The sequence below is a fragment of the Tamandua tetradactyla genome, chromosome 18 (genome assembly GCF_023851605.1).
Source record: "Tamandua tetradactyla isolate mTamTet1 chromosome 18, mTamTet1.pri, whole genome shotgun sequence".
In the NCBI taxonomy this organism is placed as follows: Eukaryota; Metazoa; Chordata; class Mammalia; order Pilosa; family Myrmecophagidae; genus Tamandua; species Tamandua tetradactyla.
In genome coordinates this window covers 11,022,232-11,166,410 of record NC_135344.1, presented here as the reverse complement: position 1 = coordinate 11,166,410, position 144,179 = coordinate 11,022,232, and the positions used below count along the sequence as shown (strand labels likewise).

The 144,179-nt window shown below is 36.0% G+C and overlaps 1 protein-coding gene across 7 annotated transcripts; it reads left to right on the top strand.

Annotated features, from left to right (window-relative positions):
- The first annotated feature begins 42,068 nt into the window (after positions 1 to 42,068).
- Positions 42,069 to 140,955, top strand: LOC143662519 (uncharacterized). 7 transcript variants are annotated; one of them, XM_077136111.1, is made up of 7 exons: positions 42,069 to 42,149; positions 43,594 to 43,640; positions 45,646 to 45,804; positions 110,317 to 110,400; positions 136,820 to 136,925; positions 137,768 to 137,866; positions 140,696 to 140,955. In XM_077136111.1, the coding sequence occupies exons 4-7, from the start codon at positions 110,387 to 110,389 to the stop codon at positions 140,843 to 140,845; spliced, it is 369 nt and encodes a 122-aa protein (XP_076992226.1). In that variant the 5' UTR covers positions 42,069 to 42,149; positions 43,594 to 43,640; positions 45,646 to 45,804; positions 110,317 to 110,386; the 3' UTR covers positions 140,846 to 140,955. The 7 variants fall into 7 exon arrangements, 2 of the variants coding, with proteins under 2 accessions (XP_076992226.1, XP_076992227.1); XM_077136112.1 differs by lacking the exon at positions 43,594 to 43,640 and having other exon boundaries at positions 42,086 to 42,149; XR_013165381.1 differs by lacking the exons at positions 42,069 to 42,149; positions 43,594 to 43,640; positions 45,646 to 45,804; positions 110,317 to 110,400 and adding exons at positions 136,408 to 136,533; positions 136,611 to 136,700.
- Positions 140,956 to 144,179: the final 3,224 nt, after the last annotated feature.

Sequence of the window (144,179 nt, the reverse complement as noted above, 5' to 3'; positions counted from 1 at the left end):
TTCTCTTGAATAATAAGCTGAATAATTAAAAATAGATGCAAGTATTTTTTTCAGAGGAGCTTCATTATTTTACTTGCCTTTTAATTAAACTGACTAAATTGACCAGTTCTGTGAATGATGAAAAGGACTGTTTCCCTTATTTCCAAACAAAAGTCCAGCTAGTAATAACTAAAATCAGGCATCGTCACATCTTCTGTTCAGTATTTGTCCTTGAGTATTATGCAATTAACATTATAATATTTAAATTTGAGCTTGAATTTTGGATTTTAGGTCATTTATGAACAGCTTAAACATGCCAACATAGTTTCCCCTTGTAGGTAACCTCGAGTGCTAGTATAATTTCTGAAATTAAGAAAGGTAGATACCATGAGTTCCATTATTTTCTAATGAGAGAGTTTCAAAGATTTGAAAAACATGATGTCCATGAAAGAAAAGCCAATGATCAATTCAACTGAAAAATATTTGATTTGTTTCTTTAATTATTTTGATAAAAATCATTTGCTTCTTTTAAGTCTGTTATGTGTGCTGGCTGTGAGGGATAATAGCAAAAACCGTTTTTTTTTTTTTTTTACTTTGAACATTTCGTTGTCATTATTGTTGGTTTTACATGTTGCATTTGAATAGTCTGAAAATAATTAGCTCTTTCAGAAGAGATTCCTTCTTCTATGAGAGAATTCAGGCTTTAAGGACAGAAGCAGCTCAAGTCTCTCACTTATTGTTGCTTTGGTTCGTCTCAAAGTCAGAAATCTGTATCCTCTTCTGGGTAACTAACCCCCAAAGAATAGTTGTTGTGCCCATGGTAACAGCAGGACAGAACAACTCGCCATGGTTTTTAAAAACATTTTATTTTAAAATATCAGATATATGCAGAAAAGAGATAGATTTCAAAGTATATTTTAACAAGTAGTTATAGAAGAAATTTCAAAGTACGGTATGCATTACAGTCCCACAATTTCAGGTATTTCTTTCTAGCTTTTCCAATACACTGGAGACTAAAAAGATGTATCAGTATAATGATTCAGTAGTCATACTAATTTTTTAAATCCTACCTCCTTTGTTAAAACTCTTCCCTCACATTTGATCCTTCTATCAATCTTTAGAGATATTTGGGCAATGACCATTCTCACTTCTTCATTTTGAAAGGTGGTGCTGACATCATGGGGTTAGGGATACAACTGACTAATGTTCGTGGAGAGACCAGTATCTCTGGGTTTCAGGGCTTATCTGGCATAGGAACACTCTGAAAGTAAACTGAATGAAACTAATATAGAACTCTGGGTATTTTCTTTAGGGTTTTCAGGAATACTATTGATTGGGTATACTATTGTATACCATGACAATTAGCAATATCTGACTGAAGCTTGGATAAAAGTAACCTCCAGGATCGCCTCTTAATTGTATTTGAAATCTCTTAGCCACTGAATCTTTATTACATGATATTTCTTTTCCCCCTTTTGGTCAAGAAGGCATTGTCAATCCCATAGTTCCATGGCCAGGCTCATCGCTGGGAGTCAGGTCTGATATTGCCAGGGATATCTGTACATGCCCCACATGGGGGGTGGTGGGTTGTAGAGAGTAATGAATTTATTTGCAGAGTTGGGCTTAGAGAGAAAGAGAGGCCACTGTGAACAACAAAAAAGATTCTCTAGAAGTGACTCATAGGCATAATTCTAGGGAGAGCTTAGTTTCCTCATTACAGAAATGAATTTCATAAGAGCTAAACTCAAGATCAAGTTCATGGCCTATTAACTTAGGAGACTCTAATGCTTCAGAGAGCATCAAAAATTTCCTACCCAGGTAGGTAAGTTTAATAGTTCCATTTTTTTTTTCTCTAGTCCTGAAGAGACTTTGCAAAGAGCTTTTTTTTTTTTTTTTAATTTATCTGCCCAATGTACTCTGGAATGTATCAGGGTATTAGCTATACAGAATTATAAGATCTCATTCCCTACTCTAGTCTCCATGCATTTAGATTGTTTAAATGGACAGACTGGACTGGTTAATTAGATAGTGTGCTGCAGAAAATTTAAATTTTAGACAAAATAAGCATCTTTCTCTTTGGTCTCACACAGAAAGTGAAATTTTAGAATACAGACACTATCATACTTTACCCTTTATTCTGATTTATTTTAGTCTCAACCAGATCAGCTTCATTCATATCTCTATTTGAAATTATTCTGAGCATATTCCTAGTAACAAGATTGCCTAATCATATGGCAACCAATATCTAGCTTCGTGTGGACTCAGAAAATTGCTCACCGCATGGGCTGCACCATTCTACTAGCCTAAAACATTGACTACGCACACCTCTTCCTACGTTTTCTCTAGCGCTTGAATCTTTCTTTTTGTTCATTTATTTCTTTTAAATCTGCAGATTTTTTTGTAATATATTCACATAGCACATATTCTATCTAAAATATACGTCTCACAGTATCTTCACTTAGTTGTATAATCAAATCACTCTCAATTTTAGACAATTTTCATTGCTCCAAAGAGAAAAATAACAGACACAGTCACACCAAAGAGAGAACTGAAGATTCCCCTTAACTCTTATTCCCCTCCCAATTATTCACCCCTAGTATTTTTGTGGTACTAGTGAGATATTTCTGTTGAATATATTCCATATGTTGCAATAGATAATTTCCCCAAATACACCTCAATTATTAACTCTTCATACAAATGTTCTACTTTTGAAATAGTTCATTCAAGAACTCATTTATATTAGTAGTGCTAATCAATGAGATACATGTTTCTTTAAGCAACCCCTTTCAATCATATGCACCTTCTATACAGCACTGTTAATTGTAATCCCATTAATGGACTACCATCACCTCTATTCATTCCCATATATTTAAATTCAACTTAAGTACCAAGTCTGTACATATTAGGTAACCACTCCACTTTTTCTAGCTTTAGTCTCTCTCTTGGTCCGCTATATTCTATATTTAAAGACTCTGAGTTTGCATTTTCTAGGGGTTTCATATTTGCAAAATCTTACCATATCTGTCTTTTTAAATCTAGCTTATTTCACTCAGCATTATGCACTCAAGGTTCATCCATGTCGTCATATGCTTTGGACCCTTATTTCTTCTTAGTGCTGCATAATATTCCAGCATATGTATATATCACATTATCCACTTGTCTGTTGATGGACACTTGGATTCTTTCCATATTTTGACAATTGTAAATAATGTTGCTATGAATATCAGTGCGCACACATCTGTTCGTGTCACTGCTTTAAGCTTTTCTTGGTATATACTGAGCAGTAGTATTGCGTGATCATGGGGCAATTCTATATTTAGTTTTCTGAGGATCTGCCGAATTGTCTTTTACAGCATTTGCACCATCTTACATTCCAACCAGCAGTGAATAAGTGTTCCAATTTCTTCACATCCTCTCCAACATTTGTAATTTCTTGCTTGCTTAATGGCAGCCATTCTTGTAGGTGTGAGATGTTATCTCATCATAGTTTTTATTTGCATTTCCCTTATAGGTAATGAAGATAAACATCTTTTCGTGTGCTTTTTAGCCATCTGTATTTCCTCTTCAGAAAAACGTCTCTTTATATCCTTTGCTTATTTTATAATTGGGCTGTTCTTTTGTTGTTGAGTTGTATGATTTAATTATATACTACATATCAAACCCTTTTCAAATATAAGATATCCAAATATTTACTTCCATTGAATTCGCTGCCTCTTTACCTTTTGACAAAGTTCTTTGAGGTAAACAAGCATTTGATTTTGAGGAGCTCCATTTATCTATTTTTTCTTTTGTTGCTTGTGCTTTGGGTGTAAGGTCTAAGAAGATATCTAGTACAAGTAGGTCTTGAAGATGTTTCCTATTCTTTTGGAGTTTTATGGTACCAGCTCTTATATTTAGGTTTTTGATCCATTTTGAGTTAATTTTTTAACTTTTTTTAAAATTGTATAGTGTAACTTATATACAAAGCAAAGAAATAAAGAAAACAATAGTTTTCAAAGCACTCTCCAACTAGTAGTTACAGACAGATGTCAGAGTTTGACTTGGGCAGCCATACCATCATCTCAGATTTTTCCTCCTAGCTGCTCCATAACATTGGAGACTAGAAGGATAAATATTTTTTATCATCACAATTGACTTTTTTTTTTGGTGTGTGTGAAAAATAACATGTGTACAAAAAAAGCAACAAATTTCAAAGCACAGGGCAACAACTAGTTGTAGAACAGATTTCAGAGTTCGGTAAGGGTTAGAATTCTACAATTTTAGGCTTTCACTTCTAGCTGCACCAGGATACTGGAGACTAAAAGAAATATCAATATAATGATTTAGCAATCATACTTGTTTGTTAAATCCTACCTTCTCTGTATAACTCCACATCACCTTTGAGCTTTCTCTCACTCTTTATGGGTATTTGGGCTGTGCCTATTCTAACTTTTTTCATGTTGGAAGGGGCTGTCAATAATATGGAGTAGGGAGATGGAATAAGCTGATATTCTGTAGAGGCTGGCCCCTCTAGATTTCAGGACTTATCTTCTCCAGGGACCCTTCTGGAGGTTGTAGGTTTCTGGAAAGTTACCCTAGTGCATGGAACCATTGCAGAATCTTGTATATTGCCCTAGGTGTTCTTTAGGATTGGCTGGAATGGTTTTGTTTGGGGTTTAGCAAGCAAGTTATGATAGGTAGTAATGACTAACTGAAGCTTGCAAAAGAGAGACCTCCAGAGTAGCCTCTCAAATCTATTTGAACTCTCTCAGCCACTAATGCCTTAATCATTATACTTCTTTTCGCCCTTTTGGTCAGGATGGCATTGTTGATCCCATGGTGCCAGTGCCAAATCCATCCCTGGGAGTCATCTCTCACATCACCAGGAAGACTTTTACTCTTGGATGTCATGTTCCACATAGGGGGAAGGGTGATGATTTCACTTGCAGAACTAGGCTTAGAGAGAATGAGGCCACATCTGAGCAGCAAAGGAGGTCCTCTCGATGTGACTCTTAGGCATACCTATAGGTAGGCTAAGCTTCTCTGCTACATACATAGGCTTTGCAAGAGCAAGCCTCAAGATCAAGGGCTTGGCCTATTGGTTTGGGTGTCCCTAATATTTGACACAGTATTGGGTTTCCCTGGTGGTAGAGTTTAATAGTTCCATATTTTTTCTCCCATCCCTCAAGGGACCATGCCAATGCTTTTTTATTATCTGCTTAATATATTCTAAGATGTATCCAGATATCATTATAAGCTATACTGAATTAAAGGCCCCTATTCTTATTCTGGGTTCCTTGTGTTTTTATTGTTTACATTTTGAGTTAATTTTTGCAGAAGGAGTGATGTAGGGGTCCTCTTTCATTTCTTTGGGTATGAATATCCAGTTCTCCCAGCCCCATTTATTGAAATGACTATTCTGTCCCAGTTCAGTGGATTTGGACACCTCATGAAAGATTATTTGGCCATAAATCTGGGGGTCTATTTCTGAACTCTTAATTCAATTCCATTGATCAATATGTCTATCTTTGTGCCAATACCATGATGTTTTGACAACTGTGGCTTTAAAGTCAGTAAGTGTAAGTCTTCCTGCTTCTTTTTTGAGGATGCTTTTGGCTGTTCAAGGACACTTTCCCTTCCAAATAAATATTTTTAGTTGCTTTTTTCCAAGTCTTCCAAGTAAGTTGTTGGAATTTTGAGTGGTATTGCTTTGAATCTGTAAATCAATTTGGGTAAAATTGACATCTTAATGCCATGTAACCTTCCAATCCATGAACACAGAATGTCTTTCCCTTATTTAGCTCTTCTTTGATTTCTTTTCACAATGCTTTGTAGTTTTCTGTATACTGGTCCTTTACATCCCTAGTTATACTTATTCCTAGATACTTCATTCTTTCAGTTGCTATTGTGAATGGAATTTTTTCTGAATTGCCTCTTCAGTTAGATCATTACTTGAATATAGAAACATTACTAATTTTTGTGCATTAATCTTATATCCTGCCACTTTGTTGAATTTTTTTTATTAGCTCAAGTAGCTTTGTCATGGATTTCTCATGATTTTCCATATATAGGATCATTTCATCTGCTAATAGTGAAGGTTTTGCTACTTTCTTTCCATTTTGCATGACTTATTTCTTTTTCTTGACTGATTGCTCTAACTAGAATTTATAGAACAATATGGATTAATACTGGTGACAATGGGCATCCTTGTCTAGTTCCCAATCTTACAGGAAAGGATTTGAGTCTCTCACCATTGAGTATGATGCTGCTTGTGGGTTTTTATACATACCCTTTATGAAATTGAGAAGTTTCTTCCAATTTCTATCTTTTGAAGTGCTTTTATCTGAAAAGGACACTGAATTTTGTGGACTGATTTTCAGCATCAATTGAGTGATCATGTGAATTTTCCCTTTCAATTTGTTAATGTGTTGTATTACATTGATTAATTTTCTTCTGTTGAAACACCCTTGCATGCTTGGAATAAACTCCACTTGGTCATGGTGTATAACTTTTTTAATGTGCTGTTGGATTCTATTTGTAAGTGTTTTGTTGAGAACTTTTACATCTATATTCATTAGGAACATTGGCCTGTAGTTTTCCTTTCTTTATCCAGTTTTGCTATTAGAATGTTAGGATCATAAAATGAGTTAAGTAGCAATTCTTTTTCCCTCAATTTTCTGGAAGACTTTGAGCAGGAATGTGGTTAGTTCCTTTTGGAGTGCTTGGCAAAATTCCCCTGTGAAGCCATATGACCCTAGGATTTTCTTTCCAGGAAGGTTTCTGATTGAATCTCCTTACTTGTGATTGGTTTGTTGAAGTGTTCTATTTCTTCTCAAGACAGTAAGGTTGTTTGTCTGTTTCCAGGGAATTGTCTGTTTCATCCAAGTTGCCTAGTATGTTGATGTACAATTGTTCATAGTGTACTCTTATGATTTTTAAATTTATTTAGGATTCATCTCATTTCTGATTTTATTTATTTGCATTCTCTCTCTTTGTCTGTGTCAGTCTAGGTAAGTGTCCATCGATTTAATCGATTTTCTCAAAGAACCAACTTTTGATTTTATTGATTCTCAATATTGCTTTTTTTTCTTTAATTCATTATATCTGCCTTAATCTTCATTATTATTCTTGTTAGATGAGCAGTTAAGTCATTGATTTTTGCTCTTTCTTCTTTTTTAATATAGGCATTGAGGGCAATTAATTCTCCTCTAAGCCCTAGCTTTGCTGTATCCCAAAAGTTCTGATATGTTGCATTCTCATTTTCATTCATTCCAGATATTTATCAATTTCTCTTGCAATTTCTTCTTTGACTCATTGATTGTTAAAGAGTGTGTTATTTAGCCTCCTATATTTGTGAAATTTCTGGTTCTTTGGTGGTTATTGATTTTCAGCTTCATTCCACTGTGGTCAGAGAAAGTGCTTTGAATAATTTCGGTCTTTTAAAATTTATTCAGCATATGATCTATCCTAGAGAACATTCCATGAGCACTGGAGAAGAATGTAATTCTTGTTTTTTGAGGTGTGGTAATGTATATGTGTCATGTATATGTATATGTGTCATGTATATGTATATGTGTCTCTAAGCCTAATTCATTTATCACATTTGTTTAGGTGCTCTATTTCCTTATTGATGCTCTGTGTGGTTGTTCTATCTATAGAGGGGAGTGGAATATTGATGTCTCCATCTATTATTGATGAAATATCCATTGCTCCCTTCAATTTTGCCAATGTTTGCCTCATGTACTTTGAAGCTCCTTGATTGAGTGCATAAACATTTATGATTGTTATTTCCTCTTGGTGAATTGTCTTTTATTAGTATATAATGTCCTTCCTTGTCTCATATGACATATTTGTATTTTAAGTCTATTTTGTTTGATATTAGTATAGCTACTTCTGCTTTCTTTTGGTTACAGCTTGCATGGAAAATCTTTCTTCATTCTTTCACATTCAATCTATTTGTATCCTTGAATCTAGGGTGATTCTCTTGTAAGCATCATATAGGTGGATCATTTTTAATCCATTCTGCCAATCTGTATCTTTTAATTTGTAAGTTTAGTCCATTAACATTCAAAGTTATAACTGTGAATACAGTCCTTGAATCTTCCATCTTATCTTTTGGCTTTTATTTGTCAGATCTTTTTTCCCGCTCTTTCTTTTATTTATTCTTGAAATTACCTTTACTAATACTCTTCAATTCTGTGCTCTCCTCCAGACCTCTTTCTCCTGTCTTTTTTTAGTCAACAGAACTCCCTTTAGTACTTCTTGTAGGGTTAGTCTTGTTAACAAATTCTCATGGTGTTTGCCTGTGAAAATTTTAATCTCCTCTCACTTTTGAAGGACAGCTTTGTTGGATAAAGAATGCTTGGCTAGCAATTTTTTTTTGAATCTTTTGAAATCTTAAATATAGCATACCACTGCCTTCTCACTGTCATGATGTCCATTGAATAGTCTGAACATAGTCTTATATAGCTTCCCTTGTATGTGGTCAATAACTTTTCTCTTGTTGCTTTCAGGTCTTCTGTGTCTTTTCAGCATTTGACAATCTGATTAGTATGTGTCTTGGAGTGGGGCTGTTTGGGTTTATTCCATTTGGAGTTCTTTTGCCTTTTTTTATTTGAATAATTATGTCTTTTATAAAGGTAAGGAAGTTTTCCCCAATTATCTCTTCAAATAGTCTTCCTGGCCCTTTGTTCTTCTCTTCTCCTTCTGGAACATCAGTGATTCTTATATTTGTGTGTTTCACATAGTCCATCATTTCCCTTAGATCTAATTCAAATTTTTCTATCTTTTTCACCATTTGTTCTTTTAAACATTCAAATTCAGTTCCCCTATCCTCTAGTTCACTTGTTCTTTCTTCTTCCTCTTCAAATCTGCTGTTGTGTGTCTGTAGTATTTTTTAATTTATCTGCATTATCTTTCACTTGAGTAAAATCTGCTGGTTTTCTCTTTACTCTTTCAAATTCTTCTTTGTGCTCTTCTTGATATCCTTTATGTCTTTGACCAGCCCCCTAAAAGTTAGTTAGGAGATTTGTTTGAATATCTTTGATTAGTTCCAAATGTGTATCTCTTCTGGTATTTTAATTAGGTCATTTGACTGGCCATATCTTCTTGAGCTTTGTGACGTTTTGCTGATTTCTTGGTATTTGATATCTTGATAAGGTTATTGTGAAAGTTGATTTCCCTCGCTCATCTACAATTTTGTAGTTGCTTGGATGTCTTTGAAGGTCTCTTTTGCATTTGATTTGTCAATAATTCTCTGACAAACCAAGGCTGGGATTTCATACAAGCGGTACAACTCTAACTGAAGATCTGTTAAAAGCTACGGAGAAAAGCAATTTGTGGAATTGCACTTTCCCTGTGTTCCCAGGTATGGTGCTCTTGTGCCACCTGTGCCACTCAGGCCTGCTTCTCCCCATCCAAGTCAGCTGGCTGGACAGGAACCTAACCAGGTGCAAATCCAGCCAAGGTTGCAGGTCTCCATGTGTGCTAAAAGTCAATACCCTGAGGCTGGGATGTGGCAGTGTGTCTGTAGTATTTTTTAATTTATCTCCATTATCTTTCATTTGAGTAAAATCTGCTGGTTTTCTCTTTACTCTTTCAAATTCTTCAGTGGAGAAAATATATAGGGGCACCATGGGTCTGATTGTCCCCAAGCTCTCAGGTGGAATGACCTTGGGCTGTGAGGCTGAGTCAAGTTTCCCTGCCCACAGTCAGCCCAGAAGTACCTGACGGTATAGGTCATGTCACTCCCTCATCCCCACCTCTGCCTGTGCAAGACATGAGTGTTCTGGACCTCTGTGGAGAAAGCATACAGGTAACAGGACCCAGTGTCCTTTTTTTCTAGCCAGTTATCAGATCAGCTCGGTTCTTTGCACCTCCCCCCACTCCTCCCAAGGGGAGGACTCCCCAGTCTCAGCCCAAACCAGGCACCCTCAGCAGCCTGCCTCAGGGGTTGGAGGAGGCACTGTGATCAGACAGCAAGGTCTCTGTGCAAATATTAACCAAGACTCCTAGTTTCTCCCCTTACTTTGTTTGCTTTAATGTATTTTGGAGTTTTCCTTCACAGTCCACACATACAGGGTATATATTTCATTGGGCATATATAATTTACAGAGCTTTGCTATTTCTATGAAATACAGTTATTATAGGAAAAGAAGGATTATCCCATAAATGCTCTCAGGTTAATCCTGCTATGGACTACCATTCCAGGACCATGCCAGGTGTAAGACATGCTTGATAAATGAAAGGTAGAAGAGAATTTCTGAAGAAGAGAGATGCTTATGCAGCCAAGGAAATTCAAGGAGCAGATTGCGGCAGGTTTTGTTTGATGTTTATTTTGATTTGTTTTGTTAACGATAGCATATTTAAATGCATATGAGACATTGAGAGTTACATGAATAGCTGCAGACTTCTTAAATGAGAAGAGTGGGTGTAATTATTTAATGAATCAATTCAAATATTTAACTCAGTGACTTGATAGACTATAATTAATGCATGTTAACATTTGTCATTAGGTATATAGTTAGAGTGAACTGCATTTTATATTTAGAAATATCTTAATTAACATTTGTAAGTAGGTTCTTCATTCATTTGGCTGTTTTATCACCAGCGTATGAGGCTAAGTAGAATAATATACCATTTTGATTTGTCCTTTATACCATAAGTGTAGCAATTTAAGCATATATTGTTATGCATAGTTGTTATTTAATGATATGTATTAAGTGGCACCAATGCAGAGTAAAAAATTCTGTAGGATTTAAAATATATAGATAGGTTTGAACATATCAAAGTAAAACTTCAATTTAAGTAGTGCTCTTTGCCCTGATATTATGCCTCTGAAATTTCTTCCACTAACTGGTTGGTTTCTTTAAGACAGAATGCTTTCTATATGGGAAGAAATTTATTCCATTGCATTAGTTCTATTCTTACCTATTGTCCCAAAGCTTAGAAATTGTGCCCTGAGTATGTTGCATTTGTGAATTTTTGTGTGTCTGTATGACTCCTGCCATTTTCCTAGGAAAACAGGTGAATATTTCTTCTGACACCAACTCAAATGGAGTTGGAAGCAAGTGAAATACAAGCAATGTAATCACAGAACTAAGAATGAAGTTTTATCTATTACCAATAAAACAAACTTGGGAAAAGAAGAACAAAGACTATAACAGTTGAGAGCAGGAAACCATCTCGCTATCTATCTCAACATGCTATAATAAAGAAATAAATATTTATTATTACTTAAATATTTTCTGGGATAGCATGTTGAGATTTAAATTTGCCCCACATTTATCCAGGCACTTTCTTTTCTGATCTCTATATTAAATGTTTAATATGGATTCTTCCTACCCACTGATTTGTGTATTATGATTAATATTATAGTTTGAATAAATTTTAATATTTGTGATAATTACCATTTAGTCTTGATTTATTTATGCTACATTCTACCCAGAATAAATTGCTTTAGATGTTTCTGAAGTTTCATTTATTTAGCATGCCATGCATAGCTTCTTGCTGCAATATTTCCTTTGCATATATCTCTATTTTCTCCATAAAACCATTTTCCGCTTTCCAAGAAGAAGCTAATATTATAGGCTACATGGACCCTGCTTGTATCCTCAGTTAGACTGATTGTGGTCGGAAAGAGCAATGCTGCTCTTCCTGTAGCTGGAAGTCAAAACAAGTGGCGAGCTTGCCAGAAATAACCCCCCAAGTCTTGAACAGAATCCATTTCTCCAATGCAGTAAATATTATCATGTGTTTCAGCCACACTGAATACCAAAGTGTGTTATATTCCAGGGACTAAAACCTGTGAGTCCTCCTGGCAGGCTGTTGAGAACAGTAAGTATTTGGAGCTCTTTAATGTGTATTTAACACAGCTGGATCTTAAGCCAAATTCCTGCTTGGCGTCCTGAAAAATTTCGGCTCTGCAAGGAATGGTCGGAATTTTCAAACTCACATTTCTGATTTTACAGTTGGAAAATGGAGTCTCACAAAGTAGCATGATTTGCTCAACATCACTAGGGAAAGCACGGAGCCTAGAAATGAGATCCCATGGCTCCGGGACCAAGTTCAGTGTAGGTCATTTTCTATTTCACAGAGAAAGCCATGCGTTATTACAACAATTATCTTGGCCCTATAAGGAATAAGGCCAAAAGCAATTAATTTTTTTGGCTCGGGGTGGGGAAAGCAGGTAGAAATGGCTAGTAATTTTCGTTGTTTTTTCTTTTTTTTTCTCAGGACAGAAAGCAGTTCTTTCTAGACCTTTTGCAGTTAGGCAGGGCAGTGAGGGTCATTCAGTTACTGGCCAATTGATTATAAGATTGAGCAGTAGAAGCTCTTGTACTTCCCTCTTGTTCTCTGTCCTCTCGTCACGGTGACTGTGGAGCCCTCTGCTGCCGTGGGGGAAATGTAAGATTCACCCCACCTGAGCCTGTGTCTGGGGGAGCCACTAACCCAGGGGGACATGTGTGAATGAGAAATGAATTTTTATGGGTTATACCACTGAGGTTTAAGGACTTGTCGCTTGTTACAGAACTACAGTCCAACTTACCCTGACAAATGCATTTTAAAGCATACTTATTTAAAATTATGTGATAATATAGATTTAGAAGAATAACTAATATGTTTTATTATAACTTTCTTAGGAATGGGTTCAATTTTAATGCATTAAAAGTTCTGGGCATTGGATTTGCCCACTTTTATAATAAAAAGGAAATAACATATTTACAGATCAAATATTTATTTCAAATATTCTGATACTTTATGGAAAAGTGAATATAAAATGATAACAATGTTGATTTTATAAACTCAGAATACCTTAACTTGAATTCTCATTACCAGACTTCTTTGGTCTGCATTAGATTATGTATCTCCCCCTCTTCTGAGAACCACTGTGTCCAAGCCTCTCATTTCCCTTTCCAGGTTTCAGCATAACATAACTCTGACTATTCCCTTTGGAAACTTTAATTTTGGGATGGACTGGCTGCTGGCCTTACAGATATTTTCTCTAATAAAATAATGAACACTTCCTCTATAAGAAAAAACCCACTTGGTTTAGAATCAATGGTAAATCTGCAATTATTATTATTTTCACTTTTTAAAGAAAACTCAGCAAGGATAAAATATGTATAGTTTATATTGTATAAGTTCACAAGCGGACACCCTTTTTCTTATATTTCAGTTTTAAGTTCTGAAGACTTTAATAATTTTTGAAGATCTGTTTTCGTGCAAATTGTGAATTCTTCCGTAGAGGAAGTTGAAACAGCTGGTTCATAAAATGTCTCAAATCTGAATCCACTTTATGTATTTGGAAATCATTTTCCTCACACATTTCTTTTTTTAAAAAAATAGAGACCCAAAGAGCACTTCTCTAGTTTCACAATCCCACTTGTCATTGATATATACTATTCCTGGATTTCTTTTGTGTACATTGTGAAGTTGCCCATGTGTGGGTCATGAAATTCTTGGTCACTTCATAAATTTTAAATTTGATGGTGAGACCTATGATAATTTCCTGCAAATGATGGTAAGCCTAGAGGTGGTCAGCTTCCTGTTTTCCTGCTCAGCGTGTGGCTTTTATCCTGCTCATCTCCCAGGGGCCACTCGGGTGCTCCCTCCCAGTAGTGCAACTTGTTCCCAGCAGAAAGGACAAAAGCAGCAATGCAGCCGGAGAGAGTGTACTCACTTTTAAAGAGCTCCCCCAGACACCTGCCGAGGACTAGGTGTGCATCTTTTTTACATCAGACATCAGAGCATTATAACATCACATAATATATTAGATGGTGTAATACAGCATATTATAATATAGCATATGTGTTATACATATATTTCATACTATATAGTACTTTATACTGTGTACTTTGATATTATAAAGTACAGTATTATCTTTATATATATATCTTTATTTATCATCTATCATCTATTTTTAAACAGGGCATAATGGCACCCTGAAAAATATCTGTTTATAAGAAAACGGGGGAGAATGAATATTGGTGAGCAGCCAGCAGTCTTTACCAGTTGAGCCTGTACTGTCTGAAGATTATCAATACAATTTATGCACCAAGAAAGTAGGCCCTGCACCTTTCTCACTGTATCTCCAAGCACCTAGGAAAATACTTGACTTATAGTAGGTATTGATTAAATAGTTTTGAAGAAAGAAACGAGGAAGGAATGAACACTTGTTTTAAAGTAAGACCCCTTCAGTTTCTAAGACAGCGTTCACTTTTCCTTTGTTCTTCTCCTTCTTCAAGAAAATCATGTGCTAAGATGTGGCAATGATCGATAACGATGAGTTTCTGCTTTCACTCCAGGTGGGTTTGGGAGGTTTGTATCATATGTCAAAGAAGCCTAAATGTGTGGATTTTGGATAAAGATTCTTGGATTAAAATCTGAACTGACTCCCTTCGCTATCAGTAGTCTGTATCCTTTCAATTATAAAAAAGCATTTAGTATTAATGGAAAGTAACTCCATTTACCTGATAGAATCATTAAATATTAGTACAGGAAATAAACTTGAGAGTTCACTCAGGATGGTTTTGCAGATAAGAAAATTGACTCAACTTTAGCACAATCATATGTTTGGGTTTACCTGGAATAGTTAGTGTCTATTCCTATTGTATAACTTAATTATTAGTGTCTAAATGATCCTGGTTGGCATGGCACTATGTTCGCCCTACTCAAAGAAGGCCTGTCAGCATTTGTAGACTTGAGGTGTGAAGGCTTGCAAAGGTTCTTGGAACCTTCTGACTCTTGTCTAGTGTTCTTCCTTTGATAGCGTACTGACTCTACAAATAAGCTGTTCTCGAGATGGTCATGCATGAAAGTTACATTGGGCGCTGGTTTAAAATTTCAATATCTTGAGGCACACTTCCATGAGAAACCAATTCTGTGTCTGTAGGGGGCCCATAAAATGGCATGTTTACTGAGAAGCCTGAATGATTCTGGTGCAGATGGTACTCAGACCGCAAGCTGAAAAAAATATGAAAATAAATGAAATGAGGTTCAAATTTTACAGCTTATACAAGAATGTGAAAATTCTTAGTGAGTAGGAACTTAGAAAATCACTGCATAAAGCTGAAGACAAGTATTTTCCTGATTAAAAAAAATCAAAAGCACAATGTTTAAAAATGAATTACCTTGTTAATGCTGACTATGATAACACGTGCTAATAGGGTTCACTTAAGCAGACATTTTATAAGCTCTATAATGTATACATAGATATTTTATATAATTGCACCAGTACTGGAGTTTTCATTGCAGAATACTAACTGTGACTGATGGCCAAGGGTATACTCTGTGTTTCAAGAGCTCAAGATTTTCTGATTTCTTCAGTGTAGCATTTATTTTAGTTGGATGTTCAAAAATGTATTGCACCAAGCACAATCAGCTTTTAAATGTTTGGATTAAATTACAATTTATTCTGAAGTTTAATTTTGATGCGAAATAAAAAAAGTAGGAAAATGCTAAAAAATAAAAGAAGTTTCCTGACATAAAATTAATGTAAAATGCTGCCAGAAATCATGCTAGGCCCTTTAAATATATTTTCCTCAATTTTTTAACCTACTCTCTGGAAGATATTAACTCTGTTTTATAGAATGAAAATTGAGACACAGGGAAATAGAACAATAAATATGGGCCCTGTTAAAAGTAAAAATTGAAAACCGAGACTGCTTATTATAAAATGTGATTCTTAGTACCTTTTAAGTCCTGTCTCTCTATCTAGTTGTCTGCCCGTCCATCCATTATCTATGTTTTTTTCTAGCTACTTATCTGAATCTGTACTTTCCTACCACTCACCTATCTAGCATCATCCTTTAATTAAAAATAAGGTCATTAGAAGATGCCCTGAACTTTTACTATGCTAAAATTCTGTTCTACAAAGAGTCATAGATTTTTTAGAGTTGGAATGTTACATTGAAGAACCATCAAACTCTCTCCTGATATATGTTTAGAAGCTCAGGCCCAGGGAAATTAAGCAACTTCTTTATACTGGCATAGTAAGTTACTGGCAGAGCTTGAGTATAATTAAGTCTTTTGACACATATGCATTTTTCCCCTGAAGCTCTAAGCTAAAGACTACCAGTTAAATATTGAATGAGCTCAAGTTTACTACTTCTAGATAACTAGAAGAAGAAAAATCTATTCACAGAATCTATTTATTTTATCACTCATCAGGTGGAGTGATTGTGATTATGCAAGTTGCCAAACTTACAAATACCAGAATGAATATGGTGCTTTTTAGAATTGATGCTATGAAGTAGTACATCAATATGCATTTCCAAATGAAATTGGCCTAGTGATAAGGTTCACCTCCAGCAGATTGTGTAAAGACTATGATTCCTAGCTTTGGATAAACCAACCCAACTGCTACCTGGTATTTCTGAAGCACCGTACCAATACATTAATCCTTCGCAGTGTGGAGCCAGCTTTTATGTTTTCGAACATCAGTACCAAATAGCACTGAGTAGACAGAATATCTGTAAAGGATCAATGAGCGCCAGTCAACATGAAGGATGCTTTATATATGATACTGTTTTAGTTTCCTAGCTGTGAAAACAGATGCCACACTATGGGTTGGTTTAAACAATAGTAATTTATTGGGTCAATGTTTTAGGAGTAGTCTAAAACCCAGCATTAAAAAGATTATGCTACATCCCCAAAGACTGTGGTGTTCTCAGGCTGGCTGCTGGCCATTCTTGGTCATTGGCTTTTCTGTCACATGGCAATCCCCAAGGCAGGGTCTTCTCTCTTCTCTTCTGGGATCCTTTGACTTCAGGATTCTGGTTGCTCCTCAGGCCCTTCTCTGCATAGCCAATGTCCTTTGTTCACAAGGACTGGAGCCACATTGGGTTAAGGGCCACCCACATGCTATTTGAGAGCACCCTAAATAAAAACATCTTCCAAGGGCCTGCTTGCAAATGGGCTCACACCCACAGGACCAGGATTTGGGACCTAAACATCCCTTTTGTTGGGACATGATTCAACCCCAACAGATATTAAAGCTAATCCTTGCAGCTTTCTTCTACTTGGCTTTGGAAAAGTCACATAATCTTTTTGTGCCACCACTTCTGCAGGTATAAAACAGGGAGAATATTAGCACCTGCCTCTTCAGTCTGTCAGGGTTAAAGGAGTTAAATCATGTAAAGTGCATCAGACATTGCACAAGACGTGGCCCTGGAGATATGTACAAAATATGATCAATTATTTTCAACAGAAATTTTGTAGACACAAGTTTTGGAGACTTTTCTCTCTGTGTTGAAGGGAGAAATTGAGTAATGTTGATGAGAAGGCTTTCCTTTTATCATTATTGTTTCTGATTTTAATATTTTTATTGTAAAAACTTAACATACGAACATATAAACATGTTTAACATGTAAATATTCTGTACATGGTATACAATCAGTGGCTCACAATATCATCACATAGTTGTGTATTCATCAGCATGATTATTCTTTTGAACATTTGCATCACTCCAACAAGAGAAACAAAAAAGGAAAAACTCATACATCCCATACCCCTTACCCCCCCCCATTGACCACTAGTATTTCAACCTACTCAATTTATTTTAACCTTTGTTCTCCTATTTTCTTTCTTTCTTTCCTTCTTTTCTCCTTTCCTTCTTTCTTTCCTCCCCTCTTTCTTTCCTTCCTTTCTTTCTTCCTTTCCTTCCTTCTACTTTCCTTCCTTCCTTCCTTTACTTACCTACTTACGTATTTACATACTTTATGTACTTTACTTTACTTACTTACAGGCACTGGGAATTGAACTTAGGTCTCTGGCATGGCAGGCAAGAACGTCGCCAGTGAGCCATGGTGGCCTGCCCCCCATTATTAATTTTTTATTCATAGTTTTTACTCATCTGTCTATACTCTACATAAAAGGAGCATCAGACACAACATTTTCACAATCACACAAGCATATTGTAAAAGCTATATCATTATACAATGATCTTCAGGAAACAAGGCTACTAGAACACTGCTGTACAGTTTCAAGGACTCTCTTTTTATTCTTGAGGCAATGTCTAATCTTTTTCTAATTTAAATGAATGTTAATAGTCACACACCCATTTGACAGAGCACATAGTGACGAGACAAGAGCTAAGTGATATAAGGAAGGATAGCCCTTTTAATTTTGTGAAAGAGAAATCCACAATATTGCCTGAAAATCACCCTCTTCACAAGAGCAATCTCTTCTAATTTCAGCCTCCATGTTTTTAATTTCAACAGTAGAAGAGTATCATCAATCTTTAATGCATTTTTTCACTTGCTGCACATGTTTATCCAGAAAATGTTTGTTAAATTCCTACCAAGTGTCGAGAAATGGGCTGAGCCCAGAGATATGATACCCCGTTCAGCTGAGTTAACACACTGGTCATCGTTTGGCATTGGCCTTTGGCATTTTAATTTGGATATGAAGTATGATCCAGTTATTTAATAATTAAAATGATTAGGCTGTGTACTACTGTTTTATGGCAATAGCTGACATATGCAATGTAATCAAAAGCCATATTCATATAATTTGACCAATTTGTTTCCTGTCTCAACTCATTTATAATGTCATAAAAACATATTCACTCTCCATTTCACTTCTGCTTTTTTTCATTGCATTTTAGTCTTCTTATTCTTTACTAAAGGCCTCCATTTGAGATAAATATTTCCTGCTATTTTTTGGTAGGGTTAGTGGGACAAAGAGGGATTACAAATCAACAGTTTGATTTCTCCATATGAAAAGAAAATCTAACCAATTCACTAAAAGCTATTCAGACTTGCAAATTCTACACCTATTTTTGTTCTTTTATGCCTCGTTTTTGTTTTAATTTTATAAATGTATACTTTGATCTCATCTTATATATTTTTTAGCAAGTTTTCTTTTATAATTCAACAAGAATTTATCCATTTAGGGGTTTCTTTGGTCTTGGCTGCCAAATACGTATCTATGTTAGCATCAGGCTGGGTCTGCAGCATTCTGGGATAGCACAATAAAAATGCAGACCTCCAGTCACACTCCAAATCTTCATAGTGATTGTGTTTGCATTGGCGCCATGATAGGGTGTGTGTGTGTGTATTAGATTTAAGGAAACAACTGCAAACTGAAAGCAACGCTCACCCTGATTCAGCCCTGTCCACACGTTGTGTTACTCCCCAGAGGCCATAACTCCTTGTCACTTCTGTTTTGTTCTGTACTTTTTTCTACCACTTCTAAGGATAAATTCCATAACTATTACTAATATGCATCTGCTTAACTTCAGAGTTAATATGTCAGTGCCATCTGTTAAATTACTAAATTGTGAAACCTAAGAATTGAACCCAGTCTGAGCCTTACTTACCTTGGTGCTCAAATAAGGTTTTTTGTATTTATTTGGCAATTAAACTTGGAACTTTACATTTCCTACACACGCATATATTTATGCTTTTCTTTGTTTCAACAATTTTGAACAATATTGCTTGACTCACCCTACCTGACCTCTGTAGGCTGAGGATATCAGCAGCATGCATATCTGTTTTTCTATCTCTCATTGAGAGCCTTTAGAATATCATTCTAAATATGACTACTTAAGCATGATTCACCACTAAGATCAGTAGAAGTCTAGAATACTTTCTTTTTACATTTTACCCATCTCTAATCTTGGGTGATGTGCTGGTTTGAAAGGATGTATGTTCCCTAGAAAAGCCATGTTTTAATCAAAATCCCATTTCGTAAAGGCAGAATAATCCCTATTCAATACTGTATGTTTGAAACTGGAATCAAATCATCTCCCTAGAGATGTGATCTAATCAAGAGTGATTGTTAAACTGGATTAGGTGATGACATGTCTCCACCCATTTGGGTGGGTCTTGGTAAGTTTCTGGAGTCCTCTAAAAGAGGAAATATTTTGGAGAATGAAGGAGATTTGGAGAGAGCAGAGAATGCACCATGAAGCAGAGAGTCCATGAGCCAGCGACCTTCAGAGATGAAGAAGGAAAACACCTCCTGAGGAGCTTCATGAAACCAGAAGCCAGGAGAGAAAGCTAGTAGATGATGCCGTGTTCGCCATGTGCACTTCCAGCTCAAAGAAAAGCCCTGACTGTGTTCCCCATGTGCCTTCTCACTTGAGAGAGAGACCTTGAACTTCATCGGCCTCCTTGAACCAAGGTATCTTTCCCTGGATGCCTGTGATCAGACATTTCTATGGACTTGTTTAATTGGGCCATTTTCTTAGCCTTAGAACTGTAAACCAGCAACTCATTAAATTTCCCTTTTTGAAAGTCATTCTGTTTCTGGTATATTGCATTCTGGCAGCTAGCAAACTAGAATAGGTGATTTTTATGAGATTTTTTCTACATAATTTAATAAATAAATGATCCTTTCTTTTACTTTATCAGATTACATATTACTTCTACATGTATCTTTGTTAATATTATTATGGAGATGCTCTTTTAAAAAATATTTCTAATGAATGCAACACAATTCTTGAATTCATTCTTGTCAGAGGCTGCTGGTTGACTTTGGAAATACTGACTGACTGCCCTCCAAGACTTCTGCACAGCATTCATTTTTTTTGTTTCCTACTCCTGAATTCTTACCATTTTGTTCATTTGTCTCTATACCATAACACCAGCATAAGACTTTTAACTAAAGCACAATTTATTCTTATTTTACCAGTTATTTCACTAATATCTGTGTAATTTTCTTTTTCATTTTGCCCACAAATTTTAGCATTCATCAGTGGGTCTTCAGCAATGATTGTTGTGATGTTATAATGTAGATTTTCTATTTTGAGTTTCCAATATATTTATACTTGGAACCTTTTAAGAAGTAGTTTCCATTTTTTTCTATTTAATAGTTTACTTACATAAGTATGAACTCATGGAATTTTAAATCCTTTGGGTTATAATCCAACATTACCATTATTCTTTTTGATACAACTGATTTTCAAAGAGTATGCAAAGGCAACTCAAAGTAGAAAGGATAGTCTTTTCAAGAAATTTTTCTGGAGATATTATTAGTCATCTATATGCAAATACCTTTCACCTTATACAGAAATTAATTTACACTGGATCATAGACCAAAATGCAGAACATAGTAACACTATACCTAATAGGCAACAGCTGGAAATGACACAATGTCCATCAACAAATAAATTGATAAGCACACAGTGGAATACCACTCAACCACAAAGTGGATTTATGTGAATGTAATCATGCTGAGTGAAAGAAATTAAAAAAAGAATATCTGTTTATTCTATTTATAAGAAGTTCTAGAAAATGTAAACTAATCCATAATCACCTAAGCAAAACTGGGGACCTGTTGGGGAAGGAATGACAAGGGGTAGGAAGTAAACTTTTTGGGTGATATACATCTTCATTATCTTGAGTGTGCTGATGGTTTTAGCCTTGTAATCAAAGATCAAAACTTATATTGCTCACATTAAATATGCAGCGATTTTTTTGTGTGTTAACTTTATATCAATAAAGTAGTTAAGTCATTAAGACATGAATTTGGAATTCTTCTACTTCTACTTTGGCTTTGAAAGTTATCTGGAAATAGTGTGTCTCTAAAATGATCAAAGGAAATGTTTAGGAAGTGATGTTTAAGCTATTAGAAAAATGTTGTGTTTACAGCAATACACTGATTAATAATCCATTATCTGAGTTAGTCCTTAGCTACTGGTATGATTATGGTTTTAATTTGGAATCTGATATGTCAAGGCATTTGGAATCCCTGCTTGTATTAGTTAAGTATGCTTTAATGTAGTATAGTTAAATATACTTTCATACTATAAATGGTATGTGGATTTATGGTAAATAACCTAAACTATGTAAATTTTAATTTCTGATCTTGTGATCAATAATGGATTGCATCTTGGTGAGGCTTTAAAAAGAGAAGCTGAGCTTTTATTAAGGGGACTTGACCATCCATATGTGCTCAGTACTCAAGCAAATTGATGTAGTCCTTTTCCCTGATTTACATTCTTAGCATTTTTATTGCTCTTACAGAGTTAATCTTAGAAAAAGTAGGCTACACACTGCCATTAGTATGACTGCTACACTTGAGATGCAACCCACATTTTTCCCTTTTACTCCCCTTGTTCTTTTGACTAAGACCGACAGGAAATATAAATCCTACCCTTGGCAGCTCTTAGCCTGTTAATCCTCTTTTGTCTTTAAAAGGTACATTTATTCCTTTTGTTCTGATATATTTGTTCTGTGTAACTCCATGCTAATTTTTCTAGTTCCACATTAAGATGTCTCATACTCATGAAAATGAACTTAAGTCTCCACTTATTCAAACATTAAGAACGAGTTGGCATCATAAAGATACTTTGCCTCTTTCTGGATTAGTTTTCTTGCATTATTGAAATTTTGCTTTCTTATGTTTCTAAAGCCCTTGGTTATATTGTTAACTCTTCCCTTTCAATACTACCACCTTTTAATGCCTCTTTATTGTTTAGTTTGATATGTAAAGCATAAAGACATGGCAGATGAGGTAAATTTGACTGATTTGATTTGGGAAAAAGAAATTGCATCATTTATCTATTTGTATTCAAAATATGGTTTCAGTTAAATTTTTCCTGCAAATTTTAAAAATTGACACAAAAGTCTTGACTGCCTAGCTTCTTAAAATATTTCCCATGACTCTACTGTTATATCATAAAGTTGTTCTTTGAGGTCAACAATCCTGTTTTTATTATCAATATAGGTCTCTCTTGATTATCAAGAGATAATCTGATATCTCACAATCACAGAGACTTGTGGCAGTGAATTATAAGGACTGACCAGTTGCACTGATTTTCATTTACAAGTTTGGCATAGTTTCAACACATTTCTGAAGATCCTACTGTTTAAAACCTAAGAGTGACTCAGTAGATATCGATGTCAGAGATGTGTCATGAAGCAAACAGCTGTGCTCACATCTCCCAGAATACAGTTGGTGCTTAGAGAAGTTGTGTCAAATTGAATCCCTCATCAAAATCCTATTACGACTTTCAGAAATTTTACAGATAATAACCACGATGGATCAGTAATGAAAGACCAAGAATAAAGAAAGAGCACCAAAGATGGAAAGATGCAGATCTGATTGCCGGATCATTGCAAACTCTCCTCATGTGGAGGCAGGCTGACCCATGGGGAGAGTTGATTACCGTGGTGGGTTCTGCTTCCTTTGGCCAACATCAACTCACCAGGATTGGTCAGAGATTTCCAGGCGAGTAGGGAGATGAGGGTTCCATTTCTGGGGGGGAAGTTAGGTGGTGCACTATGGTTGTTATGCTAGTGTAACCCTACTCACCCCAGGGCAGACATGGAGACTTTGGCATGTGCCTTCATTGAATAGGTGATTGGAGGATTTATAACCCTGTCCAGGTGTAATTCTTGAATTGTTCATTAGCATAAGGGCAGTGGGAAAAATAAAATCTTAGTATCTTATATATAACTCCAATAGATTGTTTAATAGACAGTTATCCCAAAACATATGTAGGAGAAAAAACAACCAAAAGTCATGAACCTTTCTTAAAACATTGTAACCAAAGATTAGCCTTTATTAAAATATTGTGATATGAAAACTGTTTAAATTGACTTTTTTGTGACGACCAATCAGATTAAAAAGATTATAAGATAGAACTGGGGAAGGTCAGTCACAGTTTAGTCTAAGAATTGTTGACTTTTCAAATTCCTGGAAAATGGGGGATGTGGCATTTGTATTATTCATAGGATAGCATACAGGTAGAACATTAAGCCTTTGTCTCCAGGTAAGTGGCTGTTTGTTGGTCTTTTTGGAATTAGCAGAGAAATTGAGATGAACCATTGGAGCCAAGATCTCATAAGGGAAAAGTCAGTGAAACACTTTCTTTCACTTCTTCCTTTGGCTGGCATTAGCCTAGGGGCTGTCAGCTTTACATCAAAAATCAAATTCTAGATCCTCACCTTTAAGTTTTCCACTAGTACTGTCCATGATCTTTGGAAATTGTTGAGCCCTGAGCACATTCAGCAGCAGCTTCTCCTGTGATTTTCAGTTTTATAGTGGCTACGATAATCTACCCAGGTATTGGCTATATAGAAACCAAGGAACCCAAGAAGTGGAGTCATGAAGAGACCTGGAATGCTGCCCTTGGTATCCAGCCAGTCTACCCAATTTAATCACAAAAATGATTTCCATTTTTGAGCTGAATTCCTTGATTGCCATGGCCCAGAGAGTGGCAGAAGGGCTGGGTTGCTAAGTTTGATTTCTTTTCTGCCACTACCTTGTCCTATGAGGGAGGTATTATCAAAATATAAAGATCAGCTTTTAAAAATGAAAGCATTAGAATTAAATGGGAGGTTTTTAGTGATTTCATTTCTAGCTAGGAAACTAAATTGGATGGAGAATGAGATAGGAGTTTGTATTTGGAAGTACATAGGAGTCCCAGACCAGGAAATGGGTAGAAGTTGCCCATATATTGCTTTATCACAATTCTTTGAAATGACTTCCCTTTCATGATGTGTCTGCTTCTAAAGAATCCTGACAGGTTCTCAGTTTTGTTTTTTTATTTTTTAATCTCCCATTAACATCAGGTACAGGGAATGGGTAGATACTGACTTTTAACTGAGAGACACGACTTGGAAGGTTGGTCCTCGGAGTTTTACTGGAGTGTTAGTGCTGATGGTACCCAATTTAGGAGAGAGAGAACCTAATCATTTCTCTTTCAGTGAGCTCTAAGAGCCTTCCTATGCTGGTGTAAACTGAACATGTGGGCTTAAGGAATCAGGCATTTCTGTGATTTGTTCTTGGGAAAAACTGCAACTGTTAAGTACTGTAATTCTTTGGATAATTTTGCAAACTTTAATTTTGAGGTAACAGTTGTGCTTTCAATTTTCATCAGTAACTGAAGAGGTTAAGGACAAATGAGCTTCTGGATTATGGGCACTGTTGGACAACTTTCTTTAACTATAGTCCCTAAATAAAGGGTTCCTCTAACTGGATAGGTAATTTAGTTTGTCCTAAGTTGAAAATGTATCCTCCAAAACAAAAAATTTAAAAACTGCTGGCCACCCAGAAAACAGACAAAAAATAGAAAATATTTATAACCATTTAAATGTGATCCCTGTGTAAAATTCATCTACAAATGTTCAAAGATACATTGAAGTCTTTCTTCCCACTTCCCCAGTTTAGTCATGAATGACAAATTTATAGTTTTGTTTTTTGAATTTTGGAATCTGAATTTGGGAAAAGAAAAATCAAGAATTGAAAGGGCAGTATATATCATGAATATAAGATATAATATTTTAAATAGAAGAATTAATTATTGGTAAACAGATCTAGAAAATAGATTATTCAGAAATTGGCCTTTTCAAATAAGGATGCTTTTTAGCAATCTGCAGACAATAAGTTGATTATTTCAAAAGGAAGAAATTAATTCTTTTTGCATATTCAGTAATATTTTGAAATAAAAGACATAAGTTTTTCTTCTTGTGAATATAGTGAATCCATTTACATTGAGCCAATATTTTGGCTCCACATTTTGATATTTTGGTGTCTTTTCTTTTATATTTATTTTATCATTCATAATATTTTTAATCTTAATGTAACATATGTATGTGTTTAGGCATCCACAAATACATAACCATAACCATAAGTACATCACAAAGTTAAATTTTTAGTTTTAGCCTTGAAATATAAACTTTATCAGCATGTTAAATATACCAGTGCATATTTTATATCCAATTTCCCATCTTAAACTACAAAGTATATTACTTAAATTATATATAACATGTGATTATATCACAAATGTTATACCTTTATATACATGTATATATGCATACATCTGTGCATAAAGTACATGTGTATGAAATCATCCACAGGAATTTTCAAATTCTAAAATTGTAAGAATAAAGGTGATTTTAAACTGTTAGTGATCAAAATTTACATGATTTTCCTCTTTTGATATTGCCCAGGAATCTAAAGATTTTTAAAATAAATGAACTCAGTATTAACCTAAAGCTATAAATTTAGTTATCTGGAAATAAAATGTAAGTTGACATGTTAAACCTTATTTTTTGTAGCACTGTAGGAATTATTGTTAAATCTTAAAAAATAAAAAAAAACTTGTAAAAATTGAACTTAATTGATACAATTTTATAGTTTTTGTATATAGAGGATTAATTTTTCCCAAAGAGAGGGTTTGCTCTTTACTCTTGGCTCCTGGGAGATAACCTCTAAGGTCTTGGGTTGTACTTTCTAATAAAAGTGTATTTGTTTACCTCCAGGTTTGGGGGTCCATAGAATAGTCTATGGCAATGATATAATTTAGGGTTGGGGCTTTGGGTCATGCCATATAAAACCATGCTTGTAGGTGTAATGGGTCTTTGGAATCCATGAATCTTTCTCATGAATTATTGAAACTGAGATCTCTGAACTTGCAATTGGTATCAGAAGTGAGAGTGGTTTTGGTGACTTCCAAACTTTGCAATATTTAGATTGTAAAATATCTGTGAAGCTAATGGTAACTTAGTCAACTCTTAAAATCAAGGAAGGGCATTAGAGAGCTTAAAGAATGAAAAGTTTAACCCTGAGATTGTATCAATTAGATTTTTGTGTCGGCATTTAAAAAAAATCTCTCTCTCGTTTATAAACACTCCATATCGACCCAACCTATACTCCTCCTCTCCTCACTCCTCCCATCATTTGGTAACTTCTCATCAACTTTCTGTCTCCAAGAATTTGCCTTTTCTTGACATCTCTTGTAAGTGCCATCATAAAATATTTATCCTTTGTGTCTTGCGTATTTAACTGATATAAAGTTTTCAAGGTTCTTGCATGTTATAGCACGTCTTCACACTTTATTCCTTCTTATAGCCAAACAATATTCCATTGTGTGCATATGCCACATTTTGTTTATCCACTTATTTGTTGATGAACATTTAGGATGTTTCTACTTTTTGGCTATTGTTAATAATGCTGCTATAAAAGTTGATGTTCAAATATCTGTTTGGGACCCTGCTTTTACTTTCTTTAGGTATACATCGAAAAGGGAGGCAATTCTATATTTAACATTTTGAGGAACCTCCATATTGCTTGCAAAAGTGGCTGTACCATTTTATATTCCCACCATCAATGCACTAGAGTTCCAATTTCTCAGCATCTTCTTCATGTTCGTTAATTTTTCTTCTTCTTCTTCTTCTTCTTCTTCTTTTTTTTTTTTCATGGGCAGGCACCAGGAATTGAACCCGGGTCTCTGGCATGGCAGGCAAGAACTCTGCCTGCTGAGCCACCATGGCCTGCCCACGTTAATTTTTCTTTTAAATAGCACTTCTTGCGGTTGAAATAATTCCTCATTGTGATTTTAATTTGCATTTCCCTCATGGCTGGTGATGCGGAGCATCTTTTCATGTGCTTATTGGACATTTGTGTATCTTCTTTGGAAAAATATCTATTCAGTTCTAGCATTAATTTTATGTAAGAATATAAGATCTCTCTATAGAATATATATTATTATATATATAGTATTATATATATAATATTCTCTAAGCCTTTATAGTTTACTTATTCTAAATTGTCCAAAGATTCATATATTTTTAATGATTATTACATGAACCTGCACACATTTATAATAAAATTTATTAACCTGTGAATTCATAAACTAAATTTTAGAGATGTTTAGAATCATGCTTACAAGTTCTTCCTTTAGTATTTCCTCCAGAGCTGCTCATGTCATATAAGTAGCAACAAGATTATAACTCATTTGCATTTCTCAGTTGTAATTTATTGTAATTGTTGTTTTGTTTTTATATAACCCATTTTTAAAGCAGAATAAATGCAGTTTAATAAATTTCCTCATTCTTTTTGGAAACTCCAGTTGTTTATTTGAGCTAGATATTCTTAGAACAAATACACAACAGACCACAAACTTTGATCAATAAGTCTTCAAAATTCCCCAAGAGAACAGAAACGAGCAGGAGAGGTGGAAAAACAAAAAGTAGCAGGAGAAAGGAGCAGGAAGTGGCTTCAGACAAATATTCAATTATCATTGTGAAAACCAAATTATATTCCCTCTGCCAGGAGGAGAGAAAGATTAAATGCAGGGAACCCTTTTTCACACATTCATACTTACACACACACATTCATACACTCTCCTACATGCACAGAAACCTGAGATTTATTTTAGCTGATTGAAACAGTGCTCTCTATCTCTCTTATGTAATCTCTCTCTTTTAGACAGGAAGCACAATCTCCACAGGAGGGTTTCTTTCTTTTTAATGTCTCCAAAGAAACTATTGTCATTACGTGAAAAACCTCTTAAACTGATCATTGTATTTTCTCAATTGTCCTTAATGAGATTTATCTAAGCATCCAGTATTTAGTGCTGTTAACAGCAATACAAATAGGTAAGAACCTCCAACTTGATTGTCCATTGCATTCTAGTGGTGAGAAACAAAACCATACAAGTAAGAGACCCCAGTGATTCATTTTTATCTCACCCATAAAAGCCCGGGCAATGATGATAATGAAGGCTTGGGTAACACTCTTAGCAGACATGCCTATTTCCCAACAGCAGCAGGGCTTACCTGGTTGTCTAGCCATGTGGGTGCCAAGACAGGAAAAAGCAGAGTTGCCTCTATGCTGCATGCTCACTGAAGCTTCCCAGTCTGGGAAACAGGAGTCTGCTCCTGAACAATTCACTCTGGAAAGTCACAACAACCAAATGCCGTAAGTTCAATCCTTTATTAAAAACTTTGCAATGGGGGAATCCCTCAAGATGGCTATTTTTTGGGGTGCAAGTATCTTATAGGATTTATAGCATAGATGAGGAAATGCCAGTCAACTTCATCTTTGTTCTGAGTACAGATCTTTTTTTGCATTCTTGGAAAGTGTGGGAAACTGGATTTGCCAGTTGTGGGATAGGATGCAGGCTCAGCAAATGGGGGCAACATTTAGTAGCCATTGTTGGTCAATTTGAATTTGGCAAGAGGGGTGAGAGAAGTAGTTGGGGAGAAAGTTTTGCAGGGGTTAATTAAATGCTTTATTCTTTAGTCTCTCACAGAAACATATCCCAAACCAAACTGATTTTTCCTTTCAAAATCTTCTCCTCAGATTTCCCCACCTGTTAATGGGAATCCAGTATTTCAATTGCACCTGCCAATTGTCTTAAAGTAATCCTTGATTCTGCTTTTTCACTCACCTCTTACAAACAATTCGTGAGCCAGTGTTGTCAGCTCTGCTTCCACAGTTCATCTGTGCTCTGACCTGAGCAGTCCTCACCATGTCTGCCTTTACCCAGTAGTCCAAGATGCTATTTTCCTCATTTAAACTATTTCGGAAGCATCCTAATTTGCCAACCTCGGAATCTAATTTCCACAAAGCATCCACAGAAGCCCTGTTAAAATGTGCATCAGATCTGAATGCATTTCTGCATTCAAAATCCCCTAATGATTTTCTGCCTTATGAAGAATAAAGTTCAAAACATTTGCCTTCAAAATAATACAAGATCTGGTTCCTGGCTACTTCTCTAACTGAACAATTCCTAACTTTACTTATTGCTAATCGTGATCCAGTCTACATATTGTTCTTTGAACAGCCTTAGCACATTCCTGCTTTTATTGCTTGTTTTCTGAATTGGTAATTTAATTACAATGTGAGACAATGGTAGATGTTATTAGCAATTAGTTCTAAGTACAATAATTGGAATGGACAGCATAATATACCCTAGACACTACACACACAATCATATTAAAACATACAAACTAAGTCAGAGAATATTGTTAAACATTGTTTTACATTGGAGAAAATTGATGTTTAGAGGTTTAAGCAATATATACAAGATCCTCCTGCTAATAATTGGGTGCTGAGGATTCCACAGTATCTGTTCATTTCCTAAACTGTGTTGTAGTGACTGTATCATGTATTTCAGCTGTCTCTGCCACCCATAGAAACTTAGGGCTGTTTCAGAAAAGTGCAGAGCTAATCATTTTTGACTTACTGTTCAATAAATATTTTTGAGAGTACCTGCTCTATCAGATTTTCTAAACATTAAGTCAGTGTTCTCAAGAAGCTTCCTTGAAACTAGAGTTACCTTTAAACATGTTTATATAACTATAGAATTATGCTAAGCAAATTGGCACACTATTATATTTTCTTCCTTATATTCATTAGCACAGAGATGCTAGCCTACTTGAGCTCAAGTTCCCTTCCTATTTTTTCTTGTGGAAAATTGTCTGATCTTTTACAATTGCCAGCACAATTTTTCTAGGTTTCTCTAAAATCAACTAACATGGATGCTGTACAGGCAGTGGTCATAACAAGGAAATATATTTTCACAGAATCTCCTTCAACTGCCCCCAAGTGACTTTCTTGACCTTTCTCCCCTTGGGTCTCCATTTAGAAAATATAGATCATCTCATTGGCATCCAAATGATTATTTGCTTTCTTTCAAAATCCCTGTTTCCTGGGTTTACCGTAGTGAAGATAGCATTTTTTTTTTCAAATCGTGAAGTATTCTTATAATATGTCTGCTACTTCAACATGTTAATATACCATATTTTTTTCTGTTTTTAATGAAATTTTATTGATATATACTCTATATTTACATACCATATTATCATCCAGAGTGTACAATCAGCAGTTCATGGTATCATCATATGGCTCTGCATTTTGTCATCACAATCAATTTTTTAACATTTCACTACTCTAAAAAAAATAGGAATATAAATAAAAGTGAAAAAGAACACCCCCAAAAAAAAACGAAAGGAAGAAAGAAAGAGAAAAAGAATACCCAAAATATCCTAAACCCCTCTCCTGCCTATTATTTATTTTTAGTCTTTATTTTCTTACTCATCGGTCCATACACTGGAGAAAGGGAGTGTCAGTCACAAGGTTTTCACAATCACACGGTCACACCTTAAAAGCTATATAGTTATACAATCATCTTCAATAATCAAGGCTACTGGATTACAGTTCAACAGTTTCAGGTACTTCTCTCTAGCTACTCTAATACACCAAAAACTGAAAAAGATATATGAATAATGCATAAGAATAACCTCAAGAATGACCTCTTGACTCTATTTGAAATCTCTCTGAAACTTGATTGTTTCCTTTCTCTTCCCTCTTTTGGTCAAGAAGGCTTTCTCAATCTCATGATGCCAGGGCCAGGCTCATCCCCTGGAGTCAGGCCCCATGTTACCAGGGAAATTTACACTCCTGGGAGTCAGGTCCCACATAGCGGGGAGGGCAGCAAGTTCACCTGTAGAGTTGGCTTAAAGAGAGGCCACACCTGAGCAATAAAATAGGTTCTCTGGGGGTTACTTTCAGGTGTAGGCTTAGCTTCTCCTTGCAGGTATAAGTTTCCTAAGTGCAATCCTCAAAATCCAGGGCTTAGCCCATCAACTTGGCAGTCCCCAGTCTTCAGAGACTCTCAGGTCTTCCCCAGGTGGAGAAGTTAAGCATTTTCACCTTTTCCCCCAGTCACTCCAGGGGACTTTGCAAATACTCATTTATCTTCTTCTGTGATTACTCTCCGATATATCCTGGCATCTCAATAACCTGTACAAACCAAAAAGATCTCACTCCCTGTGCAAGGTTCCATGTAATTATGGCATTTGACTAAGTTGACCACACAAGTTAAAATATTGTGTGATATTGTGTCACCAAAAAATATAAATTTTGTACCAAATAAACATATCTTCCTGTGACAGTTTGAAAGGATTTATGTATTCTAGAAAAGTCATGTTTTAATCCTGATCCAATCTTGTGGGAGCAGCCATTTCTCTTAATCCCTAATCAGCACTGTATGTTGGGCACTTGATTATCTATCTCCATGGAGATGTGACTTGCCCAGTTGTGGGTATTGACCTTTGAGGGAGATATGACTTCAACCATTCTAGGTGGGTAGTTTACTGGAATCCTTTAAGATAGGAAGCATTTTGGAGAGAGCTTCAGAATGAGGAGGGCCACAAGGAGAGTCCACCAGCCAGCAACTTTGGAGATGAAGGAGAATGCCCCTGGGGGAAGCTTCAGGAAACAAGAAGCCTGGAGAGAAATCTAGCAGACATCGCCAGGGTGCCCTCCCAGTTGAGAGAGAAAGCCTGAACTTCATCAGCCTTTCTTGAATGAAGATAGCCTTCTTGTTGGTGCCTTAATTTGGACATTTTTATAGACTTGCTTTAATGGGGACATTTTCATGGCCTTAGAACCGTAACTTGCAGGTTAATAAATTCCCCCTTATAAAAGCCGTTCCATTTCTGGTATATCGCACTCCAGCAGCGAGCAAACTAGAACACTTCCTTTTTCTCACAGAAAAGCTGAAGTTTTAAAATACAGTCAGTATCATCCTTTACCTAAAGGAAGCTTTTGCTATTTCCAGAAGAGAGTCACCCTCCCTTTCAGACGTTCTAGAAGACACAGCCAAGCTGAAGAAAAAAAATCACTCAGAGATAACTAGACTAATGAACTGATTTGCTTATTCACTGGAATGTGTTGCAGCCGTTCCCCCCACCCACCCCCAGCACCTGGATGTCAACTCGTCAAAACATCTTCATGAATGGGCTGTTCTCAGTTCCTCCGCACTCCTCTAGCACAGGTGCCCAGCTCAGCTTCCACATCCCAAAGGAGAAGTCTGAGGTAATTTAGGCCAGCATGGAGAACAAACCAATATTTGATAGATGGAATCCTGTTCCCCAACAAAAGACATGTCCTTAATTCCTTTGCATTCCCTTTTGAAGATGCAGGCAGCCCTGCCCTGGGTGTAACCACAGTTCGCAAGGCATTCTGGTTTGGATGATAAGAGCCCCTCTCAGGACCCTTACCACTTATGTCCTTTGTGCCACAGAGTCTGAAGCTGCCAATTCCCAACATCCATGGAAAACCCCACTCCTATTCTCCGGGTTAAAATAAGGAGAGAGCCTGGGATGCTTGTGTTCTTGCTACTCACCCACATGGATGCTAGGTTAGGCAAGCTCAGAGCCCGTCCATCACCTCCAACCTCCCCACAAATAGTTTTTCAATACTTGTCTTCATCTTTTTGCATGTATAACATTTTTCCAAAATCTATTTCTACCCCACAGCTGCTAGAATTAACTCTTATTTACCATCTATCTATCATCTTCATCATCGCTGTGGCACATCGTATATGAAATATATTTTAATGAGTTTCGGTAATAATCACATTCAGTTCAAATGTGCACATTCTGCAACACTAATTTCCCTTGCATAGCGTAAGAATATATTGTATATGAATATGTTGAATTAAAACTAACTGGATTTCAAATCTCTCCCTATGGCTGACATCAAGAATTTCTTTTCTGTATCTCTAGCTCTGTTTCTCAGTTTTTATAACAAATTTTCAAAACTGATTTTCTTGATGTTTCTGACATACAATTTTCTGTAAAATTTTGAAAACCCAATACTTTTATTTTCTGTATGAATATTAAATTCTCAAGTAATCTCCATCTACCTCAACAACCCACTACTTGAGTAACTTTGAACTGATGTTGAGATGATGACATCTCTCACAACCTAGGAGTTATATAATTTTATATGATAAATATAAAAAAATTTCATAGAAAACATATTGAATCAGAAGCCCCTTCCCTTAAATTGCCTTTCATTTTTCTATAACTCTTTGTTGACCCAAATCCCATCCTGGATCAATTCCCCACCATTTCATTTATTAGCGGTGTAATCTGTCTCATTTTCACAATTATAAAGAGTTGTCAAAAAAGGCAATTTTTACCATGTGGCTTTAAGTTGTTTTTTTTTTTCTAAGTAATGTCAAAAATGGTATTTCCACATCCAGGCAATGTGGTTACTGATAAATCTTAGCTTCATATGTGAAACAAAACTAGACACTGATTTATGCAAGAACAAAAACAAAATGAAGCATAAGAGCTATATGAAATGAAAAATTACCATAAGTTCTCATTTACATTTAAAAATGAGTCCAATTATATGACATGATGAAATATAAAAATAGATAAAACTAAGGCCTCGTAAGTAAATAGAATTATTGTAGTACACATTTTTTCCTCATCAAAAAGGAAATTGGCCGAGTGAAACTTTTACCTGAAAATCCAGAAGCAACGTGGCTATGTGAACAGAATGAAAGTAGGAGAGAGAGAAAATAAGGTCTTATAAAAAATTATGTTCAAAATCTAGAGTAAAGTGGCAACATATGTACTTTTAAATATTTTTTTAATTATCACATGCATTTTTCTAATTTCTGTTTTTAAAGTTTCCCAAATATCTAGATAAATAGTTCAAATATACTTATTTTAGTACATTATAAATAACTTCTTGAACAATTCATGCTTAAAATATTCTTGCTATAGCCACCTGTAATGGATCTTCATTATTCCCAATATAAACAGATCAAGATGGGGTACCATTAAGAAAGTGATACACAACCAAAGAAAACCAAAGGACAGGATAATATCAATAAAGAACAAACTTAAATCCAAGATTCTGATATATTTGTAAATGTAGTTATTCTGAAAGTACTGGACAGAAGCGACGTTGCAAATGTTACCACCTTTTTATAAGAACCAAGATAAAGTGAAAGGATTGAGAAAAGTAAGGAAAGTATGTCCAACACAAATTCCAAAGCAAATTATAATGCAAACATGGTTAAATAAAATAAAATGGCTTCTGGCATTGAGTGCTGCTGGGAGCGACTGCATTGTGGGAAATGACAGGGACTTCGCAAAAGACAAACAATTGATCACAGAAGCAGGACTTTCTGAGACGAGATAGACAGTTATTAACAAGCCAGGTTTAGTCCAGGGGAGAGAGCCAGGTAAGTTTATCATCCTAACCAAGTACCTCTGTTCCCCATTGTGTAGCCATCCTCTGTAATAAGAAACTTAAATGTCAACCCATCATTGTAACTGCCCACTTGGAAATCCCCTAAGTGCTGTCCTAAAAGGCTGGAACCAGATATCTTTGGTGACTCTCACTGATTTCCAGGTTTGAGACTGCCCTGCTCAGGCAGTTTCTCCTTCAGTAACGCCTTTTAGGGCATTGATGTGTATGTAGTAAATTGTTTCTTTTAGCAATATGAAATGCAAATGATCTATGACTCTATTACATTTTGTAAATGGAGTGATGACCTGTTTCTTCCTCACTGTGTTAACTCAGTTTGTGTTAAATATCATCACTCCTTCAATAGCATCCGTTTTTCCCCATGCATTTTAAGTCATGGCCGAAATAGCCCTAATTATGGAATTTCTACCTGGTGTCTTTGTGGGAGGAAGACAGTCAGTCAGTTTTCTGTTGCTTCATAACAGATTATGAGAAATTTAACAGCTTAAAACAACGCGAATTTATTTCTCTCAATTCCCATGGGTCAGGAGCCGGGCATATTTAGGAAAGGGTCTTCTGCTTAGCGTCTCAGAAAACTGAAAACAAAGTGTTGCCCTCTACTAAGGAAAAATCTGCTGCCAAGCTCCCTCAGGGTCTTGGTAGAATTCATTTCCTGGCAGGTGGATGACCGAGGCTCCTGTGTCCTTGCTAGCTGATGTTGAAGCATGCTCTCACCTGTTAGTGCCCTTTCCCTCTTGCCCCACGGACCTCTCCAAGGTCCTCTCACAGCACGGCAGCCTTCCTCAGTGCAGAAGCAGGACAGCGCCCAGGCTCCAAATCTCTTCCTTCACATATCTTATGTGGGCTCCCTTGATTAGGTCAGTCTCACCTATAATAATCCTTAGAATAGCGCATACAGAGAAAGGAAAGACACTGTACAGTATGTGCTGGTAGCTGCTGTGGGACCAAACCATCAGTCTTTTACGAAAGACTTGTTCTCCCACCAAAGCTCCTGAGTAGTGAGGCAATGCTGATGGTGATGAAGACAACATTATTTTATTTTCCAAAAGCATGCAGTTAATATTTACTTTAGGAAAGAAACTTTAAATTATAGCAAGCAATAATACATTTGTGTTGTTTGAAGCTGTATATGTCTAACTTTATTTTTTTCTTCAGGATTCTGGGTGACAGAATAAAGTGTGCACCAGGCTTTGAGAATCTTGTGAATCCTGAGATGCACAACGAAATTCTCAACCCCAGGTGCACACACTTTATACAATGTCCTTCCCTTAAATGTAGACAAGCCTGTCATGTGACTAGGATGGATTCCACTTTTCCAGTTAGTTTATATAATATGATTAAGGTCAAGGATACAAACTAATAATGGCCAAGTTATTGAAGTTCCTTTAAGTCGTTGCCATTTTTACTCCAAAATGCCATTTTTTGGGGGATACTTATGTTTGTAATTCAATATATTACTTGAAATAAGGCCAACCAAGAGAAGTTATGTTTCTGTTTTACTTCTTCATGCATTTACTTATTTAAGTAAATATTTTAGTTCAGTATATGTTGGTGTAAAGACCAGATACAGAGAGGAGTGAGTATGCTAATTTGAATCTGGAGGTCATATAGCTATTAATAATGTTTTCATTCAATGTTTTTTCTAACATAAATGCTTTTAACTGTATAAATATATAAATATCTGTACTGCTATAATGTAAGTTATTCATATTTCTTATAAAATGATTTTCCTTGTGCCTCAAGTATTAAATATGTTTTTAAGACACAATTATATACATTTTTTTTAGATGCAAATGTAGTCTTTCTTAGTCCACATCTCGTTAGTTTGCTTTTCTACCTTCAAAACATAATGCCATGGGAATAAAACAGATCATCCTTCTGAAATTCCCTTATTTTATTTGGTAATGAAAGTACATTTATTTCCTTTGACCTACAGATATTTACAAGCATCTCTATTTGATCTTAATTCAAACAGAAAACTTTGCATCTTTCATTGGTCATGACAAAGGCTATACCATCATCTAATTTTTATGGATTTCATAGGGTGTAACTGGCAAAAGCAGATATATCAAGAATCGCTATGGCCATCTTCTTCAATTTTTATTTCAGTCAGAGAATAAAAAAATTCTCTCCTACGTGGGCAATGGGTGCAGGAAAATCCCTTCTAATTCTCTGAAATAGAAATATTTTGAAATTTTAGTAGATGATTTTTCTGTGGCATTATCACTAACTTTTCTTTAAATTGAAGGTAATTCCACTGGGGTGAGGTGGGGGGTTGAACTAAGGAAAACAGAACCAGTAGATTTCTAGAGAGTTCAAGAGGGATAGAAAAGAATAGGTCAGTCTTTTCCAAATATTTTGTTTGAAATTCAAATAATATATATGTGTTTGGGTGTTTCTTTTCTGATTACAAAACCAACATATTCTCATTATAAAACATAGTATTATATGTAAGCCAAAGATGAGAAAAATGAAAGATAAAAAGGAAGAGAGAAGAAGGGAAGAAAAGTAATGGAAAAGAGAGAAAATGAGAGAAGACAAAAAGTCAAAGTAGAAAGAAACATGCAAAGATAAGAGAAAGTGAGGAAGTAAGGAGCTTGGGGGTTAAGAAAGAGAAAAATCAAGGAAGAAAGAGGAAGAAGGAAGAAGCAAGAGAGAAAGAAGGAAAAGAGGAGGAAAGAAAGAAAAGGAAGACAGGAAGGATGGAAAAAAGAGAAGGGCTCTCTGTGTGTTGTACATTTAATAGTACAGTGCTCAGATACTTCAGTCTATTTTCATCTAACTTTTGTTACTCAGGGATACCGAACACAGTGAATTTGATGTACAACTATCTCAATAATGTTAACCTCAGTCATCACCCCTTTTGCCTTTCTTTTTCGTTTTTTCTTTTTCTAGGATTTGTCTTAGTGTGGAAAGGTGGTGACTGTCGGTGGGAAGGGAACAGAAGAGGAGATATGCTTTGGAAATGGCTGAAGTTTTATTAGCAATACCACAAGGCAGCACACAGGGGGCATAAAAGGAGAAATGACCCAGTTACATGCCTGCCACAGACCCCTGGTGGTTGAATAGGAGAGAGATAGTAAGGGTTATAATCACATGTTGGTGTTTTATTTTTCTTAATTATAGAGTCACTGTTTAGAGGTGAAGCCAATGTAAGCTATTCTTTAAAGGCAGGTTGGCTGTAAATTTCATTGTAGCTGTCAGACAGACATGACATTTTGCACAATCTTAAAACTTGTGGACGTACTTTATAATAATTTTAACTTGCACTTCTGGCTATAGAAATTTTTAGACTTAAAATAAATACTCAGTATGCATTCCCAGTTCCTTCTGCTGACAGCTTCAACTCATCATATCTTTAAAAATATAATAACTTAGATTTGTAGAGCTTTAACTGTTTTCAAATCGATTTCAGAAATAAAATTTCATTTATTTCTCAAACAAACCTTCAGATGTCAAAATTAATATTCCATTTGAGAGGGACTGAAGTGTAAAAACATGAACTAACTGCCCTTCCCAGGTCACCTGAATAGCAATTGGCAGAAACCAGATGACAACTCAACTCTCGCAGTGCCTGCATTAGTGAAACGAAGGCCGTTTCTGTTTTGTTTTGATTTTCATTTTGTAAGACAAGCATCTGAAGGGGAAATGTATCACAGTCTAACCTCTCCTTTCCTCTTTTAAATGCACTGGGTCCTCCTAGGACTATCTGTCCCATTACAATTCTGCCTATACCTGGCTTGAGTGAAAAATGTGTCTCTATCCTTCCTCCCAGAGGAGGACAACATAGCATAGCAACTTCCTTTGCAAAAGGATCCGGCCATGGAAAGTACCTGACAACTGTCTCATTCATAGATGCTATTTGCCAAGGTGTCCACCAAGTGAGTTTAGAAAATCCCCACACATTGAGATCAGTACCCATGTTGTTTGACACTTCCTCATTGTTCCTTCGCTCGTGCATTTAATTTACTCATTAATTCATCCAAATCTGTGTTGAGTCATGACTTCCTGTTAGATGAAAACCACCCAGCTAATATACAACGATGTGCCACCCCAGATTTCGGCTTGATTTGCCACCACGTGACAAGAATTTTTTCCAAGATAAATCTAAGGCTGAAGAAAGATGTTTTAAAACTGAAAGATGAAGGAAAAACTTCATTATGTAATCCTTAACAATCCTTGGATGGTGGGAAACTCAGCTTGCATGAAATGGTTGGATTTTCATTCCAATTTATAAGACATTTCTGCATCATCCCTGTGGTCAAAGCTTTCAGGTGATGAATGAATCTGACTTTTACATGCCTGGGTAGTTAGGCTGTTTTTGTTAAATGATTCATTAACTCTGTAAATCCAGAAAGAGTAGCTAGTTAGAGGAGGTACAGTATTTCATGCATGCTTGTTAAGCTCTTTCTTCACATAATGAGCAGAGTTTCAAAACTTTTGACTACACTGCCACTAGCAATAAAATACTTTCCTGAGATATGCATGGTTCAGCTTTCTGTTTCTAGAACATATTTTCTATAGATGGAGAAAGCTGGTGAGGCCCAACCTGTCACTTATGCTCCATTGTCTCAAATGAACATTTTTGAGTATCAAAATTATTTCCTTATCCTGTTTTGACAGCAGCTCTTTTTTAAAGATTTATATAGTTGTTTGTAAGTCATTGTGGCAAGATGTTTGCAAGAAATCTTATTAAGGAGTGATTTCTACTTTTTGAAAAAAGAATGTATCCTTACTCTTTATATATATGCATTTCTGTGTGTTTCTGCTTTAGCATTAATTCAAATTACTTGAATATATAAGGTAAGCTATAGCATATAAGGTACCTTTTGCAAATTGTTTTTGTATCACTGTTAAACACTTGTTTAGAAAAATTTGAGGGTCAAATGTAGAACTAACTACATTTTGAGGGTTAAACAAACTACAAAACAATTGAATTTGACTGGATCTTGATAACTTGGAATTTCTTTTATGGCGCTGTCACTAATTTAATATATGATTTCAGCAAATTTAAGTAACAGTTATGAGTCTGAGTTTTCTTATTGGCAAAAGAGTCAAAATAGTTCTCTAACCAACTGTAAGATATTTCCAAAGGTAGTTTACTTCTTTTAATTACTGTACAGCTATCATTTATTACATTTCAATAAATAATGAAATTACATCTTAAAATATGTTTTTCATATTTGTTATCAGGGTCCACTTCATTCTCAAAATAGACATGCATTATGTTCTACCATGTTGATACTGATAACAATATTTCAGAGAATGGGTACTGTCTTTCTACTTGGAAAGAATAGGTGTTGGTTGCACCTTTTGGAGTTCTGTCTTCATACAAAATGAGAACTGCAGCTATGTGCAGTAGTGTTAGGTACAACCTTAAGTATATTTTTGTATATAATTATTTTTTTTCAAGATTCTCCTGAATTTAGGAATTCTGTACTGATGCACAAATTTGTGGCTAATGTTAGCAAATGTGCTGACTTTTTGTCATGATACAAGATTGAGTTTTCTTAATTTTAAAGCAATTACCTTGATATAGGTACTTAATTGCTCCTATTTGTATGAACTTTTGAAATACTTGAAATCAGTCAATTTTAGGTATATTCTCCTATGTAAACAACCTTGAAGTATTCTGCTTCATTTTATATTAACAGCTTTCTGAAGCTTATTCATTTGCCAAATATTTCACAGAAGATTTAGGTATTTCTTTTAATTCCATCCAGGATGTTGTATTTCTAATCGAGCTTTTATTCCTCTCAGTGTTTTCCCTTTCTTTCTTCATCTTCTGTAATAATTTATGTCCTGCCTTTAAATAGTTTAGGAAAGAGTTTGGAATTCACTCTACCATTTTGTTAATGGTACGATAAACATGTCAATATAATTTTTATTTATCATTTTAAGGCCATTTTCAATGCATATTGCCAGCAGGCAGCTGGTCTAATGTCCACAGCATTAGATTGGGGTCAAGACACCTGAGTCCCACTGCATGTAAAATTACATACCTGTTTATAGGACCAAGTTGCTACAATTCTCTGGGCATCATTTAACTCCTTTGTAAAAAGAGGAATTTTGAAATAATGGATTACATACTATCAAACCACTTGGTGTGACTATTGTTTCCTACATTGGGCTCTATAGAAAAAAGAGTGATTTGAAAAAGAAAACCACAAGTGTCACTTTCCAGATGCCCATGGAACTAACTTACTGTCACATATCACACATCTTGAGGCAATTCTCTTAATGTTGCAAGCTCTCAAACCTGAATGATAGCCTGACCAAGAGAACATGTGGAAATATTTTACATAAAAATTCAGATATGCAATATGTTTGCTCATGAAAGCTAAGGGAAGTGAATATTAGCAAAGCCAATTTCTACTCTTTGTAATTTGAAAATCAATTACCATGAAAAACATGGAAATTTTAATTAAACTAGTGTGCAGATAAATCATATCTACCCACAAATAGTTTCAAAACAGGCACTTCTGGCGAGAGAAAAATATCTGATGATTTTAATTTCTCTCAGAAATTTTCTTTTATTATGTTTGCATGCTCATTTTTTTCTTTGTGCCTGGTTCTATCTTAGCAATGAAATTAGGATAAGATTCCTTATATTTGCTTATTTAGACAGTGAAAATGAGTCAGAAGTATATTTCTATTAGGGGCACATTAAGACAAATAGTGGAAAAGGGTATTTCAGGTTTCAAATTTATAGGATAAGGATGCTATTACAGTATATAATTTTTTTCTCTAGTAATATATTAGCTTTTCCAGTTCAAGAATGCCTGTGTTCTCATTAAAAAGGAAGGCAATAAAACTGATTGATATGTAATATATTAGGTGTTACTGTTATCTTTTTGAAAGTGTCTATTATCCTTTAATTTTTAAATTTTCACAAACACACATTCCCCCTTCCCCCCTACTCTAAGCCCCCTTTCCTCCTTTAATCTATAATCTGCTTTCTATCTCTGTGAATTTGTCATTTCTGCCCATCTCTTATAAATGATCTCATGCAATCTTTGCCGTTCAGTGTCTTGCTTATTTCATTGAGTATGTTTTCAGGTTTCTTCACTGTTGCAGTACATCTCAGAATTTCACTTGCTCTTATGTACCACATTTTGTTTAGCCATTCATTTGTTGGTAGACACTTGGGTTGTTTCCAGCTTTAGGCTATTGTGAATAATGCCGCTGTAAATCTGGTGTACGAGTATCTGCTTGAGACCCAGTTTTCAGTCTCTTTGGGTACATCCCTAGAAGTGGTATTGCTGGTTCAAATGGCAAGTCTATATTTAACTTTCTGAAGAACCACCACATTGCTTTCCACGTAGGCTGCATCACAATGTATTGGAGTTCCATTCTCATCAACAGTATACTAGAATTCCAGTTTCTCAGCAGCCTCTCCACACTATTTTTTTTTTTTAAGAATAGCCATCTTTGTGAGTATGAAGTAGGATCTCATTGTGGTTTTAATTTGCATTTCTCTAATGGCTAATGATGAGCATATTCTCCTGTGTTTATTATCCATGATTATATCTTTTTTGGAAAAATGCCTATTTATTTCCTTTGTCTGCTCTTAAACTGAGTTCTTTTTTTGCTGTTGCATTTTAGAAGTTTTATATATTTAACTATTTTCTCCCATTCTGTAGGCTATCTTTTTCACTCTCTTGATAATTTTATTTTGAAGAAGTGAAATATATCTATTATTTCTTTTGTTGCCTGTGCATTTGATATGATGCCTAAGAATTCACTGACTAATCCCAGGTCATGAAGTTTTGCCCTGATGATCTCTCCTAAGAGGTTTATAGATTTAGGGCCTATATTCAGGTCCTTGATCTATTTTGAATTCATTTTTGTATATGGTATCAGGTAGGGGTCTATCTTCATTCTTCTGCATGTGGATATCCAGTTTTCTCAGCAACAGTTGTTGAAGATGGTTCTTTCCCCACTGCATGACCCTAGTGTACATGTGTGCACTCCATGAACCCTTCTCACAAACCAATTGGTCATAGATGTGTGGGTCTATTCTGGATTTCCAAATCTGTTCCACTGATCTTTCTGCCTATCTTTGTGCTTTTTCTACATTGTATTCATTGTTTTGTGTCGTACAATTTGAAATTGGGAAATGTGAGTCCTCCAACCCTGCTTTCCTTAGTAAGGATGTTTTGGCTATTGGGACTCCTTAAGTTCCATGTAAATTTGAGCATCAGTTTTTTAATTTCTTAAAAAACAGGCTGGTGGTATTTTATTAGGAATTGAGTTGAATGTTAACTCTCCCAATATATGAACATGGATCAGAGTTGTTTTGTTATTGATTTAGGTCTTCTTTAATTTCTTTCAGTAGTGTTTTTTAGCTTTTAGTATACAAATCTTTTATAGCTTTAGTTAAATTTATTCTTAGTTTATTCTTTCATATGTTATTACAAATGGACTTTTTCTTAATTTCATCTTTGGATTGTTCTTTGCTAGTCTATATGAATACAAATCCTTTTTGCGTATTGATATTGTACTCTGTCACTTTGCCATATTCATTCATTAGTTTCAATAGTTTTCTTGTGGATTCCTTTGAGTTTTTTCTATATAGGGACAAGTCTGAAAAGTATATTATGTAATCTTTTAAAACTACACAGTGTTTATATTTTTAAAAATCTTACCGGAACTAATTGAACAAGTTTAAAAGACCGTAACGTGATAAGTTTATAATGGTACCTATAGACGACTTTGGGTATGTTACGTATTTGGGGTTGCGGGGATAAAGTGGGTGTGTTAAACAAGATGGAAATTTAAGATGTGAATATTATAAGACCTTGAGACCATATTTTTGAGACTGGGGTGGAAGAAGCTGAGATAATCAGTCACAGGACCTGATGGCTCTCTCTGCAGTTTGAAGATATCCTGAGTTGAGTGACCCTGTATTTGGAGAGAATCATGTAAGAAACCTTTCTATATACATGGAGTCCTCCTAATTGCTTTATGTATTAAAGCTAATAAAAATATTACAATTAACAAGAAATTTCACTCACCCAGGGAGTCCATTCATATCTATTTGAAGGAGAAGGCCCATCCTTACCAATTAATTTAGATATCTAAAAACTTCGTTTAATTCCTTTGGGAAAATATCAACTTTTAACAACTGGGAAAAAAAGTAGTCATCTCATGTTGATTAAGGAATTTTAAAATGTTAGAATGGAAAAAGAAGGACAGTTGATTAGGAAAATTCAGATAAAAATCAAAAGGAAATATCAGCACACACCTATAAGACTGGCTAAAATTAAAAAAGAAAAATTGTGACTGCATCCGATGCTGATGAGGATGTGGGGAAATGGAATCGCTCATACATTGCTGGTGGGAATGCAAATGTGCAATCACTATGAAAAACATATGCATTCTTGGGCAATTATCCCAGAAAAATGAAAAGTTCTGCTTATGCAAAACTCTGCACACAAATGCCCATGCACAGTTATTTGTAACAGCCCAAAGCAGAGAACCATCAAATATCCTTCAATGGATGAAGGTTTTAACAAAATCTCATACAGCCATGCTATTGGGCAATAAAAAGGAATGAACTGTTGATACCTTGGCTGAGTAAAAAGAGCCAATCCTCAAAGCTTACATAGCACAGTTCCATTTATACAACATTCTTAAGATGACAAAAATATAGATTAGTAGTTTCCAAGGGTTAGGGATAGGGCTGGGGGTAGGGAGAGAGGGAGGTGTATATGCCCTAAAGGACAATATGGGGGATTTTTATGATGATAGGATTATGTATCTCAACTGTACCCATGTCAGCATCCTGATTGTGATATTGCTATGGTTTTACAAAATGTTACCATTGAGAGCAATGATAAAGTGTAACAAGGATCTTTCTGTATTATTTCCTACAAATCCATATAAATCTACAATTATCTCAAAATAAAAATCTACTTTTTTTAAAGAGATAAGTTAAACAAGAGCATCCATGGATGTATTTCTAGAAAAATATCCTGATTTAAAAATAATGCCAACTAATTCATTGTTTTATAAACCATCTGTAGACCAGAGCCATGTAGGTTAAATTCAACATGTAGAAAACTGATTCTGGCATTTTCTTACCTCCCCGACCCCAATGTGGGGCAGTCCACTTTTTTAAAAAGTTCCCTGTGTGGTATCTGCATATGTAAAAGTAGAAGGCCTGAGGATCTTGCGGATTGGCAGTCCTTCCAGCCATTATGCACTCATGTTCTAGACCCTCCCACATCATGTATAGTGCCTACACACTGCGTGTGAATCACACGCTGCCCCGTGTGCTCTGGGGTGCTAACATATCTCCTGGAAGCATGGAAACTTTTAGAACCCCATCTCAGTTTTGCCTCTGTGGCCCTTTTCTCCCATTTGTCCCCTCCATCTCTATATTTCAAAACCCATTGAACTTGAGTAAAGGCAACTTGAGTAAAGTTTTTCACCATGAATTTCAGTGGCTCACTCTGCACTGAGCTCTCAGCACAGGGCTCAGCAGGCCCCAAAGGTCACTTTGTATATTTGGTTTTTAGGGGATAGGAAGGAAGTTCTAATTGCTTCTGAGAGGCAGGAATATGATCTCTGAGCATGAGTTTTATCTTGAGGATTTTTTAAAAACCTCTTTAAGGAAGAAAATATAGTTAGTGAAACTGTGCCCTGCCACACAATTGGCCTATCTGGACCTAGGCCTCCATCAGGGTTTAATTCTTTAGACATAAATTTCAGTATAAATTCCTTGACCCCTCAGGGCAAAATGATAGAGTAAATCCAGCAAAGACAAGGTTGTGTCCCTCTCATTTGCATTCCTGGATATGTGACATGCACTGGATAGTGACATGCACTCATTAAATATGTGAGTGAATGTAAATCAATATGTGTATTATGAGGCATCGTCTCAGCCCTCTCTTCTTTTTAAAGGAAGTTTTAATCCTATTCCAGAAGCAGAGTCATCAGCTCAGTCTTTCCTGGGTGTTTGGACTGGTCTTTCCTAATATTGTCAAGAGCTGAGAGAGCTGTGCTGGACTTCCAGGAGTAGCCAAAGAAGACAATCAAGCCAAACTGAAAATCACCATCAAAACTTTCATCACATCCACCAAGGTGATGGGCATCGGGCTACTGGGTGAAAAGCACCAACTCCCATGGTCCCATTTTCCTGGCTGGAGCAGCATCACCAGGCTGGGGCCAGAGGGATCAGTGCAGATGGGTGGGTGGGCTCACAGCTGTGGGAACCCAGAACAAAAGGCTCCTATGGTTTTGTGGACCAGGGGCTGGGAGGAAGAAGGAGCTAGGAGTGAAAAAGTCCTGAGTCAGAGTGGAAAGAAAGTGTCTTCAAGGTCTCCCCCTCCTCCCTCTGAGAAGTGGATGTCAGCAGAGGTGCCTGAGGGGATCTAGGGATAGGGATATGGACAAGGGCAAGAGTAGGCCTGAGTGGGGTCCTTCATCCTTGACTCGCTCCTCACAGAGACTCGGTGTACTAGTCGTGCTCCAAGTCCATGTGGGTGAGATGGCCTTCCCGGGGAGGTCTTCCTGGGTGAAGCCTTTATAATTTGCTATGTCTCGTTGGGCCTGAACAAAACCAGACAGGGGTTTGGCCAGGAACTGGACTCCTCAGGTGGACTAGAGTTCTCTAGAATAGCACTGATATCAACATCCACCCATCCCTGTGATCCGTGCTTCATTGTGCCAGAGAGTAGAGAGCTTTACATTTTAGAGAGCATTCTATATGATAGCAAATGACAAATATTTATTGATTTCAAGTGAATTTTAAAAGATGGAACAGGCACGATGTATTCAGGAAATGAAGCCCCAAAGATTGGATAATTGAATTGCTCATGACAATAATAAAATCTATGTAAAGCAATGGCCTAAGATGAGCCTGCAGAAACACTCACCTACTGTTTCAAGGCAGAGTCTATGTGTGCTGAATCAGCTCATTTCTTCTAAAAAACAAACAAAGCAAAAAGAACAAATGAGCACATGGCAGTCACATTAGGTTCGGTGGAATCCATAAGCAGAGGGAGAGAAGGAAATGGCATCTGGGCTCCCTTTGTTACATTCATTCCCCTTGCTTCTCTTAAAAAGAGGAAAATGATCTGCTCCTAGCTATTAAATTTCAGGTCCATTATTACATGCCATTTACAATGGAAAAAACCCTGAGCCTTAAAGGTTACATCTATGAGTGCCCAGATCTCGCTTTCCTCTTTTAACAGAAGATATAAAAGGATCTGTTCCCACTCTTCTTGCAGCCTGACTCTCTCTCCGCTTCTTTTCAGAACTTGTTTCATTAGAGCAGGGATGACTATGTCTTTGTTCTCTCTTCTTCCATATGGCACCCAAGCCAAGGACTAGGTCCTAGGCAAGTTCTCCTTTAGGCATTAAAAGCAGATGTGCTGTCTCTTTACTACTTTGCTATTTATCTTTATGCTGCTGAAATGTGTATTTATATCTGCATGCTGCTTTGGTTTGAGTTCAGAAAGCAATTAGTGGGAATGCAGGCTCCTGTAAATATCCCCTTCACACAAATGTGTGATCTGAGAATAGTCTACTCTGCCTCTTACTATGTAACACTGCTTGCAATTTCAGGATCTGGCAGAGGGTGTGATAATGATATTTATGGGGGCTCTTGATAGTTTTGGTGGAGAATTCAAAGACCAAGTACAAAGTATTACTTCACTGTGGAATAATCAGGAATGAATATCTTGACATCATGGATTAGACCCAAGGAGCATTAGTTGAAGATTATTACTAATTTCTTTGGGTTGCTGGGTCTAGCCAAGTGATGGTGGATTCTTGGGTGCCAGAAGGAGATGCCATTAGCAGTGACCACTTTTGTGGAACTGTAGTAGGATCCAGATGTCCACTGGACTCTGGGTCTAAACCTGGTTCATAAAAGTATCTCATATCTTGTCTATGATAACATGAGTTTAGAGGCATGTGCATGATGTTCTTAAATCTATATGGTTTTGAATAACTGTTCCTCGGGTCAGATTTCAGACAAGTTCAATAGAAAAATAAATGCAGTTCTTAAAGTAAGAGAGCACCTGAGCTCTTGAGATCTTTCAGGCTCTTCTTGGAGCTAAACTATTTTCATCAGTATCATGAAATATTACTTGACTCTTTCACTCTCAATATGTTGTGTGACTGTTTTCCAGAACCTGCCTGACATATGATATTACAATAAATAGGATACAGACACAGATGTGAGAATCTAGTTGGCATTAAAGAGGCTGACAAATATGTAAAGCAATGACACGGTCTTCAATACTTATTTTTGGAAAACTATTCCTTTTTTTATAAACATTGTATTTATGTTAACCTATGTGGGGTCATTATTATTTTAAATCAATTTGTGCATTAATATTTTTAAAAAATCTGATTTTATCTCCAGTAGTAATAAACATAGCCCACATAGCCCATATAAGCAAAAGTTCTGCAGGGTCTGCAATAATTTTAGGAGTATAAAGGATTCCTGACATCAAAAAATTTGAGAGCTGCTGGAACTCAGGATGAGGTCTGACCACAGTTCCCATTATAAAACCATTTGCTGGTTTTGTTGGTTTATTTTTGGTATTGTCTACGTTACTACTTCAATATGTTGACCCAATTTGAAAGTCTAGTGGCAGAAAGGACAATAGCAAATATTAAAAGCAAATTTATGGATTTTTTTTTAATTAACAAAGCCCCTTTTGACTGTGATGGCAATGAGAGTGAAGTGATCACTGAAATTAGGCAGTTGATTTTTCACCGTAGACAGGTAGACGCTTTGTTTTAGAAGCTCTCCTTCTGTAAGTTTCAGAAGACATGGGACTGAAAAAAGTATTAAAACCCATAAAACTTTCAAGGTCAACTTATATGTTGTTTTTCAAGGACCCAAAATATGACTCCAGGGAGAAGAACCATCTTTTGTCTAGATAAGCATTAAACCTAATCAAATACTGGCTGAGGCAGAGACTAAGAATGAGCTTCAATGAGATTTACAAGAATCACAGACAGTTGTGTTATTTGTAAAATAAACACAATTAAAATGGCTATTTCAGGAGCTCACTTTTCTGAGAGTAAAGAAATAGCAACCAATTTTGCTGGAGAAATATTGCATGTTTGGGCATGGGTAAATATTAGTAAATATTGTGATTAGTCAGTACCTTACTAATTTGAATGATATGGCCAATTGCAACTTTTCCTATCTCTACATATCTAAAGTATTACTCTTCTGGAAATAATATTTGTATGTTACCAGATGCACAGCACATGAAACGTAGCTTAAAACTGTGCTTGGTAGGAGGTGCGAGGGTAGTTCAGTGGTGGAATTCTCACTTGCCATGTAGAAGACCCAAGTTTTATTCATGGACCATGCACTGCCCAAACAAACAACAACAACAAAAAATTCAACAACTGGTGCTGCAATAACGGGATACTCACACGGAAAAAGAATGAAATGTGGCCCCTACCCTACAGCATACAAAAAAAAAAAGTGTGCCTGGTAGCATTCTTGACACATTATTTACGTTTTGTTTTTGAACATATATTCTCCTAATTAACTTGGCAAAGTCTCTTTTCTTCTTTCAGTTATATAGCAGAAGCATTTCACTACTTGAAGTCTTATCCTTCTTCGTTTTCCTCAGAACTAAATTAATTATATTCTTAGTAACAATTTAAAATGTAATTGTTATAAACAAGAAACTCGCCTCTGTTGAGGGACTCCCATATTCGCCTATATTCTTTTGGAGGTGTATTTATTTAGCTCACTGTACATGTCATGTAGAGTGTTGACTATTAGAAGGAACGGTCACTGTGATTTCTGGGAGGCAGGCAGGGGAATTGATACCAAATAGGCATATATATATATTTTATAGATCAATTGTTTAAAGTAAATGACAAATTTTACTTAAATACTGTTTTTGCTCTGTTGAAACTTGTGCAATGATAATTTTGAATCAAATTGCATGAGTTGACTATTAATTGGGCAACGTATTTCCTGGACAAGTATATTGATGTTTATTTGCAAAAACTACTTTCATGTCAAAGGAAACACAACAGTAGTTTTGATACCTTGCAGCAATACATTTGATAATTTAGAAAGTATATAAGTCATGTTAGCTGGAAAACTTTTATTTTGACATTAAAAATAACAAAATATTAGATTGTCTAATCCAGTTTATATGAATCAGAGATCTTTTATTTCACTTTCCTAAAGTATACAAGTAATCATGAGGGGCATGTGTGAAGCAGAGAGAGGCCAAAGATGGCTCTCCAGCCATATCCCATGTTAAAATTTTGGCCTGCATTTAACCTATATGATTTCTATGTGATTTCATGTCAGAAATCACCAAGTAGCATATAGAGTTACATAACTTACATGGAGGGAAATATTATATTATGAAGCATCTCCATGCTCCATCTTTCATGGCTTACCTGATATGTTTTTAGAGATCCATTCCCCACACATCCATGAATTCTGGGTCCCTTTACCAAAAGCAGCCAAGGCTGACCAGGTACATTTACATGGTGCTAAAGGTGTTCTGCAGATGAGCACTCTCCTGCCAGCAGATAGCACCAACTTGTGGCCAAGTAGTCAGTCAATAATACGATTACAAAGAGTTTGGGCTAGTCACCTTTCTTCTTTCTTCTCCAGAGTTGTTACCTTGATAAAATGAGAGTGTCCTGTAAGCTGTGCTGTTACCTTCTTGTCACTATTCATTCTTAAGTGGCTTAGATTTTGGCTAAATGAAATTTAATCATGGATAATAGAATTAATATTAATTCTAGAAATATTGTCTTAGACATTTCTAAGATTTTCAGACATGGTGCAAGCATGCCCTGAGTAATATGTGTTTGCCTTAGAACTTTCTCTTGTATGATTGGGGTCCAGACGTTGGAATTTTAGACTTGGGAGGGGGAGAAAATGAAAACGTAGAGACTTTAGGCAATTTCTCAAGGTTTTATATTTGCTTAGTAGAAACACTTGTTTCACATAAAAGTAACATGTTGTCAGTATTTTGTTCAGTAATTTTATAATTCAGCAAATTTTATTTTCAAATTATTTTGATCTAAATTTGCATTATTTACTTGCTTTCATTGAACTGTAGCGTTATTAGATGTTTTATGTTTTTGTGGAGAGTTATGTAATTCATAAGAAAAGTAAATTCATTGGCACAGAAATTAGAGAAATCTAGACCAAAGGTAAAATCATTGTGTAGGTAAAAGTAGTTCCGTAAAATAACTTTTTCATAAATCTACTTAAATGTAGCTTTGTGTAGCCCTAAAATCTAATTGGAAACTACCTCTGATATGTTTAATGTGATGTATCATTAAATACTGAATGCTATTTCATAGAAGAATATTATTCTTTAGATGAAAAGATTGTATGGAGATATATACATTTTAATTTACCTTTAGTGACATAACTGATGGCAAAATTTGTCAGTAAATTCCTCAGGAATATTTGCATTCTGCCTCTTATAACTAGGAGAATGGGCTCTGTCTTTTAGAGAATGAATCACAGCAAACTTCTGTAAGAGGCAATAACTACTTTAAGATTCATAATTTGAAATAATTATAAGTTGATTAAGATGTTGACAAAATGATATGAACATGCCGTTTGGTTTAGCAAACCAAAGGAAAAAGTGATAAAACTCTGTATATACAATTTAAATTTTATGTTGATATCTGTTTTGTTATTCCTCTCAAAAGTGGTTGCCAACTTTACCAGAGCGAGAGAAAAATAATATGTTTGAAGAGCTTTTGAAAGGATTTTGAGCAAAACATTTTGTGAAGACATAAGGAGCAATTTTCAATATAGATAACTATTGTTGATATAGTATGACACTTACAGATGCTGATCATTTATTACTGTTTACCGAGGAATGTAAATTTTGAGAGTGAAAATAGAGATTGGACATTTTATTCACTCAACATAAAGCTACTTTGCATTGATATAATTTGTTGTTTCAAGTGTAACCACATCTAGATTAAAAAGCACTCAAGCATTTTCCCATTCTCAAAAGTATTCTTTCTTAATTCTAGCAATAATTTAAATTGTTTATGGGGGTTAGACTAGCGAGATAAAAGATGAAAGATCATTGAAGAAGATCATCATGTGTACTAGGTCTTATCTCATGTTAAAGTATGATGATAGCATTTTTTTTTTTTTTTGGCATGGGCAGGCACCAGGAATCGAACCCGGCTCTCTGGCATGGCAGGCAAGACTCTGAGCCACCATGGCCTTCCCTGATGATAGTATTTTTTTTTTTTTTTTTTTTTTATTAATTAAAAAAAGAATTAACAAAACAATTAGAAATCATTCCAATCTACATGTACAATCAGTAATTCTTAATAACATCACATAGTTGCATATTCATCATTTCTTAGTACATTTGCATCGATTTAGAAAAAGAAATAAAAAGACAACAGAATAAGAATTAAAACAATAATAGGAAGAAAAAAAAACAAAAAAAAAACAAAAACAAAAAACCTATACCTCACATGCAGCTTCATTCAGTGTTTTAACATAATTGCATTACAATTGGGTAGTATTGTGCTGTCCATTTCTGAGTTTTTATATCAAGTCCCGTTGTACAGTCTGTATCCCTTCATCTCCAATTATCCCTTCTCTTTTTTTTTTTTTTTAATTAACGGAAAAAAAGAAATTTCCCAACATTTAGAGATCATACCATTCTACACATGCAATCATTAATTCTTAACATCATCACATAGATGCATGATCATCATTTCTTAGTACATTTGCATTGGTTTAGAAGAACTAGCAACATAACCGAAAAAGATATAGAATGTTAATATAGAGAAAAAAATAAAAGTAATAATAGTAAGATCAAAACAAAACAAAACAAAAACCTATAGCTCAGATGCAGCTTCATTCAGTGTTTTAACATGATTACTTTACAATTAGGTATTATTGTGCTGTCCATTTTTGAGTTTTTGTATCTAGTCCTGTTGCACAGTCTGTAACCCTTCAGCTTCAATTACCCATTGTCTTACCCTGTTTCTAACTCCTGCTGAACTCTGTTACCAATGACATATTTCAAGTTTATTCTCGAATGTCCGTTCACATCAGTGGGACCATACAGTATTTGTCCTTTAGTTTTTGGCTGGATTCACTCAGCATAATATTCTCTAGGTCCATCCATGTTATTACATGGTTCATAAGTTTATCTTGTCTTAAAGCTGCATAATATTCCATCGTATGTATATACCACAGTTTGTTTAGCCACTCTTCTGTTGATGGAGATTTTGGCTGTTTCCATCTCTTTGCAATTGTAAATAATGCTGCTATAAACATTGGTGTGCAAATGTCCGTTTGTGTCTTTGCCCTTAAGTCCTTTGAGTAGATACCTAGCAATGGTATTGCTGGGTCGTATGGCAATTCTATATTCAGCTTTTTGAGGAACCGCCAAACTGCCTTCCACAGTGGTTGCACCCTTTGACATTCCCACCAACAGTGGATAAGTGTGCCTCTTTCTCCGCATCCTCTCCAGCACTTGTCATTTTCTGTTTTGTTGATAATGGCCATTCTGGTGGGTGTGAGATGATATCTCATTGTGGTTTTGATTTGCATTTCTCTAATGGCCAGGGACATTGAGCATCTCTTCATGTGCCTCTTGGCCATCCGTATTTCCTCTTCTGAGAGGTGTCTGTTCAAGTCTTTTTCCCATTTTGTAATTGGGTTGGCTGTCTTTTTGTTGTTGAGATGAACAATCTCTTTATAAATTCTGGATACTAGACCTTTATCTGATATATCATTTCCAAATATTGTCTCCCATTGTGAAGGCTGTCTTTCTACTTTCTTGATGAAGTTCTTTGATGCACAAAAGTGTTTAATTTTGAGGAGTTCCCATTTATTTATTTCCTTCTTCAGTGCTCTTGCTTTAGGTTTAAGGTCCATAAAACCGCCTCCAGTTGTAAGATCCATAAGATATCTCCCAACATTTTCCTCTAACTGTTTTATGGTCTTAGACCTAATGTTTAGATCTTTGATCCATTTTGAGTTAACTTTTGTATAGGGTGTGAGAGATGGGTCTTCTTTCATTCTTTTGCATATGGATATCCAGTTCTCTAGGCACCATTTATTGAAGAGACTGCTCTGTCCCAGGTGAGTTGGCTTGACTGCCTTATCAAAGATCAAATGTCCATAGATGAGAGGGTCTATATCTGAGCACTCTATTCGATTCCATTGGTCGATATATCTATCTTTATGCCAATACCATGCTGTTTTGACCACTGTGGCTTCATAATATGCCTTAAAGTCAGGCAGCGCGAGACCTCCAGCTTCGTTTTTTTTCCTCAAGATGTTTTTAGCAATTCGGGGCACCCTGCCCTTCCAGATAAATTTGCTTATTGGTTTTTCTGTTTCTGAAAAATAAGTTGTTGGGATTTTGATTGGTATTGCATTGAATCTGTAAATCAATTTAGGTAGGATTGACATCTTAACTATATTTAGTCTTCCAATCCATGAACACGGTATGCCCTTCCATCTATTTAGGTCTTCTGTGATTTCTTTTAGCAGTTTTTTGTAGTTTTCTTTATATAGGTTTTTTGTCTCTTTAGTTAAATTTATTCCTAGGTATTTTATTCTTTTAGTTGCAATTGTAAATGGGATTCGTTTCTTGATTTCCCCCTCAGCTTGTTCATTACTAGTGTATAGAAATGCTACAGATTTTTGAATGTTGATCTTGTAACCTGCTACTTTGCTGTACTCATTTATTAGCTCTAGTAGTTTTGTTGTGGATTTTTCCGGGTTTTCGACGTATAGTATCATATCGTCTGCAAACAGTGATAGTTTTACTTCTTCCTTTCCAATTTTGATGCCTTGTATTTCTTTTTCTTGTCTAATTGCTCTGGCTAGAACCTCCAACACAATGTTGAATAATAGTGGTGATAGTGGACATCCTTGTCTTGTTCCTGATCTTAGGGGGAAAGTTTTCAATTTTTCCCCATTGAGGATGATATTAGCTGTGGGTTTTTCATATATTCCCTCTATCATTTTAAGGAAGTTCCCTTGTATTCCTATGTTTTGGAGTGTTTTCAACAGGAAAGGATGTTGAATCTTGTCGAATGCCTTCTCTGCATCAATTGAGATGATCATGTGATTTTTCTGCTTTGATTTGTTGATATGGTGTATTACATTAATTGATTTTCTTATGTTGAACCATCCTTGCATACCTGGGATGAATCCTACTTGGTCATGATGTATAATTCTTTTAATGTGTTGTTGGATACGATTTGCTAGAATTTTATTGAGGATTTTTGCATCTGTATTCATTAGAGAGATTGGTCTGTAGTTTTCTTTTTTTGTAATATCTTTGCCTGGTTTTGGTATGAGGGTGATGTTGGCTTCATAGAATGAATTAGGTAGTTTTCCCTCCACTTCGATTTTTTTGAAGAGTTTGAAGAGAATTGGTACTAATTCTTTCTGGAACGTTTGGTAGAATTCACATGTGAAGCCATCTGGTCCTGGACTTTTCTTTTTAGGAAGCTTTTGAATGACTAATTCAATTTCTTTACTTGTGATTGGTTTGTTGAGGTCATCTATGTCTTCTTGAGTCAAAGTTGGTTGTTCATGTCTTTCCAGGAACCCGTCCATTTCCTCTAAATTGTTGTATTTATTAGCGTAAAGTTGTTCATAGTATCCTGTTATTACCTCCTTTATTTCTGTGAGGTCAGTAGTTATGTCTCCTCTTCCATTTCTGATCTTATTTATTTGCATCCTCTCTCTTCTTCTTTTTGTCAATCTTGCTAAGGGCCCATCAATCTTATTGATTTTCTCATAGAACCAACTTCTGGCCTTATTGATTTTCTCTATTGTTTTCATGTTTTCAATTTCATTTATTTCTGCTCTAATCTTTGTCATTTCTTTCCTTTTGCTTGCTTTGGGGTTAGCTTGCTGTTCTTTCTCCAGTTCTTCCAAATGGATAGTTAATTCCTGAATTTTTGCCTTTTCTTCTTTTCTGATATAGGCATTTAGAGCAATAAATTTCCCTCTTAGCACTGCCTTTGCTGCGTCCCATAAGTTTTGATATGTTGTGTTTTCATTTTCATTCGCCTCGAGGTATTTGCTAATTTCTCTTGCAATTTCTTCTTTGACCCAGTCGTTGCTTAGGAGTGTGTTGTTGAGCCTCCACGTATTTGTGAATTTTCTGGCACTCTGCCTATTATTGATTTCCAACATCATTCCTTTATGGTCCGAGAAAGTGTTGTGTAAGATTTCAATCTTTTTAAATTTGTTGAGACTTGCTTTGTGACCCAGCATATGGTCTATCTTTGAGAATGATCCATGAGCACTTGAGAAAAAGGTGTATCCTGCTGTTGTGGGATATAATGTCCTATAAATGTCTATTAAGTCTAGTTCATTTATAGTAATATTCAGATTCTCTATTTCTTTGTTGATCCTCTGGCTAGATGTTCTGTCCCTTGATGAGAGTGGTGAGTTGAAGTCTCCAACTATTATGGTATATGAGTCTATTTCCCTTTTCAGTGTTTGCAGTATATTCCTCACGTATTTTGGGGCATTCTGATTCGGTGCGTAAATATTTATGATTGTTATGTCTTCTTGTTTAATTGTTCCTTTTATTAGTATATAGTGTCCTTCTTTGTCTCTTTTAACTGTTTTACATTTGAAGTCTAATTTGTTGGATATTAGTATAGCCACTCCTGCTCTTTTCTGGTTGTTATTTGCATGAAATATCTTTTCCCAACCTTTCACTTTCAACCTATGTTTATCTTTGGGTCTAAGATGTGTTTCCTGTAGACAGCATATCGAAGGATCCTGTTTTTTAATCCATTCTGCCAATCTATGTCTTTTGATTGGGGAATTCAGTCCATTGACATTCAGTGTTATTACTGTTTGGATAATATTTTCCTCTAACATTTTGCCTTTTGTATTATATATATCATATCTGATTTTCCTTCTTTCTACACTCTTTTCCATATCTCTCTCTTCTGTCTTTTTGTATCTGACTCTAGTGCTCCCTTTAGTATTTCTTGCAGAGCTGGTCTCTTGGTCACAAATTCTTTCAGTGACTTTTTGTCTGAGAATGTTTTAATTTCTCCCTCATTTTTGAAGGATAATTTTGCTGGATATAGGAGTCTTGGTTGGCAGTTTTTCTCTTTTAGTATTTTAAATATATCATCCCACTGTCTTCTAGCTTCCATGGTTTCTGCTGAGAAATCTACACAAAGTCTTATTGGGTTTCCCTTGTATGTAATGGATTGTTTTTCTCTTGCTGCTTTCAAGATCTTCTCTTTCTCTTTGACCTCTGACATTCTAACTAGTAAGTGTCTTGGAGAACGCCTATTTGGGTCTAATCTCTTTGGGGTGCGCTGCACTTCTTGGATCTGTAATTTTAGGTCTTTCATAAGAGTTGGGAAATTTTCAGTGATAATTTCTTCCATTAGTTTTTCTCCTCCTTTTCCCTTCTCTTCTCCTTCTGGGACACCCACAACACGTATATTTGTGCGGTTCATATTGTCCTTGAGTTCCCTGATTCCCTGTTCAAATTTTTCCATTCTTTTCCCTATAGTTTCTGTTTCTTTTTGGAATTCAGATGTTCCATCCTCCAAATCACTAATTCTATCTTCTGTCTCTTTAAATCTATCATTGTAGCTATCCATTATTTTTTCTATGTTTGCTACTTTATCCTTCACTTCCATAAGTTCTGCGATTTGTTTTTTCAGTTTTTCTATTTCTTCTTTATGTTCAGCCCATGTCCTCTTCATGTCCTCCCTCAATTTATCGATTTCATTTTTGAAGAGGTTTTCCATTTCTGTTCGTATATTCAGCATTAGTTGTCTCAGCTCTTGTGTCTCATTTGAGCTATTGGTTTGTTCCTTTGACTGAGCCATATTCTCGATCTTTTGAGCGTGGACAGTTATCTTCTGCTGCTGGCGTCTGGGCATTTATTCAGATTTCTCTTGGTGTTGGACCCAGCAAGGTTGTAATATTTTTCTGTGAAATCTCTGGGTTCTGTTTTTCTTATCCTGCCCAGTAGGTGGCGCTCGTGGCACACGTTTGTCTGCGGGTCCCACCAGTAAAAGGTGCTGTGGGACCTTAAACTTTGGAAAACTCTCGCCGTCCTGGGGGTTCGCCAGCCGAAGCGGCCCGAGCCGGCCCAGGGGTCCGAACGCAGGGAGGGTGTCCGAACGCAGGGAGGGTCGCTGGTCGCCGCAGCCAGGGAAAGAGCCCGTCCGAATTTCCTAGTCGGCCCTGGGCAACAAGCGTGGCGGGAGGGCGTCAGCGGCAGCGGCCCGCCCGAGAGAGTGCACGTTCCCCGGGAGTCACGGGTCTGGAAGGGGCCTCCCCCACCCGTCACCGTTCTCCGTGGCCTGGGGGTTTCCGATCCAATTCTCTCAGTTGGTCCGGGGGCTGCGCGTGGTGTGGGCGCCAGTCGCCTTGGTTTCAGGGGACCACCTCTCCAATTCTCCCAGTCGGCCCAGGAAGGGGGAAGGGAGTAACTCTGGCCGCTTGCCACCCCGCCCGGCAAGGCCCGCGCGCCTCGGCGATCTCACCCGAGCTGCTTCTCTCAGCCAGCCAGCCGTTCCAGGATGGGGTACGCTGTCTTTTTTATCTCTGTTGTGGCTTTGGGCGCTTTCTGTATCGTTTCTACTCCCCTAGTAGGTGTCCTGGAGAAGAAACTAAGATCCGCGCGTCTTACTAAGCCGCCATCTTCCAGGAAGTCCTGATGATAGTATTTTAAAGAAAAGGTCTTGGGCAACTATCTGTCCACCTCTCCTTTTTGCCCCTTCAAATATTGACAATATAGAGATATTCAAGTCAGGATACCTAGTTCTTTCTGTAAGTCCTTTGGCTTTATCCATTGTGACCATCATTGTTTCGTGGTTCCATAAAGACTGCAGAATTTTCATCCCAAAATATAGACACACATTCTGCATGACTTTCTTTTGGGAATATTGACCTCAGTTTTCTGCTTATCCATTTTATCATAGAAATTATGCCATAGTCTGGTTGGTGCCCTTCTGTATTCCGTTAGGAGTGTCACGGTCTATTAGACATCATGTGTATGCCCATAAGACCCTGACCTTCCCAAAATGGCTGTCATTCTAAATGTGCTGCTCAGACCCTGACCTTCCCAAAATGGCTGTCATTCTAAAGGTGCTGCTCTTCTGGGATCCTGGGATATGATTGATATGAGAGAGCCCCCTTTCTGTAACATCATTTCTTACCATCAGCCCTACTCTCCAGAAAATGACAATCCACTGTGTTTATCAACAAGGCTAATTGCTCCCACTAGTATGTTTCTCAGACAAGCTCAAAAGGTGCAGAGGAAATAGGGTGTGTGAAATTCTCAAGTGTTATCTCTTCAGCGATCCCCATTTAATTCTCAGAGTCTCCTCCTTCTCTATCAGGCTCTGACTTTGGTATGAGGGATTCGACATCCCTGAAACTTCTGCCTTCTCTGAAATGTGACCACTCATACAGTTAAGTCCTGTGACTGGCTTCCGCTTGATCCATTGTCCAGGAGCAAGTGATGAGGATCTGTTTATATGTGGCCATCGAGCTCTCTGGCATTCATAGCCAGCCCTTGGGGATATGAACTGGCCTGATGCCTCCTGGTCTTTATAATATATCCATGGCATCAGTAACCACAACCGCCCAATTCCACAGCCCTAGAAATACTCGATTACTCCTTCCTCTCAGATGACAAAGATGTTGTGCAGGCCAGTGTACCTTTTTTTTCACCTATAACTTGTCCCAGCTCACCACAGATAAGATAGCTTTAGCAATTGTAAGGCCTCAGCATGCCATGACTTACTGGTTATGGCCTGCCGGGGACCACTCCTGAAAGCATTTATCTTAAATTAGAATCTTCTAGGCACAGACTCCGCAACAAGAATTTGATTGCAAGTATGTTATTGTGGAAGGTTCCCTTGAAGGAACCTTGGGCACAGGTAAATGATGATGAAGAGAAAGATGACTAGCAAGAACATAATCCCAGGTGAAGTCCCAGATGTAGCCTGAATCCACGGGTATTTTTGTAGAACAAACTGCACTTCAGAGTCTGACCATAAAGCTGATGAGCCCTGACCTCATAGCTCTCACCAGTCACTGGCTATGGATTGCCCCCAGGTGAAGTGGCTCAACCCCCCCCCCCCTCCCCAAGGCACTTCCAGATCTCTCTGTGGACTTTGAAGCCAATGATCAGTGGCAACTCTCTAAAGAAGGCTGTGGGTACAACCTGCTCATACCACAGCATGGGGAAACCAGCAGATGATCTTACCAAGAAGGGGTCTGTGGGGATCTGGGCAGAACAACAAGTAGGTCACTATAGCATTCATTATTTCAAGGAAAGCCTTTCAGCATGTCCTATGTGCCTGGTGACCAGGACCTGGTTATGGTAATCTGCAGTTCACATGGCTCAAGGATGGAGTTCTGAATACACCTCACCCATCAAAGGGGAAGTTCTAGTCAGGTGTGAGGGAATTTGGACCAGATGGTATAGTTGATGCTGGAAACACACCTGGGAAACAGCTGCAGTAATGGGAGCTGTAGCTCTTTCCATGAACCCTCTTGTCAAAGGGCTCCCCCGCCTCCCCGAAATTGTGGTCGTCACTGACAGTTCTGCTTGGATCTTCCGTAAAGAGCAGGAGCTGTCGAAGATGGCAGAAGGCAGGGATGGCAATCTGGACCCTCTGCTGCCACAACTACCCAGGATGGAGCTGCTGGGTGGAGCCAGGTGGAGGGAGATGTGCTAATAATGCTCCTTGGCTGCCAAGGGAAGTGGACTAGCCCTTCAGGCCATGAAACTGGGGGAGGTGGCAGCTGCCCCTTGACCTTGAGCTGCTGAAATAGCTCTTCCTCTACCCCAAGCTGGGGTGATGGTGCCATCCCTACTCACATGCTAGGGGCCCCTAAACTCTTGCTGAGTCCTGTAGAGCTTGTCGAATAAATGCTCTCCCTTTGTTGAAAGCGCATTAACAACCCTCAAGAGAGTTGAGCTATCATGTTTACTAATTTTGAGACTTTTAATAGCTTTACTCTGGGCCAGAGTTTTTGCTGAGCTTGTCGCACTGCTGCCCTCTAAGCCCTGCCTCCCAGGTGGGTTGTGATCCTCTGTCCCAGCTCTTGTGCCCTCCATCCCCTGCCAGCTTTCTCTGCATTTCACTACTAATGCCTTGCACTTACACTCATCTCCAGGCGATTCTCTGAGTCACCACAGCCATTTCACAGTTCTGGAGAGTCAGAAGTGACTAGGAGTTCATGCCACCTTCCTGTTCCTGTAGAAGTCTGCTGCCAGTGCTTTCTTGCTCGTTTCTCTCAAAGCAGAGCAAGCGCTCAACACGTTTGCAGTCCAGAGCCTTCCACAGCATCAGGTGGATTTGGCTTCTTTTCTTTCCCTATTCTGATTCCAAACCCTTAACTCTAACCTCCTGGAAGCCCTTCCTTAATAAATCACTTGTGCTTGAAGTCTTGGCTCCTGAGTTTGCCTCTGGGAGAGCCTGAATTAAGGCAAATATTTTTGTACCGTTCCTATGACCCTGTAAAATCAACACCTGACAAAAGATAGCAAGTCCATAAAAGGAGTGGGCTGTGACATTAAATGAGATAGGATCCACTATTAGAGTTGTAGTAAAGAATTTCACTCCAAGTGATTACAGCTAGGCAACAATTAGAAATTAATCCATTGATTCAATTATGTGCCAAGTTTTGGACAATTCGAAATTCATTTTGCTTTATAGCAATGAAATGGTGATTTGCCACTGTAAAGAATTTGACAAGAGAATTAAGCTGGGAGCTCCTTGCATATGAATGTATTTGGGTCATCCAGGTTTACATGTCCTTGGTCAGCAATTGACACCAGTGGAGTTCGGCAGTGGCTTATATTACGAGCCTCCTCTAGAACTTTAAGAGAATATTATCCTAGGGTTACATGTAGTAAATCCATTCCAGGAGCAGGGTAGCACAGGGAATGTATGGATATTTAAGTGGCAATCAGAAAGGGAGAGGGTGCATAGGTGGTTCAGTAGTAGAATGCTTGCCTGCATGCAGGAGACCCAATTTCAATTCCTAAACCATGGCACGTCTTCCCAAAAAAAAAGCAGAAAAAAATTCCATTTAAGATATGCACATGCTTTTTTACTTCATTGTTAATATACTAACCTAGGATATTTGTGTCTATTAAAATATGATCCATGTATGTGTGCATGTATGTATGTATGCATGTGCGTGTGTCATTCCAATGAAGAGTTCTGCAAAATTCTATACCCAATTTTATAAAACTAAAAATGAAGTCTTAGGAAAAGGGGCTTGAGTGCTAAAATCTTTTTAGAGTGTAAGTGGGAGAAGGTGGTGGAGCAGGACAAGAGCAGTGGACATGGTACAAAAAAATTACACAGCACAGATATTTCAGCCAAAGGCCTAAGTGGGTGAAAACAGGGCAACACAAGAAATAATCAGAGATTATAGGGTTTTGTGTTGAGTTTTTAAAAAAACTAATAAACCTGTCGCAGTTTATACTTTTGTCAGCAAAAGCCTGGGAAGTCGATACATTTTCCACCATAATATGGAGTAGAAATAATAAACCAGTCCAAGATATTCATTATCAGTGCCAACAAGCATAGTTTTCAGATTGGGTCATGGAGAAGAAATGTGGCACTGCTTTCTATTCAACAATGTTCATGAATAGAAAATTAACTCTAAGCCCATCTTTTGATAGAGAATTAATTTAAAAGTTTAAAATTTGAGCAATTTTATACAAGGGAATATGTAAGTCTCTGTTTTTAGAACCTCGGGCTCCAGTCAAATGTAACAGTAATCACGGTGCACTTCCCCCAGGTGCTGAGTTTCCTAGAAGATAACTTAGAAAACACCCCAGGATTGTATTAATGTGTTTAATTAACTCAATTCATCATTAATCCCCTGGTTAGTATGAGACTCCGACGTACTTCTCCCTTTTATTACAAAGTTTCTGGTTTTGTGTGGGTTTGACCTAGTTTGCAATTACATAATATTGGAAAATCAAGCCATTTTTGCTTCCACCTTCCCTTTCTAACTTCCTGATGCTCACAGCGTGATCTTCCGGGGGTTTCTCGCTTATCCCTGGACTGTAGTACGTGCAAAGCCTGGCTTTCTCAGCAGTCAGCTGGCCTGCCTTGCTTACTCAGAAACTTATTGTTCACCCATAGATCAATTGCAAGGGGAAGAAAATAGATTTCTTATCACTTGCAATCACATCCTTTTGCATCCTGTTTCCTTGAAGTCTCTTTTTTTCTTTGAGATTCTTTTTCCTGATATATCCTACACTGTCCTTCTAACACCAGCAGAACATTTTCCCAGTCTTCTGCAGAAACATTTTCTCTTGAACTCATGCTTAGGATTCTTTCCTTTTTCAGCTTCCAGAACAGATTATTAGCTATTTCTCTTTATTCTAAGGATACATAAGAAAGTGACAGCTTGACATCAATTAATATGCTCCATGAATGAGCTCCTGTATCACTAGAGGAACAGTGACTGCTACTGAAATTGGCAATTGAAAGAGAAAGAGAACTGTGTACTGACAAAGGCCTGTCCCTTATTCGGCTCATTCTGACTTAGAGTTGCATTAATTACCCAATAAGAATAATTTGTTAATATCCCCACCTCACTATAATTTGTATAGTAGTATAGTGTTTTATATTTTGCATGTATATATGCAACGGATTGATGATTCACATAACTATTTTTGCGTATTGTGTACATTTCAATTAGAAATGTGTTGGTAATTCTCAACCCGTCTTATGTCTTTGTATACTAAGTAAGTAATCTCATTGCATCTTGGTAAAAATTGTCACGTAACTGGTTAGGCCCAAAAGAGCAGTTGCAGTAAAATTTCCAGTTGGCTTCTGCACCTGAAAGTAAATTGGCAGATTTTGGCAGTAGTTCTCTGTTGCCACGTGTATAATATTTTCTTGTGCCTCATTTTTCTTAAGTCCTTAAAATGGTCTGCCATTTCTTTTTGAAACTTTTTCTCCATTGCTTTTTGTAAAATCACTCCCACATTCCTCCATGTGACTGACCACTTTTAGTTCATTCTCCCTCTCTACCTCATTATTCTGTCTCTACTTAAAGTTTTGCTCTTCCCCAAGATTCTCTGTTCACTGCCCTTTTTGCAGGTAGACTTTTCTTTCTTGAAGATGAAAGAAAATATGATCCAAAGTGGCTTGCACAAGAAGAAGCACTAGTAAAAGAATGTGTGGGTTGGCTTCAGTTCAGACTCAAAATATGTCACCAAGACCCAATTATGCTCTGGCTGCAGGATAAATTCTGTTCTCCTTCTCTGTTTGTTGGTTTCACTTTCACGTAAAATATGCTAGCAGGAAGGTCGGGTAGAGCCGAATGGTGAGCTTCCCAATGAAAGCCAAGGGACAAGACTCACCTGCTGCAACTGTGAAGACCCAGTGTGAGACTTTATAACTTGTTGGCTCTGATGGGTGCATCCTTCCCTGAGGTCGCTGAGTAGTACAGCATGCTGAGTACCATGCGTGGTGTTTGGCAATGTGCATTTCGGGTAAGTGTGTTCTCTGTGTAGAAACGTGTGGGCATCTGATGGTATTTAGCATTTCTTACCCTGGGGAACAAATGCCAGCGGCATCCCCCAAAACACCTTCACACACTATTGCTTGTGCCAGTGAGATAGGGGGATGTGTACACTCAGAACAGGGCACACTGGTTTAGACCAGTCAGAGCTCTTCTCTAAATGGGTTGGAATCCATCCGACTTAATTTCATGGATTCAGAGTGCAGGAAAACAGAGTTCTCTAAATAAATTTATGTTTACTGTGTAATAAGAAAAATATGAACGGGGGTTGCAGTGAAAGAATGTCCGTTCTAGGCTTTTGCAACCTTCATATCCCTTTCTGATGTAATATCGTCCTTAGGACTGTAACTCTCTGACAGGCTAATGAACTCTAAATCAAGCAACCTGGCAGGAGTTGTTTGCTGTGACCCAGGACAGCATGTATGATGTAACTGGTGCTGTCACCTCTGTGAGGCCTAGTCTTTAGTTTATCATTTCCCCTTCATCCCAATTTGTTCTTCCACCTCAATTCTCTTTTCATGGACTCTTTCATGTCTTCTCTGTAACTTGTACATACCCTCCATATCAATTAAACACCAAGTCTTATTGATTATGCTTCCCAAATAGAATTATAACCCATCCTTTCCATTCTCTTATACCATGAATTGTTAAAATAGTATAAGTGTGTTATAGCAACAGTGATTTTTCTATATATTCTGGCATCTTCATGTTCCTCTAATGCATGGCTACCGAAATGATCCTTCAAAAACCAGCTATGATTCTGTCCATTCCTTGATTGATACTCTTCAGTGATCACTGAGCCTCTGTGGCAGGATTGACAGCCTATGGCCTCTGGACTAAATCCAGCCCACTGCCTGCATTTATATATCAAGTTCTTTTGGAACATAGCCACCCACTTCATTTACAGTCAGATTCCCCGTGGCTGCTTTCATATTATAAGGGCAGAGCTGTGTAGTGGCAGCAAAGACTGACCTTGCACAGGAAAGTGTGTTGACCCCTTGCGAAATAAAATCTGAGTCCACTAGCCAGTGGTAGCATACCTGATAGCATTTTGCTTCTATTGCTACATGCTCAGCAATACATGTCATGAAAATCATTTCATCTTAGTCTTTAATACCATATCCACAAGTTCATTGAATGGAGCTGCTATTCCATAAGTTCTTTATATAACCAAAGCCATCTCCTCCATTTGATACAAAGCACACCCATCTAATATTGCTCAGCTGAAATCCCACTTTATTCCTAAAATCCATCTCAGATATAACATATTTTGTGAAGTTTTCTGTAATCCCAGGTAGTTAGAATTAATCATTTCTGCCCGTTTTACCTCTATGCATAGACTTGATACTGTTATTGCAATTGTATTTTACTTTTGCACTTATGTTAAGTTTCTGAAAGTTTGTAAAATTTTAAGAAATACCACATTAATATTGTTTCTAATTTCATATATATATATATATATATATATATATATATATATATATATATATACACACAAAATTTTTGTACTAAATATTTGGTAAATAAATAACTGAATTATTTTTAATTTTGCATGGTAATACCAAGTAAACAAGATTGCTCATAAAATAGTGGCTTAACATAGCATGGTCTAATTCTGTTTGCATGTGTCACATTGCCCACTTGATATTGCATTAGAGTTCTGTGCATATATGCTGCTGATAAAACAGTATTGTACCTTTCGTATTGGGAATATAAGCATCTATTTAATATGAAGAATTAAATTTGAGGGCAGAGGGTGAGGTGCCATTGTTGATGCTAAGGAGTTAATCTCATAGACTGTTATCTATTCTTTTAGGCATCTGATACTTCTAGACATAGTGAGTTGAAATCAAACTAGGAGTTTTATAGAAATTTTCTTACCAATGCAAATCCCATCCATTATAATTTAAGAAAGTAGCTAAACCTCATAATTTGCCTTTATAAGATTGAAGGTAGCAATATATGGTAAAAATATTTTTAAAGGCAATATTATAATTTTATGATTGCTAGAAATCTAATTCTATAGTTATTGAGTGACTGTTAGTTAGTTTCTGCCTCTGACTCCAGAGCTTCTCACTACTACATCAGAGCTATGCAAGATTCTGTGCCAATAACTTTTCTGAGCCTGTCTGACCAAAGCAAGAAATTTTTGCAACTTAACTTCCACCATCTGGGTAGAATACAATTTGCTCATCCGGATAACAGGAAGTTGTATGTGCAGAGAGAGTCTCTTTTGTGCAGACTAGACCAGGGGAGACACATTTAAGGATTAATTCCTGGGTGTGTATGTTATCTTTAACTCATAGTTCACCCCTTTCTCTGCCTACTGTGTTGGCCTCTTTGATAGGATAATCTTTCTATATCCACTACTTCTCTCTCTGGAATTTTGTTTGAACCTGGGTATCTGCTCCCTCTCCCATCCTAGTTGCTTGGGCCCTTGTTTCATGTTTCAGTATCATTTAGATGGGTGCATCCCTCTGTATCCAGCCCTTGTTTCACATACTGACTGAAAGACCCCCTTAGGCTTTGGGGGCCTCAAATTAACACTTAGAATTCTCCAAAACTGTACTTTGCTTCCTCATTAGCCCTTTATGTGTTAAATGGTGCTTAAATCATTATTGAACTTGTGAATCCAGGAGATGCAATGTTAGATATACCTAAATATTTACCCCCCTCAAATGCCAATACTTTAGCCAGATAATTCTCTAAACTGAATTTGTAACCTTTTGAGCTGAATCAAAGTATCCTCTGATTCACACTCAAATGTTTTGGGGTTTGCCAAAATAACTTTAAATATATTCCTTTCCTGTTGGTGTAAACCCATTATAGGAAGGATATTTTCGTGAATGGGCAGGCACCAGGAATTGAACTTGAGTCTCCAGCATGGCTAGTGAGAACTCTGCCACTGAGCCACCATTGTCTGCCCTCCAAAATAACTTTAAATCTAAGTCTAGGATTTGTCAAAAATTTATGAAGATATTGCAAGGCAATGGAGAAAACAAAAAAATGGCTAATATCCAAGTCTTTTCCATGAACTATTTTCATCCTTGAAGAGAAGGCAAATCAAAGAAATAACACAAGTATTACAAAGCAGATATAATTGAGTGATAAATAAAACTGCATGAGAGATATGAGACTACACAAAGGAATTTGTTTTTTAGTAATGGGATCTGGGGGAACATTTATCATAGATATTTGACTTGCAATTTGGAGAATGAAAAATAATGTATTACATTGAGGACAAATGGAGGGACACAGGTCTGTGAAAAATCTTGTCAAAAATGCACAGATGTAAAAACAGAATTACAAATTAATTATTTGGTATATCATGATATCTATGTGATGAGAACGGACTTTTCAGTGTGGACTGCCGGAGAAGAATCAGTCTAGGGAAATGGAGATTAATGCTGAGGCTGTAGGATTCCATACTCCCTCACTCAGGATATTTCTGATGCTTTAAGTTGCTGGAGGATGTATGTGCTCTAGAGCAAACTTTTATTTCACAGCATCAAAGTAGGTCAATAGCACTTGTAACTTTTCTTCTTTCTGAAATCGGCATGAAGGTCAGAAAGTATATTATGAACATTCCTCTCTGGTGGTCCTAGAAAAATTCATCCTACAAAGGTCAAAGAAAAAAGTAGCCCAAGAAAAAATTGAGGAAAACATTACACTTTGAAAATTATACTATATAGCACACATATCAACTACTAAGCATTTAGACAGCATACTGAAATTGAGAATAACTTGAAATATACGGTTTCCTTTTTCAAGATTAGATTTAGATTCTGTTGAACAGTGAAGATGGGTTCCATCTTTGGACATATATGACAATTTTCTTGTACATGTTACTTTTCCAACTTTCCCCTATTCCACTGAATGTACCAATTTCAGTCCCTTCAAGAACCAGACTAAAACTATTCTGAAGAGGTCCTTATTGAGCAGGCTTATTTCCGTTAGGAAATCCACTATTGACAAATTTGCATACAAGCATGATGCCACTGCAGATATTTGCACATGGAACTTAAAGCATTCCTCTTTGAAGCTGTAAATTTCCATCTCTTTGATATGTTTTCAGCACCACGGAGAGCAAAAAGGAATAGAAAAATTATGTGTCATATGAGCTTGTGGAGTGAGGTACATTGAGGATTGCAAAAGTGTCTGTCTTTACTCCAGTAAAGAAAACAATTATCTAATAATCATCCCAGGTTAAAATTATATGACCCTGCAAGGCTTCATTCCCTCCAAGCACCACTCTCCACTCAGATGACATCAATCCTTTCTATCTGATCTGAAGAGCTAACTCTGTCTCTTCACTTACACTTTACTCTCAGATATTTACCCCAACTTGAATGCAGGCAGTTACTTAGATGGAATCATTCATATGTATATATCTCACATTGAGCAGATTTTAATTTTTCCAAGCCTTTTAATAGGAAGCAGGAATTTTCATTGGAAATAAAATCTATAACATTATTTTGAAGGTGTTTTACTTTCAAATAGCCAAATAGCTTTTAATCTGCTGTATGGTCCCTTGGGTATATATTTTTGGACAAAATAACAAGCATTCAGTACTTCCACTGATAGCTTAGGTTTTGAATAATCATGTTTTCCTTTTGAATATTAGTGGACCTCTATGTCTATATGTGCTGGAATACAACCAGGTTTAATTTCCCACTGGCCATCCCATCCTATATAGAAGCAAATGAAAATGTTTGGGGTTTGGCACTGTTCACTTAAGTACTAATGGAACAGACTCTATCGAGCAGAATATTGTTCTCTTTTCATGGAAATATTTTAAAAAGTCCCTTTGGACATTGGCCCACCCATGATCTGTAAATATCTATACATATAGCAACATCTTATGCCTGGTATAAGAATTTCTTACTATTTAAGAGTAAGCATGAAAGTCTTCACCAGGACAAGACTTTTGTCAAGGATTTAAAATTATTCCCTTAAGAAACATTTCCATCTTCAATTATTTGGTATCATCATTTTTTTCAAAAATTCAGTAAATTATTGAGCATCTACTAGGTCCTGGACATTGTTCAGAGCTAGAGGTTAATAGTGAAAAAACAAGCAAAGATTCCCTCCCCTATGCAGCTTATGTAATTCAAACAATTAGTGTCCGGTTGTAATTTTAGAATGAAATAATTTTTTATTGTATCTGTCACTGACAATTTCCCACATATTTAAAATGCATTACCAAAATAAAGTCATACATGTGCTACAAGGTAATGATACTGGCATTGTAAAAATAGAGACCAGAATGACACATAACCGTAATGAAGAGACATATTTTAGTGATAGTAGCATCTAGCAATATGAAAGTGAATACATCGCTCTTAATAAACTGTGACTTCAAAATTCAAAACACAGATTGAACAATTTTCAGTTGTAAATATATTTTAGTAGTATTCAACTGTAAAAATAGCAATTTTTTAAAAATAATTTTTATCTGATATAAATATGTACACATGCTATGAATAATCAATTGAATTAAAATAAGCATTATTGAAATCCAAAATATATCTAGAATAATGAAAATTAAGAGGAAAATTTATGTAGTTGATGTTATTTGAAGAGGATTGAGGATAAAATTTCTGCTTTCAGTTGGGTAAAATAATAGGTAGGCAGTTTAATTCATGCAGTGGCTAATGAACATATTTTATTGCAAAAATATTATGTTTATATTACTTGGAAGCTGAAGAAAGCAGTGCTGTGAATATTGGTCCCTACTGGAATAAGCAGTTTCTATTCTGGATCTTTTATGAAATGACTATCCTGGAAAAAATAAAAAGATTTGTGGCAATTATTTAACATATAAAATAAAGATTTTACATGTGGTATTAATGTTAGAAAGAAAAATAGGACAGATGATTAAGCAGGTTAGTTCTAATTTTTGCTTCACTTTTCTGTATATGCAGATAAGCAAATCACTTAATCTCTGCATCCCACTAAATCAGAAGAAGTGTTGAATAAAACAAAAAGAGGATTAGGCTAAAGGGATATGAAGGTACAGATTTGAGGCACAGTTGACTGCATTAAAAGGTTTGATCACTGTAACTTCAATAAGAAATTGTAATTTGAGCAAAGTGAAAATTTTAAATAATTTGGTATTTTAAATAATACCAAACCAGAAATAAATGATCAGGTATGAATTTGGGCAGAGTAGGAGAGGAAGTGGAGAGGAAACAGATAAGAAAATGTTAATGAGATAAAAGACAAAATTTAATGACCAATTGGAAAATATGGATCCAGCTCTAAAAAGCAAATATGGTGGCAGGGTTTTTCACACCAGTGTGGTATGATTTAAGAAATGCCCATCATAATCTTCCATCAAGAAATGTTGTCCCTGAACATTTATGGAATTTGAAATTGCAACATTTATCATTTACTATTTTGGTCTCTGAAAGGTTTAATTTTTCAAATGTTCCTTATTGAGATGGGCATAATTAAAGAAGAATGTACTCTTGCTGGAGTGAAATCCAAAATGCAACATGGGAGAGCATTATAATTTTTTGTTTTTAGTCCTGAATTTAATTCCCATAGAATAAGCTATAGGCTCATCTGGGCTACTGTGGCCAACACTGAACAATTTGTGTCCTTTTGTGGCCCTAGAGTGGTAACTCTTCAGCAGCTCATACCTTCCTCTTTAACTTAGATGAAGTTGCTTATGGCACACATTTCAGAATTTGACTTTTCCTCTCCTCTTCATGTCTTTTGAGTCCTCATATCCTCTTAATATGGGCACTAAATGACAGTTCCCATGACATATCAACAAAAGTAAGGTGCCACCAACTCCCAGCCTCCTCTTTCTGTCATTGCTGAACCATCATCCAAGGCCTGTCATCCATGGTGACTAAAACAATCAAGAGGCTGGTGGGGTATGATACCGAAAAATGTGCTGTGATCATGCCAATCCAAAATGTGTTATTTTCATTTTATTGTTTCTGTTGAGCAGTTTTACCTTTTCTGCACAAGTAAAAGTCTGCCAATCAAAGGGCAAGATAATTAATTGCTCTCCCTATAATTTGTTGAGAGACAGATCCAGGTTTTGTGAAGCCTGAAGCTCATACAATCTGGACAATAAACTTCAACAATTGCATACAACATTACCAAACTAAGTTAAGTACAAGGCCCTGGAAGGGGCCCAGGCAATTGAAAGGCCTGAAGCTTAATCTTCATTAACATCAAGTAAATCTGCCCCAGAATGTAATATAATTGCTCCTCACTTATTAGTAAGCAGGAGAGGCATAGGAAAGTCAGTGACTGGCTGAATTTAGAGCTTCAAGGAAAGCCTCAGATAAGCAACTGTCATCAGTTCCTTGTTGCCTTCGCAAACTTGAGACCAAGAACGTTATTTTTAAAATACAATCCACAAAGCAGAGGAGGTCTAGAATCAACAAATCCAAGCTCCTTCCTTTACCATTTTAACACTCCACCCCATGTCTTTGTATTTGTAGCATTTTTCATTTTAAAAGGTCCACTGTGGCTGGCATGAAGCACAGGCTAGTTCTGACTTCCAGTACTTCCAACATGTATATGGCAGCCTTTTTGTGTCTGTGTTGATTATAATGCTAAACATATTAAACAGGCCACATACATACCAGCACATCATTTATCCAACTAATGCCAATTAAGGGGACTAGGTCCAGGGCATATGGCAAAGAATAAGCTAACACACTCCTTTCCTTATATAATTATCAATCTTTTGAGGAACCTTGACTCTAGGCAATATCATTTATTAGTCTATCATCATCTCCCTACTTATGTAACAAATGCAATAAAGGGATAAATCAATTCTCTGTATTTCCATTTCTTCCAGCCTAATATTGGGAGAAAATATCTAATATGAAGGTCTTGCTTTATTATTAAATAAAATAATATATGTATAAAACCTTCTTATAAATTAGAAAGAATACCAGGTAATAGTTGGAAGGTAGTGTGCAGGGTTACTTGGGTAGAATATTTTTGACTACAAATAACAGGCATCCAGTCAACATTCATCCAGACCAAATTTTAAAAAATGGAAATTTGATGAAGAACTTGGGTGGCTGCCTAAAGGGCAGCTAGCTCAGAAGAATCATTTGTGGTCAGAAGGTAAAATCAAATAGGGGGAAGCAACAAACCAGTAGAATTTTTTTTTTAACTTTTTTTATTAATTAAAAAAAATTAACAAAACATTTAGATATTCCATTCTACATATACAATCAGTAATTCTTAATATCATCACATAGTTGCATATTCATCATTTCTTAGTACATTTGCATCGATTTAGAAAAAGAAATAAAAAGACAACAGAAAAAGAAATAAAATGATAATAGAGAAAAAAAAAGACTATACATACCATACCCCTTACCCCTCGCTTTCATTTACCACTATTTCAAACTGAATTTATTTTAACATTTGTTCCCCCTATTATCTATTTTTATTCCATATATTCTACTCTTCTGTTGATATAGTAGCTAAAAGGAGCATCAGACATAAGGTTTTCACATTCACAGAGTCTCATTGTAAAAGCTATATCATTGTTCAATCGTCATCAAGAAACATGGCTACTGGAACACAGCACTACATTTTCAGGCAATTCCCTCCAGCCTCTCCACTACATCTTGAACAACAAGGTGATATCTACTTAATGCGTAAGAATAACCTCCAGGATAACCTCTCGACTCTGTTTGGAATCTCCCAGCCATTGACACTTAGTCTCATTTTACTCTTCCCCCTTTTGGTCGAGAAGTTTCAATCCCTTGATGTTAATTCTCAGCTCATTCTAGGGTTTTTCTCAGTCCCTTGATGCTGAGTCTCGGCTCATTCCAGGATCTCTGTCCCCCGTTGCCAGGAAGGTCCACACCCCTGGGAGTCATGTCCCACACAGAGAGGGGGAGGGTGGTGAGACTGCTTGTTGTGTTGGCTGGAGAGAGGGGCCACATCTGAGCAACAAAAGAGGCTCTCTTGGGGGTGACTCTTAGGCCTAAATTTTAAGTAGACTTGACCTATCCTTTGTGGGGTTAACAAACCAGTAGAATTTTATGGCCAGAGAAATGGAAGAGTATTTCACAGGATGGACCTATAGACTTTGGGTCCCCCACTTGCATTTGCTTTACATCATGGCCCTCCCACTTCTATTACTTTTCAGGCAAGTCAGGAATGTGAACCTCCTGCCTCATTTTTAAAGCTGAGATAAAGTACCTATCATGAAGAGCTATTTGTGATTAATGCAGATAGTTCATGGAAAGCACACTTCTTGACCAGAGTATGTAACCACATATTTTCGTGGTAAGCAGAATAAGCCCCAGCCCCCAAATAAAAGATGTTCATCTCTTAACTCCTGGAACCTGTGAGAATGATATGTATAGATAGAGGTAGATATAGAGAGTCAGGAGGAATGAAGACTGGAGACTGAATTAAGGCTGCTACTCAGTTGACTTTAACACAGGGAGGTTCTCCTGCATTACCTGTGTGGTCACCAGGGTCCTACATGTGAGCAGGAGGCAGGAGAGGCAGTGACAGAGCCATGGGGAATAAGAATAATTCTCTAGTGTTTTGCTGGTTTTACAAGGAGAAAGGGGTCCATAGGTAGAGGAAGGGGGTCACAGAGGCTAGAAAAGGCAAATGTATCGATTGCCCCCGGGGCTTCCAGAAAGCCCCTGCCCGGATGACCCATTGATAGTAGCCTAGAGAGATTCCTTTCAGGTTTCTGCCCTCCACAACTGTAAGATAAATAAGTTTGTGTGATTATAAACCACTAGGTTTCTGGTAAATTGTTACTGCAGCAATAGGAAAATAATAATTATTTCAGCTGCATTGAAAAATATAGACTGCTTACTAGGCCAAGCTAAGAAATGAGGGTATTATAATTAGAATGAATTACCAGATCCTTACTTCATGAACCTTAAAACCTAAGTGCATGTAATAAGTGACTGCAATATCCTGTGATAAGTGCTTGATAAATTGAGACATTTTTCTCAACTGGGACATTAAATCTATATTTTGGAAGGAAGTCTTGGAAGGGGAGAGGGTATTTGGAAGATCCTTTCATGTAATTGGATTTGCCTAATTGGTGACTTTGGGGCAAGAAGTATGGGAAATTGAAAAATTGAAAAACTTTGGAGAAATTGAAAGGAATCCTGGATGAAGAGCTTTGATTCAAGTGGTAAGGGAATGCTCAGAGATTTAGTTAGTTAGATAAGCTCTATAGTACAAGTATGCTGTACCAAATGCACGTTCCTCTCTAGTCTACACTGTTTATACAATATTGTACTATACTATATTATACTGTCTGTACTGTTCTAGTATATTATACCTTTCTATACCATTCTAGACCTTACCTAGCAGAAGTAGAATCATATACAGAAGAAACATAAATGTAATCAGTTTTGAATCTGATCAAATTGATTTGTTAGAGTCAATAATCATTTGTATTATCTTGAGAAAGTGAGGTTTATTTCTGAAAGTCTGTTTTTTGAACTGATTAAAGAGAGATTAAACAAATTCTTCTATATTGAGTTGTTTTAAAGACTAAATAAGATGATAGAGTGCCTGGCAAATAGTAATCCATAGTGCTAGCTATAATAATAATAATAACTAATCATTGTTGTCCCTGCAATTACTCTTATAATGACTATTGCTGTTATCATCTCAGGAAGCACCTTAAAAGTCATATTAAGAACTTTGAGGTTTATCCCTACAGCAATGAAGAGTCAAGGAGTATTCTCCAATAATCTCTTTGCAAATAATATGGAAGAAACATGCACACTTATCTAACGTCCTTCCCAATATTCATTGAAGTGGCAATGAGTTAAGATTAAAGCTCCACAGGAAAAGAATAAAGGACAGAAGGTAACACCAGAAGAGAGATGTCAACAGAACTTGAGAAACTGGAAAGACAGATGGTTAGTAGGGATTGATTTATCAAAACAAGGAAAATCAAACCTAAATATCTCCAATGGGGGAGAAAGAAGTAAGTCCATTTTCAACAGAACTTTTGAAAAGTTCAGGCAATTGAGGAATGAGGTACCAGTGAAACCATGGATTCAGGCAGTAGCAGAAATGAGGATAAATAATTAAATTACTGCTCTTTTAGCCGCTATTGCTTCTTCTAATTCCACTCTAGAAAAAGATGAGAAGTTTACTCTTCAGGAGGGCAGAGCATAAGGGATTGTGGAATAAATGGACACCAGACCAAGCTGAGGTCAGCGGTAACGACCTGTACTGTCAAAAGGGAGGTTTGAAGAAAAGTGTCTGAGTGGGAAGGGCAGAGCCCATCCCTGCTGGTCCCTAAGGGTTCTGGTGGCCACGCTGATTCTGCCCTGGTGGAAGAGAAGAACGTTGCTCTCGGTGGATTGTGTCTAGTTCAAGGAAACAGAACTATTCATTGAAGGCATTAGGTCACCTTATTGTGGGACCAGAACGTGAGTGTTTTACTACTGATTACTTTCTATCATCCTCCTATTTTCTGATTAAAATTGACTACTATTTTACATACTATCTATATAGATATATAACTCTAGAAATATGTCCATAACTGTATCACCAGTTGATACAGTGGTGATACAGAACATTGTCCAATTCAGACAAATAGATATTGAGTAAATCCACTTATAATTCCCATGCTGTATTTCCTCCACATCAGAGGAATAGAGATCAAGCCAAACAAATAGAAACAAATAGGCAATGCAGGAAGCTATAAACCATAAAAATCAGAGAGAAAAAGAAATAATATGCTTAAGAACAGGTGCTATAAAAAGCAAGGGTCTGCAGAAAGAATTCTTGAGAATAAACATTAAAAGAAATATTTAAAAAAAATCAATACAGCCACTGAATGACAGTGTTGAAAATATAGCTTGGAAAACAAACAAACAAACCAAAAAACCAATCACCAAGTGGACGGGACATAGAAAATAAGCTGACTGAGTCAGCCCTGGAAACCTAGTATCAGATTAATAGAAATTTAGGGGGAAAACAGACAAACAATACATTTAAGGGTTAAATTAATAATAGAAAAAAGAAACTTTTCCAGAATTGCATGATATATCCAGATTGAATGGTGCTTTCTGATTACTCATCAAAATGAAAGAATAGACTTTCATTTAGACAACATGACAAGGTTTCATTTTGTTGTTAGGGAAAAGTGGAGAAGTAAAGAAATGGGTCCCTAGAGAGGAGTGATGCATGTTAAAGACATGACTTTGGTTGTTCTTTTGTCTCTCTGTCTGCTTGTTTGTGCTGTGTCATTTCATTATTGATGATCGGAAAGGATTGAGCATGTTCTAATATCAAATGAGTGAAGCAGTAGAGTGAAAGAACTTGAATGACCCTGAGAGAGAGGGTATCACCACTAAGTCATGATATCACTTGTAGCAAAACAACCACCTGCTGTGTGCTTTTTCCATACATATTTACTATTGCGATTATGTGGACAGTTTCTTGACTCTGAGGTACCAAAGTACAGTAGCGTGTTCAACACGTATTTATTCATGCTGTTTTTCCTTGTTTGCTTACATGAGATAATCAACAAAACAAAACTTGAAATCATTTGCCAATTTTAAACTGTAAACCCTACATGAGGAAAAATGAACACTCAGAAGTTCCTACAGCCTTGATTATAATTTTCACTGTGGTAGTCATACATGTAACATCACCTGTGACATTTACTATCATTTGTAACTACCATTCGGTAAACACTACTAGACATTTAATACCAGCAGGAATAAGTGTCGTTTAGAAGGAGAGGTATCGAAAGAGATGTCAGCCCCCTCCTGTCTGGATGCCAGGGTAACCAGCAAAAGCTCAGCTCACAGTGGCTCTGGTGGAGTCATTTCACTCACAAAGAGCAAGGTCTGCTTCACTGGTGGACTCCAATTCCCCAGAGCCAGCTGTCCAATCCCTGGCCACGGGCAGAGGCACAGCACCCTTCTCTTGTGTTCATGTGCTACTATGCTGGAGAAGCCCAGCTCCTACTGTGGACAGGTATTCCATCAATGTATGACCTGGACATTGCAGAATCACAGTGAATATTTACATCAGCCTGGGCCGATAGGGGAAGGGATGGCCCGGCAGTCCCCTTACCTACTAAGGGGTTGGGTTTTACTTGCCAGGCTGACACACCAGTCCTGAGCCCTGGCTGTATTCCTGGGTCCCAGGGGAAGGCAGCAGGCTACACCAGGACTATCCTCAAGTGTGATAAGCATTATGATGGAAATTATTAGGATTTTACTTGGCAGGACATTTATAAAATGAACCTGTTGAACGTAATCATGGGAATCCTCATCTATTTTCTTGTTCCTGGTAACAACCTAGGCTTGACGTTTTATTTTAACTACTTGGATAGTGCTAATGCATAAAGCATGCCCTTCTGAAATCACTGAGTCTGCATCTTGACTCTTGAGACTTGATTATCACTTTTGAATGGTGACTTCACTTTATTTAATTGCAAAATTGTTCTTTTTGTACAATCTGTTTATGATTTTAATGCATTGTCTTTAAGTTTAAATTAATTACATTGGTTAGTAGTACAACACCTACATCAACAATATCTATTTTTACCTTGTCTCTCCATTAGTTACCAAATAAAAATAACACTTAATTGAAGAAGGCAATAATGGGCTATAATTTAAAATTGAAGTGAAATTCAGCCAACCACATGCTAGTTTTAGTTAAGCTTTTCATTTAATTCACAAATCATACCAAAAAGTTAGTGGAAAATCATTTGCTTCCATGCTTATTAATAGGAATTCTATTAAATTAAATGACCATACAAAGGGAAATCTATAAAGAAACATCAAATCTTCTGAGCAGGATAATGAAAGGAACTCTGTAAATAAAGTTTTACATGAAAGCGTCTATAAAATAGTTCAGTACTGGATCAATTTTGCTGGAGAAAATAATTCAGTTAGGAAAATTGCATTTTACTAAAAGTTTAAATGTGTATGAAGTAAAATCATTTCGACTTGTCAAACATCAGGTGATCTAATAGTCATTAGTCCATTTTGTGAATTTATGACATTTTACTCTAGAATACTTATGTAACCAGGTTAATATGATAAATATAGACTACGCATGACTTAATGCTCCTCACCCTATCACTTCACACTTTTTTTTTTTTTTAAACTATTTGTTCTGGGTGAGACAGCGCTCCACCCCCATGCCCCACCCCCCATCACCCATCCCTCTCAACCTCCCGAAAAAAAAAAAAAAAAAAAAAATCATATCCACTTGGAACCTGTGAAAATGACCCTGTTTGGAAACAGGAGTTTCACTGATGTAATCAGTATAAGATGACATCATACAAGCTCGGGAGGGGAGGGACCCTAAACCCAACACTGTCAGTGTCCCTACAAGAAGAGGGAAACTGGGCACAGAGATTCAGGCACACACAGTGGAAAGCCAGGCCTGGGAAGACCGGCAAAGACTGGAGTCCTATTGCTGCAAGCTGAGAAACACCAAGGAGCAGGGAGGGGCACGGAATGGATTTGCCCTGGAGTGTTTAGGTGTGGCATGGCCCTGCTGACAGCTTCCTTTCGGGCATCTAGTCTCCACAGCCGAGAGAATAAAACTCAAATATTTGCCGCCACCCAGTACATGGAACTTTGTTATGGAAGCCAGAAGAAACTAATACACTATCCTTTCCAAATTAGAAACACATGTACTTTTTCCCACTCTAACTAAAAGTGAGTTTTGAGGACTCCACTTCCAATTGGGATGAAGAAACAAAGACCGGATTTAAATTTTCATTGTGTACAATATTGTTTTATGTGTACCCATATATTTACCATTAATGATGCTTTATATTCGTTCATTCCTGAAGATATGAGCCTCCCTTTGTTATTATTTTTCTTCAACCTAAGAAATTCCTTTAATGGTAATTTTAGTGTGATTTTGGACATGACCTTTACTTTTTTGTTTTTCCCTTTTCCTTAAATGGTCATTATATCCTTAAAAGAATTTTCAGTGAGTCCTTTGTAATGTTATTTCTTCGCATGCAATGTGCCATTTTCTTCAGACTGCATTTAAGATTTTTTTCTTCACCTTTGGTTTTCAGTAATGTATCTGACAACTGCAGCAACAGGGATCTGGGGTAAGATACAGGGTCCAAGAATTCTACATTTATGTAAAGTAGTACAATATTCATTCTAATCGGCTGTGTAAGGAAAAGGATGCATATTTTAATTGCTGGAGTATTTGTTAAAATATTGCAAACGCTCAAAGGAATAGGTAAATTAAAATTTTACCTAGATAGTATTCAATTAATCAAAAACCATTGAAAGCCAAATATGTAAAGAATATTAAAATGGTAGACCTATACAAACATTTAAGAATTATATTAAATGTTAATGGACTGGGAATTAAAAATAAAAGGTAGAGATTAAAGCAAAACAAGATCCAACTATCTACTCTCTACAAGAGATGCATCTTCAATTGAAATGGATAAATTCCAATTAAACAAATGGGAAAAAATGCATCATGCTAACCTCAACCTAGGGAGGATGAGATGGATATATTAACTCAAATAAAATATACTTTGAAATAAAGACCACAAAGAAGTTCATTTCATAAGGACAAAAGGATCAATTAATAAGGAAGAAATAATCCTAAATGTGGATAAATTTAATACAACTATTGTAATATAAATATGACTAACAAAGATAAAGGAAATAGTCAATCCACAAGCATAGCAAAACATTTTCTCAGCAATTGATAGAACAAGTAGACAAAAAGCTATAGTTTAACGTGAATTACATAATATAATATTTTATATAAATGTCATATATATTTATATATAGTTAATCATTCTACATTAAAATAAGTATTGAGGTGTGCATGGTAGTTCTACATGATACACTATTTTTTGGACGCTAAGAGAGACTATATCCTAGGCAATAATACATAACTCAATAATTTTTAAATAATTGAAATTATACAGAGTTCTGTTCACAACCAAGCACTGTCGAATTTTATTTAAAAATCAATAATGATAATATATCCAGAAAAAGATGAAATATTTTGAAATTCAATAACTAATTAATATATAAAATATAAAACAGAAAACTGGTCAAATTTGCTTCATATAAAAGAGCCACAAAATTAAAGATCCCCTAGTTGGACAAAAAGAAACAGTGGAGTTATAATCATTAGAGTGAAAGGGAAATCATCAATACAAATCTTAAAAATAATGCCAGGATAACAAGAGAATATCCTATATAACTTTATGCCAATTAATTTTTAAAAATCTTAGATGGAGTATAGGAATTTCTTGAAAAGCCACAAACTAACAAATCTCTCTTAAGAATAAATGTTATTCTTAACAAAATGTTTTCTTAACATCTCTTAAGAATAAATGAAAAACTAGAGCAACCCTATACCTGTTTTTAAAAAATAAAGTAAAATAAGTTCACAGTTAAAGTCCTTTCTGACGAGAAAACTCTTGGTCCAGATGGCTTCATGATGATTACTACTAAGCTTTTCAGTAGAAATAATATTTCTACATATACATTTCTAGAACCAAACGTGGAGGGAAGACTTCTCAACCGACTTTATGAAGCTAGCATTACTCTAATGGGATCTATAAACTAATTTCATTTCTGAACATTAACTCTCATAGTCTAAATAAAATAATGTTAAGTATTCAGTAAATATGTATCATGGGTAATATACCAAACTCAATTGGGGTTTATGGTAGGAAAGCAGAGATTTTTTAACTTTCAGCAATAAATTGGTGTAATTCAACACATTAGTGGAGCAACAGAGAAAATGTATTATCTTCTCATCAAATGAAATTAAATGCCCACTGAAAAAAACATCATCAACAACAAAACTAAAACCAACCAACAAACAAAGAAAAAAATCACTCAGTAAGCTTGGGATGGAGTGGTACTTCCTTAACTTGATATAGAATAACTATGAGAAACCACACCTAGCCACACAGAAGATAAGTGTAATGATCAAAGAAGAAATCACTTGATTTATATTGTTCAGTATTGAATCTCCTGCAATTCATTCTTTGCTCGTCATCCCTAAAAAAGAGTTCTCAAATCATTTTCTACTGTCTTATCATATGTTCTTGTTCCTCAAAACACTTAGGTGTTTTGTATCACCTTTACTAGAATGCAACACCAGGAAGGCAAGAGAACTTAATCGGTTTTGTATCCCTTGAAGTAGAGAGACACATAACAAGCTCTTAACTCTAGCAAGAAAGAAGGGTGGGGGCATCTATTGGCCAGGGAAGCAACATTGTCTACCCCAGTGACTCATTACAATAATCAGCCATAAAGGAAAGTTGAACTTTCTCTCACTAAAGGTCAATCAAAGAGTGGTCATTGGTGATTTCACATTTGATATCAGAGACACAAGATAAAGAGAAGGATAATATTGAAGTATGAAGCTAATGTATGCTTGCTTTACCTAGTGGGCAGACTTAATAATAGATTAGCTATAGATGAATAAATAACTCCACATTGGGGATGAAGCATTACCTAATATGCGCTCCAGAATGTACAGAAATTTATATTTTTAAGTTGAGACCTGGGAGACAGAATCAGCATTCTATCAACAGTCCTGACACAGTGCAAATGAACCAGGATTCAGCAGAATGCATTATCCTCAGAGATACTCTTGTCCTACCTCCTAAAATCTTCAATTATTTAAACCAGCCTTCGAAATGTTGTAAATGTACGCATAAGCATATTAGCATAAAAATATGTGAAATAAATTAACCACATGGAACTGACAGCTTCTTTCTTTAGTTTTCATTTTGTTTATCTGGTTATTTGTTTGCTTTGTTTTTTAATTACAACATGGAGGAAAATATTCCTCAAGGTAATGGCTGAGCAAGTTAAAAAAAAAAAAAAAGTCTTAAAAATCATGACCCTTCGGATTCAGGAGCACGACAGCTCTCAAACCAGAATAGTTAGAAAATGAATACATATCTAGAAGAGTGTAGGGAAAATACAGAATTCTGGTGTGAAAGTAAAACAACAACAAAAAATGAACAAACAAACAAAAAAACAGTAAAAACTGCAAGAAAGAAACTACTCACAAAGAACAATTTCAGATCTGCAGCTGATTTCTGATAAGCTGTAATGAAGCCATAAGACAATGGGATAGTATTTTCAAAATATAGAGGAAAAATAAATGTAAGCCTCTGCCTAGGATCCTATAGACAACACGATTATTTTTTATTAGTTATTTTATATTTTTATTTTAGCTTTATATTATTATTATTATTTTATCTTTTATTTTTTTGCATGGGCAGGCACCAGGAATCAAACCCTAGTTTCTGGCATGGCAGGTGAGAACTCTGCCTGCTGAGCCACCATGGCCTACCCTAACTATATATTATTGTAAGATGGAGTGTGCAAAAGATTTTTCGGCCAGATTATTGGTGAATTAATGTCATTGTTCCAACTTGCTGAACTCAATAAAAATTAACTTTTCAAAATTTCCATATAGGATATATATTTATTGTATTTGTTGTAAAGCAAATATATATTTATTTTTCAATTTTTTTTGCTTAGAACACTAGATCCTGAGGCTATTAAACAATAATATTTTTATTCTATCCTATTTTATTTTCATTTATTATTACTGGAATCAAGGTATATTCCAAGTAAAGCAGATTTGATGCCTTCTTTCACCTAATTGTTTTCCCCAAACTGCAGATAATGTCAATTTAAGTTTATTTGAGATGCACGCAGGTGCTTCTCTAGACCACCTAAAACAAACAACTGAGATCAAGGGGGTTAATTGGTGATAGAGCCACAAATTTGTTAGGGCAAATAACAAGGAAGCAACTGAAACCACATTTTCACTTACTTCCAGAATTATATAGTCTATATTCACTGGGTATTTTTTAGCGGTATATATTGACTAGATATTTAGTCAGCAAAAATAAGTGAAAAATATAAAGATACAATTGAATTGAAGAATGAGGAGTCTGAAAAGTTTAAATACAAATTAAAGGGTCTAAACACGGTAAGTTTTATTACAGCCACCTGGAGCCTTATATCATTGATCTGGCATTCTTTCATGTCATAATATAGAGAAAGTCAGGCATATAACTCATTTCTCTTATTCTTTAATTCAAATTGCAGTCAAAATGTTTTTATATTTTATATGTGAGGGAAATGATAAATTTGCAATCGATAGGTAGAGTTAAATGGCTGGGTATAAATTCTCCAATTCATGCAAATCTCTTGCAAAAAGCAAGCACATGCTGTTTTTCCTAGCTAATGCCTCAAGCCAGAGGCACCTGGACTAGTTCAGTACTGCCTGAAAAATCTCTATTTCTAAATGCCAATCATTGGAATGTAAGCTAATCAGTTATACTCAGTATACAACAATCAACTCATAATGTTTCATTTATCTTGATGATTGAATTAGGAATCTGGACTCTAGGCAGAATGCCCTGTAATTTCAAAACTCAGCCTGGGACAAACAGCAACTCTGTTTCCAAAGCCTACTTGCAGAAAAAAATGCATATATGAAAAAAAAAAAGCTTAAATCATCCTCAGTGAGAAGGATACTTGATCTCTGTGTGTTTGTGTAGGTTATATACGCTGAGTACAGTCAGATCTTTTTTGTTGTTGTTTATTTGCGTCTTCATTTTTTGATTAAGCAGGTTATTTAATGGAAATTATTTTTGGGGGGGAAAGTACACCAAGAGGTTAGACAACGAAATTCTTCTGGAGTATGGCTTGGTGATTTACAGAATGCTAACCAGGTTGTTTAGCTTTCCTAACATATTTTGCAAATGCACCATGCTTCAAATAAATGCATCATTCTTGGTAGCTTTGGCCTCCCTCCTAAAATCTATAAATCTGTATATATTCTAGGCCCTCAAAATGCCATAAAGAGGTGAACAGTAGGTAAACATAAAAATGTACATGAAATAAATGTTACCACGTATCAATGATAGTTGTCTCTTTTTACATGCTTATTTCTCTTATTTTTGGTTTATTTATTAATTTATGGTTATGTGATATGGCAGGAATTATAGATGTCCTGCTTTCTCCCTCCTTAAATTGTGCTTCGCTTAGCACATTCAACGTGGATGTAATTGAAAAATGACCACATTTATGTAATCATACTTCCTTCGCGTAAAAATGGAAGCTGTCCAGCTATGTCAATCTAGACAACCAAAGAATAGTGTATCTTATACAGCATTTGTTTTTTTAAATGTCTAGTAAGAAAATCAATTTTTAATGTATGATTAAATCCATATTTTCTCTTAATTCATTATATTTACCTAGACTAATATTTACTATGTTAGATACGCGCTGTCTATTATTTTTAAAGGCCAGCATTTTTTTTTTCTGGTGTTTAATGTGAGTTTTAAGAATAGATACGCTTTTAGCTTTCTTTAAGTGTTGTTGCATCTTCACCTCTAATTCATTTGTATTTGGTGCTATTTAAACTCCATTCAGATTGTGTTTATCTTTATGACAGCGAGCTAGCAAGAACTGAATCCTGTACTGTAGATGGAGATGGAGTGTAAAGGAACATCATTAGAATAATATTTCATTTATGTCCTAAAAGCATGCAGTATGGGTATTTGTATTTACTGTAGCTCTCCTATTTTGATAAGGAAACAAGTTTAAGTTCCCTTATCCCACTTCTCTTTATATTACCATGGGTTGGGGAATCAGCCATCAACATTGAAATGGCAAGTTGATTAATGATGATCAAAGCTTGATAGAATCACATTTGCTCTTTTCTGGCTATGCAGCTCTTCTTTACCAATATCAGCCAAATTTAGGCATGTCTGAAAAATCAGCAAGTAGAATTTTAAGCAAAAGCAGTGAGAGGAGAGAGAAAGAATGAGCAGTATTTACTCTGGCAACTTTGGAAAACTAGTTTGATAAGTTCCTCCAAACTTAATCATAGAGCAAGACATAGTGTTTCTAACCAGATCCTAGTTCAAGTTCTTGTCTTCAAGTTCTGGAAGACCAGACACTGAAGAGCTGTTAACACTTGTGAAATCTAGCATTTAGCAAATGATATCCAGACAGTTAGATATAACATGTAGCGTGTGAGAAATCTTGTCAATCCCTAGAAACCTGGGGAGAGTTATAGGAAAAAAAGAAAGTAAAGAAGTATTCACACTCAGAAATTCAATTGGCTCAGGAACAACTGAAGGGCCCCATGCCAAATACAGTTGGATAAAAAATTAGTCTATTTTGCATGAATTAAACTCTCACTTAAAACTACATATTTATGTAGTTTCTGGTTAATGTTTGTACATTGTTTTCCAAGTTTTAGCCAAACTATGTCAAGCAATCTTCACAAAGAAGAGGGAACTCCCATATGTCATATATAATAAAAGTGTATAAATGTTTCTGAAATAGGAGTTTCACGATCTAATTTTCTTCAATAATCTGAATACATTTCTTACAATGAAAAATTTTTAAGATGTACTTTTGTCTTAAATGTTATCTTTTAAAATAAATTTCAAATAGATATTTTCTATTACAGAACTTTTTTCACCCCACTAATATTGAAACATTTATTTAATAATTCAGTTTTTGATTCTTCAGATTCTTTCAAAAATAACTTTACTTAATAGTTGGTAGTTGCCAATTTATCAGCACAGATTTATTGAATCACAAAATATGTAGATAATTATGAATGATAAAACTTTAGTTTTTGTGAGATATTAGTAATTTATATTTTGTATTTAATGTGGTCAATATAGTTCCTGCCTCAGATTATCAATATATCTAAACCAAAATTATACACTAAGTAAAGGACTTAAAACACCACATTTATTGTAACCCTTACTGTGTCTCTCTTTCACACACACACACATACAGTTAAAAAGGAAAATAAAAGGAAAGGAAACAATGAATTTGTTATCCTTCCACACAAAATTGCCACTCTTAATTAACACAGTGAGTTAAATCCTATAGTCAAATATCTGAGTAACTAGGTGACTGTATACATTTAACTATTTGTTATTTAGAATGGGCCATATTGAAGTGTGCATGGGTGGTTCAGTAGGAGAATGCTTTCCTTCCATGCAGGAGACCTGGGTTTGATTTCTGCAGCATGCACCAAAAAAAAAAAAAAAAAAAAAATTTGTGATAACCATTTAAAGCCAGATTTTTCCCCAATATATTGAATATACATTATTAAATATCATACTATTCTAAGGTAAGACTGCATTTATTTGTAATCTCAGGTTAGATTATAAACTTCTTATACATTTGTATAATTTTAAGCATATTGATGTTGATATATTTTCATCATGTCAGACAATAAATGCTGGGATATTTTTTATTAAAGATTTGAATACATTAAAAAATGGCAGAAAGAATACAAATAGAGTTTAGAAGCTACTCTGGATTTGCTCTTATGCAAGCTTTAGTTAGACATTGCTACCTATCATAACCTGCCAAATTCCAACCAGGACCATCCCAGCCAATCTTAAAGAACACCTAGGACAATATATATGATTCTACAAGGGTTCCATGAACAGGGTAACTTTCCAGAGACCTACAACTTCCAAATGGGTCCCTGGACCAGAGAAGTCCTGAAATCTAGAGGACCCAGCCTTTCCAGAACATCAGATAGTGGAGTTATACAGAGAAAATAGGATTTAACAAATGAATATGAATGCTGAATCATTAAATTGATAGCTCTTTTAGTCTCCAGTATCTTAGAGCAGCTAGAAGTAAGAACCTAAAACTGTGAAGTTGTAACCCATGTCAAACACTGAAATATGTTCTGCAACTGATTGTGGTGCTGTACTTTGAGATTTTTTGTATATATGTTATTTTTCAGAGGAAAAAAAGTTGATTATGATGATACAAAAATATTTCAGCCTTCTTGACTCCTATATCCTGGAGCAGCTAGAAGGAAAAATCTGAGAGGATCATATGGTAGCCCATGACAAACTCTGGGGTCTGTCCTTTAACTACTTTTGAAGAGTGCTTTGAAAACTATTGCTTTTTATTTCTTTGCTTTGTGTATGTTTGTGTGTGTGTATATATATATATATATATATATATATGTATATATATATATATGTATATATATATATAATACTATACAATAAAAAAGTAAAAAAAAAAAGAGATTTGAATACATTTAAAACTGGTTTTAAAGAAAAGATTCCCAGACAGAACTTTACTTTTTAATTAACACAGCATTTGGAAAATTTTAAAATTTTGGGTCTGCAAAACCTCTCTCCAAAGTGTTTTGCTAATTTTTATTTTTACATGCAATGCATGAGTGCTCAAATATCCCACATTCTTGCCAATTCATATTATATAGTATTAGAAGATAATGAAAACATCTACTTGGCTTGTTTTAAGAGCTAGAGTATTTATCACTGTATACTGATTTGCATTTCACTTACAGTATTATTTCTTCTTCCATGTCTTCAGTGGCCATTTTTTGGTTTCCATTTTGTATTGGAAGAGCTTTTGCATCATGGTCAATGGAGATTGAGTCTCCCAATTGCAGCTTGGTTAAGCCAATGAAGGAGATCTACTAGATTTTTAATGTGGTAGGGCCCATTCAGCTTCAAAGGTAGAGCTAAAAGATATTTATGTCATATGAATGAAAAATATGAGGTACAGGTGCTGCTCAAATAATACTTTCAAGAGTCAACTCTCTTTTGATTTGCTTCTCATGCTGGCTCTTTCCAACAAAGAGATAGGTGACCACCTTCAGCTAGCAGGGCTACTTTTCTTCAATCTTGGAGTGGCAATGGCTTTAACTGAAATTTATCCTATAACACCCATTTCCAGGTCCAATGGAGACATCAGGATATCATCCCACCCCCTGCCTTACCGACCCCTCAACACTGATGGGATGAATTCAAATAGACATATTGGATTTCTTAGGTCATATGCCAATCATCCAAACAACTGCTGTAGGCTGAAAAGGGGAAGGGATGGATTCCCAATGGAAAATAAGCAAGTATGCCGGTCTCATAATTTATAACTCTTAACTTCATTATTTCATAAAAATGTAGTTTTAACTATGTTGAAGACACTGCACTAGGTTCCAGGAGAATATACGATGTGGGTACAGATATAGCTAAAAATACAGATAAGATGTACAGGTAAAGATAGAGGTAGAGGTATGTTTTGCTCCAAAATACCGGTAGAATGAATGAGCTTTTATTTTTACCACTAGTATTTCACGAATAGTCTAGAAAACTACTAGTATGTACTAATACTAATGTAAAAAATAGCCCGTTAGTTAATAGGTTGCTACCTAACCTAATAAAATTATAAGCCCATATTTCTATCCATAATAATCATAGGTTTTCTAAGATCTGTTATGACCTAAAATGGACATTCTAACCAAAACTCACATGATGAAATAAACTTTAATTCATGTCTTTTTTATTGGCAGTTATTGTACTCTTTAGAAGTTCATTATTAAAAAATTATTATTTTATTGATTAATATTCAGCTCATCATTATTCCTTTTATCATTTTCAATTTTAATGTTAAAATCTGTACTTTATTTTGCCTTCTTGGTAACCATCATTAACTACTCTCTCCTAGTAGAAACTTATATTCCAGGAAAACTGCAGAAATCAAGATAAACCCATTTTGGATGATCTTGTTAACCCAAATTCTCAAATGTACACACCAGTAAATGCTTGAAAACAGACAAGGAAAATCTGATGGTTCCTTCTGGGAAATTACTAGAATAATCAATAAAATCCTGATACTGGCTAAGAATTTTCCATAATCAAGAAAAACATTACTCCTCAGAATGTCAGTACACCCAAGATAATGTGAAGAAAACATAAAAATACATCCAATTCTAGACACATTTATTGAAGAAAAAGAATAGAAGGACTTTAAAGTTATGAGAGATAACATAGAGACAACCAGCAAAGAGGCGCTCATTAAAATAAAAATCAACTTCTCATCACCATAAAATTGATGTTATGAGAACATGGAATTCTAGACACATCTAGAAATTTGCAAGAGAAGTCAAAATAGAGGCATGTTCACAGACATAAAAATACTAAAAAGAACCTAGTATCCATGAACTCTTACTGAAAGAACTGCTTAAGTATGTACTTCTGGAAGAAATAGGTAGATAAAGATAGAAGAGTAGTCTACTAATTGATCAAACCTCTTGGTAATTTATTCTCTAAAAAAGCGATAAATGTCACTTGCCTTAAATAATAATTGATAAAAAAAACAATGTCCAAAAAACATAACAAGTAAATGGGTTAGTAATACCATATTTACTTAAAACATACTAGGCTCTTTGCTTTCTTGGAGAAAGTATAGAGGTTTTAGCTTTAGACTAGTCTAGATAAATATTCTAAAGATTGCCTTAAGAAAGAAAAGAGAAGATGAAAATTGGGCTTTATATTGTTTTATTTAATCGAGGCATACATCCATATCACATATTTTCCATTTAATGGATTTCTCTACTTATAAAATTCAGTTATGAAACATTAAAAGTAAAGAAATACAGAATAAAAATACTTCTTGTCTTAGAAGTTGTATTTTTTATATATTTTTTGCTGTTTTCTAATTTCAAGTTTATATCGTTTTCCAAGGACAAATGATCTACCAAATCATAATGAAAGGAATGGGTTGGGAGCTCTGAAGTCGGGTGGCAGGTAGATCAGTAGTCCAGGGGACATGCGCCTTAGACTCTAGGTTCTCCACAGCTGGTTCCTCATTAGCAAAGCGGTTTTGCAGAAGGTGTTGTCACCAGCTAGTAGCCTCTTTTCATTGTGGTTCATTAATTTAAATTTTACCATTGGAAGTACAAATCTATGGAATAATTTTATGAAGAAGGCTTATAAAACCATCTTCAAAGTGTTAGGAGCCAAGAAACCTGTGCGTACGCTAGACTCTGATTGAAATGTGAACCATCAGCTAGTAAAAAGGGAAACAGCACCTTCCATTTTATGTTTAACTATGCCCCTAAATATATAGACAGCTAGCTGACATTTGCTACTCACATATTAAATATTGAAACTTTCTGTCTAAGCAATTTATGGTAATCTTCTAAAATGCTTGCCATTGAAAAATAGGACATCTGTTTATACAAGGGCATGGAAAATATTAGACCATGTAAGGAGAATAAATGTGATTCCATAAATATAATTGTTTCATTTTACATTAAATGGCTTTTCCAAAGTTTTTGTGCATTGGCTTTTTTTTTTTGTAGATATACTGCATATTCAGTCATTTCAAGAGGACCACTATTGCAGCTGTGTTTGGAAAGTTGCCTTCATTAATGTAAAATCTGCAAGTTAAGTAATAATTAAATCAACAGCTGCAGTTGGGACACAATGGGCAAGGTAGAACAGTGCATATCTTATAAATTGGTTGTTTCGGGGAAATGTAAGTTGAGAACTGTGCATAAGATAAATTATGTATGCTGGACTTCAACACCAATGGAAATAATATTAAGAAATTACTTCTTAATATTTGCTAGTCTATTGTCTTACTAAGATGAGTTAAATTACATCTAAACCTTGACAAATGTGCTAGAGAGAGGCACTTAGAGGGAAAGTTCTACTTCCATCTGTATTTTATTTTATATATTCTTGTTAATAAGTTTTCCATTCACTGATATGATAAAAATAATGCGTGAGGAGAAAGACACAGCACTTTGAATTTTGTTCTTTTTGATTTGAAAAGTTTGCGTATTTTAATAATGCGTGTTGTATATTATCTGTGGGTACTTAAAAATGCCAGAAAATGGGCCTGCCAGTGGACAAAAGCTTTAGAGACCCAGCAGTTTTCTTACTATTCCTCCCGTTCTTAACAGCCTCTGAAGTATGTGCATTTGCATGAAACACTTTAAAGCCAATATTTTGTAAAATGTTTATGGTGGTACTTGGTATTATAAAATATCACACAATTCATCACTATCTTTCAAGAAACGCAAGTTCTTTTTCTAGGAGTCCTGCACCAGACAAAATATCTCAATCTCGGAAATATAGAATGAATTGCAATCCAGATGCAAAAGTTAAGATATCATTTGGGGTCAGGGCTTATTAACGTCTCAGACTTGGAGCAAGAATTAGACTAAGCAACATAAAAGAGAAAAACAATGTTTGTATGTCCTTTGGGAACCCAAATATTAATTAAGAGCAGTCGGTCTTGGTCACCACTATCAAGACAGAATCGGAATGATAATAACGTTTGCTTCTCAAGATTATGTCATGCAAGTTGAATGCTTCAGTGCCTTTTTGTAAAACAGCATTTGATTTCTCATGAGACCTTGATACCACCAGAGAAATAGCTGTTAATTAAGAATTTAAATAGTAATATCCCTCATGAGGGCTTTTGAAATAATTGCCAGTGTCAGAATATTAATGTTTTATTCTTTTGCTGATGTTGTTCTTTTTCTAAACAGTCCCTTACATCTTAACTCCTACTTATAAGCCAAACTACTAATGCAACTTTCTGTATTATCTCTACTTGGTGTTCAGAATTAATTCAAATATTTTCTTCATCAGCATCTATACCTCCATGATAGGCTGAAGTCTTTTAATCTTTTCTAAACTTTTCAGTTGTAGTTCATAATGGAAGATACCCCTGAAGACTTTTCTTGAAGTCGTGTCTCAGATTGGTTCTTCATAGGTAGGATCTTTTGATGCTACTGCTGTTGTAATGATTTATATTGCTTCAGTTCCATGTTCAGGTCTGCATCCTGAAGCATTGGCTGCAAAATGGAAGCTCTGATCATGACCAGGAGGCCTCAATCAGCCTGTGACGAAGGTCCTTTGGGCAGCCACAGGGGTATCGTGCATCTGATCAACCTAATGTTGCTGCTTTAGACCATGTCAGTAACCACTCAAATACTGTTGATTTGAGTTTTCTTAAGATAATGGGTAAAATTAAGCAACATGCCTAGAGCTAAGAGATCCCATCTCATTTGCTCAGGACATTTTTGAAATGAGTCCTATCACACTCTAAAACACTCTGGTTTCCTGCCAATTAAGTGCTAAATAAAATAGAAAAAAAGCAAAAGAAAAATGTGGACAGGAAGCTGTCATGGAAATATCACCGAAAGCTCTAGAAACCTGATTCAGAGGAGATGATGATGCAAGAGACCCAGAGGAAGAAGTGAAAACTTAATTTAGTCTGCTTTCAGAATAAGTGAGTACAGTTCCTGCAGGTTATTCCAAGATATGTAAAGTGTATACATTAAAAGGAAAGAAAATTTACTTTTCTGAAAATTCACTTTGAAAACTGTAGATATAGTAACAAATGCAATAAAATAACCATGTAAAGGAAGCAGTTTATTATTATTGAACAGAAATAAAATTTAACCATAACAGTAAATATGTTTGAGTTTATGCTTTTCGAGTAAATTAAAACAATATATTTAATAACGGCTTAATAGAAATGGTGATACATTTCAGAGCGAGAGCTTTAATGCAGGATTTGATTATTTCTAGGTATGGAAGACACACACTAAAATGATGGCCCTGAGAAGTCAAATTCTGTATAAGTCTTTTCTCTTGAGTGTGGGTAGAACTGTAACTGCTACTAGGCAAGTAGACTATGGCAAAGGTGATGGGAAAGTCATTCCTATAATTCCTATGATAGGAATATGCAACTCAAGTCATGGAAGACTGTAGCAAGAGGCCCTTCTGTTGGTCATGAAAAACCCAGTGGCCATGTTGTGAATGGCAGTGGAAGAGTCATATGGTAAGGAAATGCAGGTGGTTCTTAGAAGCCAACACTCAGCAGGAAAACAGAATCTTCAGTCACATAGCCTCATAAAGATGAGTTCTCCCCAGGACCTGAGTGAGCTTGAAAGTGAGTCTCCAGTTGAGGCTCCAGATGAGATGCAGTCCAGCCCACATCTTGAGTACAGCCTATGAGACCCTGCTGGATGAAATGATGTATGTTCCCTAGAAAAACCATGTTTTAATCCTAATCCCATTTTGTAAAGGAAGCATTTCTTCTAATCTCTATTCAGTATTCTATGTTTGAAACTGTAATTAGATCATCTCCCTGGAAGTGTGATTTAATCAAAGGTGGTTGTTAAACTGAATTAGCTGGAGGCATGTCTCCACCCACTTGGGTGGGTCTTGATTAGTTTACTCGAATCCTATAAAAGAGGAAACATTTTAGAGAAAGCTGGAGATTCAGAGAGAGCAGAGCAGAAAGATGTAGCCACAAGAAACAGAGAGTCTACCAGCCAGCGGCCTTTGGAGATGACAAAGGAAATGCCTCCTGGGGAGCTTCATGAAACAGGAAGCCAGGAGAAAAAGCTAGCAGATGATGCTATGTTTGCGTTGTGCCTTTCCAGATGAGAGAGAACCCTGACTGTTTGCCATGTGCCTTCTCACTTGAGAGAGAAACTCTGAACTTCACTGGCCTTCTTGAACCAAGGTATCTTTCCCTGGATGCCTTAGATTGGACATTTCTATAGACTTGTTTTAATTGGGATATTTTCTCAGCCTTAGCACTGCAAACTAGCAACTTATTAAATTCCCCTTTTTAAAAGCCTTTCCGTTTCTGATGTATTGCATTCCGGCAGCTAGCAAACTAGGATAGACCCTAAGCAGAGGAACCAGCCCTCATGTGCCTAGAACCCTGACACACTGAAGCTGTAAGGTAGCAAATGTGTGTTGTTTAAAGCTGCTAATTTTGTGGTAATTTCCTACCCAGACATAGAAAGCATGTTTAAACCCACCAGACTCTGCATATTCCATATCAAAGACAATCCAAAATAAATATAAATATTTGTGATAGAGTTTTGTTTTTGTTTCCTTGGAAATTGTTGGGTCTTCTGATCTCAGAATTAGTAACATTTTGAAAGCTATTGTTTTTCATTATGTAGTTTCCAATTTAATAAAATCTTCGGTGTACCCATCTGCCTGCCCATTTCACTAAATTACTTCTAATTTCATTGTTTCAAAACTCCAGCCCTTGGCAATAGGAAACCAGACGCCCATTCTCCTGTTTCCTCCATCTGTCTTCTTTACTCTTCTTTTTTCATTTACTTTCTCACTGTCCTTTCTCTCTCTGACTCCTTCCTTCTCCCTCTGTCTTGTCTTTCTTTGTCTCATTCCCTAGCTCTTAAGCTAAGTAGAGCCTTCCCAGTAAGTAATAAGGAAAAATGGTTGTTTATTGTTAAAATAGCTGATAAGTAATGGCCTGCCTCCTTTATAAAATGGGGGATTACACAGAACGCACAATTCTGTCAAGCGAAGGTTTAGCAGAAATGATTATATCAGCATGTGTTGAAAGTAATTTATCCCTCTGTAAAACTATAGAATAAATAATAGCTCTGTATTGAGAGGAGTAGTTAGAAATGTAGTTAGAATATCCCCATGGCAGATGTTGAGCCAATCTTTTACTGAAAGCTATTATACGTGAATACTCTTTTGCAAGTAAGATAAATAACAGCCATATGGGTATGTGTTCATATGCGTAGATATGTGTGTGTATTTCTGAGCACTCTCCATTTTTACCATTATTTGGTGTTTTTCTTTTGTTTTTTGTTTTTTTTTTTTACATTTTGTAAACATTTATCAGGATAAATTTACGTTTATAGAAATGCCCAATGGGACAAGGTTGTTCCCATGGGCTACCTGTAGCCGCGATTAGATGCACTCTAGTGTAAAGCTAAAGAGTTATAGTGTGCTGTCAAGGATTGTAAGAAAGGTGGTAAGAGAGGGATGATTAATCTGGATAAGACAAAACAGTTTTTAGCCTTGAATTTAAAGATTTATGACTGAGTGGTGACTATAAGAAAATGCAGTGATAGTTTGCTTAAAACAGGATGAAAGGAAGGAAACTAAAGTCACATATTCTTGAAAATAAATAGGCAATGTTACTATAAAATAGGAATGTTGTAATATTTATGAGAATGACAAGACATGAAATATTAAAATAATAAAAATTTCATGGGGACACAGTTAATGTGTTCTTTCTTTGGTAAGACATGTTTTCCTAAACAAAAATTTAGCCATTCTAAATCCATCCATAGAGAAACAAAATTGTGAGGAAATTTACAATTCATACCAAGAAACATTAAGTATATCATCTCTGAAATATCGGAGGCACAAGAAAAATATTTTTCATGAAACGTAAAATTATTGACAAAAAAGATTCTTTAAGGGTTTTGTTGTGACATCTCTATGCACAAAAATAAAAATAAACATATTAAATTTGTCCTATCAGTTAAACCCAAATATTTAGTCAAAAGATACTTAGTACAATTTTTAATTTAGAAATAATTTTAGATATATCGATGAGTTTTAAAGATAGTACAGAGAGTTTCCTTATACCTATGACCCGACTTCCCCTAATACTAGCATTTTACAGAACCATTGCACATTTAGTCAGAATGAAGAAATAAAAATTAGACTAGCATTATTAACTAAAACACAGTTATTTTAGTTACTCGCACACTGCCAGGTTTTCCACTACTGCCCGTTTCCCAGGATTATATTTATCCATCATATGCCCTTAGTCTTCCCAGGATACAGTGACCTTTTTGTCTTTCCTGGTGTCTTGTGTCTTTGACACTTTTGAGAACCGGCTTTCATGTACTTTGTAGAATCTCCATCAGCATGAGTTTCTCTGTGTTTCTCATGATTAAGTTGGGATTTAGGATGGTTTTCTGAATAATATCACAGAGGTACATGCTCTTCTCATCCCCTTCCATCAAGAAGAAAAAAGGACATCGACTTTACTTGTCACCAGAATGCCAAACAGCATCCCTAGGTTAAGATGGGGTGGTGAATATCAGGTTTCTGTATTATGAAGTTGTATTCTTCCTTTCCCATTTGTGAGAAGCATATTGCTAAATCCAACCCACTCTCAAAGGGAGAGGAATTGAAAGCAGTCTCCTGGAGTGATGAGCATTAAGAAATTTGTGGACGTGCATAAAACCACCATGATAATGAGTGGATATTTTGCAGGGAGATACCTTGGAGTTATACAAACATGCTCTTTCCCCTTAAGAGTTAGCCCACCAAGTTTCTCATTCACCCGTGGATCTTTCCTGCAGCAGTTATTCCTGTGATTGTAATGGTTATTTTCTATTTCCTTTATTTCTTTTGCACGTATCATTTAGAGCTATTCTCTGCAGAATAGTTGTCTCTTCTCCCCCACTTATTAGTCCTTTATATACTACTATTGATATGGATCCATGGACATTTACTTTATTCCTCAGGCTATAATCCTATAGCACCATTATTTATTCTGTTGATCAAATTGGTCTGGGTTTAGGCAGTGGGGTTCTTTTGGCTTGACCTTTGTGAAAGAACTATTTTTTTATTAAAAATTATGGATAAAACCAGAACTGACATAAAAGATCATTCAATAAAAATAGGTACAGTAAATAAAGTTGTTTTCTACTCATGAATGATGATGGTACCCATGAAATCACTTTACACGCTCAAATGGGGGTGCTGATTTTAACTTTCATCAGAACAAAAGTGTACTTTTACCAAAGGGAAGCTTTTATTTGCATGAAATAATTAAACATGTATTGGCTCATCTTATTTTTATTTATGAAATATCTCAAAGTAGACAAAATATCCCTTGAATAGTCATAAATTCATACATGGACCTGGAGGTGATGATTGTGGCAAAAACACCAAAAAAGTTTTAATTAAGGGGGATGAATTAAAACAGTGTACACCTACTGCAATATAGCTACTAAAAAGCTGCATATGTGGCATCAATAGCATTTCTTTTTTGGGGGGTGGGGGTGGGGGGCATGGGCAGGCTCCAGGAATTAAACCCAGGTCTCCAGCATGGCAGAAGAGAATTCTGCCACTGAGCCACCGTTGCACCGCCCACATTTCATTTTTTCACTTATGCACTGCACCATGTATTTTAAAGGGATAGAAAATAGTATATTGTATGGATAATTTTCTTGTAGATTTTACTTAGAAACTTTCAATACTGTACTCAGAACATCCTGTGCTTAAATAAATCAAAATAGCTTAGTGGCTCAGTAATTTAACATGTAAAATGTATTTTACCCTCCTTTAAAAACAACCAGAAAGCATTGCAAGCAATTTTTTTTTTTAACGTGCAAGAGAATTTGCAGGGTTAGCTGTCAGCAATCCAGAGGCTCTTACCATTTATTGTCTATTTTTTTCTATCAATTTTAGAGCACTTTTCTGCTTTTAGTTTTTAATTTTTATGTTTTGTAAAATCTTGCTTAAGGAAAGGAGATATGGATTTAATTACTTGGTTACATCGTGAATTTTAAAATTACTATTCTTAATCCCACCAAAGGGACACATAAAACTTTGGTTCCCATAATTGCACCAGTGTAACTTTGAGAAAATTGTAAACCAAGTATTGATTTTTTATTACATTAAATCTAGTTAGGAAAAGATCAAATACATTTTTCAAACCCAAATAACGATGAAAACAGTTTCAGCAAGTTACCAGCATACGTGGCACATCAGACCCTGCATGCACATTTAACACACTCAAAATGTCCTGATGACCATGCCTCACTTTGCCTTGCTCTTATTTTAGGACCAGAGTGTGAGATGCAGTTGAAGCATATTTGGAACTTACCATATGCATTAAGAATAAGATCAGAAGCATTTTATAAAATGCAATCTTGGTTACAGAGAAAAGCTGACATCTGCAGGGGAGTATCTATCTGTTGAGGATGGAAGCAGTGCCTCTTTCCTTTCAGTTTCCCCAGCCTTGCTGAGTATCTAACACAAAGTCACCTTCTGAGTGGATATGGGCGAATGGAGTATTAGAATAGCAGTGCTTGCTGCATGGCCTTTTTTTAATAAGTTCTGATTATTTATTTTACGTTAAATCAAAATGATGCTGGCATTTTGTAAACTACATGTACAAAGAGTTACAATATACTATGAACTAAGTTTTATTCTTTAAGGTATTTTGATGCATTAGTATTTCCCCAATATCTTTAAATCTTTATGACTACTTTCTAGCAGTTTCTTTGTTATTCATTGTTTTTTGGTCTGATATGGTATTATTCCCCTTATGGTTTCCAGTAAGAAGGATAATGTTTTAGAGAATTTTTAGAGAAGATTTAGAAGAAAATTTATAGAGCCTTAAGGAGTTAAAAAACTCATGTCACATAATATTTACTTTTAGAATTAGAAATTGTCAAAAAGTATTTATTTATGCTGCATTTTGGTGATTTTAAGTTTGCAACTAAGTTTAGATTTTAGTTAATCCAATTTTCTCTTTGATCAGAGAAATCAGAAAGGGAAATCTGGAAATTTTCCAGTCCATCCCCTATTTTCCTGCACCTTCCAATCCACAATGTTAAAAATGGCAATTTCACAAATTTCAAAGCTGACATTACATTTTATTCAACTTGAAGGTATGCATCATAAGAACTCCATTTCAAATATCTGTTGCCAATTTGGAAAAGTTGACAAACCTTTATTATTATTTATGCTGGCAAAGGTATATGCAAATTCCTCTGCAAAATGAATCTTCACATGTGCATTCCAGCAATAGGTGGCTTTCAAAATTAGGCAATTATTTTTATTCCTTTGATGTGCTTAAGATATTGACAGATTTGGAAAGATCTGTCTTCAGACTCTACCTTAGCCAGTTACTTGCATTGGCATCAGGTTTCTCCACTTTAGATTTCGCCACTGTAAAATGGTGAAAGCAATGTGTGCACTATCTAGAAATTTGTCTAGTGTAAAGGATGAAGTATATGGAGGGGAGTTATTTGAACTCATATTATTCAGAAGAAGAAATACTATGATAAAATGAGATTTAGCGAGGCGACCTATCCTTATGTCCAGCTGAAAACATAATGACTGTACTGGGAGAGCTGTCCAACAATGAAATTAATAATATAAAATTAATAAACATTATTTCTTTATAGTGTGGTATGATAGTATACAGAACACTGATGATAAGATTAGAACTTAGTTTGATTCAAAAAAAGTAAATAAGTGAGTAAATTGATTTTATTTTGGTTAAATTACTTGTGTGATTCAATAATTACAGAATATATGTTAGAAATAGATTGAAACTGCTTAGATTTTAATGGGATTTACTTAAACTTTATGGCATTATGAGATTTATTTACTATGATAAAAGAAAGCTTCTGACCAATAAAATACCTTAGACATACTATTTATCAGATTATTTCAATACAGATATATTAGGAAGAAGTGCCACTTGTGATAACCAAAGCATTTCCATGGTGCTGCACAATCACTTTTCATACTGTAAAATAATTACTGAGTCCAGGAAATCTGTGTTCCATTTTTCTTATTGATGAGGATGATATTTGATCCTGCTTGGCACTTAGGATACATTTTTAAACTTGATATTTTTATTCAAATTCTTTGAAGTCTAACATATGCAATAAATGATTCCATTTTCAGTTTGCTCTTGAATTACTTTTGATGAACAAATAGAACTTGTAACTGCCAGTGCAATGAAGATACAGGTCAGTTCTCTCTATAAGTAATTTTTGTTTTAGTTTCTGTGTTTTGATCTATGATCTCTTTTGGATAATTAGAATACTAGAAGAAGGAAAATTTTGGAATAAATAGAACAAATAGAAACAAGATACAAATATTTTACCTACGCCTGCAAAATAAATTACTTCTTAGGCAAAAACATGTTTACACAAAATCGAAAAAAGTATTAATAGCAAATCAAGCAGTTAAAAAATAGTTGTTGTGCTAACAAGTTTAGGCTAACTTATGCTGTGACTGAATAACTCCAAAACATCAGGGGCTTAAAACACTTAATTGTTAAGATGTGCTCCATGGCCTGTCCACCATAGATCAATGTGGGGTCTCTATCCCTTGTGGTGACTTTGAGGTACCAGGAGGATAGAGGCTCTACTCTCTCACAATGCCACCATCTGAAAAGAAGAGGATAGGGTTTGCCATCATATGGGAGGGAGCATGTGTATTATTGTACCAGCTCTTCAATGCTTTCACTTGGAAGTGGCATATTATAGTCTCATTCAAATTTCATTAGCTAATGGACAGACCAACCTTCAAGGTTGAGATGACATATCATCCTTCTCAATGCCACAAGACAAGAACAGCAAAGTTCTCTAAGTACAAACACTATCTACCCCAGTTCCTGCAAAATAATTATAAATGTTTTTAAGTAATGCAGTTCTTAATGTATGTATGTTAAAAATGAACAACCATCAGTGCCTTGCTATACACGTATAGAAGATGTTTCATAAGAACACAGAAATAATTAAGTAAAAATCTAATTAAATGATTTTTAAACTCCTCAGTGTACGAACTCTAAGAAACATGAGGTTGTTTATTTTGCTAAGAATTATTTATACTCTTAATCTTCATTTGAATTGTCCATTTTAATTATCGATATTAGGAAAAAATAATGAACCATGAAAATAACAAATGTGTATCTGGTGTTTTGCAAAAGAATAGCATTGTTAATGCTTGATTTTTATTCTATTTAATATTTTGGACATTAAATAAACCTAGTTTCAATTTATTTGTTTTCATTTTATTTGTTTTAAATGAAGCAAAGCATCACATGTTTGGTAATACAATGTAAAATGCAAACATGGACAAATGTGAAAATCAGTCTTCCATTAAATAATACATAAATTTAATAATCAGCACCTAGATAAGTTTACTAATATATTAAATCATTCTTTGAAACAATTTATGAAGCCCTAATGAACCCAATTGTGCTAAAATGCATCTAAAATATTTATAAGATATAATCCCTGGACATATGGCAGCATTTGTAAATAAGCCAAATGCATTAGAATTTCTTAAAAAATAAAATGAATTATGACATAAATAACCTTGAAACCTTCTGTTCTTGTTTAAATGCTGGAAGAAAAGGTATTTGGACAGAATAAGCAATGTATTTGGGGAAAAATAATTTGTACATTTTATTTTATTATAAGGTACAGAAAAATGCTTTTTCCCTGTCTATTAAATAAGATATACTATCCTTCTGTGAAAAAAAAAAAATCCCTTGACTGTTATATTTTATGTGATTTAAGTAATTAATTCCAAGAAAATTGGTAAATTCTAGTCCAAAATCCTCTCTTAAACAGGCACATAAAGCTGAAAAGTACTTATCATTTACTTGAGATTAAGCATTTCAAAATTCAGAAGCTATTTCTAACAATAAATTACCTGCAATGTTTTCATGGTCGTTTCACATTCTTCCTGTGTTTCAGTATTTCGATATATTTTGTCAGGAAAGGAAACATGTTTCTTAAGTAAAGTTACTGATATTTCTCTGTTATGCTAAAAACAGAATGCACAGATTCTGAAAACCAAACTATAGAAGCTCACTGAGCTGAAGTGGCATTAATATCCAGCAGTACCCAAAAATTCTCTACTCCAAAGGCTGAATTCCAGGAGGGAGTGTATATGTGCTGTTAGGGACAAAAGGAGATGTGTGCATGGAGCGGGGTGGGGGAGCCGTGGGCTGTGAGGAAAGTGTGAGCTGTGTGAGCTGGAAGAAGGACTTGAGGTGTCTGGAGCTGGGGTGCCTTTGGTTCAGTCTGTCAATCAGCAAAGCATCCCAGCGGGTTTGTTGGTGCAAGGCTGTGGCTCCTGGTGAAGGTTAGCAGATTTGCTGGCATCAGCTTGTTTATTTCAGTTTTTCTGTCCTAACAAAGGCAGGGGTCTCTATCACACCACAGGGGATCTTTGGTACATCTGCCTATTTTGGTTGCCTCTGTTTCTTCTTTGCAGTATCCTGGGTAAAATGGGGGTTCAAGCAGATCAAGATGATTAGGAAAGCTATTTACCATTCCAAATTCACATTTCCTATTACTTTGCCCTGGGTCCAACCTCACTGTGAGTCTTTTCTAATGCTGTCTTTTAAGCACGGAGTTTGCAATTATGGATAAATTACATAGGCCTTGCCATTGAGAAGCCTGTATAAAACAGATATAATGTGTTAGGAAATAAAGGTAAATTAATACAAAATATCAGTCCACTATTATAACCATTAAGCATCCTGCAGAAAGATTTTGGGGCATTTTTCTCTGCATTTCTGAATTACTAGTTCCTCATTTATCATGGATAATATGCTATCATGCCTTCCTACATTTGTTAATTTTGAGAAAACTTCTGAACTAATGAGAAGATGCATTTACTTTACAATTCATAAAGAAATGTCGCTGCTATTTATACTTTTATAACTTGACTAATAAGGGGATTCATTTATTTATATATATAAATTTAGATACATTATAGGAATAGTATGGAGTACTTTTGTCAAGATATAACAATGGTTTTCATAATAGTAACTCCTAATCAGTTAGACACGCTGCTAATGCAGATTGACCAACCCTGGTATGATTGTTCCCTGGGAAAACCTACCATAAATATATATATAGGAAGTATTTTCTTAATAAAAAGACCTAAAATTAGATTAAAACCACAATTAACTTGTTCTCTTGATTAAGTCAGTTACAACAATGCAGCAATGGAATGAGCTGTTTTTTACGAATAAAAAGTATGCAGACTGGATTTGTACACTTTGTATTTATCTGAAAATGTGAGACTAAGGCAACTATATATTGTTTACATAGGGTAGTTTTTGAAAGTGAGTTTAATTAATCCACTCCAAGAGTTCATCCTGAGTGTAAGGTTATGCTAGTTGCAGAATCTTGAGTAAATTGTTTAGTCTCTCAAATCTCAATTTTCCTTAAATTTTTCTTATTCTGACAGATGATAAAAATGTAGCAATAATAATATTTACTACAAGAGGTAGTTCTAAGAATGAAAGGGTATCGTTTTTTAAATGTTTAATATTTTGCTTAACTCAGCAATAAATTAAAGCTGTTCTTAATGATAATTATAGTACTTACTATGTGGACTAATCACCTCACAAAGAGATGGGAGTAGGCTTGCAGGACTACAACCAACCAATAAGATCAACAAAATCAGAAACTGCATTGGGATTTTTTATGAGGTTTTCTCATTTAACCGTATAACTTATTAGTAGTCTAGAAGAATCTTGCAATCAGGATTCAATAATATTGTTTTGTTAAGGACCTGTATTCCAAGATCAAACATTGCCAGACAGTGTGTAGCTCACCTCAACTGATCAGGAAGAAGGGGAACATACAGTAATATGTAATCAAGCTTCCTGAACTAGTCACACCAGCAGCAAAACCATTGGCATGTCTATTTTTGTCTGTTTACTAAACCCAGGGCTACACATCTCAATAGGCAATGCAAAGTATGAACGCTACGTTTAGAAATATCAGTTGTGTGTGTGTGCATGCATGCACATCCATCCTTCTGGATTACTGCTTCATAACATACAATGGTACATTGTTTCAAACTTTCTCCATAAAATACCTTACTTAAATTGATATATCAGATTTTTGTGACTGTGGTCCCTCTTAAGCTTTTAAGATATACTCTTAATTATGCTCTGTATCATCAAGTTATATTTATCTGAATGAAAGGTCAGCTTCATAGGGTATAAATTAGCCAATTTATGAAAACATAAATGGTCAAAATTAATGAACCTTTGCTACAAGTTATATTCCGTTTTAAACTTGGAAAAACCTATTTTTAAATGTTTCCATTTAATGATGTTTCACTTAATTTCCATAAATAATTGGAATTTGTCTTAAATATTTACATAATAAAATAATTAAATCAATCAGGGCAAGAAAAACTGAACAATGAACTATAACCAGAGGTCACATGAAACGTAGGTAAATGCAACTGATAAAATCCCATGTGGTAACAGAAGTCACAATATTTGAATTTAAGCTTTCTAGTGCCCAGATCAAAGAAAGGTACATAATCCTTTCCAACAGTTATTATTTCCACAAGGTACAAAGAGAACATATAGAATTCTTCAGATTTCAGGATGTATATAATGCAAAGGGATATTCTTTAGTAACCAAACTTTTTTATTATCATTATAAATTTATCCATCAGTAGAATTTATAAACAGCAAATTAAAGGCTTTAAGTTTTCAGTGATTGTATAATAGTAAGGGAAAGCTCATACAATAGAAGGGCTATAATTCTTCTGCCATGTATCTATAGGTAAAAAATTTTAAGCGTAAACCTATAGTTAATTAGGATCAATGAAAATAAAAACTTTTAGTTTGGCACAGGGTCTAAAGAAAATCTGTACTCCTTACTGACATATATGACAAATAATACTTACATGGTGTATATTAAACAAAAATTTCACTCAATTTCTTGAAAACTTCTCAAGATTTTGCCCCCAAATTGTTGCCTTAACTTTTCAAGCAATACACATTTATAGAAGGTCCTGCAGCAATTATATGAGTGACTGTATAATCAACCCCCAATTCATACATGGAGTCCTACATTGCTGGATCAATTGCTAGCAATGTTCGAAGTAGACATAACCTTTGATATTTTACAAAATGCTTTCTTTTACATTAGCTAATTGTTTATATCTCTGCATATATGTTAGCCCCTCTAATTATGTTGTGGACATCCTAAGAGTAAGAATCACTCTGGTATCAATGTATTTGTAGGCTCCCTCCCAGTTTTCATGTGATTTCATTTTGTGGTTTAGTTCATAGAACAATAATCAGTGAATATTCTTGGAATATTGGCATTTTTTCAAGATATTGACTGGCCATTTTCTGCACTGATAGATCATGCTATCAAAAGTGCATCCCCTGTACTGGAGACCCGGGTTCGATTTCCGGTGCCTGCCCATGCAAAAAAATAAAAAGGTGCACCTCCCCTGAATTTTGCTGCCATTAGGAAAATGGGGGTTGTTTCCTCTCTAGAGAAAGATGCTTTCTCTGTCTGCTAACCCTGCAGACTTCTCAAATGTTAAGGCACAGAGCATTTCCAATGAAATGCTGTTAAACTGGGCTTTGAAAACAACTGTGGCAGAGTCTCAGGTCATCTCTATTAAACTGCACATTTTATTGCCCTGACGATAATCTGGAGCCAAAGAAACAATCTCCCCTGTCTGAAAATTTGAATAGCTGGAGACACAGTTACCAGCCAACAACTTAATTTTGAATTTCAAATATTGGCATTCATCTTTTCTATTTCCTGTATATATTTTCTTCTTATGCCACAAGTCACAGTAAATTGCTCATTAAACTTCAAGCAATGCAATGTGATGCTTGCCACCATTTATAGGCAATGCTCTCCAAAGTACAATTAGAGAGATATTATGACACAGAACAATGGAGACAATTATTTCTGAAGTTTATTAATGCTAATTAGCATATGGCATCTAAGACAGCTGCTGATACTTCATTGCTAAATACTGAGGGACTCATTAGTGTTTGATGTTAATTAGCTTCTTTTGCATGTGCATTGTCCTTAGATGCATACATACTGTCACCATTGGGCTATTAAAAACCTGGCCCTGCATTCTGCAGAAACATGATGTGGCATTTAGGAGTTCTTTTAGAGTATGTGGAATTCTTTTCTAATATATATGCTTATAATAGACTCCAGAGAAGCTTCAATAATTAGTTATCTCACTCTTCATTTATAACATACTAATAAATCATGCATTTTTAAGTGCTAAAGTTAAGAAGATGCTTCGATTTATCATTTAATTTTTATTGTCCTCTGACGGCAGAATGACTTAAAATGCAAAAGAAGATCACAGGTATAAAAATTATTTTAGCTTTAATTTAAATTAATACTCAAACTGGCTTTCATTGGCCTAGTCAATTTAAACTCAGTCTTTACTTATAGTTAAAATTCATTATTAAACAAAATATCAAGCACATTTTCCCCAAAACTAATTCAGTAACTTTTGGGGTTTCTTTTCTTTCTTTAACTACAACAAAATTAATTTTATTTCTTTTTAAATCTGACATAAAAACTGGTGCACAGGTTTTCAGATAGATTTTAGGTTCAGCCAGTGGTCTAGAAAGGCTTTTCATGTCAGTTATAAAACTTTTCAATGGCACTGTCTGCTGTTTTTCTTTGGTGAGGCTTGACTAAGTCATCAGTGCTTATCGAGTTCAGCAACAATCAGTATAACTTGTACACAAGCTGAATAATTTTGTCAGGCAGAAATTTAATTGGGACTGGTAAATCACAAACTTAAAAATTTGGTTTACTGTATATAGTCTGTGAAGTGTGACTGCCATGTTATTATACTTTAAAATTCCCAAACTAATCTCAGGTTTTACTTACACACAGGGATTATTTGATTGTTTTCATGACGGTAGTTGTGTGCATTTGGAATAATTATTGATAAGATTTAGAATTGAAGAAAATAATAGAGACAAAGATTTAAAACCTATATTGCAGAAATTTCATACCAGTAAAATAAAGCACCTCCCCACAAATTAATGATTCTTGTACACAATTTTCCCCACTATTTTTAGTGCTTTTAGATATTATGCTTATGGAATTGTATGAAAACATTATGTCCCACGTTATTAAAAATAGAAGAATGAATCAAAGGTGTCTGCAGTAGAAATTACAGACTCACCAAACTAACAAACTGCAATATATTCAACCCTTAATTGTCCAGAATGAGCACAAAACAGGAATAAACAAAGAAGGAAGAACTAATAGTGATGGACAAATAATATTTAAATACACATAACATTTTAAAATGTTCCTTATGGTTTTCAAGGTTGTGAAAACTGAAAAAGCTGAATGCTAACCAAAATCTTATCTAAATGAGCTCTGCAATTTAGACCAAGAAAATTCTCTTTTAATTCCATTATGCAGAAACTTCTTGGGGAGATGGAATCAATGTGTATAAGGAATGAGGAACACCTGATTTCTCATTAGGATGTGTGGGGCTTGAAATAAAAGGAATATGCCATAGAAGAAGTCGTCATTTTTATTATCTTTATCTGCCATCTCCTTCTCTTCCTCCTCCAACTTACCCCTTGTAATTCTTCTCATGTTGTATCTATTATGTATGTAGTCACTCATTCATTCATTTTTGGGGGGATGGGGTGGGGGATGCATGGTCCGGGAATCAAACCTGGGTCTCCTGCATGAAAGGCGAGCATTCTACCACTGAACCACCCCTGCACTCTCATTCATTCATTTTTAAGTAAAAGAAGTTGCAGATTTACAGAAAATCATGCACAAAATAGAGTTCCCATATACTTGTCCCCATTTTTAACATTTTGCATGCGTAGTCCCTTTGTTTCAACTGAAGAGGAAATATTATAAACTACTATTAGCTATCATCCATAGTTTACATTAGGGTTCACTGTTTGTGTGGTAAAATCTCATGGTGCTTTTCAAAAATTTGTTCTTGCAAAATGTATACCACCTAAAAATTTCCCCTTTAACCACATCCAGATATTCAATTCAGTGGCATTAATTATATTCCCAACATTGTGTAACCATCGCCACTGTACAGCACCCAAATGCTTCCATCATCCCAAACAGAAACTCTGCACCAACTGAGAGTCAGCACCTCCTTCCCTCCCCCCACCCGGCTTCCTGGTAACTTGTTCTAGTTTTTATTCTATGAACTTTTTACATTCGTTCTCAGCAAATGTAGACAACTTCTCAAGCAAGTTAGTCTTCAAGAAATGAAAAACGTGATATGTAACTTAAATAATAACTGCATTTTTAAGAAATATGAAAATCAATAGGCCAGCAAGCAGGAAGAAAATTAACATAAGACGATGAAAATAATGCCTAATATGACTCTTGGTATATTGTGGCATCAGACCTCCAAGTCTCCATTGTATGAATTTTAAAGTGAAGATTGTTTCTTCTGCTCCCAGAGCAGAGTATTTAAGAGTATCTTCTACGACTGCTTTGCATCAAGTGCTCTTAAAGTGAGTCTGTGACTCTGAGATTTAATTTAATAGCTCTGTGTCTCAGATTTTCCTTCTGTAAAATTGGGGCGATAATTCTGCCTACCTGTCTGCCACCAGCGACTCCAAATGGCAGAGCTCGGAGCAGGTATTAAGGTGCAGATACTTTATCTGGGATGTGCAGTATCAATACTTTTCCCATAACCCTGAAAATCTCTCTCCCTAACTTGACTCTTTTCATTCACCTTTAATATTCTGGTAAGTTAAGAACCTCAAAATGTCAAAAAAGACACACACCAACAGACTCACACCTGAGTTCCTAGGAGGCTCACAAGACTCAATACCTTTCATTGATTTCACTAGTCTTAAACAACTCTGACTACTCCATGTACCATTTTTTTTTTTTTTGTGGGTAATGGCCAAAGTCATCTTAATATATTCTGCCTGTGATAGCCCTATGGAAAACAAATGTCACCACGGTTCATACTCAGATATAATCAGTGATAGAAAGTAGCTTCACTTGATCCAATGACTGATTTTTGTATAATTCACTTAGATGTCTCTTTTCCTCGAGTATTGATCCTATACTAATAATCTTGAAATTTTGATTAACATACCTGTATTTTGTCTTTCAAAAGGTTTTATTAATATTTCAAAAACCTAAAAAATAAGTCTATCCATTAAATGTCTTTAGCCTTGTGAAAAATAAAAAAAGTAAAAAGAGATTCACATTTGAGGGTAAAAAGCCACTATGCTTAGCCCAAAATGACTTTGATAATAATGATTTCTCTGAGTTTGCTGTCTCCAGTTATATGGTTTTGATACTTATATTAAAGAATTCCCTTGAGTGATTACATATTTCAATGCAGAATTTTATTTTGCTTTTCTTACCTCTCTTTACCTTGTTGGGGGAAAAAAATGGTTGTTTATTTTGTATTAGGTTGATATTTCTTGTGCTATATAGCTACATTCAGTTAAATGGCTCCTCTCTAAAATTTCCTCTAATCTTCCTACAAGGCTATCAGCCTTCTGATGATTCCCAGCGACTAAGTAATTAGACCATAGTATGTCTTTGCAACTAAAATTCAGAAGGTCTATTTTAATCATTATACTTTCACATACATCGGCAGCTCCCATTAAAATTACTCTGCTTTTTTCCCCTTTCTACTGAATCTTCTTTAACTGTCCTTGCAGTGAGTTACAAATCAGATATTGCTAAAAACTTATCTGATTATTTTTTTTTCCACTGAAACATCTAATTTAGCTAGGGAAAAAATAAGTGTATACACATTTTTATCCTCTGCCTGAATATAAGTAGGTTACTGATTTTAATGAGGTGACACATACCCGGGGATCACTGAGGACAGAAGCAAAGGCAAGTAACGACTTTCATGATGTTATGACTCAATTGTAGGCAGAGGAAGTGACCTCTGCTTCGGAATGACCACAGCAGGTTTTAGCCCTCTATTAGAATATTGTTACCGAGGATTTTATTTGGCTCCCTTCTCCATACAAAAATATATCTTTAGAGCTGTATAGAAAGGGCAGATAAAATCTGGTCTTGAATTTGGAGAAGCTATCTCCGTGAGGCCTTCTCAGACTATTTAAATAACTGCTGAGAGGTGAATGGTTTCATCTGGCTTGAGCAGATGAAATGCATTAATGCATACTAATCTTATTTGATAATCATTAAATAATATAGAGTTGTTCTCATTGCAACACCTGTGGGAGAATCCATCCTAGAAAAGTGGTAAATGAAACAAGTAAAGTGAAGCAAGAGAAGTTGGGTATAAACAGATTCATGGGCATATACATTAGCCAAAAAGATGCTAGCCACTCATGTTTCTATACTTTTAGTATGTGGATGAACTAAATAAATAATGCTCCAAAATTAATAAATTATTTGATTTGATTCAACCTCAAAATCAAAGTCATCAGTCATTCCATTGTCTCAATCCTTGAGTTTATTTTGAGGCACCAAATGATTAACATATATGAAATTAGTAGCTTATTTATACAACTTTTGGTCTTTGTACAAAATCCTTCAGTTATGAAGGTTTTTAATCATTAGATTGTACAACTGCAAGAATGCAAACACCATGTGTACCTTTGTTTCTCATTGCAACCCGAGAGGCTGGATGTATCCAGCTCATAGTTCATACAATGTAAATGTCTGTTGAATGAATGAATCAGCATTCATTGTTGATTGTACATTTGCCTGCTCCCTTTATACCCAAGAATCTCCAGATATGAGAGAGTCACTGCTGTGGGGAGAAGGGTTTAATATACAGAAAGATTCAATGTGTAAAGCTCTTAAGACTTTCCATCACATTTCTACCATTGCCCCTTTCCTTTCTTTCTTGCTATGTCACTTTTCACTAGCAGACTCACCACAAGGCTCGCAAAACCAGTTCTCAGAAAATTCCATCCTGATGATCATTAGGACCTGGAGCAAATGGCACAAAACAGGTAATGATGACCCAACTGCAAATTTCAATTAAAGTTGGAAGTTGCTGCCTAAGCCCAATCACAAGGTCAGGTTGCTCAGTTTTCTCCCCTCAATGCAGAAGTTACCAGGTATCAGGTGCTCCCTGAGGGATCAGCTGAACAAAGACCTTCACATCCCCTGTTTTAGTCATTCCCTTAAATGCCATAACTCCAACATTAATAGACAGAGAGATTATATGCCCATCTTGATAGATTCAGAGCAATATTTAGTAGAATTCAACACCCATTCTTGACAAAAACATTTGGGAAAGTAAAATATGGTGGTTGATAAAGCATGTCTACCAAGGCCAGTGGCAAGCATTGTCCCTACTGGCGAATTAGTGAACCACTTTTCCACTCCCAAGTTCAGTAATGAGATATTTCAATATTATCAGGAGTGTCCTAGATAGTACAATATGAGCTCAAAATAAATAAAAGGCACAAGGCGCAAATAGAACTAAAACTGCCTTCTTTGCTATGATTGATTTTATGTATAGAGATCCAAAAAATAACAGAAAACTCAAAGTTAGTAAGAAACTTTAGCAGGTACAATTACATCCATAGGTAACACACAAAAACAATGATACCACCAGATATAATAGTATCCCCAAATATTAATAGCTAGCAATAAATGTAATGAAAATGTGCAAGAAATCCAGGCTAAAAATGCCAAATTTTAGGGAAAATTTTAAATGACCCCAAATTGAAAGGGTACAACATGTTTATGGATTGTAAAATTCAGTCAGTGAAGAAGTATAAGCTGTCCAAAATTATTAAGAGACTTAAATGGCCTAACACAGGGCATTAATTTAGTGGAAATGTACAAGCTGATTTCAGAAATTAAAATGAAATTCCAGAGTGTGAAGAATATTCAGGAGAATCTGAAGAACAAAGGTAGAGGACTTGAAATATTAGCTATCATGATCTATTATAAAGTTATAGTGATTGCAAGAGTTTAGAAACAATGAAATTTGTAGGTCACATCATAACAACTTGGCACCTCATCACAATGTGGAAAGAGCTGGCATATCAATAAATGATTTAGGTCAGTAAAAATTTCTGTTATTCAATAGATACCATTAAGATGATAAAAAGGAAGTCACACTTTAGGAGAAGATAGTTGCAATACATCTTTTGGACTTGAATGCAGAATGTACAAAGGACTCAAAAGTAAGAAAAAAAAAGTGAAAATCACTTGTAATAGCCAAACTTAAAAAATAATCCCTAAATATTCGATGACCATCAAAAAGTTGTTTGACATCCTTAATCATCAGGAATATTCCTTTTTTTTTTTTGATACAGTTGGATTTACGTCTGTGATTTCACATTTTTATCTGTAGGGGTCAGGTCTTTTTTTTTCTATTTTTGCTTTCTTTTACCTTATGTGGATATCTTCTAATGTAACATTTTATTAAATGACTTTTTCAATGCATTTTAAAAGGTTTTTTTTTCTAGTGGCTGTTCTAGGGTTTACTCTAGAGTTTATTCTAGAGTTTACTATATTCATCTTAACTTTCAAAATCAGCTTCCACTTTTTGCTGGCTTACGTCCAGTGATGTTACTCACATGGAACTCTACTTCCTTACCCCACTAATTAATTAATTTAAAAAAAGTAATTAAAAAATAACATTTTATTAAAATGAAATAAATTAAATATTCAATTTAAAATTCCTAATTAATATCCACCAGGAGCCTAAGTAATTAGACATAAAATGCCAAGTGTTGCTAGGGTTTGGAGCAGTCGAAATTCAGCCAATACTGATGGATACAGGTATAGCCACTTTGGAAACTTGTGCGTCAGTACCCATGATAGCTGATGGCATGCATGCTCTAAGATTCAGCAATTCATCTCCTAGATATGTTCCTATACAATTGCATACGTATATCACCAGAAAATTTCACTAGAATGCTTATAGCAGCATTATTTATGAGAGTGCCAAACTGAAAAGAGTCCAAATGTGTAAAAGCTATAGAAAGAATACAAAAAAATTACAATGGAATGCCATATGTGGTAGCTTGAAGTTGTGTATTCCCCAGAAAACTATCTTCTTAAATCTAATACATTTCTATGGGTGTGAACCCATTGTATATAGAACCTTTCAATGAGACTACTTCAGTTAGAGTGTAACTCACCTTATTCAGGATGGGTCTTAATCCTCTTATTGGATTTCTTTATACACAAAATGAGCACACACACAAGGGAAGGGGAGGGAGAGGAAGAGGGAATGCCATGGAACCTAGAAGCTGAAAGGAACAAAATTTGGAAGAAAAGAGAGAAACCAGCAGAAACTGCCATGTGTTTTGTCATGTTGCAGAGGAGCTAAGAATCACGAGCAGATGGTCTTTAGAAAAAAGCATCACCTTGATTTGGTGATTTGGGCATTTTCTCAACCTCAAAACTGTAAGCTAATAAATTCCCATTATTTAAGCCAACCCATTTTATGATATTCGCTGGAGCAGCTTAGGAAATTAAAACACCCTGCAATACAAAACGGTATGAATGAATTTCACTACTAAAATGGAGAGTGAGAGAAGGCAGACACAAAGAAATACGTAGCATAAAACCTCATTCACAAAAAGTTTAAAAAGTAGACAACACTGTTCTAAGGTTAGGTGTTAGGATAGTCGTTACTTTTGGGAGGCAGGACTGGAAGAAAACCTAAGGGGAAGAACCTTCGGGTGTGCTGAAATACTGTAATTCTCCCTGCGAGAGCTGTTTGCATGACTATGTTTGCTTTAAGAAAATGCATCGTTCAAAATTTTAATTTGTATACTTTTCTATATGCATGTAAATTTAACATTTAAAAAAACTCTATAAAAATTTTAGTGACAATCTCTCAAGAAAAATGCCAAATAAAGATTAAAATATAAAAGTAAGTAGTCTTAGTGGGGATATAGCATGACTTGCATATAAAACATAACTCAGAATTATACAGTTCTGGAATTTATCAGCTGGGATAAAATCCATATTAATACATTCAATTTATTTCAGGCCTGGTCACAGCAGAATTACTACCTTGTTGGTTACCAAAATAAATAGCTTGTATAAGAGGGCACATCTCCTAGGGAAATACCAGGGGCTGACACATCCAGTAGAGACATTCAAATGGCAGAGAAAATCTTGGACAAAATGCTGAAGGTTTATAAATAAAATATCTTCATTCTTAATTTTAGAAAATGTCAGTAAGTATTCTCCTAGTCCCTTTCTATTTGACTTCCTATTGATTGATTCTATTACTTCCCTCATTTTATGAAATGCAATTTTATTACATTTTCTAATGCATATGAATCAAATTTAGATGTAATTTCATACTTCCTTTAAAAAATTTTTGTGTGTATGCTGTATGGTGGGGGTCACATTGCATTCTTTTTCTTTGTGACTATTCCGTTATTGCAACACCATTTGTTGAATGGTGTTGAATTTTTTTTTAGGGGAGGGTAGGGGGGAATTCATGGGCCAGGAACTGAACCCGAGTCTCCCGTACGGCAGGCAAGAATTCTACCACTGGACTACCCTCGCACCCCACTAAAGAATTACTTTTAAAAGTAAAACTCAATACACTGTGTACATAAAACAAATATAAGTATGCTAAATTATGCCAAAATAAATTAAACTAAACATGAAATTTGATAAACATTCCACTTCTTAATATTAGAAAAAAAAAGCAATAGATTTTTCTTCCCTATCTCTTAATCTAAAAGTATCAACAAGCACTGAGTTTACAAATGAGTGAATAAGCATTATTTATCATTCAAGTGCAAAATATATATATAGAACTTCAGATGTAGAGGATGAGATTTCTTTTCATATAGCCTTTAAAAATACTCTTGTTGGTCAATATAGTGGGGCATTAGGAAATGGGATGATTTGAAGTTTCTTTTGTTTTTCTATTTCTTTACCAGGGTAATGAAAATGTTCTAAAATTGATCATGGATTGTATGCACAAGTATGTGACAATTCTATGAGCCAGTGATTGTGCCCTTTGGATGGTTTATATGGTGTCTGCATATATCTCAATATAGCATCATTAAAAATACTTGTTATTATGTTTACATGTACATGTGTGTAATTATGTATGTGAATTTTCAAGAACACATTGCTGGCATAATTTGTGTGCTCAGTATGCTATGCTTACCCAAAACGTACGACTCAAAATTGTGATTATTCTAGAGAAAGCTTTATAAATCACTAATATTCAGAAATGTAAAAAGATTTATAAATCCTCTGGGCTCTGATGACAATAACATATCAATTTTTAAATCTGAGTTATAGCAGGGTGGATGAAAAACAATCCTGATTAATCATGCTAACATCTACCTCATACTTCTTTGATAATAAGGCTGTGTGATTTTTACATGAGCAGAATTACACAGAATCATCTCATTGAATCAAAATAAATTGCAACACTTTGGTGTGCAAGGCCAGTAATCTATACCCAGACTTAGTTTTCCCACCTCATTTCCTTCAAGACACTTGATCATATTGGTTTTATGTTAGGGTTTAGATGAAGACATTTTAAACAACAACAAAAAAAGGAATCTAATAATGTGTGTGTTTCCATCTTGTTTAATGTAGGGTTTATTGATTCATAATGTACATATATTGAAATGCATGCTTGTTTTGGTATACAGTTCAATAATGGTAAACATACATTTCTGTAAACACCACCTAATCAAGATATGGAAGACTTCTGTCCCCCTCAGAATGTTCCATTCTGTTCCTGTGTTGTCAGCTTCCTTCCCTACCTGTTCTGCTGTTGGAAAACTTGATTTTCTTTCTGCCTATGGTTTTGCCTTCATAGGAAGTCACATAATGGGCTTGCCGAAGCTGTACACTTTTATATCTGACATCTTTCACCTAACTTAAAACTTTTTAGATCTCTCCATGTTATTGCGTTCATCAGTAGTTCATTCCTGTTATTACTAAATAGTATTCCATTGTATGAATGTGCCACATGTTTATCCATTCCCTCAGTAATAGCATGTGTGTGATTTTAGTTTCACACAATTATCAATAAAGGTATTCAAAGTATTCACATAGACTCCTTGGTATGAAAATAACTTTTCATTCATCTTGGGCAAATACTTAGAGGATGGGATTGTTGGGTTATTTGGCAGTTTTCTGTTTACCTACATAAGAAACTGCCTAACTGTTGTGTAGCTTGCCATTTTGCATTCCCATCAATGCACATGGGAGAGCCCAAATTGTGCCAGAACGTTGTGAGTACATGGTGTTGTCTATTTTTATTGTCAGCTGTCCTAATAGATGTGTAGTGGTATCAGATTCTATTTTCATTTCCTTCGTGACTAAGGATCTTGAGCATTTTTTCACATGCTTCTTTTCCATTCATGTCTTCTCTGGTGAAGCATCTGTTCCTACACTCTTCTTTTTTTTTAATTGGACTTAGTTTTCTTATTATTGAGTTGTTAGAATTCCTTATACATTATGAATGCACATGTTTTTAGTCAGATACATATTTTTCAAATATTTTCTCCTAATCTGTAGATTGTCATTTTATTTTCTTCACATTGATTTTCAGACAGCGAAAGTTTTAATTTTAATGAAGTATAATTTATTGGTTATCTCTTTAATTTGGCATGATTTTGCATCTTATCTAATGAATCTTGGCATAACTTTTCTTTTAAATCAGAACAGCACCCATTACATTCATTACAGTAGTATTCTATTCAAGGCAAATTAAATGGATCCTGATCTCTCTCTCTCTCTCTATGTATATATATATATATAGACATATGTGTATGTATACATACACATATGTCTATTTGCTTTTATAGGAATAATAGAATGATAAACATGCAGTACTAAAATGTGTATTATATACTGATAGCCTTCACTATTTTTATAATAAAATACATTGTTTTTATAAATCTTATAAGTAGCATTTGAAATAACATGGAGTAAAGATGCCAGAGAATATTGAAATAAATTGCTTTATCAATTTATTTTCATCAAATAGCCTTATTAATTTTAGTTTTAAGATCCAGCTGAGCATGCTATATATGATTTAGGACTCTTTTGCCTTTAACTATTATAAATTGTGTGACTTCAAAAAATTTCCTATATCATGTATCTTTTCAATACAGTATTATATTTTATTTTTTATTCCCAGACATACGTTGAGCATAAAGAGGAGAGTTCTAACATTAATTTGTTACCTTGGAAAATAATTCATTTTATTTCAAGTTTGAATGATAAGCACATCATAGTGCATCATATGGCCGCTAGCCCTCAAATATTACTGCCACTGTAGATGTCTCATAATCTGGTATGTTTTCACCTGTGTAAAGTATTAGGACCTCCCAGAGCAGGAAACTATCCTGAACAAAATATCCTCTTCACAATTTTGATTATTAAAAATCTTTGAATTTTGAAGGCAAACTATTTTATATTTATTTGACAGAGTTTTATTTGTTTTTAAATTTTTTCTGCATGGGCAGGCACCAGGAAGCAAACCTGGGTCTCTGGCTTGGCAGGTGACAACTCTACCTGCTCAGCCACATGGCCCACCTTAAAATGTTTTATACCGATAAATTTCCAGTTCTAGAATCAGTGTTCTCTGTAAATGCGATTTTTAAGGGGAAGGGTGTGAATAAAATAAGAAAATAAGTAAGTTCTAACTAGCTTTTATAAAGCCTGCTTCTGTCTACATTATAGCGATGTTTTTGTGTACTTCAGGACACATTCCATGCAGGAAGGTTTTTGTTTTGTTTTGCTTTGATGTTAGCATCAGTAGAAGAGATAGCAGAAGGGAAGGATGCTGAGGAAAGCTAAGAGCAGAGAATGCACCTGGGTTTATTGAGACATTCAGTTTAGTGTTTTCTATATAGTTTTAAATTTAAAAGCCATTGGACAGTATGTGGTAAACTAAATGGCTTTTGTTTAGCCTTAGGCTAAACTCTGAAGAAAAACACCAGTCAACATAGACAATTTACAAGGACTGTGAAAGGGATTTTTTGCATTGGCTTCTTTGTTTTAGTTAACTCCTGGCACTCAAGAAAATCTCTGTCATATCACTAGCTGGATACAAACACAAGGAGTAGACAACCTGGGGACTAAATGCCATTATCACATTAAAACATTGAAATGGACAGTGTGCAACAAAAGATGACAAGACAAAGAAACAGGAAATGATGATATACAAATAACCTACTGTAGGAGCTTACAATCTACCACCCTTTACAATAGGCTCCACCTAATAACTCATGCTCCCTACTTCAGTTCACCATGTTTTTACATTACAGCCCATATGATTAAGGCATGATAATATTTGTCTTTTTGTTTCTGTCATTTCATTTAACATACAATTCTTGAGGTTCATACACCTAGTTGCATGCCTCACAACTTCAATTCTTCTTCTGGCTGCTCAGTAGTCCACAGTTCCCCCTTCCTGCCCTGAGTCTTTGTACCCTTAGGCCACCTCCATCCATTGTGAATCTGAACATTGCCGCCATGAACACCGGCGTGCAAATGTCCATTAGTGTTTCCACTCTGTTCCTCCAGATGCCTACCTAACAATGGGGTTTCAGGATCATGTAGCAACCCCACCTCTAGTCTCCTGTGGAACCAACACACTGCCCTGCAGAGGGGCTGCACCTCTCAGCTTCCCTACCAATAGTGAATAGGTAATCTCTTTCTCCACATTTTCTCTAGAACTTGTTTCTCTCTGTTCATTTTAAACAATTTTATCTACATACCATACAATCCAACCTAAGTAAATAGCCATGACTTTGCCACCATAATCTATATGAAAGCATTTTCTTTTCTTCCACAAAGAATCTATACCTCTTTCACATGGCCCCCACCTGTTGACATTTAGTACTGGCATAATGCCTTTGTTACAGTCAGTGGAGGTATAATACAATGTTACTTTTGACTAGAGACCCTAGCTTGCATTGATTGTACTTTCCCCTGTATATCATCCATTTTCAACACCTTGCAATGTTGACGTTCATTTGTTCTCCCTCATGCAAAAACGTTTTATATTTTTACATTTAATCACTATCATTGTCCACTCTAGGCATTCCTAGCTATTCCATCTCAATCTTTATCTTTTTATCCTCTAACTTTCCTTCTACTTTCATACGTGCCCCTCACCCTTCTCCTGTAGTGATACTCACATTCAGCTTCATTCAGTGTCCTTATATTATTGTGCTAAAACAGGTTGTATTGTGCTATCCATTTCTGAATTTTTACAGTCAGTCCTGTTGCACAGTTTGTATTCCTTCAGCACCAAGTGCCCAATCTCTACCTTATCTCTATCTCCTGATAATCTGTATTCTTAGCTTTAACTATCAAAGTTTAATCATTAATGTTAATTCATATTAGTGAGACCACACAGTATTTGTCCTTTTGTTTCTGGGTAATTTCAGTCAGCATAATGTCCTCAAGGTTCATCCACTTTACATACTTTATGACTTTATTCTGTCTTACAGCTGGGAAATATTCCATCATATGTATATATCACAGCTTGTTTAGCTACTCGTCTATTGACATATATTTGGGCTATTTCCATCTCTTGGCAGTCATAATAATGCTGCTATAAACTTCAGTGTGCAAATGTCCATTTGTGTCCTTGCCTTAATTCCTTTGAATATATACCTAGAAATGGGATTGCTGGATCATATGACAATTCTGTACTTAGCTTCCTGAGGAACTGCCAAAATGCCTTCCAGAGCAGTTGTACCATTTTACATTTCCACCAACAGTGGATAAGTGTGGCTCTTTCTCCACATCCTCTCCAGCATTTTTCATTTTCTGTTTTCTTTATAATGGCCATTCTAGTGGGTGTGAGATGATATGCCATGTTGGTTTGAATTTGAATTTCCCTAATAATCAGTGAAGTTGAGCATCTTTTCATGCGCATTTAGGCCATTTGTATTTCCTCTTCTGAAAAGTGTCTATCTTTTTATATATTCTGGATACTAAACACTTATCTGATATGGTGGTTTCCAAATATTGTCTCCCATTGCATAGGCTGCCTTTTTACTTTCCTGACAAAGGTTTTGATGCACGAAAGTATTTAATTTTGAGGAGATCCCATTTATCTATTTCTTTCTTCAATGCTCACCCTTTGGATTTAAGGTCTAGGAAACAGCCTCCTATTACAAGATTTATAATATATTTCCCTACATTTTCTTCTAAAAGTTTTACCTTCTTAGCTTTAATGTTTAGGTCTTTGATCTACTTTGAGTTAATTTTTTGTATGGGGCGTGAGATATGGATACTCTTTTATTCTTTTGCATATGGATATTCAGTTATTCAAACACCGTTTGTTGAAGAGGCTGCTCTCTCCCAGGTGGATTGGCTTGACTGCCTTATGAATGATCAATTTTCCATAGATGAGAGGGTCTAGTTCTGAAAACTCAATTTGATTTCTTTGGTCAGTTTATCTATCTTGATTCCAGTAACACTATATTTTGACCATTGTAGCTTCATAATATGCTTTAAAGTAAGGTAGCATGAGACTTCTCACTTCATTTTTCTTTCTTAAGATATTTTTAGCTACTCAAGGCACCCTGCCCTTCCAAATAAATTTGGTTTTGGTTTTTCTATTTTTCAAAGTTAGTTGATGGGATTTTATTTGGTATTGCATTAAATCTATAAATCAATTTGGGTAGAATTGATATCTTAACTATATTTAGTCTTTTAGTCCATAAATACAGTGTGCCCTTCCACTTATTTATGTCTTCCATGGTTTCTTTTAGCAATTTCTTGGAGTTTTCTGTGTATAGATATTTTGTGTCCTTAGTTTAATTTATTCCAAAATATTTTACTCTTTCAGTTGCTACTAGAAATGGAATTTTTTTCTTGAGTTCATCCTCAGATTTCTCATCACTCATATATAGAAACACTATTGATTTTGGGGGGTTGATTTTGTAATCTGCCAGTTTGCTATACTCAGTTATTAGCTCTAGTAGCTTTACTAAAGATTTTTCAGAATTTTCCACATTTAGCATCATGTAATCTGCAAACAGTGAGGGTTTTACTTCTTCCTTTCCAATTTGGATGCCTTTTATTTATTTTTCTTGTCTAATTGCTCTGGCTAGAACTTCAAGAACAGTGTTGAATAATAATGGTGACAGTGGACATCTTTGTCTTTTTCCCGATTTTGAAGGGAAAGTTTTCAGTGCTTGCCCACTAGGAATGATGTTAGCTGTGGGTTTTTCATATATGCCCTGTATCATGTTGATGATGTTCCCTTCTATTCCTTTCCTTTGAAGCATTTTCATCAAGAAGGGATGTTGAATTTTTGTCAAATGCATTTTCTGCATCAATTGAAATGATCATGTGGTTCTTTGCTTTGCTTTATTGATAGGATATATTCCATTAATTGATTTTCCTTTTTTGAGCCATCCTTGTATATCTGGAATAAACCCCACTTGGTCATGGTGTAAAATTCCATTGACGTGCTGCTAGGTTTGATTTGCAAGTATTTTGTTGAGGATTTTTGCATCTATATTTATTAAAGAGATTGGTCAGTAAATTTTTCTTGTAATATCTTTGTTTGGCTTTCGTGTGAGGCTGATGTTGGCTTCATAAAATGAGTTAGGTCGTTTTTGCTCCTCTTCAATTTTTTTTGGAAAATTTGAGCAGGATTAGTACTAATTGTTTCTTGAATGCTTGGTAGAATTCATAAGTGAAGTGATCTGGTTCTAGGCTTTTCTTTTTGGGAGCTTTTTGATGACTGATTCACTGTGTTTGCTTGTGGTTGGTTTGTTGAGGTTGTTTATTTCTTCTCGGGACAATGTTGGTTGTTCATGCCTTTCTAGGAAGTTGTCCATTTCAACTACATTGTCTAGTTTTTAGCATATAATTGTTACCTTCTTTATTTCTGCAGGTTGGTGGTTTTGTCTGTTTTTCCATTTCTGATTTTATTTGGATCTTCTTAATTTTTTTGGCAACCTAGTTAAGGGTCTGTGGTAGTTAGGTTCAGGTGTCAATTTGGCCAGGTGGTGATGCCCTATTGTTCTGTTTCTGTTGCCATAAATCACCAATAGTTTAAATTCATCTATGGCTGATAATATTTATGGTCATCTGAGGAGAGTGCCTTCCATAATGAGTGAGGTTGGATTTAATTAGCTGGAGGCATAAAAGAGAGGTCAGAAGAGAGCTCAGTAGCTCAGCATACCTCATCTCAGCACTGTCAGCTCAGCCTTGATGTTTGGAGATGCAGAAAGGAATCAACCTGGGGGAAGCCTTTGGATTCAGAAGCCAGGAGATAAGGCCAGGAGACATCACCCTGTGCCTTCCATGAAGTAAAGAACCTCAGGTGAAAGTTAGCTACCTTTCCTCTGAAGAACTATAAGTATTTAACAAATTAATCCCCTTATTGAAAGCTAATCCATCTCTTGGTGTGTTGTATTCTGGCAGTTTTGGCAAACTAAAATAGGGTCCATCAATTTTATTGATTTTCTCAAAGAAACAACTTCTAGTTTTGTTGATTTTCTCCATTATTTTCATATATTCAATTTTATTTTTGCTCTAATCTTCCATATTTCTTTCCTTTTGTTTGCTTTGGTTTTAGATTGCTGTTCTTTTTCTAGTTCTTCCAAGTGAACAGGTAGTTTCTCAATTTTTGTCCTTTCTTCTTTTTAAATATATGGGCCTGTAAGGCAATGGATTTCTCTCTCAGCACAGCCTTTGCTGCATCCCATAAATTTTGATGTGTTGTGCTTTCATTTTCATTTGCCTCAAGATATTTACTGATTTCTCTTGTAATTTCTCCCTTGACCCACTGGTTGTTTAGCTGCCATGCATTTGTTAAGTTTCTGGCCCTCTACTTCTTATTGATTTCCAACTTCATTCCATTATGATCCAAGAAAGTGTTTTGAGTGCAATCTTTTTACATTTATTGAAATTTGCTTTGTGACCCAGCATATAGTTTATCCTTGAGAATGGTCCATGAGCACTTGAGAAAAATGTGTATCCTGCTGTTGTGGAGTGTAGTGTTCTGTAAATGTCTGTTAAGTCTAGTGCATTTATTGTATTATTCAAAATCTCTATTTCCTTATTGATCTTCTGTCAAGATATTCTATCCATTGATGAGCATGAGGAATTGAAGTCTCCAACTGTTATGGTAGAGCTGTCTACTTCTCCCTTCATGTTGTCAGTATTTGCCTTATGTATTTTGGAGCACTCTGCTCTGTGCATAAATATTCATGATTGATCTTACTGTTAAATTGTTCCTTTTATTAATACATAGTGCCCTTCATTGTCTCTTTTATTATTTTACATTTGAAGTTCAAGTGGTTGATATCAATATAGCTACTCCTGCTCATTTCTGGTTGTTGTTTGCATGAAATAGTTTTTCCCAACCTTTCACTTTCAACCTATTTTTGTCATTGCATCTTAAGTGAGTCTACTGTTGATAATATATAGAGATGGGTCCTGTTTTCTAATCCATTCTGCCAATCTATGTCTTTTGATTGGGGAGCTCAATCCATATACTTAATGTTATTATTCTGATGGCAGTACTTTGTCCTACCATTTTGCCTTTTGGATTTTATATTTATATCTACAGTTTTTTCCTCTTTTTATATTTACTGATAGTCTTCATTTCTACAATCTTCTCCAGACCTGTTTCTCCTGTATTTTCCTATCTCCATGTCATGCTCCCTTTAGTGTTTCTTGGAGAGCTTGTCTCTTAATCACAAATTCTCCAATGATTGAAAATATTTTAATGTCCCCCTAATTTTTGAAGGACAGTTTTGCTGGGTGTCTAATTCTTGGTTGACAGTTTTTCTCTTTCAGAATCTCAAATATATCATATTTATATATTTGATATATATATATATATGACACTGCCTTCTCATCTCCATGGTTTCTCTTGAGAAATCCACACATACTATTATTGAGCTCCCTTCATGTGATGGATTGCTTTTCCCTTACTGCTTTCAAAATTTTCTCTTTCTCTTTGACATTTGACAATCTGATTAGTAAGTATCTTGGAGTATGTCTATTTGGATCTGTTCTTCTTGGTCTATGCTGTATTTTGTGTATCTTTAATTTTATGTCTTTCTTAAGAGCTGACAAATTTTCAGTGATTATTTCCTCCATTAATCTTTCTGCCCCTTTCCCTTCTCTTCTCCTTCTAGGACATCCACAACATATATATTCCTGTGCTTTATGTTGTCGTTCAATTTCATCACACCTTGCTCATATTTATTCTTTTCACTATCTGTTCTTTTGTGTGTCAGATTTCAGATGTCCAGTCCTCTAGTTTACTAATCCTTTCTTCTACCTCTTCATATCAATTGTTGTAAGTTTCATTGATTTTTTTAAAATAACTTCTATTGTGCTTTTCGTTCTTCTAAATTCTGAGATTTGGTTTTTCAAACTTTTGAGTTCTTCTTTATGTTCATATGTCTTCTTTATATCCTCCCTCAACTCATTGATTTGATTTTTTTTTTAATTTTATTTTTTTATTAATGGAAAGAAAAAAAAGAAATTAACACAACATTTAGAAATCATACCATTCTACATATGCACTCAGTAATTCTTAACATCATCACATAGATGCATGATCATTGTTTCTTAGTACATTTGCATCGGTTTAGAGGAACTAGCAACACAACAGAAAAAGATATAAAATGTTAATATAAAGAAAAGAAATAAAAGTAGTAGTAATAGTAAAAAACAACAACAACAAACAAACCAACAAGCAAACAAAAACAAAAAAAACCCTATAGCTCAGATGCAGCTTCATTCAGTATTTTAACATGATTACTTTACAATTAGGTATTATTGTGCTGTCCATTTTTGAGTTTTTGTATCTAGTCCTGTTGCACAGTCTGTATCCCTTCAGCTTCAATTACCCATTGTCTTACCCTGTTTCTAACTCCTGCTGAACTCTGTTACCAATGACATATTTCAAGTTTATTCTCGAATGTCCGTTCAGATCAGTGGGACCATACAGTATTTGTCCTTTAGTTTTTGGCTGGATTCACTCAGCATAATATTCTCTAGGTCCATCCATGTTATTACATGGTTCATAAGTTTATCTTGTCTTAAAGCTGCATAATATTCCATCGTATGTATATACCACAGTTTGTTTAGCCACTCTTCTGTTGATGGAGATTTTGGCTGTTTCCATCTCTTTGCAATTGTAAATAACGCTGCTATAAACATTGGTGTGCAAATGTCCGTTTGTGTCTTTGCCCTTAAGTCCTTTGAGTAGATACCTAGCAATGGTATTGCTGGGTCGTATGGCAATTCTATATTCAGCTTTTTGAGGAACCGCCAAACTGCCTTCCACAGTGGTTGCACCCTTTGACATCCCCACCAACAGTGAATAAGTGTGCCTCTTTCTCCGCATCCTCTCCAGCACTTGTCATTTTCTGTTTTGTTGATAATGGCCATTCTGGTGGGTGTGAGATGATATCTCATTGTGGTTTTGATTTGCATTTCTCTAATGGCCAGAGACATTGAGCATCTCTTCATGTGCCTCTTGGCCATCCGTATTTCTTCTTCTGGTAGGTGTCTGTTTAAGTCTTTTTCCCATTTTGTAATTGGGTTGGCTGTCTTTTTGTTGTTGAGTTGAATAATCTCTTTATAAATTCTGGATACTAGACCTTTATCTGATATGTCGTTTCCAAATATTGTCTCCCATTGTGTAGGCTGTCTTTCTACTTTCTTGATGAAGTTCTCTGATGCACAAAAGTGTTTAATTTTGAGGAGCTCCCATTTATTTATTTCCTTCTTCAGTGTTCTTGCTTTAGGTTTAAGGTCCATAAAACCACCTCCAGTTGTAAGATCCATAAGATATCTCCCAACATTTTCCTCTATCTGTTTTATGGTCTTAGACCTAATGTTTAGATCTTTGATCCATTTTGAGTTAACTTTTGTATAGGGTGTGAGAGATGGGTCTTCTTTCATTCTTTTGCATATGGATATCCAGTTCTCTAGGCACCATTTATTGAAGAGACTGTTCTGTCCCAGGTGAGTTGGCTTGACTGCCTTATTAAAGATCAAATGTCCATAGATGAGAGGGTCTATATCTGAGCACTCTATTCGATTCCATTGGTCGATATATCTATCTTTATGCCAATACCATGCTATTTTGACCACTGTGGCTTCATAATATGCCTTAAAGTCAGGCAGCGCGAGACCTCCAGCTTCGTTTTTTTTCCTCAAGATGTTTTTAGCAATTCGGGGTACCCTGCCCTTCCAGATAAATTTGCTTATTGGTTTTTCTATTTCTGAAAAATAAGTTGTTGGGATTTTGATTGGTATTGCATTGAATCTGTAAATCCATTTAGGTAGGATTGACATCTTAACTATATTTAGTCTTCCAATCCATGAACACGGTATGCCCTTCCATCTATTTAGGTCTTCTGTGATTTCTTTTAACAGTTTTTTGTAGTTTTCTTTATATAGGTTTTTTGTCTCTTTGGTTAAATTTATTCCTAGGTATTTTATTCTTTTAGTTGCGATTGTAAATGGGATTCGTTTCTTGATTTCTACCTCAGCTTGTTCATTACTAGTGTATAGAAAAGCTACAGATTTTTGAATGTTGATCTTGTAGCCTGCTACTTTGCTGTACTCATTTATTAGCTCTAGTAATTTTGTTGTGGATTTTTCTGGGTTTTCTACATATAGTATCATATCGTCTGCAAACAGTGATAGTTTTACTTCTTCCTTTCCAATTTTGATGCCTTGTATTTCTTTTTCTTGCCTAATTGCTCTGGCTAGAACTTCCAACACAATGTTGAATAATAGAGGTGATAGTGGACATCCTTGTCTTGTTCCTGATCTTAGGGGGAAAGTTTTCAATTTTTCCCCATTGAGGATGATATTAGCTGTGGGTTTTTCATATATTCCCTCTATCATTTTAAGGAAGTTCCCTTGTATTCCTATCTTTTGAAGTGTTTTCAGCAGGAAAGGATGTTGAATCTTGTCAAATGCCTTCTCTGCATCAATTGAGATGATCATGTGATTTTTCTGCTTTGATTTGTTGATATGGTGTATTACATTAATTGATTTTCTTATGTTGAACCATCCTTGCATACCTGGGATGAATCCTACTTGGTCATGATGTATAATTCTTTTAATGTGTTGTTGGATACGATTTGCTAGAATTTTATTGAGGATTTTTGCATCTGTATTCATTAGAGAGATTGGTCTGTAGTTTTCTTTTTTTGTAATATCTTTGCCTGGTTTTGGTATGAGGGTGATGTTGGCTTCATAGAATGAATTAGGTAGTTTTCCCTCCACTTCGATTATGTTGAAGAGTTTGAGGAGAGTAGGTACTAATTCTTTCTGGAATGTTTGATAGAATTCACATGTGAAGCCATCTGGTCCTGGAGTTTTCTTTTTAGGGAGCTTTTGAATAACTAATTCAATCTCTTTACTTGTGATTGGTTTGTTGAGGTCGTCTATTTCTTCTTGAGTCAAAGTTGGTTGTTCATGTCTTTCCAGGAACCTGTCCATTTCTTCTAAATTGTTGTATTTATTAGCGTAAAGTTGTTCATAGTATCCTGTTTTTACCTCCTTTATTTCTGTGAGGTCAGTAGTTATGTCTCCTCTTTCATTTCTAATCTTATTTATTTGCATCCTCTCTCTTCTTCTTTTTGTCAATCTTGCTAAGGGCCCATCAATCTTGTTGATTTTCTCATAGAACCAACTTCTGGTCTTATTGATTTTCTCTATTGTTTTCATGTTTTCAATTTCATTTATTTCTGCTCTAATCTTTGTTATTTCTTTCCTTTTGCTTGCTTTGGGATTAGTTTGCTGTTCTTTCTCCAGTTCTTCCAAGTGGACAGTTAATTCCTGCATTTTTGCCTTTTCTTCTTTTCTGATAAAGGCATTTAGGGCAATAAATTTCCCTCTTAGCACTGCCTTTGCTGCGTCCCATAAGTTTTGATATGTTGTATCTTCATTTTCATTTGCCTCTAGGTATTTACTAATTTCTCTTGCAATTTCTTCTTTGACCCACTTGTTGTTTAAGAGTGTGTTGTTGAGCCTCCATGTATTTATGAATTTTCTGGCCCTCCGCCTATTATTGATTTCCAACTTCATTCCTTTATGATCCGAGAAAGTGTTGTGTATGATTTCAATATTTTTAAATTTGTTAAGACTTGCTTTGTGACCCAGCATATGGTCTATCTTTGAGAATGATCCATGAGCACTTGAAAAAAAGGTGTATCCTGCTGTTGTGGGATGTAATGTCCTATAAATGTCTGTTAAGTCAAGTTCATTTATAGTAATATTCAGGTTCTCTATTTCTTTATTGATCCTCTGTGTAGATGTTCTGTCCATTGATGAGAGTGGTGAATTGAAGTCTCCAACTATTATGGTATATGTGTCTATTTCCCTTTTCAGTGTTTGCAGTGTATTCCTCACGTATTTTGGGGCATTCTGGTTCGGTGCGTAAATATTTATGATTGTTATGTCTTCTTGTTTAATTGTTCCTTTTATTAGTATATAGTGTCCTTCTTTGTCTCTTTTAACTGTTTTACATTTGAAGTCTAATTTGTTGGATATTAGTATAGCCACTCCTGCTCTTTTCTGGTTGTTGTTTGCATGAAATATCTTTTCCCAACCTTTCACTTTCAACCTATATTTATCTTTGGGTCTAAGATGTGTTTCCTGTAGACAGCATATAGAAGGATCCTGTTTTTTAATCCATTCTGCCAGTCTATGTCTTTTAATTGAGGAATTCAGTCCATTGACATTTAGAGTTATTACTGTTTGGATAATATTTTCCTCTACCATTTTGCCTTTTGTATTATATATATCATATCTGACTTTCCTTCTTTCTACACTTTTCTCCATGTCTCTCTCTTCTGTCTTTTTGTATCTGACTCTAGTGCTTCTTTTAGTATTTCTTGCAGAGCTGGTCTCTTGGTCACAAATTCTCTTAGTGACTTTTTGTCTGAGAATGTTTTAATTTCTCCCTCATTTTTGAAGGACAATTTTGCTGGATATAGGAGTCTTGGCTGGCAGTTTTTCTCTTTTAGTAACTTAAATATATCATCCCACTGTCTTCTAGCTTCCATGGTTTCTGCTGAGAAATCTACACATAGTCTTATTGGGTTTCCCTTGTATGTGACGGATTGTTTTTCTCTCGCTGCCTTCAAGATCCTCTCTTTCTCTTTGACCTCTGACATTCTAACTAGTAAGTGTCTTGGGGAACGCCTATTTGTGTCTAATCTCTTTGGGGTGCGCTGCACTTCTTGGATCTGTAATTTTAGGTCTTTCATAAGAGTTGGGAAATTTTCAGTGATAATTTCTTCCATTAGTTTTTCTCCTCCTTTTCCCTTCTCTTCTCCTTCTGGGATACCCACTACACGTATATTTGTACGGTTCACATTGTCCTTGAGTTCCCTGATACCTTGTTCAAATTTTTCCATTCTTTTCCGGATAGTTTCTGTTTCTTTTTGGAATTCAGATGTTTCATCCTCCAAATCACTAATTCTATCTTCTGTTTCTTTAAATCTGTCGTTGTAGGTATCCATTGTTTTTTCCATCTTTTCTACTTTATCTTTCACTTCCATAAGTTCTGTGATTTGTTTTTTCAGTTTTTCTATTTCTTCTTTATGTTCAGCCCATGTCTTCTTCATGTCCTCCCTCAATTTATCGATTTCGTTTTTGAAGAGGTTTTCCATTTCTGTTCGTATATTCAGCATTAGTTGTTTCAGCTCCTGTATCTCATTTGAACTATTGGTTTCTTCGTTTGACTGGGCCATATGTTCAATTTTCTGAGCGTAATCCGTTATCTTCTGCTGGCGTCTGGGCATTTAGTCAGATTTCCCCGGGTGTTCGACCCCACAGGTTGAAAGATTTTTCTGTGCAATCTCTTGGTTCTGTTTTTATCCTGCCCAGTAGGTGGCGCTCGTGGCACACGTTTGTCTGTGGGTTCCACCAGTGAAAGTTGCTGTAGGTCCTTTAACTCTGGAAAATTCTCGCCGTAGGGGAGGTTCGGCAGCCGAAGCGTCTTGGAAGAATGCCAGCCGGCCCGGGGTTCCGAATGCGGGGAGGGTCACCGGCCGTCGCAGCACAGGAGAGCATCCGGCCAAATTAGCTATTCGGCCCGGGGCACCAAGCGTGGCGGGAGGGCGCCAGCTGTCGCAGCCTGGGAGAGTGCACTATTCCCAGCCGACGGGGGAGTCACGTGTTTGGAAGGGATCCCCCGGTCACTGTTCTCCGCAGTCTGGGGATTTCCGACCCAACTATCTCAGTTGTTCCGGGGGGCCTCGTGTGGTGGGGGCACCAGCCGCCGCGGCCTAAGGGGACCGCCTGTCCAATTCTACCAGCTGGCCCGGGAAGGTGGAAGGGAGGGACTCCGGTCGCTTGCCGTCCCACCCAGGAAAGCCCGTGCCCCTTGGTGATCTCACCGGAGCTGGTTCTCCCAGATAGTCAGCCGTTCCAGGATGGGGTACGCTGTCCCTTTGATCTCCCTCGTGGCTCCGGGAGCTGCTCTGTATTATCTCCACTCCCCCAGTAGTTGTTCTGGAGGAGGAAAGGTGAGGGTGGCAAGGCTGTCGAGGCTGGTGGCGGAGGAGCACGGTGAAGGCGGGGGAAGAGGGCACCGTGGTGGTTGGAGAGCAGCCGGAGCACGAGGGGGAGGAGGGGGGGGAAGGAGGTCGGGCGGCTCGGCTGCTGCGGGGCGGGGGCGCCGCGCGGCGGGCCGGCGGAGAAAGAAAGGGGGGAAGGAGGTCGGGCGGCTCGGCTGCTGCGGGGCGTGGGCGCCGCGCGGCGGGCCGGCGGAGAAAGAGAGGGGGGAAGGAGGTCGGGCGGCTCGGCTGCTGCGGGGCGGGGGGCGCCGCGCGGCGGGCCGGCGGAGAAAGAGAGGGGGGAAGGAGGTCGGGCGGCTCGGCTGCTGCGGGGCGGGGGCGCCGCGCGGTGGGCCGGCGGAGAAAGAGAGGGAGATTTGATTTTTGATGAGATTTTTTGCATGTCTGTTCAAACATCCTGAATTAGTTGTTTCAAGTCTTGTATCACTTGAAATGCTGGATTGTTCATTTGCACCATATCTTTGATTTTCTTAGTATAACTTGTTATTTTTTGCTGGCCTCTAGGCATTTGATTTCCTTGATGAATTTATTCTCGAGGTTGTTTTCACTCTTTAACCTAGGGATTTTTGTTCTCTATCCATTTTTTGACATTCAGTTCAACTTATTTCAGACTTCTAACATAGGTTCTGTTTAATTGATAAAAAAAATTTTTAGTTCTTTTTTTTTTCTGTTTCTTGCCCAGCTTACATGCAGCTTATTTTTTTAAGAGTGTCTCTTCAGATATTATTGACCCCAGTCAGATTTTTCCAGACCATACAAGTTCATATCTCAGAAGGTAAGAGTTGCTTGCATCACTTTTTCCTGAGGGTGAGACCCATGAAGTCTCTAGACTCTGTGCTTTTCCTGTACTAACCAGCATGTGATGCTTGTTTACCTGTGGCTTCCTACCTGAGAAAAGTGATATGGTATGCTTAATTTCAGCAGACTCTTCCTGCCAGGGTTATGGTAGAGAAAGAGGCTGCAGTAGTAGATGGGCTTTGCTTGCTTGTTTTCCAGACCCTGGATCTTATATTCCCTGAAGGAGGGATTCCACTAGAACTGAACTCTGCTTCCTTTCTCTTGGGGAAGATAGGCCCTTTAAGAAATATAGCCCTGTCACCTGACTAGTTACTTTGTCTCTCAGACATCCTTTAGTTTTGTCCTTGCCTGGGACAGTACTAGAGCCTGAGAGAGCTTGCAGTCCTGTCTAATGAGCTGTTAAGAGATACGAATAGAATAGGATAGAATAGAATAGAATAAACTAGCAAAACCCTTTCCAGACCCTGACCCTTGCTCCCTAGGTTTGCCACTCAACAGCTTGAGTTGGTTCATGGTTCTATGTATCTCCAGGCTCTATGTGCCCCCTTTTCTTAGGGTCCATCCCTTTTCCAGTATTTTGTGCTGTTCAACTCAAAATCTTCTGTTTTATTTATTTTTTTCTTTCAGCCCCACCTTTCTGCTGGGGTGAAAACTACTGGTTTCTTTAGTGCTCACTCTAGATTTATCTGAGCTCTGGGTCTGTTTTCAGTAGTCATAATTTGTTAATTCCCCATTTGAAGCTTGGTTGAGCTAAGCCCTTGCTACTAGTAAAGTCTGTTTCCTTTCCCTTGGGGAACAGCCAGCCATACCTGTTGGGGAGGGGAGCTGGTCTCCACAGTTTGGGCAACTTATAGTTCTGTGTGGGCTTTCAACCACTCCACCCATTCCAGGTTAGTGTGCGCTGTGTGTCCAGTTACTGATGTGCCCAGTACTTGTTCTCTACAGTTCCTGGCCACTTACTAGCTGCTCTGGAGGATGAACTAAATTCCACACCTCACTATGCCACCATCTTGCCCATCTCATCATCAGTATATATATATATATATAAACATTTTTAAACACCAAAACGTTGGTTTTACAAAGACATATTTAGATAAATTGCATGTAGTGTAATTGTCGATATAGTTGGCTTTAATTCTACCATTTCACATCTATTCTTATTATCTGGTATTTGTCTAAATAAGAATTATCTGTTTTATTGTGCTATCATATTTTGTGCTATATATTTCATATTCCATTTATTTTTAGCTCTATGTTTTCTTTAGTAGTTACTCCAGATTTTATGAGATGCTCCTTACGCTCTCATGGTCTTAAGTCAATTAACATTAAAGAAACCCATGAACAAGATAAAAATATTACATTATATTTCCATTTACCCACCCTTTTAAACATTTTCCTCCTGTTTTTAAATATTTTACCTCTACATATGTCAGAAACTCCATAATATTTTGTTGCAGTATTATTTTAACATAGTGTGGTGTGTGTTTGTATGAGGATGTATATATGTATCTTTTTGCTAAAGGTCTTTTTACCAAACGTCTTAATTTTCTTTTTCTTCTTGTAGCTAATAATTCTAAATTTTATTCAGGGAATACTGTGTAAAAGAATATTAGAATATTATAGACTAAAGCAAATATTATTTACCGAAGAAATATTTCAATATATTTGTTTGGTTCATGTGTCAAGCTAATATGTAGTTGAGTTCATTCTTGGCTTTATTGCAGATTAACACTGCCTTCAAATGGTATCTGATCAGGACTTTGTATGTCAGGGCTCGGGATCTGAGTAGCAGTGAAACCCTGGATTTTGAGGTGCTGTGCAGCCCAGTCACCAGCCTTTGAAGTTGCTCAGCCGTTCTCTTTGCTCCCCAGCCTTTTCCCAGAGTTCCAAATCTCAGGACATGGTTCTGTCCTCTACCCTGTCCTAGCCTCATGAGGCCTCTGCCAGCACACAGTAAAGGTCTGTGCATTTTGGATGAGGTAAGGGAAGTTTTATTTCAGCTCCCTGCCCTGCCCCAGCCTTGGGAGATTGTACAGCTATGTCCTCTGTTAAGGTGCCATTGGAAAAATGATGGCTGTGGAGACTCACTCTGATGAGAACTCTCCAGGATTCTAACTACTCATGCCAGCCTAGCTTTGACTCTTACAAATTTATTACAATTTAAGCTATTTATTCCTCCTCAGCTTTGTTTAATGAGGGTCCCTCCCAAACCCACAATTCTAGCAGGATAGAAAGAAATTGTGGGTCTTTTCTGTCCTAGTAAAACCTTCTTTTCACTTTCTGTAATTTTGTTCTATTTCTTGTTTCTCATTATCCTCAGGTCTGCTGGATATTTAAACACATGTGATATTATAACTTAATCTTATTCCTGTTGTTTTGATGGGTATATCGACTTCTTGTGATTTCTGTATCTTAACTGGAAGCAGATGGTTCATTTTTCCTTCTTTAAATCAAAATCTTTAAGTTTTCAGCATCTAGCAATTCTTGTCTACATTGTATCCCATAATTCTAATCAGACACACACTGCAGACTTGTCAAGGTGTTTCTCATTGGTATATTTGCTGAATTCTTTAATCTCCCTTCATTGAATGAGCTGATGAGCTCTTAACTATTCTGACTTCAGGCAAGTGTCACTTGCAGGGGAGGCTCTGGTTACTGTTTCTTGTATTTAACACTGTGACTCATCACCTATGCCTGCCAGCACATTTCCTAAAAGGAGGAATAATGGACTATGCAATGTAGAAAGATGAAGAGAGCTGCAAGTGTTTGTTATCGTTTGATGAGTCATCATTTGGAACTAAACTGGTCAGTATTCAATTCTCCAGAAGATCTGTTTATGTGCACATAAGCTACTAAAATCATAGAGTAAAAAAAAAACAAAAAGTATAAGTGCTTCCAATCTGACCTGATCAGTAGAACTTTCTTTCAATGAGCAGCCAGTACACTGAAAATGATTAGACAGAATCTACATTTTCTGCTTCCTTAGAAGAGCTTTTCTTTTTGTTTTGTTTTCATGAGAATCTTAAATGGGACTTCTTTGACAGCTTATCCACTGATATGTTTCTACAACATTGTTTAAAGAGTGGTTACTGCAATTAGTGTCTTCTTTGTGCCCTCTGCAATTTGTGGGTGAGTCTGTTTGCTTCACAGAATCTGGTATTTTGGATTTTTAACCAAGCAAATGTCGACACATCTATATTTTAAGGGTTTTTTATTTTTTTGCTTTGGAAAGCCAGCTTTTCAAATGATACACGTTCATTAAAAGTATACTTTTCACAAATACCCTTTCATTATTTATCCTAGGTTACTTTACCATTATAACTTTCCTTTTCCAGCTTTGTAGTTTTCTGTAGTTAAAATTAACTACAGAATTTCTTAAATGTCAATATATAAAATTCTAAGTATAAGGGCATTCAACTTGCCATTACTGAAGACAGAGACAAGAGGCTGGCAGCTAAACAGTTTTTCTTTGTTCAAAAAAAACAAATGAATTCTGAAACATATATATATATATATACGTGTATGTGTATATATATATATATACATATATGTGTGTGTATATATATATATATATAATTTCACATATATATGAAGAGAGAGAGAAGACACACAAGAGAGAGACAGAGAGAAATAGAAAGGAGAGAGAGAGAGAGAGAGAGAGAGAGAGAGAGAGTGCTCCAGAGCCAGATGGGAGCACCATGCATCCTTTTAGGCATTGGGGATAGCAGCAGTTAACAAAAGTGACAGCAGTCATTGTCTGCATAACACATACATGTTAAAGGGGAGGGGAAGGGGGTAAGAAAGACTGAAAGCAAATAAAGGGTAAAATGTATGTATTGTCAGGGTAGAAGTCCAGGGGAAAAGCAATTCCATATGAACTTCAAGATCAGCCTGACAATTTCTATTTCTTCTGTCCCTTTTACCAGAACTCCTGGACAGTCAGAACTCTGGAGAATTAGTTTTATATTGGGTCTTGCTGAAGTCTTGCTAGGAGGGAATCTTGACCTTTAAGTTTTCATCTCTCACCTCCACACTCTAATATTGTCAAATTCATTTCCATTTGCATGCTTGTTCCCTGAACCTCCAATATCTCCTCATACTCCAATACTTGGTATTGTTCATCTTTTTAATAATAGCCATCCTAGGGGGTATGAAGTGGTTTCTCATTGTGGTTTTTAGTTGCATTTCCCTAATGACTAATAATGTTGAACATCTTTCTATGTGTCTCGGCCACCTGTATTTTTTTCCTTGGAGAAAAGTCTATTCAAATCATTTACCTTTTTTTTAATTGGGTAATTTGATGTTTGTTGTTTAGTTCTATATTCTGAATACTGGATTCTTGCCAAAAATATGATATGCAACTATTTTTCCCGTTCTGTTGGTTATCTGTTCTTTCTTTTTTTGATAGTGTCCTTGGAAGCACAAACTTTTAAGTTTTGATGAAGTCCCATTTATTTTTTCTTTGATTGATTCTGCTTTGGGCACCATATCTAAGAACCATTGCCTAATTCAAGGTCATGAAGATTTACTTGTATATTTTTTATAAGAGTTTTATAATTGATCCATTTTGAGGTACTTTTTTACAGGGTATGAGGCAAGAGTCTAACTTCACTTTTTTGCATGTGGAAATCCAGCTGTTCCAATAGCACCCATTGAAAAGACCATTCTCTCCACCACTGGATATCTTGGTATCATTCCTGAAAAATCCATTGGCCCCCCAAATGAATGGTTTTATTCAGGTTTTGTTCTAGTTTGCTAGCTGCCTGAATGTAATATACCAGAAATAGAATGGCTTTTAAAAGGGGAAATTTAATAAGTTCCTAGTTTATAGTTCTAAGGCCAAAAAAATGTCCCAATTAAAACAAGTCTATAGGCATGTCCAATTTAAGGCATCCGGGGAATACCTTGGTTCAAGAAAGCCAACGACGTTCAACGTTTCTCTCTCAGCTGTAAGGGCACATGACGAACATGGCGGTGTCTGCTGGCTTTCACGTGGCTCTACCGAAAGGGACTCTCTCCAAAATGTTTCCTCTTTTAAAGGATTCCAGCAAGCAACTCCACCTTCAGTGGGTGGAGACACACCTCCATGGAAATCATCCAATCAAAAGTTACCACCCGCAATTGGGTGGGTCATGTCTTCATGGAAACAATCAAAATGCTCCCACCCAGCAATTTTGAATGAGGATCAAAGGGCATGACTTTTCTGGGGTCCACCACAGATTCAGACCAGCACAGATGCTGAACATTATTAGTCATTAGAGAAATGCAACTAAAAACCACATGAGATACCACTTCATACCTCCTAGGATGGCTGTTGTTAAAAACATGAACAATACCAAGTGTTGGAGTATGTGGAGATATTGGAAGCCTTGTACATTGCTGGTGAGACTGGAAAATAGATCAGCCACTTTGTAAAAACAGTCCGGCACTTCCTTAAAAGTTTAAATCTAGACCCAGCAATTCTATTCCTAGGTATATATCTGAAAGAAATGAGAAGCTATGTCTGCACAAAAATGTATACACAAATGTTTATCAGTATTAAGGTAGCCAAAACCTGGAAACATCCAAAATGTCCGCCAACAGAAAAATGGCTAAACAAAACATTATAGCCACACAATGGAATATTACTGAGTCATAAAGGGTAAAGAAGTCCTGATACCTGCTATAACCTGGCTGACTCTTGGAAAGGTTGTGCTGAAGGCAAGGAGCCAGACACAAAGACCACATTATGATTCCATATATGTAAAATGTCCAGAACAGGCAAATCTATGTAGACAAAAAGTAAATGAGTGGTTGCCAGAGGCTGTGGGGACAGAGGAATAGGGAGTGACTGCTAATGGGCATGGAACTTCTTTTAGGGGTAATGAAAACCTTCTGGAATTAGATGGTGGTGATGGCAGTACAACCTTTTGAAAATAGTAAAACTGCTAAATTGAACATTTTAAATGGTGAGTTTTATGGTATGTGTGAATTATATCTCAGTTATATATACATAATGAAATATTTCAGATATACAAAAATATAAAGAATCATGTAACAATCACTTTTTTTCTTGCCATTTTCTCAGCACAGCACAGAAACATGGTATTTGTTGGTTGAGTGAATTGGCAAAGAACCCACCACAATCTTCAGGAATGAAACATTTCCAATACAAAAAAAGAGAAAGTTTAAAGGTCAGAAAGACCCCACTGCAAAATGAAATGCATGAGCAGAGACCCGAATGCTAGAATAAAGAACTGAGCCACTCAGCTGCTGAGGCAAGAGCCTTGAAAGCCAAGACTGGCAATTTCAATATCCTTGAGGCATAACAGTGCCTGAGATGATCAAGATCCTACAAAAAGCCAGCCTGGCTAGGGCATAGTGAGTGATGGGAGAGAGGCAGGAAGAAAGATAAGAGAGGCCTTTGGAAGTTCACTGTAAAAAGTTTATCCTTGCCTTTAAAGAAATGAGACAATAATTGAGTGATTATAAAGAGGAATGTTGTAATCGGCTTTACATTTGTAAAGGATCCCTCTGGCTGTAGGGGCAGACTAGACGGGTGCAAGTGCAGGGGAGAAGAAGAAGCAGTGAGCCCAGCTAGGATGTACTTTCATCAAACCAGGTGAAGACTATTGATTGTATAAAGATGATGCAAAGTGGCAAAAGGCTGCATTTCTTATGGAAATGCAATGCATTGAATGCAGGTTATAATAGATAGGATTCTAGAGGCTCTAATGTTTTTCACCTGAGAAAGATAGAGATACCCTTGACTAAGATGAAGAAGTCAGCAGGAAAAGCAAATGGCCAGTAGATGAGAATTCAGCAGTCTGAGAATACCTATTGTAAATCCAAGAGGTGAGATTGAGGAGAGAACAAACATAAAATCTAGAGTTAAGGGAGGTGCAGGTTGGAATTGTACATTTCAAAATCTTTAGTGTATTTAGACTCATGGTGATAGATGAGCTCAGGAAGGGGGTGAATGTGTACAATAAAGAAGATATGCATGGACTGACCTCTGGATTCTCTAACTTTAAAGGCCTGCAGTGATGAGGTGGCCAGAATATCAGAGGAAACTGAAAGAAAAAGAGATCCAGGACGAAGTCAGGAAAATGTTTTATTTTGGAAGGCAAGAAAGGCAAGTATTTATCAGAAAAAAAAGGAATAGATTAACTTGTTCAAAGGAGCTAGAGATGCAATGAAATGAAGTCTTAGAACTCCCAACTCAATTTAGCAAAAGGAAGTCACCATTAACCATCAGGAAACTTACTCCCTTAGAATAACGAGGATGGAAACTCACTGAAGAGAGTTCAAGAGAGAAAAGCAGGGAAGAAAAATCAACAAAAAGCCCAAATAGCTTTTTGTAATTTGGCTATTTTTAGACTGGAAATGAAAAAAAGAAAGTTTCTTCTTTGAATAAGTGAGTAAGAGTGGAAAAGTGACTCCATAAGGAAGATTGGGGACAATTATTAAGTAATGACTGTGCTTAGGTAAGAATGTATAAGGAATGTAGTAACAACTGGGAGGGTTGTTGTTATATAGAAGCAAGACTCACTCTTCCAAAAATAACAGAGGAAAAGGTGGCGCCACAGCTGGAGGAGTAGATGTGATGGAGGCATGAGACACTCGTAGTCTATTCTGCTAGGTTTTATTTCCCATTGAAAAGAGAAAGCTGAGAATGCCAGTGGCATAGAGGTGTTAAAGCCTTGAGTAGAGAGAAGGTATGAGATGTTCTTGTGTGAAAGGAGAGTGAGAGGAATAGAGAAATAGAGCAGTATTGCTGGGGCAGGAAGGAGAGCCTTTTACAAAGGGTCAGAGCTCATGGATAAAGTTGCCCCTTCTATGTACTTTTCTCCAGACACATTCAGCTGGACAGTTTAATGTCTGCATTGGTGAAGTATTAGTCTTAACCAGGGTTGGAGTTTTGCTAGGCAAATAGGGTGATGGGGGAGACAAGCAATAGAGTAAAGAATGGATGCGAGGCAGTGATTCAGTCGGTGCGTCATGAAATCTCTACTGGGTTATAGGGAAAGTGTCATCATAAGATTGGAGAAACATAAAACAATGTTAGAAGGAATGGAATGAAGGTCTTACTTGAACTTGAAATGCTGTCAAAACCAAAATAGAAGGTGTTAACCTGCAAAAATGGAAGTAATGGTCATAGGGTAGACCTGGTTAACTTATAGTTATGGAAGTGATATGTCATTTAGAAATGACCAAGGCCCAGGGTATGCTGCAGGAGAAAGTGGTGAAGGAGAACAGATGAGAAATCAACCCTCTGATAGACCTTTGACTATTGAATACTGAAAATTAGAGTCATGATAAGGAGAGAGAAACTGAGGCAGAACATTGAATTTTCAAGTAGAGTAATGAAGGTTTAGGTGGATGTCTTCATCGAGGAAATCAGGTGATGCAATATTATAGCAATGAATAAAAGCTCATGGTTTGAAGCAAGAGAAAGGAGACTTGTCTGCAAGCAGCCAAAGTAGACTGAATATTCCCACCACACCTCCAGACCTAGTGGAAACTGGGCCAGAAAATATCGGCCTGTTAAGAGAAGTTCAGAAGGCACAGAGTCAGAGCAAGAAGATAAAGGGAGTGTTAGAAGTAGACTTTAAGATATTGGGGCTTTTTTCTGATAAAGACCCTTGAGTTCCAGAATTTGGTCCCAATGGAATAGGATCATGTCTAAATGCAAGGAGATGCTAGAGCTTGAGAAATATACAGGTAGTTCTAGGCTTCTTGTGGTGATTAAAAACAGGGAGAAAACTCCAAATGGAATTATTTCTACTGATCTAAAACCTGTGATGGCAGTGCTTGACTGCTAGGATGCTGGGAGTTGGGAGAGGGGGTGAGAGATGTTACTCAATTTAAGAGAAAAAAAGAGGGGAAACGATCATTCTTCATGACTATCATACTTCCTCATACTTTCATGTACAATAGTTGCTGATTGCAAAGGAAACATACAGTTGTTGGTGATTTGCCTCATTCCCTATCACCTTCGTTCTTTACAATGGAGTCTACAAAATAGACCTTTAGATTTTAATTTGGGGAAAACATTAAAAGAATTAAATAGCAAATCAAAATTTCCCAATAAAGGCTATTACCAGTCAAGGGATTTAAAGCATCTTCTTTAGTTTGAGTAACTGACACAACACAACTTAGTGTTGAAACTAAAATTAGACATCATTACATAATCGTAGAGCTTCATTAGGTAAGTCACTGTGAAACAACCATGATTTTGCAAATTTCAGGGGAATCTTTCTTTCCAAATTTGCACACATCAAATTTCCAAAGCAGAAACCCAACATGAAGGATTTACTTAGGGCATATTTCTACTCCAATCAGTTGCCATCAGCAATCATCACAAGTCACTCTTGTTACTAAGTAAATGTCAAAAATTGACAAGCCTTTGACTTACTATGAAAAGTTCCTGTATGTAATAATTGTGAATTATGCTATATCAAAAATCATGCTTACAAGTTAAAATGTTCAAATGGTATTTCATTTCAAATACAGTGTCTAACAGGTGTTCTTCAAAGTGACACCTGAGTATTACTTTTTTAAAAGGCTCCTTAGATTGTGGGATCTGGCAGTAGATCATCCTTATTTTCATATCTCAGAAGCACACTTGGAAAGTGCCTGAGTGATTTTCTTCAAATGAATGTGGCTCTTGTGTCAAAATAAAAGTTCAGACTGCAGAAAATTATGAAGTTCTTTATACCAAACCGTGATCGACCTGTTTTTTTTTTTTTTTTTTTTGCTATGCAAATAAAGAAAGCAATCTTGGTATAATCCACCTGTATTTCAAATCCCTTTTCATAGCAGTAAAGTGGTCTTATAATTAACTGATAAATCACTCTATAATCAGTTTAGCTAATTGTTTTTCTCTCTTTTATTCTTCTCGGGGCTGACTAGGGAGTACTGGACTCCATTACGGTAACTGTTGTTTTATTCTTCTTTTCAGCTGAATTGCCATAACCCCTATATCACACAGCCAAGTTCAAGAGGAAAAACATTAAGTCCATGTGAAAGAATTCAGATGCTTCTGAAATTATGTAAAAATAACATCCTTGCCACAGTGTTATTGAATTTGAGACTTCTTCTTAGCAATTGAAATGTTCCAGGGCTCTGAAAGCTTGTTTCCCTCCAGAGAAAATGGGACTCTAGAATATTAACAAATAGTTACGTCTAGATTTAGAGCATTGCCTCAGAGCAGACATGGGGCAGCACTCTGTCAACACACCAGTGCATCCAGTTAATTGTACAAAAAAATCAATTGCGGTACTCTAGCTAAAATAATTTGTGGGGAGAATACGTTTGGAGCTTTTTGAAACGAATTGTGACATTTTACTTAGAACTGTAGCTGGTATTATTTGAAAGACTTAGATCCAGGTCTAACCACGAAGTATATATTTAACTAACTTCTCTCTCCATTTTCATCATCTCCCTTTTTTGATACTTTTTTCAATTCTTTTATGCGCCTTTTTGAGCACCTTTGTCTTCAACCTGTTATGAATAAATTCCCTCCATAGAGTTCGCCAACTACTGTTTCATCTGTCTGTGAAGACTCTGGTCATCCCCAAGGCCTACAAGACCCATGGGGATTTATCTCAGGGCAGACACTTCTGGCATTTATTTTGGGTGGAGAAAACTTCAAACCATATTCTTTAAGCAAGTTCTATTTGGCCTAACTGAAAAGGCAATAGAGATCTTCAGTTTGCATTGTTCATCTTTTTTTTTCTTTCCTGAATATCAGCTTTCTCACAATGCTTATAGCTGTTTCTAAGTCATTGAAAATCCATTTTTGAAAGCTACATTTAATAGAGTCGTACCATAGTTTTGCCAAAGGAATCAATTCTAGCACACCTCCTTGCCTGTATCTTGCCCCTTTTATAAGCCTCTTACAGCAGAATTATTCTTTTTATTAATTTTATACTCACTGTTTAAAGAACCGATGTGCTGTGGGAGCTATTGGTGTGAATGAAGAATTATAAAAGTTTATTGCGTTTTATTATTGCAAAACTATTATACCAATAAACCTATTGAAAGAAAACTATGGGTGTTTAACATGTAACATATTCCCAGCATAATGTTATTTGAAAGCTTCATTTACTGCATGACTAGACCTTGTTTCATAGACACAGTACATTTGAATGAGGACCAGCTCAATTTTTCTCATAACAAAAATGCTCTAATAAAAGAGAAATGTTCAATTTACTATTTTGACTCATATTTTTCATTGAAATGGAAATAAGACGTCTGTGAAAAAAAAACAGAAGAGAGGAAATCATAGCAAAGCTATAGCAATTTAATCACATTAAAATCCATATTGTTTTGGTATTTTTAAATAGATCAAATCAAGTTTTTCTTTTCTGTGCTTCACATAATTCACCAACATGAGAAAGTACTCATGTGCTTCAGAGACAAGCCTTAATTATCTAATATTTTCAATTGCTCTGAGATCACAAATCTCATATCAATTCGCTTGTTGTAATTTTGTGGTGGTATGACTGCAGTGCAATTCACTGATTCATGTTTGAAATTTTAAAAATCTTTACATTTCTTAGAATTACATATTGAGAGGAAAATAAAGAGATTTAATCATACTGATCTCAATGACACTAATGAGAAAGAGAAACCTAAACCTTAAGTGATAGAAGAAAAGACTCTTCACTAAGGTGGACCCAATGAATAGCCACTCACCTTTTATAAATATTTCCTTGTCTTCTCTAAATTTTACTCCATAAAAATGATATGGTTTAAAATTTTTAATTATGAGAACATGGGGAATATTTTGAGATGTGGTTATAACTCTGAGGATAGGTTTTCCATTTTTTTAATAGAGAAGAAAAGTGATTTCAATATATATTTGGGTTTTTCTCCTTAATTTATTTAATCAGGCAGTTTCCCTGAAGATGTAAATTTGCCTAGATGTTTGACTAATGATCAAATATTCCAGATTTCCCCTTCCTGAGAAATGGATATGATTAACTCCGTGTTTTTTATTTTTAGATTTTCAAATGTTGTGGATGGAATCTACTTTACCCTGGTTTGAAATAAAATGACTTTCCAAAGAAAGCAAATCAAAAGCTGACTCAGGAAAGCTATTAGGTACAATTCAAAGGAATAAGGAGCTCATTGCATTCACAGTGACTAATTCGAACAGTCAGAAATACCTAACTATTCCTAAGTATGAGGACTTAAAAGTCCAGTGACTAGCACCCCTTTCCCTTCTCTTCCCATCTGAGTTCTAAGTTCATTTTGATACAAGATATGAGAATCAGACAAATTCAAAATGTCTAGGTTAGACAATGTGGCTTAGATCTGATAAGGCCACACAAATGTCCTAGTAATTCTTCCATCAAATTAAACTCAGCCGTCCCTGTCACAGCACAGCAGCTCAACCTCTTTCTCCTCTGAAGGGTATTTCCCTGCTCTCATCAGCTTCCTGCAAGAGGGCAAATTCAAGCACTGTACCTGGAGTGGCCTAGCCAATCTTGCCTTGTTCCTTGATGCGGCCATTTCTTCCCTACAGGAGCAGATGATTGAAAGATGGGAAATGGAATTCATTCTAGCTCAAGTCCTTCTACATAGAAACAGGAGGCAAGGGGCATAGGTGTTCTACCCTCAAAACCAGTTTTTCCTTAGCCTGTAGTTCAGAAGCATCTTGCCATAGTTACAGAGAGACATGGCCCTGAAGCTGTTCTCCCAGCTTCCAAGCTACCCTTCTAGCCTGGGAGGGAAGTGTTGGAATTTGCAAAGCTTATGTTTGCAATGTCCTGCCGTTTAGGGTCTGCTCATAGGGCCGGATAAAGGGAGACTGCAGGATGAAGGAGAGAAGGACATTGCTTCTACCTGTATATCCTGCTGGCTTTTTCTTCCTGTTTTCCTCTTTGTGGCAGCAGGAATTCACTCTAGAAGCTGCTGAATCCATTTTAAACATTTTTTAACATGCAATTACCAAGGTAAAAGTCCTTGACGTCTTAAAGTAGAATCAAGAGGAAAGGTAGTTTGGAAGAAGGCCGAACATTCGGTGATGGATAGAATGACAGGGAGGGGCATGAGAATCTAAGTTTATAGCATGTACAATAAATTGATAGTATATCAATCAGAATGGGGATATACAAGGGAAATACTTTTATATTTGAAGTGTCTTGAGATACAGTCAAGTGGAAATATCCTATTGATATTTGGACGCAGAGGTCTGGAAATACAGAACAATTTAAGACAATGTATATCTGGTAGTTTTTGACATATGGGTCAAAGTTGAAACCTTAGAAGTGGAGGAGATCATTCCCAAAATGCAAAAGAACATTAGGAATGTATTATAATTAAAAAAAAAAAAAAGAATGGCTTATAAGATGCCATTTTACTGATTAATTTTGATCATACTGTCAGCAAAACCTTCTCTGATTTTTTTCTCTCAAAATAAGGCATCAGCCTTACTT

Bases quoted from the DNA above. Each gene is read 5' to 3' on its own strand.
- LOC143662519 (XM_077136111.1), top strand. The intron at 136,926-137,767 runs GTCAGAAAGACC...CTAACTTTAAAG, and splicing joins AAAAAAGAGAAAGTTTAAAG to GCCTGCAGTGATGAGGTGGC. The intron at 137,867-140,695 runs GCAAGTATTTAT...TCTTCTTTTCAG, and splicing joins TATTTTGGAAGGCAAGAAAG to CTGAATTGCCATAACCCCTA.